We start from the raw sequence: 144,179 nt of genomic DNA on the forward strand, positions 1-144,179 counted from the left end.
GCGCACTATGATATTGGGTGTGCTCAGGCTGTGCTGGGGCATTGTGTTGGGAGGTCTAGAGGCGTGCATACGGAGGGAGGGATGGGTTAGAAAGGGGATGAGGGGAAGGAGGAGGGGTGCTGGGTGAATGACTACGGTCTCTTTGGGAAGTTACACACGCCCACTGGCTGTGCACGGTGAGGGTTGTTACACAGACGCTACCGGACAGGGAGTAGGCGGGCATGGTGGTGTCCCCACAAAAAGGAACAACATCAGGTGAAGAGCAGCATCCTGAGAACCTGGTCTTGTCGTAGAACATTATTCCCTTGCGTCGAGCTGTAAAGAACTGTACGTTTTACATTTCACGTCTGTTTTAACTCTGTGACTGACCGCATTTGACGTTGCAAAGTTGTCATTATTCACTTTGATGTCCAAGTGCCCTGCAGTAGGTTTTGCCGGTGTATAGCCGTGTTGCTCTAAAAGATACTATTCAAAGTTACACCATGTACGATGACGGCGTATTCATGAAATATTATCTCAAGTCAATCAGGCATGTAATACAAAAAAAAAATCTTGAATGAGGAATTGCTTCATACATGTAGCCGTCTGAGCTCTATTGCTGTCTGAACGATCCAGTGATCTCTCCAGTAAAATCGCTGATGTTTGGTCGACTCAGGAAAGGAAGAAGTGTTAGATTACACGGGCTGAGTTAATAACTCAGCGACAGCAGGTGGTTTGTGTTTCTTTTACTCAACTACATGGTTTACTTGATGGGTTGTGCTACTGCATCTGACTAGAGTACATAGAAGACAATGACATAAATAGTTCATGTATGACTTTATTATTCATGTGAATGGACCCACAGCCATGACCACAGGATTACTTCACTGACTTCTCCTTGTTCACCGCTGAGAATCCGAGAAACATCACCATGACAGGGGTCAAAGGTTAGCGACGCTCCATTCAGCACCACCCACACTCCCTCCGCCAGGACTGGGTCTATATTTGCATTGAGCTCTTTGCCAATTAACCTCTCTCTATAATGTGATAGTGTTATACAAGGAGAACTCTCCAATTCCACACCCCTTTCGTTATGACACAATCCCACAAATTACTTACGCATTCATCTAGGGTCATTATACATGTCTTAGTCACTTCTCAGCTAACACATGTTGGGGAAAAGTTACATTTCAAATAACCAAAGGAGAACCTTAAGGGACCAGGACGGGAAAGTCCTTTGCTAGCTTGGTTAGGATCTGACGCGGACTCTCAGCACAGCTCACAATGCAAACTTAATTGATTTGCATCCCGACTTCCTAACAAGCTCGGGTTGATAGTCAACGTTTTATCCAACATATTTTGATGTTCCAAAGGGGAGACGCGTCTTGTCAAAATTATAACAATCTCTCGTCAAAATCATTACTTCAAGGACGTAAGAACTATGCAGGGTTAAGGTTTAGGGATGGCCATTTTAAATAATTTCACAGTTCCAGGAGCCCTGTGATTCCCAAACAGCGGGACGCGCCTTGTAGAGGGGCCGACAGGGGGGGGGGGGGGGGGGGCTGAGTGAAAAAGTAGCCTACCCACATTTTTTAATCAGAGTACTTGAACACAAGGCCCGCAATGGAAACAAAATATTGCATTTATTTATATATGTCAACAGTGCACAACAATGCCCAACTTTTCATAACTATTAGAGATAAGAAATCCTAATTGCCCCATACACAGTTGAAGTCGGAAGTTTACATACACTTAGGTTGGAGTCATTAAGACTCGTTTGTCAACCACTCCACAAATGTCTTGTTAACAAACTATAGTTTTGGCAAGTCGGTCAGGACATCTACTTTGCGCATGACACAAGTAATTTTTCAAACAATTGTTTACAGACAGATTATTTAACTTATCACTGTATCACAATTCCAGTGGGTCAGAAGTTTACATACACTAAGTTGACTGTGCCTTTAAACAGCTTGGACAATTCCAGAAAATGATGTAATGGTTTTAGAAGCTTCTGATTGACTCAAGTTTTGTCAATTAGCCTATTGGAGGTGTACCTGTGGATGTATTTCCTTCAAACTCAGTGCCTCTTTGCTTGACATGGGAAAATCAAAAGAAATGAGTCAAGACCTCAGGAAAAACATTGTAGACCTCCACAAGTCTGGTTCATCCTTGGGAGCAATTTCCAAATACCTGAAGGTACCACGTTCATCTGTACAAACAATAGTACGCAAGTATAAACACCATGAGACCACGCAGCCGTCATAGTGCTCAGGAAGGAGACACGTTCTGTCTCCTAGAAATGAAAGTACTTTGGTGCAAAAAGTGCAAATCAATCCCAGAAGAACAGCAAAGGACCTTGTGACAATGCTGAAGTAAACAGGTACAAAAGTATCTATATCCACAGTAAAACGGGTGGCAGCATCATGTTGGGAGGGTGCTTTGCTGTAGGAGGGATTGGTCCACTTCACAAAATAGATGGCATCATGAGGCAGGAAAATTATGTGGATATATTGAAGTAACATCTCAAGACATCAGTCAGGAAGTTAAAGTTTGGTTGCAAATGGGTCTTCCAAATGGACAATGACCCCAAGCATACTTCCAAAGTTGTGGCAAAATGGCTAAAAATCATATTGAAACTATAATCAATTGGTTTTATTAAACACAATCATAAAAAAAAGTCAGCAACCTCTGCTTGTAGAAGCCTTATAATATGGAATCAAAAGGACAATGTAAAGGTAGGTTAAGTAATTAAACATGAACTGAAATCAAGTGTACACATTTTTTTTTATTGACTGAATATATATATATATATATATATATATATATATATATATATATATATATATATATATATATATATATATATATATATATATATATATATATATATATATATATATATATATATACACACACATACATACATACACATATACACACACATAAGTGCCATTTGAAAATCATTAATTGAAACTGTAATGAGCTGTTAGCTGCTCAGGCGCGGTCAAGGTGCTTTGCAACTTCCTTCAAACTGCACGCAGATACATAAAAATGGTATCCGCAAGTTTATCTAACTTTGGGGAAGCCAAAATCCCAAGGTCAGGGTATGGGCTGCTACTAATTCCCCTACAGAGCATCACCAAGACCAGGGAAACTGATCCTAGACCAGCTACTAGGCCTAGTCCCCAAGACTCCCTCCAACATCGGCGTATAGTAACTCCCAGGTCTGCTCACCCGTGTGAAACAATACTTTCACAATACAGCGTAAGGAGTTTGATTGTTGGCCGACAAGTTCCTATAATTCCTGGAATTACAGACTTGCATGCAAATGCTAAATCCTTCCCTCTTTCTTCTGAAAAGTGGATGAGACGGCCTGTAGCTGCAGGCTTCGCTAGCGGCTCCCCAGCTTTGTGCAGCCGAGACGCTCTCCTTTCTCCCCCTGACTTCGGTGCTAATCCTGACACGCACTGTCTGCATTTTTGACTGTACGTGTTTAAGCGCATTTGCAGTGCATTTATCTCCCCAATGTAAACCAATTTGGCTATAAGGGCCGTGGGCCAAGCGAGCCGCCAGAGGGAAGAAAGAGGAAAAAAATAACTCAACCTAGCAGATGTACAAGAGGGGAAAGAGATGGTGAGGTAGTGAGAAGAGAGGGATGGAGAGAGGGAAAGGGGAGGTGATGAACGCCTGAAAGCAGCATAAAAAGGGAAGCGGAACCATCTCGAAAAAAAAACAGAAAAAAAAACAGAGTGTCCCTTGTCCAGAGGGTAAGCTTTTCAAAGTTGGGATAGCGGCTCTTAAAGCCGCTAGAACCTGGATCACGGAATTGTTGAGTCACAGAATTGGAGGAAATCATTCAGAGCTCTTGGCTAATCCCGTCATAGAGAAATTGAGTGAGCATATACCTCAGACATCCCAGCCCCCATGCAAGAAGCGCTGTGCGTTGGCTGGTGTAAAAGAAAAAGGCCCCTGCACGCTACTCCATGTACACCTGTATGAGCTGTCTGGTAATCTCCCATTCCGCTCCTCCCTCCATCTCTCCACATGCTGGCTCTTCCTATTGGGGAGTAATGGCAGATGAAATGGACCAAAGTCCTGAAAGCTGCCAATCTCACTCCATCCAATATCCCTTTGGAAGTGGCTTTCAGGTCTCAGAGGCAGAACTCGTGACTTTGATCATCTGGAAGGCAAGAGTCGTGTTGCGACAGACATTACTACCTGAGAGTCTACGGCACTATAACGACCAAGGGGCTCCTTGGTCCCTGAAATGGCACATTAAGACAGAATCATCCTAGTTTAGTTGGGGCAATATCGTATTGTTATTTGTTTGCACCCGAGCGGGGTGTGAATGGGTTGGGATGGCTTTTAAAGTACCTGATCTCATAGCCTGAGATTTCTGTAAATGAGGTGTTTGGACTTCCTACCAATGAGCTGGAACATAAAAAGATCCCTGCTAGAGGCACTGGTAGAGGTTCCCTGTTAGATGGCCTGTTATGTTCTGTCTTCTTGGTCTGGAGCCAGGTAAATCTGCAGTCGAGTGTTGAGCTCTAACTCTGAAAACTCCTCAGGAGTACGGCGTCCATATTAGTGAAGCCTCGGTCTCAGCACAACTTCTTTCAATCTTTAGACGAGGAACGCAAAAACTGTCATACCAGTCGGCATAGCGGGACAAGAAAGCAAGCCAGCACGACCCTATGAGTTGCTACGGTGATTTCAGAAAATAATCAGCGCAAATCAAATATCTGGTAGAAAACAACGCCACAGCAGACGGCAAAAGTTGACATTTTGGAAGTCCCCTCTACCGCGGTGGCCGACGACATTCACCGCCAGCCTCAACGGCATTTACCGTCGGTCTCTCATTGAAAACAATGACATCCGGTTTGAGTCTTCCCTGTACCATCTAAACGTAGAATTAGCCCTGCTGAGATTGAAAATAAAGTTGTGCTGAAACTGAGGCGGTCCTAATATAGTCTTACTAAAACACAAGTCAGAACTACAATCAAGTCAGAACTACAATCAGCTAACGTTATTGAAAAATGACATCCTGATTAGTTTGAAATCAAGCATTTTATATGTATACAGGGCTCATTTGTGAAAGAGGCCTTGGTTTCAGCATGACTCTTAAAATTAAAGGTTAAATAAAATAAGGAGAACACTTTTAATGCTGTGTTAGAGAACGACAAAAGAGTGAGAGAGCAAGAACGAGTGTGTGTGTCACACTGTTACTGTAGGGATTTGCGTTCTTCTGAAGAGACCGGGGGACCCACCCCCCCCCCGCCCCGCATCTTACTGCTTAATGCTCCCTGACTGAATGAAACATCCAGAATGTCTCTGACACAGATAACACTAATAACCCTACCTCTCAATCTACACTCTCCTCCTCGCCTGCCTAATGTGTCTACCTCAGTCTAACAGATATGATTTCATATTCAATAATGGAATAACAAAGAGAATAGGAATGCACCACGATGGAAAACAAAATGCATTGTCCCCTAATGGCCTCCCATCCCAGGAGAGTTTGAAAAAAATGTAAATTTATGTAAAAACGAAAACACATATTTACAATATACTTGGGGGGGGGGTAATCACAATACGCGGCGGCCGCAGCGCGCTGGCCATGCCAATGGAAACGCCATGTGTCATTAGGTCCCCCTTATATATTGCTGCGCTAAAGATATGTCCTGTTTTTGAGGCGATGCAGTAATCACTCACAGGGAAAATGATCTGTGCTACTCATCTGTGGCACCAAGATGGAGAGAGGAGAGAAAGAGGGTAAAAATTGAGAGAGGACGGACTATGAGGGAAAGAGCAGGCCAACTATGGCAAGGGGTAAAGGGGAGAGAAATAAAAAGAGAAGGGAATATAGGAGAGAGGGGACGGGGGGAAGCCACGGTGGAAAGTGAGAGAGATAGAAGTAGGAGGGCTGTGGCAGAAAGGGGCAAGAGAAAAAGAGGTAGAGGTGAAGCAAAACACAGAGTAAGAGAGAGGACAGCAGAACTCTAGAAGGGCCAAACAGAGTGGTGCGGTAGCAGAAATACAGATGGAGGAAAAGCAAAGATCGGAAGAAGAGGTACAGGCAACTGCCAAAATAAAGGAAACACACCTCCCGAGCGGCGCAGTGGTCTAAGGCCCTGCATCGAAGTGCTAGCTGTGCCACTAGAGACCCTGGTTCAAATCCAGGCTCTGTCGCAGCCGGCTGCGACCAGGGGACCCATGGGGCGGCGCACAATTGGCCCATCGTCGTCCGGGTGTTGCAGCGACAGGACTGGAACTACCAAATAGATACCATGAAATTGGGGATAAAAAAAGGGGTATACAACTTTAAATAAAAATATATACAAATAATAAAGGAAACACCAACAGGAAGTGTCTTAATAGGGCATGAGCCTCCAGAATAGCTTCAATGCGCCTTGTCTGTAACTCTACTGGAAGGATGCGACACCATTCTTCTATGAGAAATTCCATAATTTGTTGATGGTGGTTGAAAACCCTCAGGCGCCCCTCCAGAATCTCCCATAAGTGTTCAACAGGACCTGGTGACAGACTTATTATACCCCCCATGCTTTTTTGGGACCCCTCTTTCAAAGTCACTGAGATGGGCATTTTTACACATGACCCTAAGCATGGGGCGGCAGGGTGGTTAGTCTAGCCTAGTGGTTAGAGCGTTGGACTAGTAACCGGAAGGTTGAGAGTTCAAAACCCCCGAGCTGACAAGGTACAAATCTGTCGTTCTGCCCCTGAACAGGCAGTTAACCCACTGTTCCTAGGCCGTCATTGAAAATAAGAATTTGTTCTTAACTGACTTGCCTGGTAAAATAAATAAATGGATGGGTTGTTTTAGTTGCTTAATTAAGTCATGAACCACACCTGTTTGGAAGCACCTGCTTTCAATATACTTTGTATCACTCAAGTTTTTCCTTTATTTTGGCAGCTACCTATATATACAGTAAACGCCATTTCCTCATTACACATGTCCAATACGATTGTCTGAGTAACCGAGACAGACTGCGTCGTCATTTTCCAGAGTGTCTGACGTTAGCAAGACGCCAGCTACACAACTTCCACCCCTTAATGTTGTTGTGCCTGTTCATGCAACAATGGCTGAGATAAAGGAACCAGAATGTTAGTGATTGACTGGAGGAGGAGAGTGGCAGAGGCTGTTACTATTGTCCTGGTTTTCATTCGCACAGCCCACTAAATGGACAAGATCGATGGTATTGGATGAATAAATGACGGTCAACGCACAATCATTCAGATTGACGCAATTTTAGTGTCGTCTTTAATCCTTCTGTATTAAAATTGTAGCATGTATTGAGAAGTACATAAGTGACCATATTATATCTCAGCTATCTAAAAGCATTACATTGCAGTGCATGTCACATTTGGTAGACACTTGACCTCAAGGGGAGAAATCCATGACAAATGTTCTCATTCCTGAACCATGCAGACACAAACGGCACTACATAGTTAACAAAGTTTTTTAATTTGAGACATGAAAATCAGACATACTATATATTTATATGAATTTTCCTATATAATAATAAGTGCATAAGGTGACTATAATTTAAAAATACCAAGTCATTTCATTAGTGCGTTTTTTTATTATTATTATTATTTTTTTTAAATCGACTGAGGTAAACAGAATTTCCCAATTTTCTTGTGTGTAAGAAAATATGTATGTATTTGTATCCCTATTTGAGGTTAGGTGACATGTTAGCAGCCAAGGAACAGTCATTTGTGTTTCTCAGTGCACTTGGATCAGTCCTTCCTCCAACCTGCTTTCTGAGGACTTTTACTATTATTTGGGCCAGGGGACCCTATTCAAGTTACCTTGCAGCATAAGAATAATGTTATCTATTCCTTTTACTACTTCAACAACACAGTGACTTTCTTATATTGATTCATTTAACAGGTCCTTTTTACCATTCTATCTTTCCACCTCTTAGTACATCCATCTCTCTCGCTCTCTCATTTCTTCTTCTCTCTGAACAGCCTCTCCACCTCTCTCATGAAGCGCAGACAGAGCTCATCCTGCCAGGGCAGGGCCACACACTGTACAGCCACCGGCAGCCCCTCTCCACCAGTCACCGCCTGTAAACACACACAAACAGTCAGTCCCAACCAAACGCATGTTGACTAGGGACCGTATTCACAAACAATTTCTATAGGAGTGCTGGTATAGGATCAGTCTTCCTTTTTAGAGAATAATATATACAATTATATAGACAGGAGGGGCTGATCCTAGATCAGCACCACTACTCTGAGATTATTTTTGAATACGGGCCCAATGGCCTGAGTTCCAACTCAGCAACCAGGACAGGCCTCTGCTTCCATCTACTGGTTACAATGGAACTACAGGCTAAGATTCACCAGTTAGGCTACAGGTTGTGACATCTGGCATGGACAAAATGGCCACTTCAAGTCCGGATGGCGGTAAGTTCGTAAATAGCTAAATATCCTGTAAATATTTTAAGAGGAAGAGTGTGTTTGTGACTTTGACTGTACCTTTCTGTAGAGCTTGTCCCAGAGGTCCCCATAGTTGCCCTTGTAGTGCCTGAGTTCCTCCTCGTCCTCTGCTGTTACCTTGGAGACAGGGACCACCCCAGCAGGGAAGTTAAGGAGATTGTACATGATGGTGTAGGACACCGCACCTGAAGAGAGAGAAGGGGTGGGGCGGGGGGGTCTGGGTCAATAATACATCCACCCATAGTTCAATAAAGCAGGTGAATTCATAACAATTCCAACTGGTGATTCTACATTTAAAAAAATGGTCATGACTGAAACAAAAAACAAGCTTCATAAAACATTGTTTTCTTAAAGAGCTAGTTAAATCTATATTCCATTTGATAAGAGATCAAAGAGGAGAGATGGGTACTGGTGAGTTTCCCAGGGTAGTTATGGTTGTAGGCGGGACCCATCATGGGACAGAGCAGCACGTCCAGCTCACACCTTCTCCACTCTGCCATCACCTCGTGCATGTAGTCCTTGGAACACAGACAGAACTACTGTACATTTTCCTCAGCGCACTGATTTCCACACAACATTCCCTCAGAAGGTTTTTTGTCAAATTGATTATCATGCTGCAAGCTTAGTTGAACAATATAACATTGCCAGTGACTGGCATACAATAATCCATGCCATTCTGTTTTTCTGTATTACAACAAGAGACGAGATGAATGAAGACATTTAAATACATTTACAGGACACAATTTGTGCCTCCTCTCAGACCATCAGGAAACTCAGAGATGGCACAACTTCAAAATGTCTAGTACCTCCACATCCGCATGCTGTCTCCACAGGTCTTGCACAGAGCTGGTGAAAAAAGAAAGTGATGGAGTCATGAAGATTCTGCATTTCATACCATGGCATTGAAATAAATAAATATATATATATATATATATATATATATATATATATATATATATATATATATATATATATATATATATATATTTTTTTTTTAAGTGTCTTCCCATGTCATTTCAGCAAGCCATGACACACGCCATCTCAGATTGTTATGAAATCATTTCTGGAGTTAAAAACATAAGATTAGCATTTCTGCAAAATTGGCCAGTTTAAAAGTTTTAGGATTCACATAATATTTCAATAAATATACTACCCAACATCTAATTGGAACCAAACATATAACTACCATTGACTAAGAAATGGGGAATTCAATAAAATGTGACTGACCGCCTCGATTCGGTCTTATTTTAAAAATGGCCAAATTTTAAAAATTGTGAGGTTTTTTTTACATTGGAAAAAAGTAGAGAGAGCTAGAAAATGGTATATTATACACTACAGTTGAGGAACAATGGGAAAGTCATTCTGCTTGTAACCCCACTTTTGAGAAAATGTAACTTTAATGTTTTGTTACACCTACAATACCAGAGAGCTCTTCTTTGTCTACACCTATTCAGAATCGTTCACACCCTCTTAAGCCTTAGCCCCACCCATCTCTAAGGATTCACGCAAGGACATGTGGTAAACAAACACTATATAAAATCTATAAAATATACGTTTATTTTTCACATGCACAGGATACCGAAGGTGTAAACAATACTGAAGTGGTTACTTGCATAGTAGCAATATCAACAACAGAAAGTGTCCAGAAACAAAAATGTTGTACAACTATTTTTATTATTTGATGACGCTTACCAGACACACACACTTGTCTAAATTAAAGGGTCATGTGAAGGAACGGCTATAACCAGCCCCCAGGCACATCTAGCTAAGTGGATAGGTCACTATTGTCTAGACATGTACACATGTTCATGAAATACAATAGATGGCCATAATCACCCCCAGACACACCTGGCTAATTTGATGGGTCATGTAATAATATGTCCAAAGTAGTCTTTCGTTCAGAAATGTAGCTAGCAAGCTAAACAATGTACCGGGATAACCCGAACTCATACTACTACTAATACAAACATTGGCGCCAGCAGAGATGGCCGCCTTGCTTCAAGTCCTTAGGAAACTATACAGTTATTTGTTATTTATACATTATTTTATGTATTATTTCTTACATTGTTAGCCCAGGAAATCTTAAGTGTTATTACATACAGCCGGGAAGAACTATTGGATATAAAAGCGATGACAACTTACCAACATTACGACCAGGAATACGTCTTTCCCGAAGCAGATCCTTTGTTTCAGACCTCCACCCTGGACATGGGATCTTATCCCAGAGGCCGACACAAAACAACGCGGTCACCGCAGGAGAGGCAGACGGAGCGGCCTACTGGTCAGACTCAGAAAGCTAGCACACTATCCACCGCTCCTGAGCATATTACTCGCCAATGTCCAATCTCTAGATAACCAGATGGACAAAATTAAGGCACGAGTTGCCTTACATAGAGACAGAGTGTAAAATTCTGTTTCACGGAAACATGGCTCACTCGGGATATGTTGTCAGTCGATAGCCACCCGGTTTCTTCATGCACTGCGCCGACAGAAACAAACATCTCTCCAGTAAGAAGAAGGGCGGGGGTATATGCCTTATGATTAACGACTCATGGTGTAATCACAACAACATACAGGAACTTAAGTCCTTTTGTACACCTGACCTAGAATTCCTTACAATCAAATGCCGACCGCATTATCAACCAAGAGAATTCTCTTTGATTAGTCACAGCCGTGGATATCCCCAACAAGCAGATACCACATCGGCCCTGAAAGAACTTCCCTTGACTATGTAAACTGGAAACCATACATCCTGAGGCTACATTTATTGTAGCTGGGGACTTTAACAAAGTTTACCTGAGAGCGAGACTTCCTAAATTCTATCAGCATATCGAATGCTGAACACAGGCTGCTAGCATTTTGGATCATTGCTACTCTAACTTCCGCAACGCATACAAAGCCCTCCCCCGCGCTGCCTTCAGCAAATCTGACCATGACTCAATTTTGTTGCTCCCAGCCTACAGACAAACTAAAACAGGAAACACCTGTGCACAGGTCTGTCCAAGGATCACTTCAATCACGTGGACTGGGATATGTTCCAGATACACATCAATGTTGTTGTCTGAGGCTAAGCTGACTCGGTGAGCGAGTTTATTAGCAAGTGCATCGGAAAGGTCATACCCACTGTGACTATTAAAACATTTCCTAACCAGAAACCGTGGATCGATGGTGGCCTTTCAGGTTTTGTTGATATAGGACTTGTTTAACGGTGGATATAGATACTTTTGTACCGGTTTCCTCCAGCATCTTCACATGGTCATTTGCTGTTGTTCTGGGATTGATTTGCACCAAAGTATGTTCATCTCTAGGAGACAGAACGTGTCTCCTCAAGCAAAGAGGAACTAAGTTTGAAGGTAGGCCTTGAAATACATCCACAGGTATGCCTCCAATTGGCTCAAATTACGTCAATTTTCCCATCAGAATCTTCCAAAGCCATGACATTATTTTCTGGAATTGTCCAAGCTGTTTAAAGGCACAGTGAACTTTGTGTATGTAAACATCTGACCCACTGGAATTCTGATACAGTGAATTATAAGTGAAATAATTTGTCTGCAAACAATTGTTGGAAAAATTACGTGTCATGCACACAGACTTGCCAAACCTATAGTTTGTTAACAAGAAATTTGTAGAGTGGTTTAAAAACAAGTTAGTGTATGTAAACTTCTGACTTCAACTGTATATACTGCTCTTTACCATCTACTGCATCTTGCCTATGCCGCTAATCCATATATTATATGTACATATTCATCCCTTACATTTGTGTGTATGAGGTAGTTGTGAATTTGTTAGATATTACTGCATTGTCGGAACTAGAAGCACAAGCATTTCGCTACACTCGCATTAACATCTGCTAACCATGTGTATGTGACCAAATAAGTTTGATTTGTCATAGCTATAGTATGAATCTTCAGGTAGCTAAAGCTAACAAGCTAGGTTCAATGTTAGCTAGCGAACATTAGGCTATAACTAGCAATGCAAATGGATTTCTGATTTGAATAATACTACACAGATCATGCACGTAACATTAGCTAGCGAGCCAGAAGCTAATGTTTGCTAGTTAACAGTACGCTTTAACTTGCTCTAAGGATATAATTATTGTTTGGATAACCGTATTTACTATTATGTATTGATTTTTACATTTTTTCACCCTTTATGCAAAGCGCACTGCAAAGAACGGGAGAAGAATTCTCAGAATTATTGTAATGTTTGTTTGCGTCAATTAATCCCTTCAGGGACTGGTTGCCTATTTGACACAATAATAAAATTCATTCATTGCAATAAAAACAATTTTGAGACAATTAGAAACTTACATCTGAAAAATGTGGCTAAGACTCTTACCCGTATACATAGATGAACGCTTCACGGCAGACTGGAACCATTTAACTCTGTTTTATTTGTAGCTACATTGGCATGTGCAGAAAGTAGCTTGTCCCACAGATCTTTCAAAAGCACCTGCTAAATTCATGGCATCAAGTAGCAAAGCTATCGAGAACTACAAAAGTTAACGTTATATCTTTCAAAAACGGCATGGGAGAAAGGACTGCAAACACATACTGTACAGCTCACGCTATAGACAAAAGCAATCTACATGGCAGTGAAGAAGTTAAACCAAGGCCACATACCTTTTAAAGGGTTAATAATTTGTGTGATGATAAACTAAGGTCTCCTCTCAGGTGACCTCTGTATGCGTGTTAACACCTGTTTTGAGTGATATGGCCTGCAGACACTATCAGAAGGTGGAAACCGCCTACACTCATACTCCTCTTGTCTGGGTCCCACCGTGACGGAGGTTCTGAAAATACGACTGGGTTTCTGAGAACACAAGGCCACCGCAGGCCTGATGGAAACCTCCACCTGGCAGAAGATGCTTAGACTTATCTGATGTGAAATATCACCTTGTTATGAACCTATACCTACAGCATATAAGTTGCAGGATATCTTAGACACCTCGCAGAACCTGGGGAGAGCGATCATATACTGTACTCTGTACCAACATCCACCTGCAATTGTATTACTAAAGGATAATTTTAATACTTAAACAGAGTGTGTTTCCTTTCTACTACCAATATATGTAAGTTTCATAATTACATGGTCAATTTCTTCAGATGATCTGGTCTAACAGCAGACCAATCCAAACTCATCTCCGGGCATGTCCAGCCCATCCATTATCTCAGCCAATCAAGTCTAGAAGGAAGGTTACTGTCTTTTTCAGTGGCTAAACCTACTAGGCTCGTAATTTAACAATTTTATTTGTATTTACAGATGGAATACACGTGTTATTAAGGCACAAGAAAGTTCAAATGTTCCAGAAGGCATTTCTCCCAAAAAATTGATTGATTTAAAAAAATGTTTAAGTTCAAATGCTACTCCTGTGAAGTAGTGACCTGTGACATACGCCTAGTTTCCTGAAACGAGTCACAAATTATTAAAAGCCACCCACAGACACCCCCCAAACCTCATGCCTACCAACCCAACAACCAATATACAGTATCTGTTATCTATGTCTGACAAGTAGTATGGAGCTGCAGCTTGGACTATTGCTTCTTCATCCTATTTAAATTATTCCCTGGGGTGGATTTGGCATTGGGTGTGAGGGGTCCCTGGGTGGCTTTTGACACCCAGGGACCATAAGAATTATGGTCCAAATCGGATGTTAGGTTTTATAATTATATGAATCCAATTGGAAGAATATACATAGGTTCTTCTTACCTAGCTCCACACAGGCTTTCCATAGAGGCACCTATACGAGGAAACTGAAGGGAAAAAATAAGACCATTGACATACAGAAGTATCAGCCAAATATAACATTAGCAGTCTGATATACATCACAATACAGTTAACCTCCCTCTCTGTATGCTGCAGACTTGGAGAGCACTCACTATGGGCTTGATCAGAATGGATAGAATTTTCTTCACAGTGCGAGGTAAACCGTACGGAATAATCTGAACCCGCAGAGACGGGTCGACAGGCCCTCCTTTCCTACAATAACACCAAACAACAAAGTTAGTTTTTATCATTTTAGTGTGAATACTGGATAGTTCATTTCTCTCCCAGGGATGTTCTGGTTTAACTCATTGGGATTACCAGGGTTGTGTTCATTAGGAACTAAACGGAAGAAAACGGACTGAAACAGGGAGGGACTACATTGACTCCAATAAGAAATACTCATTGTCGCTTCGCATTTCAAAATGTTTTTCTATGGTGTGCCCAACTGAACACAATCCAGGGTGATTTGACTGACTCACAGGTTGCTGAGCATGGTAGCGCATCCATCGCCTGAGAAACCCCTGAGAACCAGCTCATGCATGGCATAGCTCAGCCTGGGGAGACTGAAGGGAACCAACTACAGAGAGTGAGATGAGATAGAGTAATACAATTTAATATCAATACAGTCATGGACCGACCTGTAAAGGAATTAACATCCACATTATTTTGTTTCGGTTATTCGGCAGTCCAAGTAAATCTGTCTCTGATAAGTGTTCAACCAAGCTCTGGTCATTTGTGCCTTCAGAAAGTATTCATACCCCTCATCTTATTCCACATCATGTTGTGTTACAGCCCAAATTCAAAATGTATTGAACTGATTTCAATGACAAAGTGAAAACATGTTCTTAGAAATGTTAGCAAATGTACATAGGTATTCACACCACTGAGTCAATACATGTAAAAATCACATCAGATTTCCTCCCAAACATAATGCCTTGTATTCAGGACATAAAGTTAATTTCTTTGCCACATTTTTTGGGGGGGCAGTTTTACTTTTAGAGCCTTATTGCAAACAGGACACATGTTTTGGAATATGTTTTATTCTGTACAGACTTCCTTCTTCTCACTCTGTCACTTAGGTTAGTACATGTATTGTGGAGTAACTATGTTGTTGTTGATCCATCCTCAGTTTTCCTCCTATCACAGCCATTAAACTCCGTAACTGTTTTAAAGTCACCATTGGCCTCATGGTGAACTCCCTGAGCGGTTTCCTTACTCTCCGGCAACTGAGTTAGGAAGGTAGTCTGTATCTTTGTAGTGACTGGGTGTATTGATACACCATCCAAAGTGGAATTAATAACTTCACCATGCTCAAAGGGGATATTCAATGTCTGCTTTTTTTAACCAACAGGTACCCTTCTTTGTGAGGCATTGGAAAAGCTTCCTGGTCTTTGTGGTTGAATTGTATGGGATTATAAAGATGACAGAACTACGCGAGTTTGTGTTTTGAGTTTCGTGATCGCACATTGAGATTAGTGGTTGCATGTACAACTCCCAAATATGTATTTTAAATTTCGCAAACCTTTATCACGATGAGTGAAAGATTTGTTGCATCTTTAATTTTGAACACATTCAATAAGACTTGTAATAATTCTTAAATTAAATTATGCTTGCAAGTCCATTTAAGACTATGAATATTCTGCTGTGAATAAAAGATACTTGCATAGTTTATCTGCGCGCGCTCTGAGTTCCCGTCACTGTTGTCACGTTACCAAGAGATTTGTAGAAAGATTCACAAGTAAAAATTTGATTTGACCTGTATTTAAGGAAAACAACTTCTTATTCTATATTTTTTAAGGTAGCCTTAAATAATTACTTTACCACATTGAATAGTATGCACTGTAAGAATAAGTTATTGAGATCAATGGACCCTCTTAAGCTTTTCAAATTTCTTTGAACGTAAAAACCCTGTATGTGTTTGTTTGCCTGTTTGTGATGTTTAGTGTTCCATGTTTTAAGGATGTATAGATTTTTGTAACATATTTGACTTTGTATCCTTCAAAATGTATGGAATTTCAATAATAATGTAATGAAACAAGCAGGGAGCAGGTCTCGACCTTCTACCCCAAAGTCCAGCGTGCTATCGACTGTGCCGCAAATGCATGCTCAAGCGGCAGAGTCGATATCCGCGCTTATAAACCCAGGGTCGTTACACTACTCCCTCCTTTCAAAGAGAGCGTCACCGCGCCAACTTGCGACTCGACGTCTTACAGGAACGCATTCACCTGCCAAGCACACGCACTGTCGTGGATGCAAGGTCCGATCCCACTTCTGACACCAATGTAATGAAACAGGTCTCGAACCCAACACTAGGCCCCTACCCAGATGGTCATGTGCCGTCGCAATCTTCTCTCCTCTTCTATCATCTCTCCCTTCTGCTAAATCCTTCTCCCTCCTGTCTCCTGATTCTGCCTCTTCGACAATACTCGTCCCTTTCCGCATCCTATGACTAGCACTGTCCCCTTTCCTCCCAGCCGGCTCTGACCTCATCTCCTGCTCCATGGCGGAGTGAATCATTGCGAGCTTACAGAACAGGGCTGTGGGCAGCTGAAAGAAAATGGAGGAAAACTAAAGTACCAGAAGACCAACCATCCTTTCACGCCCTCCTCTCTGCCTTCTCTTTCTCTGTATACACTGCCAAAACCACTCCCTACCACAAAATGTCAAGCTTCTGTCTCTAACCCAACCTTCTAAACAATTTCCACCTTCTCCTCCCTCCTTAATCCTCCACCCCTCCCTCTCTGTGGACAACTTTGTCAACCACTCTGAAAAAAAAGGTTGACAACATCCGCTACTCATTCACTCAGCCTATTGAATCCACTGGTCTCACTCACACAGAACTACCATACACCTTGAACCTCTTTCTCCCCTCTATTTCGCCAGATTCAATTTTGCGACTAGTGAGGTCTGGCTGCCCCACAACCTGCCCACTCGACCCCATCCCCTCTTCCGGACCATCTCTGGAGACCTTTGCCCATTCCTCACTTCAGCGCATGTCCCGAGTTGCTCCCCTCCTCAAGAACCCAACACTTGACTCATCGGACGTCCAAAACTATAGACCTGTATCCCTTCTTTATTTTCTTTCCAAAACACTTGAGGATGCTGTCTCTTATCAACTTTCTCATTATCTCTCTCAGAATAATCTTCTTGACCCCAACCACTCAGGCTTCAAGACAGGTTACTCAAATGAGATTGCTCTTTGTGACACAAGAGGCTCCACGCACTGCCAAAGCTGACACTCTCCCCTCTGTTCTCATCCTCCTAGATCTATCCGCTGCTTTCGACGCAGTGAACCACAAGATCGTCCTCTCCACCCTCTCAGGGCTGGGCGTCTCAGGCTCTGCACACTCTTGGATTGCATCCCACCTGGCAGGCCACTCCTACCAGATGATGTGGAGAGGATCCGTGTCTGCACCACGTACTCTCACTACTGGTGTCCCCTCAGGGCTCGGTTCTAGGCCCTCTCCTCTTCTGCAAGATAATTTTTGATTCACAGCAGTATATTCATAGTTGGAAATGGACTTGTAATAATCCAAATCTTATTGAATGTGTTCAAATGTCAAGTTACAAGTTAGCAACCACTTAAATCTTGCACACATCATTATACAAACATGCAAAATAAATCACACTTGCAAATCGTACTTGCAACCACAAATCTCAATGTGCGACCACAAAATTCAAAATACAAACTCACGTAGTTCTGTCATTATAATCCCATAGAATCTTTGTTTGAAATTCACTGCTTGATTGAGGGACCTTACGGATAATTATATGTGTGGGGTACAGAGATGAGGTAGTCATTCACAAATAATGTAAAACACTTAAGAGCACACCGAGCGAGTCGATATAACTTGTGCTTAACAAGTCACATGTTTACACCTGAATCACAGGCTTTCCATAACAACTAGGTTGTTGAATACTTATTTTTAATACAATTTGTTAACATTTCTGAAAAAATAATTCCACTTTGACATTATAGGGTAGTGACACAAAATCTTAATTTAATCAATTTTAAATTCAGTCTAACACAAAATGTGGAAAAAGTCAAGGGGTGTGAATACTTTTTGTAAGCAAAGTAGATCAGTCTGGAGCTGGGGGTTACCCACCGTGTGCCCTGCGCTCTCCAACAACGCCTTGGTCTCCCTCAGGGCTCGGCCCATGCTCGGAGAGGGCATGGCATAGCCGTCATTCTCGTAGTACCCGATCCTCAGGGGCTTGGAACGCTGGTATACCTGGAGAACAGAGGAAGAACACAGTATTGATACATAGGAGAATGTAGATTGCTGGGGGGGGGGGGGGGGGGGGGGGGGGTGTATAGGTCCTTTCTGCATAATGTACCTTATAATGGATTTTGGCATCCAATTTCAATAATTTGATATGGACACTATCATTTGATAGATATTGATAAGAGCAAGGCATATTGTAATATCGGTTTATTCTTCTTGTCAACCTACATTATGTAAAAAAAATAAATTAAAAAAAAGCATACACGACTGTTGCTGCATGCACAAAACCCTCTCAGCAACCTTCTCACAGGCTGTCAATTTATCATAATCCTACTTAAATTGCCTGCTGATGATCCAGCAACAGTTCATGGGCTTCTCATTGTATTCAAACTGGTTGAGTAGGTTAAGCTCCTAGAACATTCAGACCAGAACATCAACAAGCAGCTGTCTCGACTTCACAGATCCGTGGAAGTAAAAACTAAAAGTGAACATTCAGACAGCTGCAATGTTTTGTGTAAAATCAATATGCATTGATATGTTATAATAAAACAATTGCAACTGATATCATTAGATTTTACAAAAGGGTGCCCATCACTAAATATAATAATATCATTTGTTTGTCTTCAGGGATATCCATTGAACAATGATATGTATCCTACGAAAGGCTCCAGGATGAATTTTCCTTTATGTACAGATCTAGGATCAGCTTAAACTCCCACAAATTTTTTTTTTTTTTAAATGAAATGACTCAGCGTTTAGGGGCAACATCACCCTACTCCCTATGACAGAGAAAGATCCCACCTGTTGGTTGAATGGGATTGGGGGAACAGTAGGGTCCAGTCTGAACATGTGGTCACAGAGCAGAGCTTGCATACAGAGAGCCAGGCCATCCACGTCCCTTGCCATGGGCCCAAAGGACGACAGCACTGGAACAAGAACACAAACAATTGGTGTCATCTTGACAGTGGCGAGTCAGTTGTTAAAAAGGTAACAATAACATCTGTTATTATGTTGTTACTATCCCAAAATGACTATGTAATGAGCATCCTTTTGATACTATTTCTACATTTTTTTCCACAGAAGAGCTCTGCTCCCTATTTTCTCTATGTATGTAGGCGTTATGATGGAGGGGTTCAAGAAAACATTAAATTTATTTAGCTATACATGTGCAGGGTGGAAAGTTGTACGTTTGAGCCTTACCTGACTTTTGGCCCCGGCTACAGGAGGAAGCACCTCGCGAACTGAAAAAAAAAAAAAAAAAAAAAAACAAGTCAATATCTAACCAAGCCCATCAGGTCAATAACTCACACACACACTGTCACAACTTCCGCCAAAGTCGGTCCCTCTCCTTGTTCGGGCGCCGTTCAGCGGTCGACGTCACCGGTCTTCTAGCCATCGCCGATCAACCTTTCATTTTGTCTTGTTTTCCCACACCCCTGGTCATTATTCCCTCATTACATGTCGTTATTTAACCCTCTGTTCCCCCCCCCCCATGTCCGTGTGTGTAATTGTTTATTGTTGAGGTTGGTGCACGCTTCCGGCTGGTTTGCGCCGGGTTTATTTTATTTACCTGTACTTTGTGCTGCCTCACTTGTTCGTTGGGCATTTTTTTTTGTGGTGCAGTTAAGTTCTGTGCAAATGATTGCCTTAGTAAAGTGCTTTGTCCACTCATCTCTGCACCTGACTTCGATGCACCAGCTACACTCACACCCTCAATTATGCTTTTACAGAGGAAATAAATGTCTTGTGATGCAATCGTTCTTGAACTGTGCTCAAGGTTAGGAACATTGTAAAATATTACTGAAGTCCTCACAGGTTGTCAACAAGACACTGACAGACCCACTAACGTACACATGCACGCACCCCCCCCACCCACCCACCTTAGCCTGTTGGCCGTGGGTTTAAAGCCACAGATCCCACAGAAGGATGAAGGGATGCGTATGCTGCCCCCAATGTCAGAGCCCATGCCCAGGACCGAGCCCCCTCCTCCGATCAGCGCTCCCTCCCCGCCCGATGAACCCCCGGGCGTCTTTTGAGGGTTATGGGGATTCAGAGTCAGACCGTAGATGGGATTACCGCAGTCATAGCTGGACATGGGGACAAGACAGAGATGTGGGTGAAAACACTGATTGCTAAGAACATTAGTCACGGGGTGACCAATCAGCTTTACTCTGGGTGCAGACTAGTCTGATCATTGGACTTTGATGATTGTCTTCACAAATTCCTCAATGACATTGCTCAAGTCATAGCTCTTGCACTAAATTACATCACCTAATGTAGTGTGTGGCACATTAAAGCCATTGTTACCCTATCTATGTCAATGTATTGCTAGTGTATTATGTTTATTCATCAGTTGACATTGTATATGGTACACAAATTATATTCTGAATCTCATTTGTTGCATTTGCAAGTCTAAAACAACTATTCACCTTAGCAGGCTTTGGGGTACGTTGGTCTTGACGAAGGGAATGGCACCTTGTCTCTTCAGCACTTCAACCAGCACACTGTCCCCTGTGGCAGGAAGGTCCAACTTACAGATCACGCCACACGTAGAGTCATGACCCTAAATACAAAAACAGGAAGATAAAAAGTAAATAATTCACAATAAAAATAAACTATTTCAGTAGACATGAACATCTCTGAACCCAGAACTATGATACTGGTAGAGCCTGTGTCACAAACAAAGACACAGGCCTACTATGGGGGTGCTTTTCTGTACACAGATTAAGCCAATGTCCTGGGCTAACAAGCAAGCTCAAATGGAGAATCTCTATTGAAAGTGCATTGGTCCAGGACTAGGCTTAATCTGACTAGGAAATCCCAGCTATATTTACAGGGAAAAATAACAATTAATGAAAGACACTGAAGTGACACCTAATCAACACCTTATATCCAATATTTTCCTTGATGCTGACAGGGACCCCATAAAGAAGACCATCCTTGTGAGAGCCAATATCCTCCAGCTGATCCCAACTCTCCAGCAGGACCTCAGTGCAACAGTTCAGTCTCCTATTCACCTCCAATGTCTGTGGGAACACAGAGGGGGGGGGGGGGGGGGGGGGGGGATCAATGGGAGCACTTGTAGATTGAAAGGTCTTAGTAGCCCGGTCCCAGATCAGTTTGTGTTGTCTTGCCAACTCCTGTGGTCATTGCTACAACAAGAGCACAAAACAGATCCCAAACAGTTCTGGGACCAGGACAGACTGATCACCACAGCAGCATGCCCCAAAATACATGATGCCTATTGTGTGATAGCCATTCAATGACTGATCGTGCTGCATTGTTTTGTAAACAGTGCAAATATAATTCAGGCATGTCATCATAAATGCATAGGCCTTTTCAGGGCTGTGTTGGCTGTGACAAGGGTTGCACATTTTGGGGAATATTCAGGTGGAAACTTTCAGTGGGAATTAACAGGAATATATGGGAAATATTAATACCATTTAAATTATGTTTTTTCATTGGATATATTTACCATATAGAGAGACATAATTAGACAATTGCAATTTATTATATCCTTCCAATAGAAAATTAAAAAACATTTAGTTACAAATTGAACTTTAAATGAGTTGACTCTTCACATGGGATGATTTCACTGAACATACTAAAGCTTTGGTTGTCTTCCTCTCAGGGTTCCATGTCTTCTCTTTTGACCTCAATGTCAACCTCTTGAACATCAGACTGAGGCCTCACCTTCACCATCACTTTCCAACCTTGTTGAGGATGGCTCGTTGTCAGGCTCAAAAAGCCTCAAAATTGCCCGGATGGCCAACAATTTTCCAACACTTGTATTGGTCAGCCTGTTGCATGCTTTGGTGTGTGTGTTCCCAAACTAGGACCAGTTGCCCTCTGAGGCGGCTGATGTTGGTGGGATTTGGAGGATGATGGGGGAAAGAGCCTCACCAGGGGGCTGATGAGATACAGTTGAAGTCAGAAGATTACATAGGTTGGAGTCATTAAAACTCATTTTTCAACCACTCCACTAATTTCTTGTTAATAAACTTTTGTTTTGGCAAGTCGGTTAGGACATCTACTTTGTGCATGACGTCATTCTTCCAACAATTGTTTACAGACAGTGAAATAATCTATCACAATTCCAGTGGGTCAGAAGTTTCCATACACTGAGTTGACTGTGCCTTTAAACAACTTGGAAAATTCCATGAAATTATGTAATGGCTTTAGAAGCTTCTGATAGGCTGACATTTGAGTCAATTGGAGGTGTACCTGTGGATGTATTTCAAGGCCTACCTTCAAACTCAGTGCCTCTTTGCTTGACATCATGGGAAAATCAAAAGAAATTAGTCAATACCTCAGGAAAAACATGGTAGACTTCCACAAGTCTGGTTCATCCTTGGGAGCAATTTCCAAATGCCTGAAGATACCTCATTCATCTGTACAAACAATAGTACACAAGTATAAAAACCATGGGACCACGCAGCCATCATACCACTCAGGAAGGAGACTCATTCGGTCTCTGAGAGACGAACGTACTGGTGCAAAAAGTGCAAATCAATCCCAGAACAGCAGCAAAGGACCTTGTGAAGATGCTGGAGGAAAATGGTACAAAGTTATCTATATCCACAGTAAAACAAGTCCTATATCGACATAACCTGAAAGGCAGCTCAGCAAGGATGAAGCCACTGCTCCAAAATAGCCATAAAAAAGCCAGACTATGGTTTGCAACTGCACATGGTTACAAAGATCGTACTTTTTGGAGAGATGAAACAAAAATAGAACTGTTTGGCCATAATGACCATTGTTATGTTGAGGAAAAAGGGGGAGGCTTACAAGCCGAAGAACACCATCCCAACCGTGAAGCACAGGGGTGGCAGCAGCATGCTGTGGGGGTGCTTTGCTGCAGGACTTCACAAAATGGATGACATCATGAGGAAAATTATGTGGATATATAGAAGCAACATCTGAAGATATCAGTTAACGCTTGGTCGCAAATGGGTCTTCCAAATGGACAATGACCCCAAGCATACTTCCAAAGTTGTGGCAAAATGGCTTAAGGACAACAAAGTCAAGGTATTGGAGTGGCCATCACAAAGCCCTGACATCAATCCTAAAGAAAATTTGGTAGCAGAACTGAACGTTTTTGGGAGCAAGGAGGCCTACAAACCTGACTCAGTTACACCAGCTCTGTCAGGAATGGGCCAATATTCACCCAACTTATTGTGGGACGCTTGTGGAAGGCTACCCGAAACATTTGACCCAAGTTAAACAATTTAAAGGCAATGCTACCAAATACTAATTGAGTGCATGTAAACTTCTGACCCACTGGGAATGTGATGAAAGAAATAAAAGCTGAACTAAATCACTACTATTATTCTGACATTTCACATTCTTAAAATAAAAGTGATCCTAACTGACCTAAAATAGTGAATTTTTACAAGGCTTAGATGTCAGGAATTGTGAAAAGTGAAGTTTAAATGCATTTGTAAACTATGTAAACTTCTGACTTCAAGTGTATGTTGACACGACTGTCATATTGCATCTCCATCCCAAAGCACTTGCTAGGAAGTGTACTTCGACAGACTGCCAAGAACCTTGCCCTCTTCCAAGCCAATGTGGCGAGACACGGTAGTGATGACACCATAGGCCTTGTTGATCTCTGCACCAGACAGGATGCTCTTGCCAGCATATTTGGGGTTGGGTTTTGAATGAAAGAGCGGGAAGATCGAGGAACAAAAATATTGTCTATCGGGCAGTATGCAGCTATGCTATTGTAAATAGAGTATCTTATGCATACTAAATAACCGGCCATTTGAAAAAGGAAAATGCAATAAATATTTACTCTGAGCTACGCTTCGGTAGATTGGTCGTAGATAGAAGGCGGCGTTGCCCAGCAGGGATCTCTTGTCCTTTGAAGAATGTCTCTGGTGGTAAACTGGATACGTTGTAGTATCGTTGTGTGTTAGATTGAATACGTCGTCCGTCCTTTCCTAGCCCATGTTCACAGCGGCTGCTACTAACTCCATGGCTAGGAGGTATCACTTCTGGACTGAATAAGAGTTCAAAGTTCATACCAAGTGGCCATACTTTTAAGCTATATTCTGACTGGTATAGTTGAAATTCATCCTTCCGCCGTTTAGGTTGTCACCTTCACGTTGAGAGTCAATGCTAATTTCGTTAGGCTCCTGTGGTTCAAACTAAAATTACATTTAATCTTTTCACAAATAGTTTAATATTTAAAACATTTAAATTGCACAACAATTCCATGTGAATCTGATAGCTGGAATGTGTCGACTTTCCAAGATACAGTTTGTCATCCTGTCATTAGTAATAATGTCTCAGACGCCTACTGATGACATATTCATTAAGTACCAAAGCGCATTTTCAACTGGCTGGATTAACAAAATAGGGTCCCGTTTCCCACTTTTTGATGTTCCCAGACGCTCTATGTTAACAAAGGGATTTTCAATAGTCACATCGGTAGAGTAGAGAAGAAAAAGGGGAAAAGTATTTATGTGGGTCATAAACCTCCCCCAACATTATGACAGTGAGGACTAGGGCCATTTCCCCCAGAAATGTCCGGGAACTTGCAGGTGTCTCGGTGGAAGAGTGGGGTAACATCTCACAGCAAGAACTGGCAAATCTGGTGCAGTCCATGAGGAGGAGATGCACTGCAGTACTTAATGCAGCTAGTGGCCACACCAGATACTGACTGTTACTTTTGATTTTGACTCCCCCTTTGTTCAGGGACACATTATTCCATTTCTGTTAGTCACATATCTGTGGAACTTGAAGGACTAAAATTCTAAAGACTCCCACCAGTGATTATGATGTTATTAATTTGTTTACATGCCATTGTACTTATGCTCACTGTGTAGCTGAATATTGAGGCCTCTGTCTGTGTCTAGCTCTCTGCCAAAACCTGCAGCCCCGCGTCTGAGAGAAGGTGAGAAAAGGGACTGAGGGTGATAAGACACAGAGAGACTGTTTTTCTCTGAAACAAGGGCAGATTTGCATACCACTTGAGACTGGTTCTCAGAAATCTTGTGTTAATAAGAATAACATGTCATTTTAGCTGCACGTGCAGGTTTAACATAGATCACTTGGGTATATAAGATCCTGTCTTTCTTTTGTTCGGGGAAGAACTCAGGAGACAAGTGCACATTTTGAGTGATCTTTATTTGTTAAGTAAATAAACAGAGCCCAGAAAAGTGGAACCAATAAACTTGTTCAGTTTATGTTTCAGTTGTTGAATCTTATGTTCATACAAATATTTACACATACGTTTGCTGAAAATACACGCAGTTGACAGTGAGAAGATTTTAATTTTTTTGCTGAGTTTTTTTAGTTAAGCAGTTAGATTAAACAACTCCTTTGTAAGATAAATGTTTTACAATGAAACATGTATGAAAACATCTGAATTAACACTCCTATGTTAGCAGGCTCAAGCAAGCTAAAACCAGCATGGTAGCAAAAACTAACTAGCAGAAATTGTTAACAAGTTAGAAATTATGTAAACAGGCTTTGCTGTAGGATACTATTTATAAGTTAACAAAAAAAGAATGTCATAAAATATATTCACCCCAGTCAGTATTGTAATCAAAACTTACCAGAAAGCATTTAGTTATTGCCTCAGAGCCCACACTACTACACTACAGCATCTCATTAGTGTGCAAGATCTTGAAAATCAGCTGTACATGTGATGGAAGAGTGCACCGCACACGTGATGGATGAATGTACTGCAGAGGGTTGTAATTCCATTGAATTGGGGATAGTTTAACCAAAATATGCTACAAGACCTAGACTTGCCTTGTGTATCCCACAAAAAAATCCCCAAATTCAGGGCTTAACTTCCCATGGAACATAAACAGGTTAGAAGGTGGTTAATGATTTGCAGAAAACATTGCAGGAGTACAATGTCACCAATGCTTGCAGTGAAAACAAAACACACCACCTATAGAAATAATGCAGTCCACAAAATTCCACATTACAAAAAGCTGGAGTAACCTACAGTATATGTGATTGCTGGGGGTGTTGATTGAGTTGTGCATTACCTTTTCCACGTATGAGTGGAACACAGCTTCTGGAGTTAGTGTTCCGCCCTTCAGTTGTTTGGACAGCTCCGCCAGTGACAGTGAGAGGATGAGAGAGGTGTCCGTTTCAGGGTGCTGACATGGGAGTCAAAGAGGGAAGAGAATGAACATTAGGTACACCACCAGATATCTATCTAGCTACTCGCTCTGAAAATCAAAATGAAATGTCATGCCATTTCAGGTAGGGTCCTCAAATACTTACTCCTCCTTTCAATACATACATGCATGACTAAGTGGCAACTGGTTTGAACATGAAGATGTTGTGATAGTACTGGGGTGGCTATCTGCAAGCTAGAGTCACAGCTGTGTCGGACTGACTTATCAGCAGGGTTGAATGTTCATTCGTTGAGGTTGTTAGCTAGCGTTTGCTAAACTAAAGTCAAACTTACAGATTCGTTGAACTGAAGGACAGCAAGCTCTGCTCGTTGCAGTGACGTTTCTTTTCGGGCTTTCGCCCTCTGAATTTTCTTCCAAGACTGTTTGTGTCTGAACCAATTCAGGAAAAGCATCAAGGCACCTGTACCGCATGCAGTGGCTGTCAGAATCACTGTCCAATTCGGCTCAGCCCCAAAAATTACTTGTTCAAAGTTGTCCATTCTGTCCATAACGCTCTGACAGCTATCTTCCACCTTCTACTTCCAAGTACACCTGATGCAGTCAGGTGCTTCTCGCAGGGTTCGGGTTAAATGCGTTTGACTCCGCCCACAGTGAGCCCGGCCCCGAACTGCAGTCAGGGGCTTCTCCCTACTCGTAGGGGTTTTAATTAAGGGTGGTTGGCATCCAATTCCAAAATACATCCCTACACGGGCTAGGGGACCTGTGAGGTCAGAACATTCGCCAACAGGATTTCTTGCAAGGCCTCGGCTGTGAAATCCTAAAGAAACGTTCAGCTGCATTCACAATTACAATTTTCTCAGACCTATTCTCCGCTTGTGCTGTACAGTTTATGACCACTGCAAATCGGCAGCTAGGACAACGCACGTTCCAAACTCACGACACTGCTGTACATGTGAGGAAACTGCACCCTTCTTGTGTCATCTCATCACAACACAGGGATGGGCTCGAGGCTATCCAATAGCAGAGGGAGAGGCAAAGTCTAGATAATCTTCGCCAACAATAGCAAGTAGTCGAGGCTCCAATTTGCCTCATTGCCTTCAGATGGGGAACTTGTGACAGCTTTTCTTGCACACTATAAAAAGTAAGATCTTACCAGGGGTTGTTGATTGCATGGAGGCATGCTATACAAGGTTTCCATTATGTGAGATTGCATTTAAGCAGAACATAAAAGCAATTGTAATTCTTTGCAATTATCCAGTTGTTGTGAGACCAATGACCAAGTTAATTCATGCTGCACTTGCCACATTGATACAGCAATACCTCGATCCCAGTCTCAATAGCTACCGCCAGCTGGTAGATGAGATTAGATGCATCACAACTAACAAAAGTATATTACTTCAAGAAATCCAACCAGTTACAAAAAATATTCAACACTTAATTTACCATTTATTCACATGAACAGAGTGTGTATTTGAGGTTACAACATAGAGGTTTCGTTTAAAACCAGGTACTTGTTTCTATATCTGACAGGGAATTTCTGCCAGTAGTGCAGGGAGCTGGGTGGACTTTATTTGACAGAATGGAAGACTTTGTGTGCCACCTGGGGGACAGAAATGAGAGGTAAAGTTATTGCAAACTGTCTAGTCAAATGTATGCAAAGTGAGTGACACTTGTCTCCTAAAGTAGCTAGTTATACCATCAAATGTATTCTCGCTTCATTCCTCGTCTGGTGACTGAAAGCATATAACCGTAAACCATATGAGGGTCGGTGTGCTTTTCTTTACCCATGTCTCCACATCCTTCTGTCCTGCGCCATCATCCAACTATTGTACTCAAATTCTAAGCTCTCCAATCATGAAGAACTTAACAATGGAGAAGCATGCTATAGAGTAAATACAAATCACTGACTCCTGAAAATGGGTGTCATCTGGCTGTAGAAGTTTAAAATGTTGAGTCACACAAATGTATTTGTGTATCAGTTGCAGTAGCAGACATCTCCTTCGCATAGAGTTGACTGAGGAGACAAGGAGTTGGACCCACTGACATCTCTCTTTGCAGTCTGACAACCAGACTTAGTCTCAGGTTATTTTTTTTGGCAGACTAAGCGAGAGCCAACCTGCTGTAACATTCTATCAAGAAGTGCTAGCTTTAAATCAGCTGGTTGCTTTAACATCCACTCATGCCTGGTTGTATGTTTCCCCTTGTACCCCATGGTTAACCGCTGCTGACTGTGTCTGGGTAGATCTCACGTACACAGTGGTCCCGGGCATGGAGAAAGTCAAAAAGCTCTTCAGTGCAGTCCTCTGCGGTCTCGGACTTGGAGCCGACCCTGGATTCGCAGTCCTCCAGTTTTGCCCGGGTGTGGATGCAGTGCTCTGCCTGTGCACACTTGTCCCGCACTGTGTCAAGGGGGTCCTGGAACAAAAGGACCAGGGCTACATAAGTCATCTATTCCATAGCCTGGTCCCAGATCTGTTTGTACTATAACCAACATGTCTGGCATAACAAACAACCATATATCAGACTTGGCTATAGCACAAACAGATATGAGGCTGGCTATTTATTCCCCCCAGTTGCATGACAACTAACTAGTTGACAAAATATTCTTTAGGTTTTAGAACCAATGCAAGGTGGGCAGATTACGTTGCATCATACCAAATCGATACATACCACCATATCTTCCTCCTCTTCTTCCTCCTCTTCCTGAAAGAAAAACACATTTTAAAGCACTCGAAACATGACACCGATATAACACACTGGACTACTTGCCAAGGCTGTTGTTAGCCAAGCTAGTTAGCTAACTTGCATGCTATTTATTGCCACTGGTTGCTCGAAAACAACCGAGCAGATTATTGGCTAACTATGCTGGCTAACTATGCTAGCTAACGTTAGCTGACTGGCTAGCTGACGTACCGGCTGGCTAGACACTGTCTCTCCTGTTAGCTATAGTAGCAAATCTAGGCCTTAAACACACGGTTCCGTTCATTATTTAACCACATATTGAATGGGAAATGGTTTATTAATGTCTTACATCTTCAATCATTGAAAATAAGAATTTGTTCTTAACCTGTTCCTGAACAAGGCAGTTATCCCAGTGTTCCTAGGCCTTCAGAGTTTCTTTGATTGTGTTCCTAAGCTGTGACGGCCTAGGAACACTGGGTTAACTGCCTTGTTCAGGGGCAGAACAACATATTTGTACCTTTTCTGCTCGGTTATTCAAACTTGCAACCTTTCGGTTACCGGTCCAACGCTCTAACCACTAGGCCACGCTGTTTGCCCTGTACATTAACTGGTGAGCTGAGCACTGCCATCATTGATCATTGCCACACAGCCTCTAATTGTTAATCCACTGCTCAGTCAACCACAACACACACACACACACACACACACACACACACACACACACACACACACACACACACACACACACACACACACACACACACACACACTTAGGTCAGAGAGGCCAGACTATCTAATCACTGATAAAGGTTATCCTCTACATTGTGTTCGTTTTTTAAAAACATTTTATATAGTGTTGCTTGTAGCGTCAACAATGTAAGTCTATAATATCTGCTGTGTCACTGTCACCGTAAACCTATGATCTTTTATCATACCCATTTCTACCAAAGTAAGCACTTATTGTTTGGAGGACAGACTGAAAGATTAAAGTCCAGGAAAAAGGCAGAATTTGATTGGCCCTTCAAGTGCCCATATTCAAATGATGGTAGGATCAGAGCAACAACATTACACCCACACACAGGCTGGGGGTGATATAGGCTACACATATAGGCATCAGCTTACAAATGTCTCATTCATCCCCCTCCTCTCTCCTGTAACTATTCCCCAGGTCGTTGCTGTAAATGAGAATGTGTTCTCAGTCAACTTACCTGGTAAAATAATGGTAAAATAACAAATAAAACAACATACACTGAACAAAAATATGAATGCAACATGCAACAATTTCAATATTTTAGAGTTACAGTTCATATAAGGAAATCAGTCAATTGAAATATATTTATTAGGCCCTAATCTATGGATTTCACATGACTGGGAATACAGATATGCATCTGTTGGTCACAGATACCTTAAAAAAAAAAAAGTAGGAGCGAGGATCAGAAAACCAGGCAGTATCTGTTGTGACCACCATTTATTTGCCAAATGCAGTGCGACACATCTCCTTCGCATAGAGTTGACCTACACCTGTTGTAATCGGATAATGTGACAAATACAATTTGATTTGATTTCATCCAAAATATTGACCAGTCACATTTATTTATTATACAGTTTAATTTATACGCACATATAAATATATATATATATATATACAGTTGAAGTCGGAAGTTTACATACACTTAGGTTGGAATCATTAAAACTCATTTTTCAACCACTCCACAAATTTCTTGTTAACGAGAATTGTATCTTTAAAATTGTGTAAAATACTTGTATGTTTGAGGGATTTTAATTATGGGATTTTTGTTGTTTTGAATTTGGCGCCCTGCACTTTCACTGGCTGTTGGCGACGTGGGACGCTACCGTCCCACATATCCCAGAGAGGTTTTAACAAACTATAGTTTTGGCAAGTTGGTTAGGACATTTACTACTTTTTCCAACAATTGTTTACAGACAGATTATTTCACTTATAATTCCCTGTATCACAATTCCAGTGGGTCAGACGTTTACATACACTAAATTGGCTGTGCCTTTAAACAGCTTGGAAAATTCCAGAAAATGATGTCATGGCTTTAGAAGCTTCTGATAGGTTAACTGACATAACTTGAGTCAATTGGAGGTGTACCTATGGATGTATTTCAAGGCCTACCTTCAAACTCAAAAGAAATCAGCCAAGATCTCAGAAGAAAAATTGTAGACCACAAGCCTGGTTCATACTTGAGAACAATTTCCAAATGCCTGAAGGTACCACATTAATCTGTACAAACAATAGTACGCAAGTATAACCACCATGGGACCACGCAGCCGTCATACCACTCAGGAAGGAGACGCGTTCTGTCTCCTAGAGATGAACGTACTTTGGTGCAAAAAGTGCAAATCAATCCCAGAACAACAGTAAAGGAGCTTGTGAAGATGCTGGTGGAAACCGGTACAAAAGTATCGATACACACAGTAAAACGAGTCCTATATCGACATGACCTGAAAGGCTGCTCAGCAAAGAAGAAGCCACTGCTCCAAAACCGCCATAAAAAAATCCAGACTACGGTTTGCAACTGCACATGGGGACAAAGATCATACTTTTTGGAGAAATGTCCTCTGATCTGATGAAACAAAAATGGAACTGTTTGGCCATAATGACCATCATTATGACTGGAGGAAAAAGGGGGATGCTTGCAAGCCGAAGAACACCATCCCAACCGTGAAGCACGGGGAGGCAGCATCATGTTGTGGGGGTGCTTTGCTGCAGGAGGGACTGGTGCACTTCACAAAATAGATGGCATCATGAGGCAGGAAAATTGTGAATATATTGAAGCAACAACTCAAGACATCAGTCAGGAAGTTAAAGCTTGGTTGGAAATGGGTTTTCCAAATGGACAATGACCCCAAGCATACTTCCAAAGTTGTGGCAAAATGGCTTAAGAACAACAAAGTCAAAGTATTGAAGTGGCCATCACAAACCCCTGACCTCAATCCTATAGAAAATGTGTGAACAGAACTGAAAAAGCGTGTGCGAGCAAGGAGGCCTCCAAACCTGACTCAGTTACACCAGCTCTGTCAGGAGGAATGGGCCAAAATTCCCCCAACTTATTGTGGGGAGCTTGTGGAAGGCTACCCTAAATGTTTGACCCAAGTTAAACAATTTAAAGGCATTGCTACCAAATACTAATTGAGTGTATGTAAACTTCTGACCCACTGGGAATGTGATGAAAGAAATAAAAGCTGAAATAAATCATTGTGGTAAAGTGGTGATCCTACCTGACCTAAGACAGAGAATTTTTACTAGGATTAAATGTCAGGAATTGTGAAAAACTGAGTTTAAATGTATTTGGCTAAGGTGTATGTAAACTTCCGACATCAAAACATCCCTTTTTCAGAACCCCGTCTTTCATATATAATTTGTAAAAATCCAAATAACTTCACAGATCTTCATTGAAAATGGTTTTAACACTGTTTCCCATGCTTGTTCAATGAATCATAAACAATTAATGAACATGCACCTGTCAAATGGTCGTTAAGACACTAACAGGTTACAGACGGTAGGCAATTAAGGTCACAGTTATGAAAACTTAGGACACTAAAGAGGCCTTTCTACTGACTCTGAAAAACACTAAAAGAAAGATGCCCAGGGTTCCTGATCATATGCGTGAATGTGCCTTTGGCATGCTGCAAGGAGGCATGAGGACTGCAGATGTGGCCAGGGCAATAAATTGCAATATCCTTGCTGTGAGACGCCTAAGACCGCGAGCGCTACAGGGAGACAGGACGGACAGCAGTTCATCCTCGCAGTGGCAGACCATGTGTAACAACACCTGCACAGGATCGGTACATCTGAACAGCACACCTGCAGGACAGGTACAGAATGGCAACAACAACTGCCCGAGTTACACCAGGAACGCACAATCCCTCCATCAGTGCTCAGACTGTCCGCAATAGATGCACTGCAGAGGGTTGCAATTCCATTGAATTGGGGATAGTTTAACCAAAATATGCTACAAGACCTAGAATTGCCTTATGAGTATCCCACAAAAAAAAAGGTTCACGTTATAAGCTAACTTTTTTGATGAATTTAAGCAAAATTCCCCAAATTCCATGGCTTAACTTCCCATGGAACATTCCCGGAAAAATTCCTGAAATTTACCGGAAAGTTTCAGACCCTTTGCAACCCTAGCTGTGACTTCCGATTTAAATACGTAAACAGGTTAAATGTGGTTAATGGTTTGCAGAAAACATTGCAGGAGTACAAAATGTCACCAATGCTTGCAGTGAAAACAAAACACACCACCTATAGAAATAATGCAGTCCACAAAATTCCACATTACAAAAAGCTGGAGTGACCTACAGTATATGTGATTGCTGGGGGTGTTGATTGAGTTGTGCATTACCTTTTCCACGTATGAGTGGAACACAGCTTCTGGAGTTAGTGTTCCGCCCTTCAGTTGTTTGGACAGCTCCGCCAGTGACAGTGAGAGGATGAGAGAGGTGTTTGTTTCAGGGTCCTGACACCCCCCCTTGTTCAGGGACACATTATTCCATTTCTGTTAGTGACATGTCTGTGGAACTTGTTTAGTTTATGTCTCAGTTGTTGAATCTTGTTAAGTTCTTACAAATATTAACACGTTAAGTTTGCTGAAAATAAACGCAGTGAGAAGACGTTCCTTTTTTTGCTGAGTTTATATAAATATATATATACAGTGCCTTGCGAAAGCATTCGGCCCCCTTGAACTTTGCGACCTTTTGCCACATTTCAGGCTTCAAACATAAAGATATAAAACTGTATTTTTTTGTGAAGAATCAACAACAAGTGGGACACAATCATGAAGTGGAACGACATTTATTGGATATTTCAAACTTTTTTAACAAATCAAAAACTGAAAAATTGGGTGTGCAAAATTATTCAGCCCCCTTAAGTTAGTACTTTGTAGCGCCACCTTTTGCTGCGATTACAGCTGTAAGTCGCTTGGGGTATGTCTCTATCAGTTTTGCACATCGAGAGACTGACATTTTTTCCCATTCCTTCTTGCAAAACAGCTCGAGCTCAGTGAGGTTGGATGGAGAGCATTTGTGAACAGCAGTTTTCAGTTCTTTCCACAGATTCTCGATTGGATTCAGGTCTGGACTTTGACTTGGCCATTCTAACACCTGGATATGTTTATTTTTGAACCATTCCATTGTAGATTTTGCTTTATGTTTTGGATCATTGTCTTGTTGGAAGACAAATCTCCGTCCCAGTCTCAGGTCTTTTGCAGACTCCATCATGTTTTCTTCCAGAATGGTCCTGTATTTGGCTCCATCCATCTTCCCATCAATTTTAACCATCTTCCCTGTTCCTGCTGAAGAAAAGCAGGCCCAAACCATGATGCTGCCACCACCATGTTTGACAGTGGGGATGGTGTGTTCAGCTGTGTTGCTTTTACGCCAAACATAACGTTTTGCATTGTTGCCAAAAAGGGCCTCTTGGCTGCATCTCTGATCAGTCTTCTCCTTGTATGAGCTGAAAGTTTAGAGGGACGGCCAGGTCTTGGTAGATTTGCAGTGGTCTGATACTCCTTCCATTTCAATATTATCGCTTGCACAGTGCTCCTTGGGATGTTTAAAGCTTGGGAAATCTTTTTGTATCCAAATCCGGCTTTAAACTTCTTCACAACAGTATCTCGGACCTGCCTGGTGTGTTCCTTGTTCTTCATGATGCTCTCTGCGCTTTTAACGGACCTCTGAGACTATCACAGTGCAGGTGCATTTATACGGAGACTTGATTACACACAGGTGGATTGTATTTATCATCATTAGTCATTTAGGTCAACATTGGATCATTCAGAGATCCTCACTGAACTTCTGGAGAGAGTTTGCTGCACTGAAAGTAAAGGGGCTGAATAATTTTGCACGCCCAATTTTTCAGTTTTTGATTTGTTAAAAAAGTTTGAAATATCCAATAAATGTCGTTCCACTTCATGATTGTGTCCCACTTGTTGTTGATTCTTCACAAAAAAATACAGTTTTATATCTTTATGTTTGAAGCCTGAAATGTGGCAAAAGGTCGCAAAGTTCAAGGGGGCCGAATACTTTCGCAAGGCACTGTATATATATATATATATATATATATATATATATATATATATATATATATATATATATATATATATATATATATATATATATATATATATATATATACATATATATATATATATATATATATATATACATATTACTGCCATTCAAAAGTTTGGGGTCAATTAGAAATGTCCTTGTTTTTGAAAGAAATGTAAAAACAAATTGTCCATAAAAACTTTAAAAAACATCAAATTGATCAGAAATACAGTGTAGACATTTTTAGTGTTGTAAATGACTTGTAGCTGGAAACGGCAGATTTTTTCTATTCTGGTTAGTGCCATTGGAACACAGGAGTGATGGTTGCTGATAATGGGCCTCTGTACACCTATGTAGATATTTCATAAAAAATCTGCAACATTAACAACATCTACACTCTATTTCTGATCAATTTGATGTTATTTAAATGGAGAAAAAATTGCTTTTCTTTCAAAAACAAGGAAAGTTCTAAGTGACCCCATACTTTTGAACGGTAGTATATATATATATATATATATATATATATATATATTAATCAGTTACCCAATCAAGGAAGGGCCCCCCAGTTACCCATATGAGCCCCCTACCTGACGATTAGCAGAGCGGCATCAGGCTGTCTACAATCATTGAGAGCGGGCTCCTGAATCTTCCTGTGGTTGGCGGTTGCAGAAATATATATATTTAATCCATTTTAGATTAAGGCTGTAAAGTAACATAATGTGGAAAAAGGGAAGGGGTCTGAATACTCCGAAATGCACTATATATATATATATATATATATATATATATATATATATATATATATATATATATATATACATACATATATACACTGCATACATCCTAATATATACGGTGCATTTCGAAAAGTATTCAGACCCCTTCCTTTTTTCCACATTTTGTTACTTTACAGCCTTGTTCTAAAATGGATTAAATGTTGTTTTTTTTAAATAATCCTCATCAATCAACACACAAGACCCTATAATGACAAAGTGAAAACTGGGAGAGAAAAAATAAGAAAAAGAAAAAACAGAAATACCTTATTTAGATAAGTATTCAGAGCCTTTGCAATGAGAATCGAAATTGAGCTCAGGTGCATCCTGTTTCCATTAATCATCCTTGAGATGTTTCTACAACCTGATTTGGAAAGGCACACACCTGTCTACATAAGGTCCCACTGTTGACAGTGCATGTCAGAGCAAAAACCAAGACACGAGGTCGAAGGAATTGTCCGTAGAGCTCCGAAACAGGATTGTATCGACACACAGATCTGGGGAAAGGTACCAAAAAATGTGTGAAGCATTGAAGGTCCTCAAGAACACAATGCCCTCCATCATTCTTAAATGGAAGAAGTTTGGAACCACCAAGACTCTTTCTAGAGCTGGCCGTACGGCCAAGCTGAGCAATCGGGGGAGAAGGGCCTTGGTCAGGGAGGTGACCAAGAACCTGATGTTCACTCTAACAGAGCTCTAGAGTTCCTCTCTGGAGATGGAACTCTTGGCCTAAATGCCAAACATCACTTCTGGAGGAAACCTAGCACCATCCTTACGGTGAAGCATGGTGGTGGCAGCATCATGCTGTGGGGATGTTTTTCAGTGGCAGGGACTGGGTGAATAGTCAGGATCCGGGGAAAGATGAACGGAGCAAAGTAAGAGAGGTCCTTGACGAAAACCAGCTCCAAAGTGCACAGGACCCCGAAAAGCCTTTTTGAAATCTGACATGTTGGCTGGATTCACAACGAGTGTAGCTTTAATGTGTTATCTTACATGTGTGATTTAATGAAAGTTTGAATTTTATAGTATTTTATTTGAATCTGACGATCTGCATTTTCCCTGGCAATTGGCCAAGTGGGACATTTGCGTCCCCCCCTATCCCAGAGGTTTTAAGGTTTCCATTCCAACAGGACAATGACAATGACCCTAAGCCCACAGCCAAGACAAGACGTGAGTGGCTTTGGGAACACGTCTCTGAATGTCCTTGAGTGGCCCAGCCAGAGCCCGGACTTGAACATCTCTGGAGGGGCCAGGAAATAGCTTTGCAGAGATGCTCCCCATCCAACATGACAGAGCTTGAGAGGATCAGCAGGGAATAATGGGAGAAATACCCCAAATACAGGTGTGCCAAGCTTGTAGCGTCATGCCCAAGAAGACTCGAGGCTGTAACCGCTGCCAAATGTGATATTTCAGTTGTTTATTTTTAATATATTTGCTTTGTCATTATGGAGTATTGTGTGTAGATTGATGGGGGGGGGGGGGGACAATGTAATCCATTTTAAAATAAGGCTGTAACGTAACAAAATGGGGAAAAATGTAAGGGGTCTGAATACATTCCGAATGCACTGTGTGTGTGTTTATATATATATATATATATATATATATATATATATATATATATATGTGTGTGTGTGTGTGTGTGTATATTCTTAACATAAAATCGTATTTTTATATATTTTAGTCCCTATATTTTAGTCCCTTTATATATTTTAGTCCCTGGGTTTATTGTCCCTGTAAACCCCTGCATTAATCCGACCCTACACACACAGCAGAGTTTACATTTCAGAGTAAACTAGCACATGAACACTGCATACATCCTAACGAAATAGCCTTCTCCCTTCTGGATGTTACATCCTCAATAGGTCTACTGTAGGAATACTGGGTATTTTGAAAATGAGCTAGTCAAGGCTATGTCTGACAATCACTTTCTCCAAAAGGCCTATTCCCAATAAAATAATTCGTTTTTCCTAAATACGGATTTATAATTTAGAAATAAATTCACAAACTCTTCATTGTGTGTATTTCTGCCTAGGCCTGTGGACAAACGCCTGACGTCATAATCAACTGATTATGACTTCAAGCCTCACACTGAATTGCGTGAATTTATTTTAAAAAACATAACATACATGTAACACAACACAATATCAAGTTAAGTATGGATATCGTTGGTGCAACAACCCAAGTCAGGTATCTGCTTGATTGAGGAGATTGTACAAGATTACGGTAATATTTTCTAAATGTGATGTCCCTGATTTTACATGGGCATGTCACACACTTTTGATGAATTAATTTTAACTTTCAAGATTCAGCGGAAAATTGCCACGATGATTAATCTATCAAGAGAAATTGGGAAAACTGTTGCTGACACGATATTGCCACAGGGTGGCGCACATTGTCGTGTTTTCTGTTCGAAACGATGAGAAGCCGACAGGCAAGCGACTTCTGGCCCGCCGGCTCCTCCTCTTCCAAGCTGTCAAGTACAGCAACCTTAACGTAGCTGTCCATGTAGTAACTGTATCAGATTGTAAAAGTGTTACGAAGAGCAAAAACAAAGTGGTTGGCTCATTTATTACCCCGTTCTGCCGATAGGTTAGTGGTTGGAAATGTATTGGGCTGCATGGTTGCAACTGGCCAAGTTATCTTTCAAATTGGAAGTGGTTTGACAGCTCGCTGCCTATGCCTTGCCCACGAAGGCGCCCCAACAACGGAGTAAGTCAGGACAAATATCGCCGTTATTTTACACCAACTTTGTTTATGCACTTTTAATTGTACTACACTAGCTATGCTGTGAACTCGTGATGTGCTGTCAGCTTGCTAGTTAGCAAGCAGATGAATGACTTTTTCCCACCTCTTTTGTTGATGATGCGTTTGTTTATGTCCGGACAGACAGCGTCCGATAAGGTCCAGCAGCAGTTTGTTGATCAAATGTAGCTAACTAACTTTAGCAGTTTTTTTAGCTGGCTATGTTGCTGGCTAGAACGAAGCTAGAATGTAAATATTTCCACTTGTCAAGAGGACTTGTGGGGGTAATGACTATCTTCCAAGCTGCTATAGCCGATCTAAGCATTGTTTTGTAAAATTAGCCATGCAATCCTATTCGATTTGTACACAGAACCATATATCTAAAAAGTTAGCCAAAATATGTACACGCGATGCATTCATGGATGTTGTTTCTCAGTATGTGTGTCGTTATATGTGCATTGCTGTGCACACTGTCTGTCTGTCTAAGTGTGTGGTGGTCTCTTTTACCTGGCTTTATGCCAGTAGTCATCCTATCTATTCCTTCAATGGCTTCCCCGTTCTACCCCACCCTGAACACAGAGCCCTCACTTTCCAACCCTCACTCTCTCCGCTGTAGTTCACATAGGAGGAACATCATTCAATGTACTTATTAGGATCAGCTTCAAGTTGTTGTGGCAACACATTCACGTGTTTGCTCGTGTCTTTTTGTGTCTTTAGTATCAGTGTCCTTTTCAGTGGAATAGAGGTTTGAGAGAATTACAGTACAATATGTTCCACTCTCGGGACTCTCTAGGGCTGGGAATTAACAAGGGACCTCACAATAAGCTTTTTGCTATTTCAAATGGTCACCCATATTGATCAGGCCATACCTGGCCTGTCGGCCGGGCCACACCCAACAAACTGGAGCAAAAAGGCTACCACAAGGATTGTTGAAGAACAGGGTGCACTGTTTTGGAGAAACGTGTCCTTCAGTACAAACTGTCACACAATGTAGGCTAGTAAAACGTTTGAACTTTAATGAACTGAATGCACACCCGGCTGGTTATTATTTTCCTGAGCTCATGGTGTTGGCTCTATCCCACTTGGTCACTAGTCCGACCAGTGGCTGTTTGTCTGTCAGTAACCATGGAAACTAACATGCACTGTATCCGGCCTACTAGCGGCCTAAGCAACCTAAACTTGTTACTGTAGTTGTTAAACCTGGTGATTTAGTGTGAGTCAACTTCCTTTTCGCTGTCAACTCTGTCCTCTAAATGTGCCTATCAGTCACACAGATGCACGCTCTAGCTTCCTGTCTCTGTGAACATACAAACACACATCACATCATCTCACTCCGCACGTGCCTTTCCCCATATTTGAGCTTCTCCGCAGTACTTGTCTGCTAATTCTAATCCGTGTTAGCCCTGTTTGGAAGTTGAAGTTCATTCCCAAACAGCCTGGTTTTCTATGCTGTCTGAGTAAAATGGATTTGGTAGCTCTAGCCTTTTCATATGACTATACCAATTATACCTGTGTTGTATTCAGTCCTACACAAGATCTACTGAGAAACCTTTTTTATTGCACACCACTCAAACACACACTCACACCCATTGTACCATGCCCAGAGTGTGTGTGAGAGAGAGAAAGCAGCGTGAGGTGCTCGGGAGTAACTGGATTAGAGATTATACAGGAGAGCAAAAAATTTTTTTTACAAAAATGTAACTCTTGTGTTAACAACTTTTATTTGACCGTTACTGTAAATAAAGTCCTACGTGTGAAGACCTGTAAACCAAGGGAATGTTACAACGTGTGCTGTTATTGATAGGTGTGTGAGTGATTCCTCCAATTTAAGTCGGCTTGTCACGCAGTAGCCTATATGTGGCATTGACACTTCTCTGTTTCTCTCTCTGTCAGACATGTCGCGACGGAGTATGAGGCTGGTTTTAGGGGGATACTACAACCAATCCTCCGAGGATGACGAATCCTCCTCAGTTTCCTACAGGGAGAGCCCTGTGAGGTGTGTGTCTTCCATGTTGTACAGTATAACCTTATACAGTAGGCCTAATACTTTAACACCATGTCAAACTCTCCCTCTCTCTTCTCTCTTTCTCATCAACCTCCTCTCTCTTTCTCTCTCTATCAGGGTCTTTACCAAGAGGAAGAGAGGGGGTCATAAAGTGGCCTCCACTTGTACCTCCAGCCGGGCCAACAGCGTGGCTAGCACCACTAGCACGATGGAGCCACTCAGTAATGCTGAGGACAACATTGGTACGGTTCACCCCACTTTCTGCATCCACGGTCCCAATGACACTCCCTCAGTTACTTTCACCGTCTACTGTGCACTCAGTACTGTATGCGTTGTATTACAGTGAGCTAGGTAGGTTAGCTTTGAATTGTAGTTACATAGATAGCTAGGGTAGCTGCTTTGTTGTTGTTGTTAGTTAGCTAGCTGGCAAGCCTTTTCTGTCTGTGGTTATAGTTATCTATTATGGCTATTCAAAACGGACCATCTGACCCTCTCTCTTTCTCCCCGCAACCCTTGCCCCTCAGGGGTCTCAAGTTTGGTTCAGAGGAGGAAGACCTTCCAGGAGCCTCCCAGTGTGGCTCCAGCACCAGCCCCCAGCCTGAATCTGGCTCCTAGCCCCAGGGGCTTCCCCTCCTGCCAGACCAGCCTTAACCAGGCCCAGAGCCAGAGCAGCACCATGGACAGCTCTGGTTACTCCTCTTCAGAGGCAAGACGTTTCAAAGGATACTCTGGATACACGTCTTTGTACGGACAAAGTGCTAGCGCCAGCCAGAGCTCTGGCGCCAGCAGGAAAAGCGCCAGCTGGAGTGAGTAATGTGTGGGTGTGTGCTTGTTTGTTAGCATTAGCATAGCGTTAGCTTGTCTAAATGCTTGAAGCTTGTTTGTTAGCATTAGCTTGTTTCTATGCTTGTAGTCTGTTTGTTAGCATTAGCTTGTCTCAATGATTGTAGCTTGTTTTTTTTAGCATCGGCTTTAACTCTGTCTCCTCCTGTAGCCCCTCCGTTTGTCCCTGCCGGTGTGGGGAAGGCCATTCTAATTGCCTTCCTCCTCCTCTTGACTTTTGGTGAGTGGCATCACACCCCATAATCATACAGTCTATAGTTATATAGAACTGCCATGAAAAGAACCAACAGCAAGCTGTGTATACTTGCACTTTTACTTTATTGGTGCTAGATGTAAGTTGTCCACACATGACATCCCTAACCATAGTACTTACTAATTCACTGAGGGAACGTATAAAATGGCACTAACAGAAGTACAACACATACTATACGAGCAATAATGTAGACACAATAATGTTCACACATCTAAATGTTGTCTGTGAAACCTGTATGATACGGTGCCCCTTGGCGTATTCAGGTCTATTCTGCCTCTCTCTGCTAGGCTGCTGGCACCTTGCCCCCTTAGTATGGTCCACCCTGACTCCGACTATGACCCTGAACCGACCAGTCATCACCCCGACTCCACCCCCTGTCTTCAGTCTGCCTCCCAAGGCTATGGTAGGATCTGATAGGACCACATACCCGCCAGTCATCTCTCTATCATCTTTCTCTTGATTTGAAAGGATGCTGCATTGACGCACTGCATATGTAACCTACTCCTGGATTGTACAATAAGGTTTGTCAACTCCTTCTGCAGGATGAAGCGTCAGTATTCAATTCTGCTTTGGAAGCCAAGATGAACACCATCCTGGTAAGAGAGACAGAGAGAGAATACAAACTATAGTTCATTTGGGTGTATTCATTTTTGCTGAACTGAGTTGTGCGTGTTTCTCCCGCAGACAGAAATAGAAACACTTAAGAAGAAAGACCACCAGCAGACATTTGTTACCGAGGTGAGTACTCTACAGCGGTGGTTCCCAAACCTTTTATAGTCCCGTACTCCTTCAAACATTCAACCTCCAGCTGCGCACCTCCTCCTCTAGCACCAGGGTCAGCGCACTCTCAAATGTTGTTTTTTTGCCATCATTGTAAGCCTGCCACACACACTATACGATACATTTATTAAACATAAGAATGAGTGTGAGTTTTTGTCGCAACCCGGCTTGTGGGAAAGAGCTCTTATAGGACCAGGGCACAAATAATAATATTATAATAATTAATCATTTTGCTCTTTATTTAGCCATCTTACATATAAAACTTTATTTCTTCATTAAAAACTGTGAATAACTCACTACAGGTTAATGAGAAGGGTGTGCTTGAAAGGATGCACATAGCTCTGCAATGTTGGGTTGTATTGGAGAGAGTCTCAGTCTTTAATCATTTTCTACACACAGTCTGTGCCTGTATTTAGTTTTCATGCTAGTGAGGGCTGAGAATCCACTCTCACATAGGTATGTGGTTGCAAAGGGAATCAGTGTCTTAACAGCATGATTTGCCAAGGCAGGATACTCAGCACAGCCCAATGCAGAAATCTGGCAGTGGCTTCTGATTAAATTACATTTTCACAGAACCGCTTGTTGCAATTTCGATGATGCTCTCTTGTTCAGATATCGGTAAGCGGACTGGAGGCAGGGCACGAAAGGGATAACGAATCCAGTTGTTTGTGTCGTTCGTTTCGGGAAAGTTTCTGTGTAATTGCACACCCAGCTCACTCAGGTGCTTCGCTATATCACATTTGACATTGTCCGTAAGCTTGAGTTCACTTTCAACACAAAAAAAATCATACAATAATGGAAATACCTGTGTTTTGTCCTTGTTAATGCAGACAGAGAAGAACTCCAACTTCTTAATCATAGCCTCAATTTTGTCCCACACGTTGAATATAGTTGCGGAGAGTCCCTGTAATCGGCAAGTAGCCTAGTGGTTAGAGCGTTGGTCCAGTAACCGAAAGGTTGCTGGATCGAATCCTCGAGTTGACAAGGTAAAAATATGTCGTTTTGCTAACCCACTGTTCCCCGGTAGGTCGTCATTGTAAATATGAATTTTTCTTAACTGACTTGCCTAGTTAAATATTTTAAAAAATCCTAGATTCAGATCATTCAGGTGAGAAAAACCTCATCCAGGTAGGCCAGTCGTGTGAGAAACTCGTCATCATGCAAGCGGTCAGACAAGTGAAAATTATGGTCAGTAAAGAAAACTTTAAACTCGTCTCTCAATTAAAAAAAAAAAAGTGTCAATACTTTGCCCCATGATAACCAGCGCACTTCTGTATGTTGTAAAAGTGTTACATGGTCACTGCCCATGACATTGCATAGTGCAGAAAATACACGAGAGTTCAGGGCCCTTGCATTAACAAAGTTAACCATTTTCACTGTAGTGTCCAAAACGTCTTTCAAGCTGTCAGGCATTCCCTTGGCAACAAGACGTACGCAAGTGGCGTCGGGAGCAACTGTTTGCACGCGCCTTACCACTCCACTATGTCTTCTTGTCATGGCTTTTGCGCCATCAGTACAGATACCAACACATCTTGACCACCAAAGTCCATTTGATGTCACAAAGCTGTTCAGTACTTTAAAAATATTATCTCCTGTTGTCCTGTTGTCCAGTGGTTTGCAGAAGAGGATGTCTTCCTTAATTGATCCCCCAGAAACGTAACAGACATATACCATGAGCTGTGCCAGGCCCGCCACATCTGTTGGCTCATCCAGCTGTAACACATAGAATTAACTGGCTTGTATGCGAAGCAGTAATTGTTTCAAAACCTCTCCTGCCATGTCACTGATGCGTCGTGAAACCGTGTTGTTTGATGGAGTATTGTCTGTATAGTTTTTTGGGCCTTTTCCCCCAGCATTGTCCCAGCCATATCCGCGGCAGCAGGAACAATTAAGTCCTCCACAATAGTATGGGGCTTGCCTGTCATCGCCACTCGGTAGCTCACCATATAAGGTGCCTCTAGCCCCTTCTTATTAATGGTATCTGTCGCTTTTATACAGTTGAAGTTTACATTTAAACTCAGTTTTTCACAATTCCTGACATTTGATCCTAGTAAAAATTCCCTGTCTTAGGTCAGTTAGAATCACCACTTCATTTTAAGAATGTGATATGTCAGAATAATAGTAGAGAGAGATTTATTTCAGCTTTTATTTCTTTCATCACATTGACAGTGGGTCAGAAGTTTACATACACTCAATTAGTATTTGGTAGCATTGCCTTTAAATTGTTTAACTTGGGTCAAACGTTTCGGGTAGCCTTCCACAAGCTTCCCACAATAAGTTGGGTGAATTTTGGCCCATTCCTCCTGACAGAGCTGGTGTAACTGAGTCAGGTTTGTAGGCCTCCTTGATCTCACGCTTTTTCAGGTCTGCCCACAAATTGTCTATATGATTGAGGTCAGTCCTTTGTGATGGCACTCCAATACCTTGACTTTGTTGTCCTTAAGCCATTTTGCCACAACTTTGGAAGTATGCTTGGGGTCATTGTCCATTTGGAAGACCCATTTGCAACCAAGCTTTAACTTCCTGACTGATGTCTTGAGATGTTGCTTCAATATATCCACATAATTTTCCTGCCTCATGACGCCATCTATTTTGTGAAATGCACCAGTCCCTCCTGCAGCAAATCCCCCCCACAACATGATGCTGCCTCCCCCATGCTTCACGGTTGGGATGGTGTTCTTTGGCTTGCAAGCCTCCCCATTTTTCCTCCAAACATAACGATGGTCATTATGACAAAACAGTTATATTTTTGTTTCATCAGACCAGAGGACATTTCTCCAAAAAGTACAATCTTTGTCCCCATGTGCAGTTGCAAACCGTAGTCTGGCTTTTTTTATGGTGGGTTTGGAGCAGTGGCTTCTTCCTTGCTGAGCGGCCTTTCAGGTCATGTCGATATAGGACTCGTTTTACTGTGCATATAGATACTTTTGTACCTGTTTCCTCCAGCATCTTCACAAGGTCCTTTGCTGTTGTTCTGGGATTGATTTGCACTTTTTGCACCAGTACGTTCATCTCTAGGAGACCGAACGCGTCTCCTTCCTGAGCGGTGTGACTATTGTTTGTACAGATGAATGTGTTACCTTCAGGCATTTGAAAATGGTTCTCAAGTATGAACCAGACTTGTGGTCTACAATTTTTCTTCTGAGGTCTTGGCTGATTTATTTTGAGTTTGAAGGTAGGCCTTGAAATACATCCACAGGTACACCTCCAATTGACTCAAATTATGTCAATTACCCTATCAGAAGCTTCTAAAGCCATGACATAATTTTCTGGAATTTTCCAAGCTGTTTAAAGGCACAGTCAACTTAGTGTATGTAAACTTCTGACCCACTGGAATTGTGATACAGTGAATTAATCTTGTGCCATGCACAAAGTAGTCCTACAAATGTCCTAACTGACTTGCCAAAACTATAGTTTCTGAACAAGAAATTTGTGAAGTGTTTGAAAAATGAGTTTTAATGACTTCAACTTAAGTGTATGTAAACTTGCGACTTCAACTGTATATGTTTTACTACTCTAAAGTCATCTTAATTCTCACTCAAACTCCTGTGGCTTATTTTTCAAATTGGCATGTTTCGTTTCTAAATGTCTGCGCAAGAGTGAAGGTTTCATCAAGTTGTGAGATAGTACTTTTTCATATATTTATTTTAATTTATTTTACCTTTTATTTAACTAGGCAATTCAGTTAAGAACAAATTCTTATTTTCAATGACTGTGTGTATCTAACCTAACGTAGCAGATAAAAAAGTGTATAATGTCCAGAGGTCTGTTTATAATAACGAGATGCTCATGTCTCTGCTCTGACATTGGGAGTCATTGTCTCAAATGAGGGAAGGCTGGCGACAAGCTGAGGTCCAAAATAAGCCCATAGAAATGCATTGGGCTTATTTTAGACAGATTCTGGCGAGAGTGAAACCTTTCACTTCGCCTCTTCCTCTCTGATCTGTCTGAGGTGGAAAAAAACTGGTGCAGTGGGTTATGGACATTGAGGTTAATTACCACATTTCTGCGCTGAACTAGGTTGAATATTTGCTTAATGAAAACGACAACTCCCTTCAGCCCAGCGTCCCACATAGTTCTTGACTTGATTTCTTTCGTGAATTATTTGATTTCTGTCTACAACTGCATTGGGCTCAGAAAAAAAACTAACTAAACGGAATTCAAGTACTTGAACCGATGTCGGTCAATTAGTTGTTTAATTAATAACCGGAAAAAATGTAATGTTGGTTAATCGCTCAGCACCAGTTTCATTTCCAGGGTTTTATACTATAGCGGTGTTGTTATTTACATACGGTTTTTGCACTTGTCTATCCCAACAGATGGTAGAGAGACTACAGACAGACTTGACAGACGTGAGGACAGACATGAGGAATGTGAGAGTGGACAGGTGAGTGTTTATTTTATTTAGTTATTTAACGTATATTTAACTAGGCAAGTCAGTTAAGAACAAATTCTTATTTTACAATGACGCCGTGGGCCAATTGTGTGCCGCCCTATGGGACTCTCGATCACGGCCGGTTGTGATACAGCCTGGGATCGAACCAGGGTCTGTAGTGACGCCTCTAGCACTGAGATACAGTGCCTTAGATTGCTGCACCACTCGGGAGCCGGCCCCATTCAGAAACTACCCCTAGCTCCTTATGCAGATTTGAAAGGATTTAAGACATTGGTGAATAGGAAAAGTATGAGACAATCTAACATCCCAAACTAGCCAGCAGCATACCACCCTCCATACCACCCTGCATCCCACTGCTGGCTTGCTTCTGGTTGGTTCCTAGATGGGAGACCAGATTCTGCTGGAAGTGGTGTTGGAGGGCCAGGAGGAAGCACTCTTTCCTCAGGTCCAAAAAATATATCCCAATGCCCCAGAGCAGTGATTGGGGATACTGCCCTGTGTAGGGTGCTGTCTTTTGGATGGGATGTTAAACGGGTGTCCTGACTCTCTGTGGTCACTAAAGATCTCATGATACTTATTGTAAGAGTAGGGGTGTTAACCCTGGTGTCCTGGCTAAATTCCCAGCTGTCCCTCATACCATCACAGTCACAGTCAAACATATTTTTCTCACTAAATAGACGTTACAATTAAGGTCACAGTTATGAAAACTTAGGACACTAAAGAGGCCTTTCTGCTGACTCTGAAAAACACAAAAAGAAAGATGCCCAGGGTCCCTGCTCATCTGCCCGAACATGCCTTTGGCATGCTGCAAGGAGGCATGAGGACTGCAGATGTGGCCAGGGCAATAAATTGCAATGTCCTTACTGTAAAACGCCTAAGACAGCACTGCAGGGAGACAGGACAGACAGCTGATCGTCCTCACAGTGGCAAGACACGTGTAACAACACCTACACAGGATCGGTACCTCCAAACATCACACCTGCAGGACAAGTACAGGAGGGCAACAACAACTGCCCGAGTTACACCAGGAACGCACAATCCCTCCATCAGTGCTCAGACTGTCCGCAATAGGCTGAGAGAGGCAGGACTGAGGGCTTGTAGGCCTGTTGTAAGGCAGGTCCTCACCCGACTTAACCGCCAACAACTTCGCCTATGAACACAAACCCACCATCGCTGGACCAGACAGGACTGGCAAAAAGTGCTCTTCACTGACGAGTTGTGTTTTTTTCTCACCAGTGGTGATGGTCGGATTCACGTTTATCTTAGAAGGAATGAGCGTTACACCAAGGTCTGTACTCTGGAGCGGGATCGATTTGGAGGTGGAGGGTCCATTATGGTCTGGGGCGGTGTGTCACAACATCATCGGACTGAGCTTGTTGTCATTGCACTCAATCTCAACGCTGTGCGTTACCGGGAAGACATCCTCCTCCCTCATGCCCTGCAGGCTCATCCTGACATGACCCTCCAGCATGACAATGCCACCAGCCATACTGCTCGTTCTGTGCGGGATTTCCTGCAAGACAGGAATGTCCGTGTTCTGCCATGGCCAGCGAAGAGCCTGGATCTCAATCCCATTGAGCACTTCTGCGACCTGTTGAATCGGAGGGTGAGGGCTAGGGCCATTCCCCCCCAGAAATGTCCGGGAACTTGCAGGTGCCTTGGAAGAGTGGGGTAACATCTCACAGCAAGAACTGGCACATCTGGTGCAGTCCATGAGGAGGATATGCACTGCAGTACTTAATGCAGCTGGTGGCCACACCAGATACTGACTGTTATATTTGATTTTTTTTACCCCCCCTTTGTTCAGGGACACATTATTCAATTTCTGTTAGTCACATGTCTGTGTAACTTGTTCAGTTTATGTCTCAGTTGTTGAATCTTATTATATTCATACAAATAGTTACACATGTTTATTTTAATTGATTCTATTATATTGTAGTGTGGATCCTTTGGATTGGGAACGTCGTTTGAGCCAGCAGACAGCCGGCTTCTCCAGTCAGGTAGACGACCTCAAGGAGCAACACACACACGTCAGGGGGAGAGTCGCTGCCCTGGAGGACCAGACTGCCACGGTAATGTACACACCCACAAACAGGTACACAAACCCGGTCAAATTTGTAGCACCAGAGCCACGTATGTGTGCTGAATAACTGAAATATGAATGGCTGAGTCCAAAATGGCACCCTATTCCCTATGTAGTGCCCTGGTCAAAAGTACTGCACTTATAGGGAATGGGTGCCATTTTTGGACTCCGACAACATGAATGATGAGCCTTCCTAACCTAATGGATTTGGTGTCTATTGTGTAGCTGCAGCAACAGGTTTACTCTGTCCAGAACCAGCCTCCCCCAGAGCCCAGCCCCACCAAAGCCAACGCACACCTGACCACCGAGCTCAAAGAGGCCATGGCCAAATGGCTGCATGAGAATGTGCCCCAGAATGAGCCACGGATAGTGAAAGAGATTGTGAAGGACTGCAGTCCTCCATTGGCTGACAGGATGCCGGACTTTGCCTTAGAGTCCCAAGGTGCCAGCATTGTGAGCACTCGGTGTTCCGAGACGTACCGCACCCGCTCGGCATGTGTGACCTTCCTGGGCATACCTCTCTGGTACTCCTCTGAGAGCCCCCGCACAGTTCTCCAGGTACCTCTTTCTAGCTCTTTTTATATGCTTTCTTTGTTGTTTGTTGCCACCATGTCAATAGGAATCTCCACTCTCCTTTTCTCTCTGTCTCCTTTTCTTTTTTGCATTTTCTAATCTAACTAAACGTGAACCTCACCTGTCCCCGCCCCTCAGGGCCAGCCTGCGCAGGCTGGGAAGTGTTGGGCGTTCCACGGTGCGCAGGGCACCTTAGTCATCGCCCTGTCTCATCCCGCGCACATCACCCACGTCACCCTGGAACACCTGCCTGTATCCACCGCCCCCACCGGACGCATCGACAGCGCCCCCAAGGCCTTCTCTGTCTATGTGAGTCACCTCTGACACCTGACCTAACTGTGATACTGTGACCCCCCCCCCCCCCTATTCCATGTAGAATCTTCTGTCGGACATTTCCCACCGAGATGTCTGGAGCAGTACGCTAAGGACTGGTTTCTCCCTTAAAAGATATCACTCGTCTATTTCTCCCTCTGTGCAGGGTATGTCCACCGAGACAGAAGACGGCACCTGCCTGGGAACCTTCACTTATGACCAGCATGGAGAGCCAATCCAAACCTTCCAACTGCCCGTGAGTCGCGTCATTCAAACTTAGTCAGGGTTAGGCTGGCTAGGTTTAACTTTTGGGGCTTGCTACAGCTGAAATCTGCCAACCTCAGTTGAGTTTCTCATGCTAACTCTTTATCCTTCCTCTTCTCTCCCTCTCTTTCTCTCAGAACCCTACCACGGCCACCTATCGCTATGTGGAGCTGCGCGTTCTGAGTAACTGGGGTCACCTGAAGTACACGTGCGTGTACCGCTTCCGTGTTCACGGACACATGGCCCCATCCTCCACATGAGAAGGGCTCACCGTCCACCATCTACCCCATCCGCAGACCTCAGAGAGGCTACGCTTTCATGTTCCGTCAACATCATGACAGTCTAAATAAATCCCTCTATTTTGCAGAATCAGGGTGGTTTCATACACTGGCTTCTGTCTAGTGCGAGGTTAGAGGTCGTGAGGTTAAAGATCTATAGTGATTTTTTTTGTGCTGACCTGGTGGGAGTAAGGGGATGGGTTTTTCTGAGATTGAAGTTTGTGTGCGTGTGCTTTTGAGCATAGATTGTTTGCATTTTGTCTGGCCACAGCAGACAGACATTTCAGATTGTACCTTGAAGGTGTGTGTATAACAGTCCTGCCTGTGTTACTGGACTCTTATTCAGTTATTTTGTTTGCTTTTATTTGTATCTTATACAACAGTTGAATTATGTTGAGAAAGAACGTTGTTGTGGATGTATATTTTGCAAGTATCAAGATGTATAGTTAATATATTTTATTGCGATAAGGATGTAATGTGGTTGCAAATGATTATTTTCTGTTGCTCTGAATGACTATCAAAGTTTTTGAAGTACCTTGCCAATAGGCATCCTATTGAAAGATGTTTGATATGATTTGAGATGCTTGATATACGTTTCCTCACACAATAATAGAGAATAGAAAGAAATAGGCAGGCACACTCCATGAGTATTGTCTTTACTCAAAAACGCATCTTAGTTGTACATGTCTTGTCACATTTATTTATTTCAAGTTACTCTTAACATTTAGCCTTTTTTTTTTTTTTTACAATTCAAATAATTTTGATAGTAGTGAAAGCACATCCAGGCAACTTCCCAGATGCAAGGTACAAATGATAGAAAATAAATACATATTTATTTTGTCTTGAATAACTCTTTCCTCTCAAAAGCAATGAGGCCATTTCAATGTCAGTGAGTCCAAATGTCAGGTTTTCAACTTCCAAACATTTGTAAATGGTACAAAAGTAACCTACTCATTGCTATTCTATGATTTAAATCATCAGAATGTTTTTAGGAGTCATATGTAACTTTTTTTTGTACATTTACAGTATTATTGATTTAAACATTTTGCAGTAGTGGTACAGACTAACAAAAGACTGATTGTAAGAAAATACTAATATGAGAAAATAATCATATGATTTGCTCTCAATACCACTTTGAGGTATTTGTTTTGATCTGAAGTTACAACAACAACTCCGGGTCAATTTCTGTTTACTTATTTTCTGTTGAATTGGACAAAGAATGTTTCCGTTAGAAATGCAATTTAAATTCCTGAAATGACTGGCAATATATAAATAATGAATGTGTATGACATCTTTTTCTACTCTTTTTAAAATACCCTTTTTTTGTTGTGTTACTTTCATGCAATAGTTATTTGAAAGCGAGGCATCTTAACAGGTATTTCAGATGTTTAGAATTGGGTTTTCAAAAAAATATACTTTTAGTTAGGTGTGTGTTCAATTGGCACAAAACAGAATCTTTGTTTATTTTTTTTTAAACAGTAGGATTAAAAAAATGTTGATATTACCTGAACTTGTTCCATAAAAAAATGCTCAATTATTCTGTTGCCTAACATTTTTGCTACATTGTGCTCAACAGAACACGGCCCAGGTGAACATAATAGTCATATTTATTTAATTAGGGTTATTGTGTTTTTTTTATTTATCTTTAATCAGTGGTCCAACTTATTTCATTGATTTGTTATTGATGATGCATCAATATTGTAGCATGTAATTAATGCAGGCTAATATAATGAGACAGCAGAAGTCTTCCCTTCGACTGTTATAGCCGGGGGTGCTGGCCTGTGGTAGTATAAGGTTAAGAGTGACATTGAGGTGACTAATGAAACCTAACTTCTGCTTTTACCTCCTGATTATTTTCACTGCAATCGCTCAGCAATTCGATGCATTCATTGATTTTACATATATATATATATATATGAAGATTTTATTTTGTTAAAGTATAGCTAAGTACTATGGTGCTTAGGTTTTATACACACCATAGCCTTAAATCACATGGAGTTATGTCACTATACTCTCTGAAATGTGCACTTGTTCACTTTCTATCAGGGATTGCTTTTAAAAAAAGGGTCATCTGGAATTGTTACATCCATTTTTGGACTTTAAAATGAACTAGATGGTCCGGTTAACCATAATGATAGATTTGTTTCACTGATGGGGTTGTGCTTGTGTGTCGTTATTTTTAATAAATTTGCTAAATGTTCTATACACCTGTTTTTGCTTAGTCATTATGAGGTATTGTGTGTAGGTTGAGGGGGGAAAAAACTATTTAATACATTTTAGAATAAGGCTGTAACAAAATGTGGAAAAAGTCAAGGGTTCTGAATCATTTCCTAATGCACTGTATTCATAGTTTGGTTGAATAGGAAATACATCATATTTAATATGTTGTACCATATTTGTACTGTGTACTTGCTTGTGTCCTTGAAAGTGACTACACCTCAGCAATTTAGAACTATAAAGTTAAGATTTTAACCAGCATTACTAGTTATTGTTTATGGCCTACTCATGATAAATAATTACTTTGGGGATTACTTCGATTATATTTAGTTACATTTAATATGAAGTGAAAGCCCTGTACATTTATTGGACCCTGATCCAGTGATTGATAGGAGTGATGACCAATGGGGGCTGAGTTTTCACCAATAACATTACCAGGGTGGCTATATGGATACAGTTTCTCTGTGAAGTTGCAGCCAATGAAAGAGTAGATATCAGACCTGGCCTCCACATTATAGATTGACCCTCCTCATGATCCACAAACACCCCCAATTTCTGAGGCTTCTCATCCATAAAGAGGTGAGTAACGGGAGTGGTTAAGGCCTCATATTTATCCCTATTCCTCAGTCCCACATACCAGTATCCATCCTTAGGTCACCGTGTCAACACAAAATCCTTCCTGTTGATGGACTCTCTGGCCACATCTACATTAAACCTCTGGGTTGTCAGGGAGATTCTGTGTTCTGCCTCCAATCACACTTGTTTCCTGTCCTCAAGCATGATGAGATGAAGAGTTGCTGTATCACAGTCCAGAGTCACAGCCACTGCATCCTCTTCAGCTATTTATGTATTTATTGTCTCCTCCAGTTGAGACACAGCTCTCTCCATACACAGCTTACTGTAAACACTGATCTCATACCAGCCCTTGGTAAGTGTAGGGAGGTACAGGGATAGGGAGCTTTGGTGGAGGTGGTCATCAGTATGTGAGAGCTGCTTCAGGTCAGTGTGTCTCCTACATAGATCAGTGATTCCCTGCTCCAGCTCTTTAATCAGCCCTAAATCCAGTTTTGTGGCTGCTTCCTGCTTCTCCTGAACAACTCAATGAATTCAGCCCGGGTTCTCTCAGTGGAGAGGGCCAGAGCAGTGAAGACCTGCAAGCTGTCTGCTATCACTCTCTCTGCATCTTTCTTGCTGAACTCTACTGAGTGTTTGGTCTCCTGAACATTCTGTAGTCACTCCTGGATCCTCTGTGGTTCTTGTCCCTCCTTTATCCCCAACGTAGCCTTCCTCTCTACTAACTATTTTTTAGAGTAGGATTCCCCGACAGGCGGCCAACGGGACGAATGTGGCCCCGCGAGTGGTTTTCTGAGAACAATTTTAGAATTTTTTAGAATTTTATTTGTTGGACATAAAAGACTGTAAAATTACCAGGAAATCCACTTCAAGTGATTTACATTTTGTAAATCTGTTCCCAAGTATTCCCACACATAATTGAGACACATGATTAGGGGTGTTACGGTGACAGTATTACCGCCACACCTGCAGTCACCAGTCATGACAGCAGTCAAATTCCACACTGCCTAGTCACGGCAATTAGCTCTGATGCTGCTGATGTTCAGTAGTAGCCTACCAAATTTGCCTGGTACTCAGCATTCTATTGTTCCTCTAATCACTCTGACATCAATGCAAATGTAATCAAAAATCGAATCAAACACTTCATGAGAGCCCATCACAACTAAAGTGGCCAAATAACTTCTTAAAATGAAGCACGTTAAATCAGCTATATAACTGGTGTAGAGCATAACTGGCATACATACACCAAGCAGCAACTGAGTTTCAAGTTTGGGGAAAACTATTTTCTCCATAAATATGCACCTTTATAATAAAAGCATTACATGCATATTCGCATTTGCGGTCACTTTTGAGAACGGCGTTCTCCCGCTAATTTATTGCATTTTGGAACATTTGCGTTTATAGCCTCCTGCCGTGTGCGCATTGCTGCGCTGATGATGTGAAGAAATAGCCTACTAGTTTATAAACATTTTAAGCTAAACGTTCTGATCTGTTGCGTCAGCCTCATTGCTTAAAAAAGTTTGTTTGATGCTAGGGGTTCTATTAATTCCACAACTGCCCAAATCAGAGCTTCTGGATGGTCAACAGTTCACACCTTGATGTAAATTACAGGAGAAGGAGACTTTCTTTCCCCCTCCCGTATTTAACCCAAGGAATGTTCTTTGTTAACAGACATTTTCCTGACGAAACTAACACAGTCAAACGTGAATACTGGAACAATAATTCTAACATAGGAATGTGGGGAATGGTTAGTTGGGAGCTATAGACAACTAATTTCATATAGATTTTTATTTTGTGATGTCATAAAAAATTGTATGGGCGAAATACTGTAACTTGGAAAGTATATCTCCTTTATCAGTCAAGCCTCCATCCAATACGTTGTGCTTATAATATAAAAAAGTATGCAATTATTTTTGTTAGAAATGTGATTTTAGGAGTCATAGGAGATAACCTGCAATCATATCCTTCGCACAGTAAGTAGTCACGTCCCGAATGAGGTCAGAAGAGCGTGTCAGCCCAATGGAACTTTCCCTTTTGACCAGAGTGCTTAAAAAGACTAGTTAAGAATGAACATTTCAGACCAGAACATTGCCAGGTTGCAGCTGTGCATGTAATGTGGTCTGAATCCTGAACCTTGAATAATCAACACGAGGTGTAGGCGAGAAGCTCACCTACAAGACAATCACTGGTACGGCTTATTAGCTGTCAGATATCGAGAAAAGCAAATCTAAGCGGGACCATCATACTACTCTTCAAACCATCCCATCTTACTACGAGTCTCAAATCACCGGATTCTCCTAACATCATCACCAATGGGAACCGTCGACACAGCTGGCTATCTTCCAGAGTGAACAACAGTAGAAAAGACGGGGCCAGACCCTTTAGGACAATCAGAGCCTTACAAGCGTGCCACTGAAAGGCCAACCCACATCCTTCCTAAGAAGGACTGGTTCCGACAGAGATAAATGGCGAACAAAGGCACTCACACGTAAATACATGAATGATGTCTTATTCCAAATGGTTGGCAGTTTGAGTGCAACGTATATGATTAATGTGACAATAGTTATAAATGTATCCACGATAAGTGCCCCCCCCCCCCAATTCTCTGTTGTAATAAGCCGTCATATTGTGTCAGTCCACTAGGGACCTTTGTCTCATGTGAAGGGTGTATGTTTATTCTGTGTTATTATTTAGTTAGCTAGTAGATAAATAATTAAACCAATTTGTGTAGTACTGAATCATGATTAAGGCTGTTTTTTTTTGTGGATGCAAGGAGGTTACGACGGTTCAGAATGATAATATGGTATGAGGTAATGATTAATACGTTGACTGTTTTATGGATGTGATAGGTAAAGACATATAGAGTTTAATTCGGGAGACGGTAACTCTTTAAACAAGGTCCTCCGGTGTGCCCCAAATTCTAATGAGTTAATTGTTACATGACTAATTTAATTGGGTAAAAATTAAACAGATTTAGTTGATTAAATAAATAACAGTCATCAATTTAATGAAAGTAAAGTCACGACAGCAGCCTTAGAATGTACTAAAAATCAAAACATTTAGCCCAACATTTGTATCACAACTAAAGTTCCATAAATAGCTCTAAATGAAGCATATAAGAGGACCTGTTTCTTTGTTAACTGCTAAACACAGAATAGCCTCATGTGCGCACTCCCTCGTGCAGTTTGGAGAAAATATATTTTCTATTTTAGTCAGCTATGTTCAATTGTATTCTTCCTACTATAAAATAATGCCACAAAATTCTACACAAATCTTGTCTGCTAAATGAACTAGTGTAGCCCACAGCCATATGGCACAGCCAGATCAGAGCCTAACAGAAGGACAACTCATTCTGTTATTCTGAAATAGATTACATTTTCTTCATATCATGTTGCTTTAGACCTGTCTAAAATTAGATAATGGATTTATTGTAAAAGTATAGGCTATATTATATGGATTTATTTGACTTTTTAAAATGTAGATGTTCCAAAGGTCTGCATCTGTGGCTTGTAGGCTATGTGTGGAAGCCAGGAGATGCTAAATGTGTTTATGTTAATTAACGGTCAATTACCTTGAGACAGGCAGTTATTTGCTTGACAATCACCGCCTGACCGGCTGACACACTGGCTGACACACCGCCTGACACACCGCCTGACACACCGCCTGACACACCGCCTGACAAAATAGAAACTCTCCAATTAGTTATATTGGACTTCAAATCAAATCAAATGTTATTTGTCACATGCTTTGTGAAATACAGGTGTAGACCAACAATGAAATGCTTACTTACGCGCCCTTCCCAACAATGCAGAGAGAACGATATAGAACAAATAATGACACGAGGAATAAATAAATGCACAATGAGTAACGATAACTTGGCTATATACAGGGGGTACCGGTACTCCGGCACTTTTGATTTGACATTTTTGATCTGAAAAGTTGAGGTTGGATTTGATGGGGTTAAAGTGCAGACTGTCCACTTTAATTTGAGAGTATTTTCATCCATATCGGGTGAACTGTTTAGAAATTACAGCACTTTTTCTGCATAGTGTGTGTGGACCATGTTCATTCCTTAGTGATGTGGACACCCGTGGAACTTGAAGCTCTCGACCCGCTCCACTACAGCCTGGTCAATGTGGATGGGGGCGTGGCTCGGACCTCTGTTTCCTGTAGTCCATGATCAGCTCCCTTGTCTTGCTGACATTTAGGGAGATATTGTTGTCGTGGCACCACACTGCCAGGTCATTGACCTCTCTATAGGCGGTCTCGTCGTCGTCGGTGATCTGGCCTATCAACGTCGTGTCGTCAGAAAACTTAAAGATTGTGTTGGAGTTGAGGGTGAACAGGGAGTACAGGAGAGGACTAAGCACACACTCCTGAGATGCCCCCGTGTTGAGGGTCCGCGTGGGGGAGGTGTTGTTGCATACCCTCAGCACCTGGGGGCACCCTATCAGGAAGTCCAAGGATCCAGTTGCAGAGGGAGGTGTTCCATCCCAGGTTCCTGAGTTTAGTGAAGTGCTTGGAGGGCACTATGGTGTTAAACACTGAGCTGTAGTCAATGAACAGCATTCTTACATACTGTCGGTGTTCCTCTTGCCCAGGTGGGAGAGGGCAGTGTGGAGTGCAATAGAGATTACGTCGTCTGTGGATCTGTTGGGGCGGTGTGCGAACTGGAGTGGGTCCAGCGTGTCTGGGATGATGGTGTTGTTGTGAGCCATGACCAGCCTTTCAAAGCTTTTCAGGGCTACAGATGCGAGTGCTAGTCATTTAGACAGGTTACCTTGGCCGAGTTGTGTCTGTTGTTCAGGCAAAAATTGTTCCCGCCTGATCTCGCCTGCCTTTCCAGGAAAAAACCCTTTGACCTGACCAGGAAATAATAAAACCTCTATTGATAATTGAGTCTGATTGTTTCTTCTGGATTGGTCATGTATTAAAAGCCATGGCTGCAATGCCTCCGTTTCTCTTAGCATTTAAAAAAAAGTTACTTCTTTCTATTTCCCTGTTACCGTGTCTTGTGCCAGAAACTTTTTTAAGCTTCGGGAGAATAAAGAAGAAGAAGAAGCAGTATTGTATATCTCAATAAACCAAATAATAAGAGTAATCCACAGGCAATAATCCAACAAAATGTTTTTACTAACGTCCAGCTGCCATACAGGAGCATTAAAAACAACATATAAAAATGAACATTTTCCATTTCGAGGTCATAGCTCGTGGGAAAAAAAAAAGTTTGGTATATTGCATAAACAATCAGTGCAGACACCGAGGAAATTTGAGACATGTCCGGTGTTGGCTCGTTTGGTTTGGGGTCGGCTCATGAGTATGACCTCTATTGGTTGATTTTCTTACTGAGTTGTGAATCAAACAGCCTCTTATATCACAAGTGTCTTTTTTTACCATTCACAGAGACCATGTGTGTGGAGCTTCCCAGGGGATGTGGGGTCTTGGTAACCAGGGCAACAGTTCATCTCCCATTCTTCTCAGGACATTGGACCCTATAGCCCACCCTGTAAGCTTGCAGATACACACGCGCCTGGTTGATCCTGCAACCACAGAGAACCGTCAGACTGAGGGATAGTGTGTGTAGTGCAGTGTGTTTGAGTGATGGTTTGGTTGTGTGTTCTATAAAGGAGTGTTTGTGTGTGTGTCTGAGTGAGCGAGTAAGTGAGTGAGTGAGTGAGTGAGTGAGTGAGTGAGTGAGTGAGTGAGCGTGCATGTGTCCATGTGTGTGAGATCTGTCACCTGTACTTGGTGCAGAGCTGAACTCCCAGGGGTCCACAGCGGTCAACGTAACTCTCCCTCACACCCTTCCTGACGGCACGGGCCATACTGACCACGGTAGTGACCACAGGACACGTCCTGATCAACACACACAAATAAACAGAGAGAAACTCAGGCCGGGATTCATTCAAAGGGGTGCTGCAGCGCTGCACACTACACTGCCTACAAATAAGGAATGCCGTGCAGCTTGTTGGTGCTGGGTTGGCTGGTTGGTACTCACAGCCTCTCACAGCGGATCCCGGCCGTGCCCTCTGGACAGGTGCATTTGTTGTGAGGACTACAGGTGGCACCGTGGTGACAAGGGGGCACACAGGGGGTGGTCACCGCTACAGACACCACACATCTAGATGTATTATTCTCACGCAAAGTCACCTGAGTCATACTGTACAAGCACATTAACATACACATCCCTGTCTGTCTTTCACACGCAGGCATGTGCACGCACGTGCACACACTTACACACACACACACACACACGCACACACTCACCTGTCTCACAGAGACTCCCAGTAAAGTCACTGGCACAGCGACATCTGTTGAGGCCCACACACACGCCACCATTTTTACAGGGCTTTTGGCACTGCACAGGCTCTGGGTGAAAAAAACACACACAATCAGTGATGCCTTCACATTGTAGTACTGAGATACAGTACTATCACCACTAGAGGGCAGCATATCATTATCTTATTACCTATCTGGCAGCGAGCGCCTTGCCACCCTACGACACACGTGCATTTGTTGACATCTACGCACCTCCCTCCGTTCTGACAGGCTGGTGTGCACAGAGCTAGAACACACACACACACACACACATATATATGTCAAATGTGTGACCGTAAGTAGCTTTGGAGAAAAGCGTCTGCTAAATGGCATTTTATTATTATACTGTATATTTGTGGCACGGAAATTCAAATGTTTAACTAAACATAGCACGTTACATACAATGTTCCCTCTAAACTGCACAGAGAAGCACAAGACTGAACTTCACTCAACTTTCAAGAGTTTTCCCCCTTAGTTAACACTACCAACGTTTCAACATAATAATATCCACTTTGAATGCAACATACCCGAAACAAAACATACTATGCAAGACTTAGTATGCAAAACTAACTATGCAAGTGCTTTTGTTGTAGGCAGACGGCATCGGAGTAGGATGCTATTGCCTTGACACTAACAACTCAGACCCTTTTTTCGTTTTTCTACTTTTCACCCCTTTTTCTCCTCAATTGGTAGTTACAGTCTTGTCCCATCGCTGCAACTCCCGTACGGACTCGGGAGAGGCGAAGTTCGAGAGCCATGCGTCCTCTGAAACACGACCCTGCCAAGCCGCACTGCTTCTGGACACACCGCTCGCTTAACCCGGAAGCCAGCAGCACCAACGTGTCAGAGGAAACACCGTACAACTGGCGACCGAAGTCTGCGTGTATGTCCCCGGCCCGCCACAAGGAGCTGCTAGAGTGCGATGGGACGAGGACATCCCGGCCAGCCAAACCCTTCCCTTATCCGGGACGACATACAGACAGGCTGGGCAAATTGTGCGCCACCTCATGGGTCTCTCGGTCGTGGCCGGCTGTAACACAGCCTAAGATCAAACCCGGGTCTGTAGTGACGCCTCAAGCACTGCGATGCAGTGCCTTAGACCGCTGCGCCATCGGGAGGCCAAACTCAGCCCCTACTCTACACAGACCGGTGCAGCACAACCAATCAGAGCTGAAGTAGGCATATATGCAAATAGACCATTGTCATATATGGATCTGTGCCATTAAATTTGAAGAGGACTGTGTTGGAGGCAGTGTTGTATTTTGATATGGTTTTGAATAAGCTAAGTAGCCAATAGGCAGAGGGTATCATCATTTGTCTGATGCTCTGTAATAATGGTATTGGAATAACAATGCATTTTATTTTGTAGTGGTTTCTGGGATCAAACAACACAACATTTTCAGTCACCTCCTTGTCTGGAGGACAAGTGGATAAACAGGTTAATGTCAAGCCCTGCATGTTTTTTTTCAAAATGATCATACAATGTAGACCTACATTTTCTGCTACTGTAGGCTGAATGATAGAACAGCTATTTCCATGTTAACATGTTATGGGATGCATTTTCCCCATTGTTTTTAATGGTAGGATACTGGTTGACCTACATTATGATCAAATAGCCACAATAGCCTACTTGACCACTGTCTGAAGCTGTAACTTAAAGCGGGTACAGACTCAGTGTTCACAGTAAACGCACACTGGAAGTTGCACGGAATTTTCCATGTTCAAGTCTGCTCTCAGCGGACCTGAAATGTGCTATGTGCCGGAAACAAACAAGACGATAGTTTGTTAGTCTACTTACGTGAAAGGCACTGAGGGCCGGTGTAGTCCGATGGGCAATGGCAGGTCTCCGGACGCACACAGCGACCACCGTTAGCACAGGGCAGCTCACACACAGCTAGGGAGAGTGAAAGAGAGAAAGCGAGAGTGTGAGAGAGAGAGAGAGAGGGATAGAGAAAGAGGGAGATAGAGGGATAGAGAGAGAGAGAGTGATAGAGAGAGAGAGAGATAGAGAGAGGGGGATAGAGAGAGAGAGGGGGGGGGATTATGAGAGAGAAGGATAGAGATAGAGAGAGAGAGAGAGGGATAGAGAGAGAGAGAGAGAGAGAGAGAGAGAGCGAGAGAGAGGGGGTAGAGAGAGAGAGAGAGAGGGGGGGGATAGAGAGAGAGAGAGGGAGAGAGAGAGAGAGGGGATAGAGCGGGACAAGAAAGTGGGATGAGAGAGAAGGGGAGGGAGGAAGTGAGAGAGAGAGAGGGAGATGAAAAGTGTCACAGTATGTGTCAGGGTGGGGGACTGACATTGGCACCCTAGTCTGAAATGGCACCCTACTCCCTTATATAGTGCACGGCTTTTGACCGGAGCCCTGTACAGGGAATAGGGCGCCATTCCAGATGCAGCCCGCGTGACGGGGACAGTGTACCTGTGTGACAGCCAGTCCCCGTCCAGCCAGGTGGGCAGAGACACATGTCCCAGCGCATACATGTTCCTCCATGGGCACAGGGCGGGGAGCACATGGCTGAAACACGCAACAAACACGCTATTCACGTCATGTCACAATGTTAAGGACACTTACTACACTGGACAAGAATATAAACGCAACATGTAAAGCGTTCATCCCGTGTTTCACGAGGTGAAGTAAATCAATAAAAGTCGCAGACATTTTTCATACGCACAAAAAAGCTTATTTTGTTCAAATTCTGTGCACAAGTTTGTTTGCATCCCTGTTAGTGAGCATTTCTCCTTTGCCAAGATAATCCATGCCCCTGACGGGTGTGGTATAACAAGAAACTGATTAAACAGCATGATCAGTACACAGGTGCACCTTGTGCTGGGAACAATAAAGCGCCACTCTAAAATGTGCAGTTTTGTCAGACAACACAATGCCACAGATGTCTCAAGTTTTGAGGGAGCATGCAAGGGTGCTGAGTATTTCTGTCTTTCTGTTGGGAAGAACTCATTCTGATTGGCTAGACCTGGCTACCCAGTGGGTGTGCCTATGCCCTCCAAGGCCCACCCATGGCACACCACTACCCAGTCATGTGAAATCCATAGATTAGGGCCTAATTTATTTATTTCAATTGACTGACTTCCTTATGTGAACTGTAACTCAGTAAAATCTTTGAAATAAATTGTTGCATGTTGCGTTGATATTTTTGTTCAGTACATATACTACATGTGTCTATAGTATATGTGTGTGGATTTAGGCCCCAATACATACACACACACGTACCTGAACAGCCAGGACCAGGGTAACCTGCAGGACAGTCACAAGAGTGAGGGGCCACGCATGCTCCATAGTTCTGACATGGGGGGTCACACACCGCTGGACAGGCGCAGAGAGAGAGAGAGAGAGAGAGAGAGAGAGAGAGAGAGAGAGAAATATCGGTCGAGAGCAAGAGATTGAAACAAGATCACATGCAGCATAATCATTAGCCAAGGCAGCCGATAGTGGGCGCTAGATCTGCACTACCGTTAGATGTGCATTCCCGTTAATAAACTTGTGGACTGGCTCGGAAATAAAGCATCCTCCATTCAGGCTGCAAAGGCATAATTTCCCTCTTTAACCAGTTTTAATGGTGAGCCGTCGGGGGGAAAAAAAACGGAACAAATATACTGTATGTGCTTGCATGCACATCAATACTAAACGATGCAGAACTAGCGGCCACGAGCGACTGCCTAGGCTACATAACCGTGGTAGATGCCTCTACACAAATATAATAGTCTAATATAGAATGATAAGTAGAAACCAGTCCTTTTGTCCATTACATATGCTTTTTCAGTTACTGTTCATTTACTCGTTATAGTACTTCTCAGGCAGTGGGACACACAGCAGACTCACGTTGGCACTTGGTGGGGTCGTCAGTACGAGCTACATAGCCCTCCCCGCAGCTGCAGTTAAAGCCACCAGGGTGGTTCTGGCACAGCTGCTCACAACCACCATTAGTGAAGTCCCCACACTCATTCACATCTGAGACAGAGAGAGACCGCCAAGTGTCAGACAAGCAGATAGACAGTAAGCCAGACAGAGAAGGAGAAGTCAGGGGTAGAGAAACAGAGACATGGAAGTTCATATTTGGAGGTGTTCTGTACATGTAAGCCTGTTGTTTTAACCCCAAAGTAAAGGAAATGTCTCATACATATTTTCATAGACTGGACAGTTTTTTCCCTCTTTTATATATATATATATAAAGAAGCAGGTGACCTTGAAGGGAAAAAGCCAGAGGAAAGAGAAATAGAGGGAAGGAAAAAGAGGCTTTCTCACCCAGGCAACTCCTCAGGTCCTTGCCCAGTTGCCATCCGGTACTGCAGCTACAGTAGAGAAGCCCCTCGGCGCGCACAGTACACACGTGGTCACAGCCGCCTCTCCTAAAGTCGCACGAGGTCACATCTACCCAGGAGAGAAAGCACACACGGCGCAACATAGCATACAGGGGACACGCACGGGGCAGAGACACACCACTGGCCTGATCTACTCACTCACCACACACACTCTCGTGTGTGTTGAAACGCAGACTTTTGGAAACGTAGGTCTGAGTTTCTTTGTGGAGCACTGCGAGAAATCACTTGATGGAAAGTTGACAGGAGTACAATACCAAATCAACATAGTCAAAAATAAGGATGCAGTCATGCACACGGTCGGTCTGGGTTTTTTTGTGGGGCACCGTGACAAATTCAAACAAACACACACACAGTGAGGTGAGGTGAGGCGAAGGTGGGGGACGTACTGACACAGCTGGTATTGTCCGAGTGCAGCAGTAGAGGGGCGGGACAGGAACACGTGTGCCCCCCCGGTGTGTTGGTGCAGGTGTGGGAGCAGCCCCCATTCTGGAGCTTACACTCGTCGATATCTAACACACACACACACACACACACACACACACACACACACACACACACACACACACACACACACACACACACACACACACAATTACTAATTGTGTTACAGTTAGCGGCATCAAACAAACACATGACAAGCAAAATAAAGTGCATTTCTCAAAAACTGAGCCTCTAGGGAGTGTAGGCTGACTACTTTACTGCTAACATACTGTCTAGTTGGATAGATTACCATCCTACTCTATACTATGCTTTTCCGAGGTGGTTTTACAGTAGCAGAACTGGGCCAGAACAAGGTTGAACTGGATCTTAGTGGTCCACTGACCTACACAGCTGTGGCGGTCGATATGAAGCTGGTAGCCAGGTTGGCAGGAACACAGGAAGGAGCCCTGCGTGTTGGTGCACACCTGCTCACACGTCCCGTTCTGCACCACACACTCATCAACGTCTGGGGGACCAAGGGCAGGGAGGAGATTCAGGTTAGTGCGTATTCATTAGCTCTGTAGTGTACTGTAGGTAGTTAACTAGCTATGTACTCTATATATGTTACTGGTAGTTTACTCTTTATGAGTACACAAAGGAGAACATTCTGTCTGTCTGTGTTAATAGCGATATGCTCTTTACCTGTACATGGAGTAGAATACTCTAGTAATTGTGCAGTGCTGTAGTTGACCTGTTCAGTACTGTTGTTTACCAGTACAGTACAGTAGTTAACCTGTGGTGAATTGTAGTTAAAGGCACAGTGCAATGAAAAATGTGATTTCCCTGTGTATTATAAATATTTCCACACTATGAGGTTGGAATAATACTGTCAAATTGTGAAAACTATGATATTGCCCTTTTAAGTGTAAGAACTGTTTGAAAAGACAGCCTGAAATGTCATCCTGTTTTGGTGGGAGGGAGTTTTGGCCTTACATGGTGAGATCCCCATGTGGTAAATTAGATAACAGGCCAATAAGAAAGAGAGTTTCAAACCTCTCTGCCATAATGGCTAGTTTTCAGTTTATCCCGCCCCACTCAGACCACTCCCAGACGGTCCTAGAAAAATTATTGCTTGAGAAATTGGTCTTCGTTAAGAAGCAATAGTTTTAATTTTTTACATTTTTTTATCGAAAACAATCATAGTAAGGTACTTAATTGTTACCCAGAAATGATTGGATATTGAGATAAAAACAGCTGCATTGGACCTTTACCCTGTGTAGTATTGTAGTTTACCAGTGTAGTACTGTAGTTTACAGTGTAGTACTGTAGTTTACTGTGCAGCACTGTATAGTACTGTAGTTGACTATGCAGTACTGTAGTTGACTATGCAGTACTGTAGTTTACCAGTGCAGTACTGTAGTTTACTGTGTAGTACTGTAGTTTACTGCACAGTACTGTAGTTGACTGTGCAGTACTGTAGTTTACCAGTGCATTACTGTAGTTTACCAGTGCATTACTGTAGTTTACCAGTGCAGTACTGTAGTTTACTGTGTAGTACTGTAGTGTACTGCATAGTACTGTAGTTTAATGTGCAGTACTGTAGTTTACCTGAGCAGTTGTGTCCATCCTGGGCTAGCTGGTAGCCTATGCCACAGTGGCAGCTGTAGCCTCCTGGCTCGTTGGTGCAGTTGTGCTCACAGTGACCATTGCTCAGGGCACACTCATCAACATCTGTAACCATGGCAATAAACATACACCCATAATAATACACTGTAGTAGAGCACAGTAAAACAATGGTATGTACAGCAACACCTTGAGCACACACGCACAGACATCCACACACGTCCACACACACAAGCCATCTGCTTCTGTCTCACCCACCGAAGCAAGAGAGGCCATCCCCATTGAAGCCCTGGTAACACTGGCAGAAGTAGGAGCCAATGATGTTCCCACAGCGAGCATTAGTATCACAACCGTGACGCCCTGATGCACACTCATTCTCATCTGGAGTAGAGAGACAGAAAGAGAGAGAGAGGAGGGAGGGAGAGAGGGGACACAAGTCATTGTCAACAAATCAACATCAAATTCCATCTGCAACCCTGTGAATATTAAACTCTCTAAATCTAAAATAAATTTTCCACAGAAATGTTCAGTTCTGTTATGCAATGACATTGCTTCTTACCTTCACAGTATGTGCCATTGCCCCGGTAACCTCTTTGGCAGACACACTTATAACTCCCAAAAGTGTTCTCACACACACCCTGACCAGCACACACATCTGGAGTTTCCTTACACTCATCCACATCTGTGAGAGAGAGAGAGAGAGAGAGAGAGAGAGAGAGAGAGAGAGAGAGAGAGAGAGAGAGAGAGAGAGACATAGACAGAGACAGAGAGAGAGAGAGAGAGAGAGAGAGAGAGAGAGAGACAGAGACAGAGACAGAGAGAGAGAGCAATGAAGAAATACTTACATCTCAGAAGATAAGTCCGTTTTAGGGTGGTCCTGCATGGACCCCAAAGGACCAGTAAATCAAGCATCCAGCGTGAACCGTGAGCCATAGGTCCACAAACCGGAAGCTTCTCAGGGCAGAATCTGCTGTTGGCACCCATTCAAATTAGCCCCAATTTGCCTTTTTTAATCTCGCCCATTCGCTTAATTACTAATTTCTAATTAGCTAGGAATGATGTTTTAAATGTTTCAACCCAACATATTTGGGTGATATCGTTATCAACCTACTGCACACCCATTATTCTTGTGCAGGGTCTGCTATTAACACGCTAATGTAACGGAGTTAAGAATGTACCGTAAACTCACTCCACAGCTAGCTTGAAATGTCTCCGATGGAGCTATCCAATTGCTACCTTCGGTATAGCTCAAACGGTTGGTAATGTTTTCAAGGAGGATGGTCACGTGTGTTTGCGAGCAGAGGATCACTGGTTCGAGCCCGGTATTTATGGACAGGGACAGTGGAGGACGATACAGTGAGCTCCAAAAGTATTGGGACAGTGACACAAATACAGTATCATACCCGCAACACATGCTAACTTAACTGGGATGCTAGTCTTCTAGGCAGAGTTCCTCTGTCCAGTGTCTGTGTTCCTTTGCCCATCTTAATCTTTTTATTGGCCAGTCTGAGATATGGCTTTTTCTTTGTAACTCTGCCTAGAAGGCCAGCATCCCAGAGTCGCCTCTTCACTGTTGACGTTGAGACTGGTGTTTTGCGGGTACTATTTAATGAAGCTGCCAGTTGAGGACTTGTGAAGCGTCTGTTTCTCAAACTAGACACTCTAATGTACTTGTCCTCTTGCTCAGTTGTGCACCGGGGCCTCCCACTCCTCTTTCTATTCTGGTTAGAGCCAGTTTGCGCTGTTCGGTGAAGGGAGTAGTACACAGCGTTGTTTCTTGGCAATTTCTGCCGTTTCCAGCTGAATCTGCCGTTTCCAGCTGCAATTGTCATTTACAACATTAACACAGTGTACACTGTATTTCTGATCAATTTGACAAACAATGTGTTTCTCTTTCAAAAACAAGGACATTTCTAAGTGACCCCAAACTTTTGAATGGTAGTGTACGTAACCAATAATTACAGTAACACCCATGTTTGTGCATGGCCATTCGGTTCCTCTCGAAACATCTGAACAATCTAATGGTGCCCAGATTATATCTGTTTACAACGTATTTGGTCCTCTACTGGACCTCAAGGCTATAACATTTGTATCTGTATCATTCATTTATAATTCTTACAATAATAAAGTTAAAATCATTTATTTTCATAATTTGGATTCATTTTAACACTGTGATACCATTGCCAACAAACCTAGCTGAGATGACAAAATCTCAAGTGCCGAGCAAGAGACAACAATAGTGACACATTATCATACGAGTATCATATGGTATTATAACAGTATTACCTAGCTGATGGTATCATGTGGTATTATAACAGTAACAACTAGCTGATGGTATCATGTGGTATTATAACAGTAACAACTAGCTGATGGTATCATGTGGTATTATAACAGTATTACCTAACTGATGGTATCATGTGGTATTACAACAGTATTACCTAACTGATGGTATCATGTGGTATTATAACAGTATTACCTAACTGATGGTATCATGTGGTATTATAACAGTATTACCTAACTGATGGTATCATGTGGTATTACAACAGTATTACCTAACTGATGGTATCATGTGGTATTATAACAGTATTACCTAACTGATGGTATCATGTGATATTATAACAGTATTACCTAACTGATGGTATCATGTGGTATTATAACAGTATTACCTAACTGATGGTATCATGTGGTATTCTACCAGTATTACTTAACTGATGGTACCATGTGGTATTCTAACAGTATTACCTAACTAGTATTACCTAACTCTTTCTCAAGCAAGAATTTGCTGGGACTCTCTGGGAGTGGACTGAGTGGGGAGGGGAAAACTGAAAAGTAGCCGTTTTGCTGCAGAGAGGTTTGGACACTTAACAGCTCTTACACTAAAAGGCCATTATCATCATTTTTACAATTTCACAGTATTATTCCAACCTCATAGAGTGGGAATGTATATAATATATACTGTAAAATACACTCCACTGGGCCTTTAATATACTGTGAGAGTTCAGCGACCAGCCAGATGAAGACTAAATGACAGCACCCTCCTCAGGGGACAGGTACTCAGTGAAAAGCCAATTAGTACACAGCTGGGCCCACTAATTGCTTTGTGCCTTCCTCCTATATCGGTGTGCCAGGAGAGGAGCTGGGGGAGGATTGAGAGTAGAGACGGGGACCTGTGAGGGTGTCGGTTTTTCCTACCTCAGAGAAAGCTTCTGTGACTGGGCACCTTGTCTCTCTGTTAACTGCGGCAAGGCTTTAGGTAGAGAGAAAGGGTCCCCCTGGAACACGTGTCGACGATAGTCTAAGACAGGAGTAGCCGTTTGTTGTTTTGCTTTCTTTTTCAGCCACGGCCTTTTGGTCAACGTCTTAGTTTCTGTTTATTTGTTTTGTTACGCTGGTGTTTCAACGCTGGACGTTCCTTGTACTGGAGTTATGTTGTCGGGCGAGAGAAGGCCCGTTTTAGTAAAACAATACAAAGGAAAAGGAACCACTGCACCTGGTCTGTTCATTTTATGCCAACCGTCTGTGTTCGACGCTTCGGACAATCTGATCCGTTCACAAAACTTAATTACAATTGAATTACATTGTCAGCCTCAGTCTGAATAAGATTGGCACATACTGAAACAATGACAGCAACCACAAGAGAACTCACCGATGCAGGCTGGGACCTCTGCTCTGAAGCCAGGCTGACATTGACACACGAAGCTACCAGGGGTGTTCACACACACGTTCCCCAGCTCCCTGCGACACTGCTCCTCAAAGCTGCACTCATCAACGTCTGAGACAAATATACATATCATTCTCTATCATTCACCCATCAATATCTAAAAAAGTGCACACACACTCATACAGTCTTGCACAACTGACCTTGTGGGGACACACAATTCAGACACTAATACTAACCTTAACCCTAAACCCCCTAGAAATAGCATTTGACTGTGGGGCCTAGAAGATGTCCCCAGTTGGTCAAATTTTTGTTTGGACTTCTGGTCTCCACAAGTATCCTTAAACACGTCCACGCACACAGATAATGTTCCCTCATGTGACAAAGACCTCACCCACACAACTGTGTCCATCAAGAGCCATAACGTATCCAACTGGACAGAAACATGAGAAGGATCCAAGGGTGTTCCTGCAGTCTGCCCCAGACCCACACGCCTGCAGCCCGGTCACTTCAGCTAGAGCACACTCATCAATATCTGAAAGACACACATGAATAAGCACACAAACACACACACACACACACACACACACACACACACACACACACACACACACACACACACACACACACACACACACATAGAGAATATCACATAACTCTAAAACCACACACACACTCACCTTGGCATCCTCCTGCACCCATCAGGTAACCACGGAGACATTTGCACAGGTATGAGCCGGGTGTGTTTGTGCAGTCGGCATGGAGACTGCATGGCCCTGGCCCCTCCCCTTTACACTCATCTACATCTGATACAGAACGAGAGATGCAATATAAAAGAGCAGCACAGTAGATTCCATGTTAAAAGTGGCACAGACCATGCCACTCGCGCACTGTAGGGGTCTGCACTTTACTGAGTTAGACAGAGGGTGCACTTGGACCAAAGCATGTTGGCAGTGCCATTGAGGGCTTTCACCATTTGGAAGTAATAGGAGCTTTCTAGTACATGTCTATGGACTCACCAAGGCACCCTGCTGCTCGCTGCAGAGTGTAACCCACAGGGCAGGTGCAGTTCTCTCCTGCAACATTCACCATGCCAACAGGGCATCCACAGCCCTCGCTGCCCACCAACACTACCTGATTACCTGGGCACTGAGGGGTGGGGGTAGGAGCTGGGGCTGGGGTAGATGTGGTGTTGAACGAGGCTGCCGGGGCTGAGGAGAAAGAGATGGATCAGAGGAGAATACGAAGATGCAGTAAGTGGAGGGGAAAGGCGGGTGGCAGAGAGAGCGGTAGAGAGAGACAGAAGGAAAATAAGATCGACAAGAAGATTACAGATGCTCAGTATTCAACAACAACATAATAATAGGCTCAATATCTTGAGACACTCACTTGCTGCTGGTCCACCCCCCTGCTCGGTTCTGCTAAAGTTCCCAATGGCGTTCTCAATCTCTAGGTTCTGAGAAGAGAGGAAGAAAGGAATAGGTCTACTCAAAATGACTCGCACCACTTCAACTCAAAAAGCAGGAGAGTATCGGGTGATATGCTTTACTCAGCGCATGAAAAGCCGCAGAGAAAACGTTGACAACCAAGTCACTGCGCAACATGTCGCATCATTTCACTTAAAATCTTAATTCAACAGTTTCCCACAGATTCATCAGCCTGGCGCCCAGGGTTTAGGATTTAGCTTCAGCCGACTTCCAAATGTCTTGACAGACAATAATGTTCTAACATTGCTTTAATGAAGAAACTTTTCACCGTGTTCAGCGCCATGTTCAGTCTGGTTTAACCAGCCTAGCAAACTCTGGCCCTGATGTGGAAGAGGGTCCCAGACACACAGACAGTCACTGACCTGGCTCTTGGTGAGTGACGCCTCTGTGTGTTTCAGGACCTCGTTGTCGCTGCCATTGGGGGTGGTAAAGGGCTCTGCCACACATATCGCTGCCAGCAGCACCAGAAGGTGAGTCCGAGGGCGTGGCATCCTCTCCTGACCCTATGGGGAAGATGGAGAGTTTAATACATCACAGGCAGGGCAACAACTTGACACACAGAAGGAAAGAGGTGGACAGGTGATTGGGTTAATTAGACTGCAGAATACCAATCATAATAATAGTAATAAAGTCACTTTTCAAAACATAGTCAACTTTTTTTTGGGGGGGGGGGTGGGGGTGACATATAGGCATACTAATACATATGATCAATGTTTATGAATAGCTCATGCTTTATATACACATTGATTCATTATCGTACCGATCATCATGTGTAATAACTAGGCCTAGAAACCACATTCTGTATTTTTTATTTTTTTGTGGTACTTTTTACCCCTTTTTCTCCCCAAATGGTAGTTAGAGTCTCTTGTCCCATCGCTGCAACTCCCGTACGGACTCGGGAGAGGCGAAGGTCGAGAGCCATGCGTCCTCTGAAACACGACCCCGCCAAGCCGCACTGCTTCTTGACACACTGCTCGCTTAACCCGGAAGCCAGCAGCACCACCAATGTGTCCGAGGAAACACCGTACAGCTGGCGACCAAAGTCAGCGTGCGCTGCGCCCGGCTGCCACAAGGAGTCAATAGAGCGCGATGGGACAAGGACATCCCAGCCGGCCAAACCCTCCCCTAACGCTGGGCCAGTTGTGTGCTGGCTGCGACACAGCCCGGGATCGAAACCGGATCTGTAGTGATGCCACTAGCACTGCAATGCAGTGCCTTAGACCGCTGCGCCACTCGAGAGGCCATGGCATTCTCCTTATGTAGGCTGCCATGATGGTCCCACCTGGTCGATAACATATCGCAGCCTAAATGTGATTCTATTTAGTTAATTACATGCTTCAAATCGTGATGATCACTGACCATTCAATAGCTTATTTTCAGTTTCAGATTTTTCATATGCCTCCGATTCATAAGGTCGACTGGCGCAGGGGTCTAAAGCACTGCATCTCAGTGCTAGAGGCGTCACTACAGACCCTGGTTCTATCCCGTGCTGTATCACAACCGGCTGTGATCGGCGCAAAACTATGAAATAACAGATATGAAATCATGTAGTAACCAGAAAAGTGTTAAACAAGTCAGAATATATTTTATATTTGAGATTCCTCAAAGTAGCCACCCTTTGCCTTGATGGCAGCTTTGCACACACTTGGCATACTCTCAACCAGCTTCATGAGGTAGTCACCTGGAATCCCATTTCAATTAACAGGTGTGCCTTGTTAAAAGTTAGTTTAAAGAATGTCTTACCTTCTTAATACGTTTGAGCCAATCAGTTGTGATAACGTAGGGGTGGTATGCAGAAGATAGTCCTCTTTGGTAAAAGACCAAGTCCATATTATGGCAAGAACAGCTCAAATAAGCAAAGAGAAATGACATGAAGGTCAGTCAATTTGGAAAATGTCAAGTACTTTCAAAGTTTCTTCAAGTGCAGTCGCAAAACCATCATGCGCTATGATGAAACTGGCTCTCACGAGGACCGCCACAGGAAAGGAAGACCCAGAGATACCTCTGCTGCAGACGATAAGTTCATTAGAGTTACGAGCCTCAGAAATTGCAGCCCAAATAAATGCTTCACAGAGTTCAAGTAACAGACAAATCTCAACATTAACTCTTCAGAGGAGACTGCTTGAATCAGGGCTTCATGATTGTATTGCTGCAAAGACACCACTACTAAAGAACCCCAATAAGAAGAAGAGACTTGGTTGGGCCTAGATACATGAGCAAAGGACATTAGACTGGTGGAAATCTGTCCTTTGGTCTGATGAGTCCAAATTTGAGATTTTTGGTTCCAACCGCCGTGTCTTTGTGAGACGCAGAGTAGGTGAACGGATGATCTCCACATGTGTGGTTCCCATTGTGAAGCATGGCGGAGGAGGTGTGATGGTGTGGGGGTGATTTATTTAGAATTCAAGACACACTTAACCTGCATGACTACCACAGCATTCTGCAGCAATACGCCATCCCATCTGGTTTGCACTTAGTGGGACTATCATATGTTTTCAAAAGGACTATGACCCAACACATCTCCGGGCTGTGTAAAGTGCTATTTAACCACAAAGGAGATTGATGGAGTACTGCGTCAGATGACCTGGCCTCCACAATCACCCGACCTCAACCCAATTGAAATGGTTTGGGATGAGTTGGACCGCAGAGTGAAGGAAAAGCAGCCAACAAGTGTTCAGCATATGTGGGAACTCCTTCAAGACTGTTGGAGAAGCATTCCAGGTGAAGCTGGTTGAGAGCATGCCAAGAGTGTGCAAAGCTGTCATCAAGGCAAATTATGGCTACCTTGAAGAATCTCAAATATAAAATATATTTTGCTTTGTTTATAACACTTTTTTAGTTACTACATGATTCCATATGTGTTATTTCATAGTTGTGATGTCTTCACTATTATTCTACCATGTAGAACATAGTGAAAATAAAGAAAAACCCTTGAATGAGTTGGTGTGTCCAAACTTTTCAAATGGTACTGTACGTCCAGCAAAACATGGCGCAGCCAAGCTCCTGGATGTGCTTATGTTCACAATCGTGCATATGACTCATAGGAGGCAGAAAGGAAAGGCATGGACATTTTTTGTGCTTCATTTCCAAGAGGCTTCGGTGTTAATAGGTGAAATGATGCCCACTCATCCCTGCGCAATAGCCAGGTGAACATAGCCTACCAGGCACAGAAAGATGGTTTAAAGTGGCTCTGGCTCTTTGTTCATAACTAAAGCTATTTGCTTTGTTGTGATGACAATACGTTCACTGGGAAATTAACTAATTGCCAGGGTAGGTATCTAAAGAACCGTTACTAATGTTTGCCCTTTTGATTCAGAGGCATAGGAAAACACTGAAAATGGAAATAAGCTATTGAATGGTTAGTGATCATCACCATTTGAAGCATGTAATTACCTAAATACCCACTGGGAACAGGCGTCAATTTAACGTCTATTCCACGTTGGTTCAAAGTAATTTCATTGAAATGACGTGTAAACAACGTTGATGCCCAGTGAGTAGAATTACATTAAGGCTGCAATATGTTAGTCTATCGGCCAATCCAGCACATTTGGTTCCTTGGAAGTTGTGGGAACTTACATTTTTGGTTTCCCATTGGTTCTGGGGAAAGAAGCCATACGTTTTCTGACTGTTAGAACTGAATGTTTTTTTTTAAACGTTCTGAGTACTGAAGTGAACATTTAGCCTTTTCTGGGAATGCACATTTTTAGGTTGCAGCAAGGTTCTGAGAATGTTTTTCTATGGTTCACTGAACCTGGGAGGTTTTATTGACGTTCTGAGAACGGAAATTCTAGGTTATTTGAAGGTCATTAAATAACGTTATAGAGAGCATGTTTCATTAAGATTTCTAATTACCCTGCTAGATTAAGTTAACTGTTTTCTCCAAGCACAGATAGGACACTTCGAAATGAATTTGCTTAGGCATTAATCATGCAAACACATGTATTATTTATTGTGGCACAGCGTCAGTGAGATTCAAAACTATGATCGTCTGCTCTCTATCCATTGAATTAGTCCGTTGCACCACCAGAATGGTGCTTCCATACCATGTTTTTTTTTTTACTCAAACAAAGCTGTTCATTTGAGTATTTTCCAACATACCTTATTGCAAAGGAAACGAGCACTCATTAAGATTACAAGACAGAGGACAGAGAGTTTTGTTGATCCTGAGAACGGAAGGTATATATTTTTTAAATAACATTCTTAGAACGTTCTTTGAACGTTACCAATGTTTTCTTGTGGTTTTTATGGAAAGTTTTCTTAATGTTCTGAGAACATGACTTTAAATAGAACCATGAGGAAACATTATGCTTAAGTACTTCCCACGGAACAACGCTGTTTCTTAACGTTCTGAGAACACGACTTTAAATAGAACCATAACAAAAACCTGTAGGGAATGTTATGGGAAGGTTGTATGCAAACTAACCATAGGACAACCACCCACTCAACAAGCTCTAAGAGACATATGGTTCTCAGAATGTTATGTGCTAGCTGGGAAGTGGGAATGGGACCGTCATTGCACACAGTGATGTAAAGTACTTAAGTAAAAATACTTGAAAATAATACTTAAGTTGTTTTTTTGCGGGTATCTGTACTTTACGATATATATTTTCTTTATATTTGTCTTTCAGCATAAACGTGTACTTTTACTTCATTTACATTCCTAAAGAAATGTATGTACTTTTTACTCATTACATTTTGAATGCTTAGCAGGTCAGAAAATTTTTGCAATTCACACACTTCTCAAGAGAACATCCCTGGTCATCCCTACTGCCTCTGATCTGGCGGACTCACTAAACAGAGAACATCCCTGGTCATCCCTACTGCCTCTGATCTGGCGGACTCACTAAACAGAGAACATCCCTGGTCATCCCTACTGCCTCTGATCTGGCAGACTCACTAAAGACATACTTTGTTTGTAAATGATGATGTCTGAGTGTTAGAGTGTGCCGCTGGCTATCCATAAATTAAAAAAACAAGAAAATGGTGCCATCTGGTTTGCTTAATATAAGGATTTTGAAATGATTTGCACTTTTACTTACTTAAGTATATTTTAGCAATTACATTTACTTGTGATACTTAAGTACATTTAAAACCAAATACTTTTAGACTTTTACTCAAGTAGGATTTTACTGTGTGACTTTCACTTTTACTTGAGTCATTTTCTATTAAGGTATATTTACTTTTACTCAAGTATGACAATTAGGTACTTTTTCCACCACTGATTCTACATAATGAGAATGCTTTTCTTATAGAGACAGGCTACACAAACCCACAAGGAATCAAGAGTAGCTTGACATTTGAACTATCATTCATCAAGTCAGCCATATCAATCATGGTTCTGAAAAGGGAGTAAAAAGTATGTAAATGAACGAGATTATCTCAATAATACAGTCAAACAATTAAGAAGATATTTGTATTTCACGTCCAGATTGAAGTAGAATTCAAATTAACTCTGATCAATGCATGACATGGACATGCACTCGAATTCTGCAGCTGAGGTCAGAGGGAACAAATTAATAAATTGAGGGAACACATTTTTATATTGAGGGAATTATTGAGGGAACACATTTTTATATTGAGGGAATTATTGAGGGAACAATTGTTTTTTTTTTTATATTGAGGGAACGAATAAAAAATGACCATGACCCCTAAGGGGCTCCCTCCATACTATGGAATACAACAACCAACAGCTGAGCTGAGCAGACAAGAGATTCGACCCATTTAAACTGCTGGGGGTAGGTTTACAGACGTCATGTCTAGACATGTAACACTGGCTACAAAGCTAGATGAAGAGACAGCAGAGTAGACCCTGTTATTAACCATCTTCCGTTCTTGTTCTTTCTCCATGACACGCCCGCGTCACTATCCAGAAGAAAATAAACGTGTTTCCACTTAAGGTGCGTCTGGCGTGAAGCAATGGAATGGAAAAGTATTTCAAACTGTGTGCGTAATAATAACTTTGCCTTTTCTATTCTGAATGCCCATGCCCAAAAATAAATTATCCCTCCTGCTGTTTCTAGTTTGGAACGCGTTTGCGCACTATCTTCACGCATATCTTCAGGGTATAGCAGTCCAAATACGATGTCCTGCCCACACCCATAGACTATAGCCTAATAACAAGAAGTGTCCTACAAAACTTCAAATAACTGCGGATCAGACATGAATTCATAACCTACAGTTACAGTCGTATTCAGTTATTATCCCAGATCGCACCATGTAAATGCGTTTGAAATTGACATGTATTGAGAAAGCAAACATGCAATCAAATAAAGTTGCTTACCAGTAACAGATAAAGTCGATTTGGGTCCACTTGATGAGCGAGGTTTCAATTTACGCGTTTCTTCCACGGTCTCCTCCAGATGCGGGATAAATAGTGTGGAGTTGTCTTTCCTCAAAAACCAATCCAGCAACGCGACGTAAGGGGCTGTGCTGTACTCCTCCACATCCTGTCCAGGAATTCTATACTTCCCATTCCTTTAATCCCAAACCGCAGTGGAGGAACAACAAGCTAAATCGCTCTCCTTCTGAGTGCTGCCTGAGGGCGCGGCGTCCCCTGTCTGAACTTTGATTGAGGTCATAAACTATAGTGTGGAAAGGGAGTTATGCCGAGAGCGCGGCAGAAAACATTGGTAGGATAAAATAGCATTTCAATTTATTAGAATATAATATATATGTATTGATCTAACTGTTGGGTTGCTTGCACAATACACCCTACATCAGAAGTGGGCCTACAGCGAGGGTAAGTCTCAGAGCAGCGCCCCAAAGCAAAGACCCATGGGCAGTTAGGGCTTAGGTCCCTTGCTCAAGGGCACAACGGCAGTATGCAGCCCCTGATATGTTGATGCCAGCAACTCTCCGGTTGCCAGCTGGGTCATTCCAACAATTCGGTGCCTTTTAAGAAGTATAACTTGGTCATAACAAACTTTTGATTTCACCTAATTTTAACAATAATGAGGCATCGAGTCAGTGTGCAGGGGTTGAGGTAATCTGTACATGTAGGTGGGGGCAATGTCAATGTAAATTGTCTGGTGGCGAATTTTATGAATTGTTCAGCAGTCGAATAGCTTGGGGGTAGAAGCTGTTGAGGAGCCTTTTGGTCCTAGACTTGGCGCTCCGGTACCGCTCGCCATGCGGTAGCAGAGAAAACAGTCTATAACTTGGGTGACTGGAGTCTCTAACAGTTTTATGGGCGTTCCTCTGACACCGCCTATTATATAGGTCCTGGATGGCAGGAAGCTTGGCCCCAGTGATGTACTGGGCCATTCGCACTACCTTCTGTAGCGCCTTACAGTCAGATAACGAGCAGATGCCATACCAGGCGGTGATGCAACCGGTCAGGATGCTCTCGATGGTGCAGCTGTAGAACCTTTTGAGGCTCTGGGGACCTATGCCAAATCTTTTCAGTCTCCTGAGGGGGAAAAGGTTTTGTCGACTGCCTTGGTATGTTTGGACCATGATAGTTTGTTGGTGATGTGGACACCAAGGAACTTGAAACTCTCGACCCTCTCCACTACAGCCCCGTCGATGTTAATGGGGGCCTGTTTGGCCCGCCTTTTCCTGTAGTCCACGATCAGCTTCTTTGTCTTGCTTAAATTGAGGGAGAGGTTGTTGTCCTGGCACCAAACTGCCTCCTCCCTATAGGCTGTCTCATCGTTGTCGGTGATCAGGCCTACCACTATTGTGTCAGCAGAAAACTTAATGGTGGTGTTGGAGTCGTGTTTGGCCACACAGTTGTTACTAAAATAAACAATACTATTAAGTGCCAAATAAAGTAACAGGGGTCACTGTTGACTGATTGAAGATTTCATCTTAAAAGGCATAGTTCACCCAAATTACAAAGTTCACATTAGTTTCCTTACCCTGTAAACAGCCTATGGACAAGGTTTGACAGAAATCCATGCTGTGGTTTGGTTTCCCTGGCACTGTTTCCAAATGCATTTTAGCATTTGTGCACAAATCCAATTAAAGACATGGTACTGATATTACACACGTCTTTGCACATCATGTTCAAATCGCTCTAGAAGTGACTTTGTGGAGCTTCACTATCAATTTTAGATACTTTTGGATGATTTGGATATGATGCGCAAAAAATGCTAATGTCGGTACCAGGACTTGGATGGGATTTGTGCCACAAATGCTAAAACGTTAGCATTTAGAACAAGTGCAAGTGAAACTAAACTAAAGCCTGAATTGAATGCAAGCTTCAGAAAACTGTGGTTTATAGTAAAGGGCACTTCAATCAATGTAACAGGCTTTTAAAATTCAATATTGGTAAACATTTTTTACTTAACATAAAGGGATGCTAAAAGGCACTCATTTCCTGGAAAGACCCAGCTCACTTCAGATAGGTTGTAGAATCGTCGTAAATTGTCTTGCAATACGAATCCCCACTTGAAGGCAGTGAGATTGATACTCTTAGCAGACACCATCGATCCTTGCAAATACAGTAGCCTGTTCAAGTATAAATGTAGCTTTATTTCAAGAGACACCACATTTTCTGTTTAAAATTCTGTTTCATTATACCTCACATTCAGCCTACGTTAGAGCACACAGCTTTATTCAAACATCATTTGACCCTAAGTAGAAAAAAAAAAAAAAATCAGCACACAATGCAGTTGGCATGGTATCTGCATTGCACGTGTAGCCATATTTATTTTCATAGTAGAAATGGCCCCATTTCACAGCTAGAGGCAAATGAATTTCTATCCTGCAGTGTGTTTCTCCTGCTTATGATCAATAGCCACAAAAAGCCATATCAAAGGACCTCAAGGGGACCTAATACTACATACAGAATCTATGGCATTGGAGCAATGGCACACGCGCACACGCACACACACACACACACACACACACACACACACACACACACACACACACACACACACAGAGAGAGAGAGAAACACAAAAAGAGAGAAACACACAAACAAAAAGGCACTAAAACACAGAATGCAACACACATCATGAGATAATATTCGAATAAAACCTGAAAAACAGGGGGCACGTTTAATACATAAAACCATCTATTTTCCATTAGAAGGTCAATCATATTGACTTGCTAAAAACACATCAAAACGTGGTGTAGTACCACAGAGAACGTAAGGTAAGGCCCTGGACCAGAGCTACACAGAGATAGACTTCCATTGTCCTTCAATGTAACAAAACCGTAGATGATGCTGAGTGGAAGAGGAGGAGGAGGAGAATTTCACAATGCGCCAAACAGTTCAACTCGAGCTGGACACAATGGATGAGCTCAATGGTGGTCCCTTTAGAAATGAGATTGTGATGAGAGAGGAGAGGACATTGTAGGTTTCAAGGACACAATGTACAGCAGTCGCTCCTAAAAGTACATGATCAATGTGTGGAGGTCACAGGAAGGAGAAGAAGAACATTACTTTATTGTCCAATGTAAACAGATATCCAATGGAATCTTGTCTTCCGCTTTATTCCAACCCCTCGACGAAAGACACTCATTAAAAACACAGAGGTTGGAGAGGAAGAGGAGAGGTGGATGAAGAGCACTAGAACGGTGTGTCCATCTGACTACCCTTGGCACCGGGCAGTACCACACCGTAGCTGTTATCCTGCCACCTCAGCCACCTCATATGGATCTCCTTCTGGACCTGATAGAAACAGACACACGCCCAAATACCTTTGGTTCTACAATCTGAGTACACATTGTATGATCTCCAAAAGCAGCCAATTTCAGTGTTGTTGACGGATGGCTGGATGGAGGTGTTTCTGATGTGCTGTTTCCTTTTATAAAACCTTCTATAAACCCCCTATAGACCCCTCACCACCTCTCCTATGTACAACTTTTTAAAATTGGTTTTATATTAAAGACATGGTTGCAATACCTTTTAAATGTGTCATGAGCACAACCAGTCATGATGTTTTCATCTGATTGTCGAATAAATCACTTCAAAAAGTAGGTTGCCTTCGCAAGTTCATCAAAAAATAATTCCAGTAACCGAACCGTGAACTGTGCACCCACCAAGTGGCTGAAACTGTCTCACAGGAGAAAGAACCTGAGTGACCGAAACAGCGCCCCTCTGTCTTACTATATGTAGCCCATTTATCAGATGCTGTCTGGTCAAAAAGAGTATGACATGCCATACTATTTTTGGCCAGACAACATCAGATACAGTGCCTATAGAAATTCTACACCGCCTTAAAAAAAAATCATATTTTTCTGGCTTAAAATTTAATTGAATTTGTTTCCTACAGATCTACACAACCTTCTCCACATTTTCAAAACAAAAGACAGTTATAGAAAAATGTTTCAATTAAGATAAATGTCAAACTAATATATCATGGGCTCCACACCACTGAGTTACTACTAGGTGGACGCAGCCATTGCAACTCTGAATCATTTTAATTAAGATTCAACTTTGCACAACTCTCAGGGCATAATAGATCCACCGTTTTTATCTCCTCAAAATTGCTCAGGCTCAGCAAGTTTGGTTGGGGATCATTGATGGACAGCGATATTTAAACCTTGTCTCTGATTTTATTTTAAGCAGATTTAAGTCAGGACTGAGACTAGACCACTCACGAACACTCAACACCTAATCGGAAAGCCATTCTGGAGTGTCTTTTGCATAAAACTATGTGTAATTGTCCCGCAGAAAACTCCCCAGTCCCTGCCGGTGACCAGCATATCCATAACATGATGCTGCCACCACAATACTTAGAAAAACAAAGGGATCAACAACGTTGCATTCAGTCCATATTACTGGCCTGCATGACAAAGTGAAAAGAAAGAAGCCTGGTTAAAAGATCAACTCCCTCTCCGGCCTCTAGGTCATCAGGCTGCTGATTATCCCGCACACCTGTCACCATCGTCAAGCGTACCAGCGCCTCATGACACTCACCTGGACTCCCATCACCTCCTTGATTATCTGCCCTATATCTGTCACTCCCCGTGGCTCTATCCTCAGGTGTTACTGACTCTGTTTTTATGTCGGTGCGTTGTTTGTGTTTTGTTTATTTATTAAAACACATACTACCTGTACTTGCTTCCCGACTCTCAGTGCACTCGCAACACCAAATTATCCAAATAATCCAATGACCCAACTATTTTTTGGTTACTACATGATTCCATATGTGCCATTTTATAGTTTTGAAGTCTTCACTATTATTCTACAATGTAGAAAATAGTCAAAATAAATAAAAACCCTGGAATGAGTAGGTGTTCTAAAACTTTTGACTGGTACTGTATATTTAATCCATTTTAGAATAAGGCTGTAAGGTAACAAAAGGTGGAAAAAGTCAAGGAGTCTGAATACTTTCATAATGCACTGTATATATACACTATATTACCAAAAGTAATGCTGCTTGTCGAATATCTCAATCCAAAATTTGTGTTCCAATTTATCCCAAAGGTGTTCGATGGGGTTGAGGTCAGGTTTCTGTGCAGGACAGTCAAGTTCTCCCACACCGTTCTCGACAAACCATATGTGTATGGACCTCGTTTTGTGCATGGGGGCATTGTCATAGTGAAACAGGAAAGAGCCTTACCCAAACTGTTGAAACAAAAGATGGAAGCACAGAATAGTCTAGAATGTCAATGTATGCTGTAGCGTTAAGATTTTCCTTCACTGAAAGGGGACTAACCCGAACCATGAAAAACAGCCCCAGATCACTATTCCTCCTCCACCAAACTTTACAGTTGGCACTATGCAAAGGTGCATAGGAGGTAGCGTTATCTTGGCATCCGCCAAACCCAGATTAATTCGTTGGACTGCCAGATGGTGAAGCGTGATTCATCACTCCAGATAAAGCGTTTCCACTGCTCCAGAGTCCAATGGAGGCAAGCTTTACGTAACTCCAGCCGACACTTGGCATTGTACATGGGGATCTTAGGCTTGTGTGCGGCTGCTCTGCCATGGAAACCCATTTCATGAAGCTCCTGACGAACAGTTATTGTGCTAACGTTGCTTCCAGAGGCAGTTTGGAACTCAAGCTTAATGATGAGCTCGGAGGGTACTATGGTGTTGAAGGCTGAGCTATAGTCAATGAACAGCATTCTTACGTAGGTATTACTCTTGTCCAGATGGGATAGGGCAGTGTGCAGTCCAATGGTGAGTGCATCATCTGTGGATCTATTGGGGCGGTAAGCAAATTGAAGTGGGTCTAGGGTGCCAGGTAAGGTAGAGGTTATATGATCCTTAACTAGCCTCTCAAAGCACTAGTCATAGTCATTTTGTTCAGTTACCTTTGCTTTCTTGGGTACAGGAACAATGGTAGACATCTTGAAGCAAGTGGGGACAGCGGACTGGGATAGGGATAGATTGAATATGTCCGTAAACACCAAGCAAGACGTTCGTGTTCGCGACGTGGCTGCTTTTCCCTTTGTGATTGTCTGTAGACCCTGCCACATACGTCTCGTGTCTGAGCCGTTTAATCGCGACGCCACTTTGTCTCTATACTGACGTTTTGCCTGTTTCATTGCCTTACGGAGGGAATAACTACACTGTTTGTATTCGACCATATTCCTAGTCACCTTGCCATTGTTAAATGCGGTGGATCTCGCTATACTGTGTTGTATGTTGCCTTAAAAGTTGGTAGAATCTTATTCCAAATGATCCACAGCTGTACTGGCTGTTAAGGGTGCTTCCACCAAGTATTAACTGACGGGGGGGGTCTAGGAAAATGTTCTATAACTTATTTTCCACTTTGAAAATGTGGAGTAGGTTCTGTAGATCTGTAGGAAACAAATCACATTAAAGGCAGCCAAATGTTCAAAAGGCACTCGCACATCTGAGCAATTGAGAGCTTTGACGAAGGCCGTGAGGCCGATACGTAAGCTTATTAAATATCAGTGATACAACCAAGAGCAGTGTGCGGTTTCCTTTTTCCTTCATCCAGGCAGCCAAATGTGAAGAGTGTTCAAGGATGTGTAGATTTTCTATAGGCACTTCAGCAGGTTTCCCTTCCAGTCCTCTGCCTCCACGGCGATGGCGGTATTATCAGCAGCACTGTCTTTTTACTAAAGAAATGTGTTAACTTAAGGTCACTTTTTCTGTTCAAATGAAATCTTCCTGCTTTCTTTTTCTTTTCTCTGCCCACTCTGACAGCGGCTCATTGCTGCAGCTCAATGTCAATGAAAGTCACATTTGCAATCAAATTGCGTGATACAATGCACGTGAACTCTGTCAGGGTGGAATAGTCCATTATTATAAACCAGTCTGTGGGTGATTAACTACACTTTGTACAGAACAACTTGGATTATAAAAACATGGATTATATTAATATGGATATAAAATGTGTATATGGAAAGAAATGATTGATTCCGAATTAATATTTCGGCTGTATGTATTTATTTACTTTTTTGGAAGCTTTCTTACGTCAACATTTTGGCCCCATTAACCTGGGCACAGTGCCCAGGCAAAAAACCCCTCCCTCCCCATTTCATTTCAAACTTTGAAGCTTCCCGCAGATTTGGCTCCTGCTGAACCAACCCGCTGAAGAAAGACACATTTATGGTGGTGAAGAGACATTTGAGTGTGTTTGTATGGTGAGAAACAGATGTGAACATGTAGCACTGTGTGACAACGCGCACAGCAATGCAAGGGTCGTGGGTTTCAGTCCTGCTGGGGTAAAATAAACTGAAATGTAAGCACTCACTGTATCGTAAGTTGCTTTGGATACACACCTGCGAAATCGCTTATATTGTATTATTCTAATGCTTTATATCAAAGCAACATCTACAGAGCAGTATGGTTGGTGTGTATTTAAAGGCCCAGTGCACTCAAAATGTTTTTGTCCTATGTTTTATAAAACTAACTCTGTAAAAGTATGAAAACATTTGATCAGTGTTATTTTCCTGATAGTTGCTAGTTGAAAATACAATCTACACAGGACCTTCTAAATCAGCAGGTTTTGCAAGTGTGGGAGTTTCTGCTTTCCATGGTGACATCATCATGAGATCAATAGGTTAATAGACCAATAACGAAGAGTTCCAATCTTCTCTGCCAATAACAGCTAGTTTCAGTTTTCCCCTTCCCAATAAGACCACTCCCATGAAAATCCTAGCTAAATTCTAAAAAGCAATGGACAATCCATTACAGTAAGGTACTTCATTGTTACCCAGGAATTGTTTGACATTGATATAAATACGGCTGCATTGGGCCTTTAAAGTAGAATGTTAGACAACTCACCTCTTGGTTGAGGAAGCAGTAGAGAATTGCGACAATCAACCCCTACAAGAGAGAGGATATATAATCAACTATCAATATTCAAAACAATTAAGCACACAGATGTTCTCAACAGTTAAGAGAAGAACGGTGGGCAGTATAATTGTAAATAAAGCCATAAAATGGTATATGATACAGTGCATTCGGAAAGTATTCAGATCCCTTGACTTTTTCCACTTCGTTAGGTTACAGCCTTATTCTAAAATTGATACAATCGTTTTTTTTCTCCTCATCAATCTACACCTATAATGACAAAGCAAAAACTGGTTTGTAGAAATACAGAAATATCACATTTACATAAGTATTCAGACCTTCTACTTTGTTGAAGCACCTTTGGCAGTGATTACAGCCTTGAGTATTCTTGGGTATGACGCTACAAGCTTGGCACACCTGTATTTGGGGAGTTTCTCCCATTAGTCTCTGCTGATCCTCTCAAGCTCTGTCATGTTGGTTGGGGAGCGTTGCGGCACATCTATTTTCAGGTCTCTCCAGAGATGTTCGATCGGGTTCAAGTCTGGGCTCTGGCTGTGCCACTCAAGGACATTCAGAAACTCCTGCATTGTCTTGGCTGAGTACTTAGGGTCGTTGTCCTGTTGGAAGGTGACCTTCACCCCCAGTCAGAGGTTTTGAACGCTCTGGAGCAGGTTTTCATCAAGGATCTCTCTGTAATTTGCTCCGTTCATCTTTGCCTCGATCCGGGCTAGTCTCCCAATCCCTGTTGCTGAAAAACACCCCCATAGCATAATGCTGCCACAGCCATGCATCCCCATTGGGATGATGCCAGGTTTCCTCCAGACGTGACACTTGGCATTCAGGCCAAAGAGTTCAATCTTGGTTTCATCAAACCAGAGAATCTTGTTTCTCATGGTCTGAGAGTCTTTATATGCCTTTTGGCAAACTCCAAGCGGGCTGTGATGTGGCTTCCGTCTGGCCACTCTTCCATAAAGGCCTGATTGGTAGAGTGCTGCAGAGATGGTTGTCCTTCTGGAAGGTCATCTCCACAGAGGAACTCTAGAGCTCTGTCAGAGTGACCATCGGATTCTTGGTCACCTCCCTGACCAAGTCCCTTCTCCCCCGATTCCATTTAAGAATGATTGAGGCCACTGTGTTCAATGCTGCAGAAATGTTTTGGTACCCTTCCCCAGATCTGTGCGTCAACACAATCCTGTCTCAGAGTTCTAAGGACAATTCCTTCGACCTCATGGCTTGGTTTTTTCTTTGACATGAACTGTCAACTGTGGTACCTTACAGTATATAGACAGGCTTGTGCCTTTCCAAATCATGTCCAATCAATTTAATTTACCACATGTGGACTCCAATCAAGTTGTAGAAACATCTCAAGGATGATCAATGGAAACAGGACGCACCTGAGCTCAATTTTGAGTCTCATAGCAAAGGGTCTGAAATACTTTCTGTTTTTAATACATTTGCAAAAATGTCTAAAAACCCGATTTTGCTTCATCATTATCAGGTATTGTGTGTAGATTGATGAGGAAAGTGTTTTATTCAATCCATTTCAGAATAAGGATGTAACGTAACAAAATGTGGGAAAAGTCAAGGAGGATGAATACCGAAGGTGCTGTAAACCACATTAATTTTGCTTTCTCTAAAATGTTTCATGTTAACTGTTCTATTTTTCAATTACTTTGTTTTACTGGCTGTAAAAGTGCTATCCATGCCAGGAGTCGTTTACATAAATTAGATGTATATACATATTCATGACATAGTGTACCACATACAGTGAGCTCCAAAAGTATTGGGACAGTGAACATGTTTTGTTTTGACTCTGTACTCCAGCACTTTGGATTTGAAATGATACATGGACTATGAGGTTGAAGTGCAGAGTGTCAGTTTTAATTTGAGGGTATTTACATCCATATCGGGCGAGCCGTTTAGTAATTATAGCACTTCTTATACATTTTAGGGGGACAAAAGTATTGGGACAAATTCACTTGTATTAAAGTTGTAAAAATGTAAGTATTTGGTTCCATATTTATAGCACGCATTGACCACATCAAACTTGTGACTCTACAAGTTTATTGGATGAATTTGCGGATCGTTTTGGTTGTGTTTATGGTTTATGGTGGTTGTAAATATGAATAGAATACGTTTCAAAAGACTACATGAATGTGGACGCCACCATGATTACAAATAATCCTGAATAATGATGAGTGAGAAAGTTACAAAAAGGCACAAATATCATATCCCCAAGACATGCTAGCCTCTCACCAGTGAGTACAGTATCTGAGAGAGAGTGAATTTGTTTGTGTGCAAAAGGATTAGAATACCTGAAAGGACCCCATGCAGAGCTCGATGCAGAGGCGAACGCTAACATGGAAGTAGTCAGGCAGGAAGTTAAACACCATGTAGTGGCTCCCAAAGAGAGGGATGAGGAGGAGAGTGGACTTAGTCAGCCGTCTGGCAGAGAGGAGGAAAGAGAGAGGGAGGAAAAGAGAGAGAGAATAAGCTTGAGTAACAAGCTCTTGGGTTGTTCATGTTAACATGCAAATGAGTACGCATGTGATTGTGTGCAAGAATGCATTTCAAAGCCAATTTTACATTTACGTATGGGAGCATACCGGTACACGTAATCATTTTTTCCCCAGTCTACTTGACTGACCTTAGTTAAGAATATAACAGGATCTACATATGCATGAGTGGTTTCAGGGCTCGAGTCAATTATTTTGCACTGCCCTCTAATGAGGATTTAATCTGCAAAGCCTTTCAAGGGGTGAAGTGGTGTAGGTGATCCGTTGACAGACAGACCGCATTGACTCAGCGGTGGGTGAATCAGACCTTGCACACATGAAAACTTGCTCCCTTCCCTCAAACCTTGACGACTTCTCTTTCCCGGATACAAAGGAATTGGATTTTTATAAGTGATAGGTAGGCATTCCCGCCATTGTTTTCACCTGTTAAACCAGTTCTCTCAGATCTGTGGGGGGAAGAGTTATCAAGGTGGTGCAATGCGAGTGGTAGGGAGTGAATTTTACAGAAGTGGAAAGCGGCACTACGGTTACAGAACGTAGACCTTCAGCAGACAAATAATCTATAGGAACCAAAATGAACTGTAGGAAATTAAAATGAACTGAGATGAACTATAGGAACTGAAATTAACTAAGAATGAACTTTAACTCCAGTTCTAAGTTTAATACTGCTTTACCTGTAATGAAAAATCTATTCATGTACTGTTGAAGTGGGACATTTACATACACCGTAGCCAAATACATTTAAACTCAGTTTTTCACAATTCCTGACATTTATTCCTAGTAGAAATTCCCTGTCTTAGGTCAGTTAGGATCACCACTTTATTTTAAGAATGTGAAATGTCAGAATAATAGTAGAGGGAATTATTTCTTTCAGCTTTTATTTCTTTCATCACATTCCCAGTGGGTCAGAAGTTTACATACACTCAATTAGTATTTGGTAGTATTAGTATTTGGCCTTTAAATTGTAAAGCTGGTGTAACCGAGTCAGGTTTGTAGGCTTCCTTGCTCGCACACACTTTTTCAGTTCTGCCCACAAATGTTCTATAGGATTGAGGTCAGGGCTTGTGATGGCCACTCTAATACCTTGACATTGTTGTCCTTAAGCCATTTTGCCACAACTTTGGAAGTACGCTTGGGGTCATTGTCCATTCACAAGACCCTTTTGCGACCGAGCTTTAGCTTCAACTTCCAATATAACAACACATTTTTTTCCTTCCTCATGACGCCATCTATTTTGTGAAGTGCACCAGTCCCTCCTGCAGCAAAGCACCCCCACAACATGATATTGCCACCCCCATGCTTCACGGTTGGGAAGGTGTTCTTCGGCTTGCAAGCCTCCCACTTTTTCCTCCAAACATAACGATGGTCATTATGGCCAAACAGTTCTATTTGTGTTTCATCAGACCTGAGGACCTTTCTCCAAAAAGTACGATCAGTTGAAAACCGTAGTCTGGCTTTTTAAAGCGGATTTGGAGCAGTGGCTTCTTCCTTGCTGAGCAGCCTTTCAGGTTATGTTGACATAGGACTCGTTTTACTGTGGAGATAAAAAATAAACGTCCTCTCACTGTCAACTGTGTGTATTTTCAGCAAACTTAACATGTGTAAATATTTGTATGAACATAACAAGATTCAACAACTGAGACATTAACTGAACAAGTTCCACAGACATGTGACTAACAGAAAAGGAATAATGTGTCCCTGAACAAAGGTGGGGTCAAAATCAAAAGTAACAGTCAGTATCTGGTGTGGCCACCAGCTGCATTAATTACTGCAGTGCATCTCCTCCACATGGACTGCACCAGATTTGCCAGTTCTTGCTGTGAGATGTTACCCCTTGTGAGATGTTTCCTCTTCCACCAAGGCACAATTGTCATGCTGGAGGGTCATGTCAGGATGAGTCTGCAGGAAGGGTACCACATGAGGGAGGAGGATGTCTTCCCTGTAACGCACAGCATTGAGATTTCCCGCAATGACAACAAGCTCAGTCCAATGATGCTGGACACACCGCCCCAGACCATGACGGACCCTCCACCTCCAAATCGATCCCGCTCCAGAGTACAGGCCTCGGTGTAACGCTCATTCCTTCTACGATAAACGCGAATCCGACCATCACCCCTAGTGAGACAAAACCGCAACTCGTCAGTGAAGAGCACTTTTTGCCAGTCCTGTCTGGTCCAGTGACGGTGGGTTTGTCCCCATAGGCGATGTTGTTGCCAGTGATGTCTGGTGAGGACCTGCCTTACAACAGACCTACAAGCCTTCAGTCCAGCCTCTCTCAGCCTATTGTGGACCGTCTGAGCACTGAGGGGTTGTGCGTTCCTGGTGTAACTTGGGCAGTTGTTGTTGCCATCCTGTACCTGTCCCGCAGGTGCGATGTTCGGATGTACCGATCCTGTGCAGGTGTTGTTACATGTGGTCTGCCACTGCGAGGACGATCAGCTGTCCGTCCTGCCTCCCTGTAGCGCTGCCTTATGCGTCTCACAGTAAGGACATTGCAATGTATTGCCCTGGCCACATCTGTAGTCCTCATGCTTCCTTTCAGCATGCTAAGGCACTTTCACGCAGATGATCAGGGACCCTGCACATCTTTCTTTCTGTTTTTCAGAGTCAGTAGAAAGGCCTTTTTAGTGTCCTAAGTTGTCGTAACTGTGACCTTAATTGCCTACAATCTGTAAGCTTAAGTGTCGTAAACTGTTCTGCCTGCGGCTATGGAACCCTGACCTGTTCACCAGACGTGCTACCTGTCCCAGACCTGCTGTTTTCAACTCTCTAGAGACAGCAGGAGCGTAAGAGATACTCTTAATGATCGGCTATGAAAAGCCAACTGACATTTACTCCTGAGGTGCTGACTTGTTGCACCCTCAACAACTACTGTGATTATTATTATTTGACCATGCTGGTAATTTATGAACATTTGAACATCTTGGCCATGTTCTGTTATAATCTCCACCAGGCACAGCCAGAAGAGGCCTGGCCACCCCTCATAGCCTGGTTCCTCTCTAGGTTTCTTCCTAGGTTTTGGCCTTTCTAGGGAGTTTTTCCTAGCCACCGTGCTGCTACACCTGCATTGCTTGCTGTTTGGGGTTTTATGCTGGGTTTCTGTACAGCACCTTGTAACATCAGTTGATGTAAGAAGGGCTATATAAATACATTTGATTTGATCTTAACGACCGTTCCACAGGTGCATGTTCATTAATTGTTTATGGTTCATTGAACAAGCATGGGAAACAGTGTTTAAACCCTTTACAATGAAGATCTGTGATGTTATTTGGATTTTTACGAATTATCTTTGAAAGACAGGGTCCTGAAAAAGGGACATTTCTTTTTTTGCTGAGTTTAGAAACTCTTGTACCTGTTTCCTCCAGCATCTTCACAAGGTCCTTTGCTGTTGTTCTGGAATTGATTTGCACTTTTCGCACCAAAGTGCGTTAATCTCTAGGAGACAGAACACGTCTCCTTCCTGAGTGGTATGACGGCTGTGTGGTCTCATGGTGTTTATACATGCGTACTATTGTATACATCCACAGGTACACCTCCAATTGACTCATATGATGTCAATTAGCCTATCAGAAACTTCTAAAGCCATGACATCATTTTCTGGAATTTTCCAAGCTGTTTAAAGGCACAGTCAACTTAGTGTATGTAAACTTCTGACCCACTGGAATTGTGATACAGTGAATTATAAGTGAAATAATCTGTCTGTAAACAATTGTCGGAAAAATTAATGCACAAAGTAGATGTCCTAACCAACATGCCAAAACGATAGTTTGTTAACAAGAAATTTGTGGAGTGGTTGAAAAACGAGTTTTAATGACTCCAACCTAAGTACGTAAACTTCCGACTTCAACTGTCGCTCATTAATGTGCAACAGAGCTCTCTTCAATAGACATCTGTGTTTGAACTCCCTAAAAGCAGCCCTAGAGAAGGCCTAAGAGTGTAAAAGAAAAGTGCTTTCGCATTACGATTCAGACTCTCTAATGTACTGCTGAAATGCAGTACACTTAACCGGCGTCATGCAGCAGCCACACAACTGAAAATACCGTTCTCTTCAGTAATGGTCTTAATGGACTGGACTTCAGTGACCCCAGAATGTGCTTGAGCAACAAACTGTATTACCTACTACTGCATTGCATAAGGTACTCAGAATTAGGGTAGCAACGTTTCCAATTATACCGGTAAGCTACCAGAATGTTTGTACCTTTCAAGGTTGTTATGTCGTCTATCGCAAGATATCTAGTGGCGCTTTTGGGTACTTCAGGTTATCACAGGTGTCTGTAATTGTCTCTGGCCCTTTGTTGGGCCTTAATCACATGTAAAATAAAGATGAAGATGATTTTCAAATAAAAATGGAATGACAAAGCCTTAAAATATTATCCGAAATATAAACCAACTTAGTGAATACCATTGGTGTTTACTATGAGGGTTTCAGTATGAAATATCCTTGAAATGTTTTATTTACACACTTTTACTTATTTTACTATGTCAATATGTATTTGTTGTCAGTTTTTTGGCATCAAACTGGTGGCAGTTGTGAAAGAGTCAATAGTTGGATGAGTTGCAGAAGTATTGAAAATAATGCCATTGTTGATTAGATGTTTATTTTTCATTAATTTGGCTATTTTCAATTGAACCATATGGTTTATCAACTAAAAACTCATGGACAATATGGACACAAATATATAAAGAAAATATACTATATATGAATTCATTTTTTCTAAGTTATTTGAGTATAAATTACCAACGTTACGATAGAGAGACAAATGTTTTCTTAATTACCAAAATAACTGAAGATTCCGGCTTTGCAAACCCACTCAGAATACTCAATCACCCATAATGGTTATGATGACTTTGTCTGTGTCCTAAAAATGGAGTCTAAGAAAGTTGGCTTGACTCAGATCTCCCATTTCTATGTAGCAGACAGACATTATGATACATTGTCTACAGCAGATATCATCTATAGATAAATCACCTCCCCTGTCTTTTCTTGTCCGACAACTTCATATTAGAAGGGCCCGATAAAACCATCTCTCCACTGACCTAGGATACCAAACTTTTTGTCCAATTACATTGCTCCTCTTTTGTATCATCCAATGAAAAGACTCCTCACCTGTACTGATCTGAGTTGTTGAACTGGATCAGGCGAGGGTTCAGTTTCTGTATCAGGATTCTGATGATGTTCATGAAGAGGATGAAATTGACCTGTCAATGAAAAACAATTTAACACAACTAAAAAAGCTCTGTTTTTAATCTATCATTTCATAAACCACCTTTTTTTAAATCAACAGTTGTCATAAAGTACTTTACAGTAACACAACACCAGTACAAATCTGGAAAATAGGGGAGACAGGAGGATTCAATAAAGTAAATCTAAACAAACAATATTCCTCCATTTCTGGGTTGCATTGACATTATGGCAACAGTGAAGCATAGGACACAGGCCTCAATAGAATTGGACCACCTGCTGTGTTGACTATTGGTTGTTCAAGCCCAACAACAGATTTAATCTTTATACAACACTAAAACACCTGAATGAATTAAACACAACCAAACAATTAAGAGCCCTAATGGTATCCCTCCCAGAATCAACGGAGACATATCAGAATAGGGCTTCAAAGCTTAAAACCGTTCCTTTTAAAAAAAAAAGTTATTTTAAAGTAGGCACATACAGTAACAACCACACGTGCGCTGTGACACTAGTAACAGATAATCGGTATGTCCCTTTAAGACAATCACACATTGTGTATGACTGATACCCCCATAGAGCCTAGTCACCCCAATAGAAAACACGATTGGCCCTTTGATGATCCACCAATAGGGAGAGTCCTCGTTGATGTCCCAGCATCTGTAGGAGGAGAGGGTAGCGATCGGTCAGACCAAATTCAATAACAGAGATACAGACAGTACAGTACCGTAAAGTAAATAAAAGCCCTTCTGCTATTTCAGTCTCTGGTGGGAATAAGAGCAACAAGAGCCTTTCTCAGTGCATAATATACTTGCATGTAAAAACTGTACAACCCTTTTGAGAATAGTGAGTTTCAAATCACAAACCATTTCCTATAGAAAAGGAAATGGCCTCAATTAAAGATAATACCCGATAAGGCTTATCAAATATAGAGTACTGGGAGAGTACATTTACAGAGTAATTACTCACTCAGTATCCTCAAAATACACCCTGGACCCAATCCATATGACGATGAAGACGACGGGTACACCTGACAATGACAAAAAAAAAGTCAAGAAATATACTTCAAAAGGAAAAGTGTTATAACATTTGTTATACCGGTCAGTTTAAAGCCTTATGCTGCTCGGCTGAACATGAGAGACTTAAACAGCAATTATATAATAAGATGCACATTTTGGCGTAGTAGGCAGGATGCAACAATTATATGCGGAGATGTCGCACTTACTGAGTAATTATGAAGAATTCAGAACTAAGTACTAATTGCAGTAGCTGCACAGGTGTATACCAGAACTCCTTGATAGCCTACTCCCTGTGCATTCTCAATACACCCGAATGTCTAAGGAGCAGGAATTGAAATACCAAAAGTAATGTGTTTAAATGAAATGCTTAACTGAGTGGAAGAACACCTGCTGTTAATATCTCAATAAAATGTGCATCATGATCCGATTGGGGGATATGGAGGCAAGACAAATCATTTGTAAGTCACAATTTCTTGATTCATATGACACCCCTCAGCTAAATCGAAAAACTAAAAAAGGATGATGTTTGCACCTTCCCAATTCATCTCAGACAATTAGTACTAATAACTGTAACATGCACTCAAAACTAGACCGTGCAGTGGGCTACTAAGTTTAACTTCATTTGTTGCATTATTCAAGTTTACTCCTCTCTATCTACAGAGAGTTATTTGTGCCATTTATGAACAGGCAATGTTTTGCACACAGTTGTTTGACCTTGTGTTCATTTGAATTCATTTTTAAACGTGGAGTGGAATCAATACCAAACAGGATTTGAATAGTGACACACACGAACCAGAGGAGCAAAAACAAATGGCTCTGTACTCCCCACCAAAGGACTTACTACAGACACAGACAGACAAAGCCAGACACAGCCAGACACAGACAGACACAGCCAGACACAGACAGACAAGGATAATGTATGAGGTGCTCACCCCAGCCCAACAGGCCAAAGCCCCAGAGGCAGCGGCGGCTGTGGTGGAAGGAGGAGAAGAGCAGGGTGTTGAGGTAGAGGGCCTCCACCAGGAGCCAGAAGAAGTTAGCCATGACACAGTAGTGACAGAACACCACTGAGGCTTTACAAGCTGCCTGGGAGGGACAATATGAGAGAGAGAGAGAGAGAGAGAGAGAGAGAGAGCGAGAGAGAGAGAGAGAGAGAGAGAGAGAGAGAGAGAGAGAGAGAGAGAGAAAGAGAGAGAAAGGAGAAAGAAAGAGAGAGAGAGACAGAGAAAGTGAAGGGTGGGAAGGAAGAGGGGAAGAGAGAGAGAGTGAGAGAGAGAGAAAGGAGAAAGAGAGAGAGAGAGAAAGAGAGAAAGAAAGAGAGAAAGGAGAAAGAGAGAGAGAGAGAAAGAGAGAGAGAGAAAGAGAAAGAGAGAAAGAGAGAGAGAGAGAGAGAGAGAGAGAGAGAGAGAGAGAGAGAGAGAGGGAGTGAGTGAAGGGTGGGAAGGAAGAGGGGAAGAGTGAGAAAGAGATGTGAGAGTAGTGCGAAGACAGACAAACAGGGGGAAATAAGAGTGCCAGAACGAGAGCATAGCGTGTTGAATAGCTAGCAAACGGGACCTCTTCCATTTCCCTCTCAATGCATGCTCTGTGTTCTGAACAGTGGAGAGGGTGCAGTGGTTGACTTACGGTGGAGAGGGTGCAGTGGTTGACTTGCAGTGGAGAGGGTGCAGTGGTTGACTTAAGGTGGAGAGGGTGCAGTGGTTGACTTACGGTGGAGAGGGTGCAGTGGTTGACTTATGGTGGAGAAGGTGCAGTGGTTGACTTACGGTGGAGAAGGTGCAGTGGTTGACTTACGGTGGAGAGGGTGCAGTGGTTGACTTGCAGTGGAGAGGGTGCAGTGGTTCACTTGCGGTGGAGAGGGTGCAGTGGTTGATTTACGGTGGAGAGGGTGCAGTGGTTGATTTACGGTGGAGAAGGTGCAGTGGTTGACTTACGGTGGAGAGGGTGCAGTGGTTGATTTACGGTGGAGAGGGTGCAGTGGTTGACTTACGGTGCAGAGGGTGCAGTGGTTGACTTACGGTGGAGAAGGTGCAGTGGTTGACTTACGGTGGAGAGGGTGCAGTGGTTGACTTGCAGTGGAGAGGGTGCAGTGGTTCACTTGCGGTGGAGAGGGTGCAGTGGTTGACTTACGGTGGAGAGGGTGCAGTGGTTGACTTACGGTGGAGAGGGTGCAGTGGTTGACTTACGGTGGAGAGGGTGCAGTGGTTGACTTACGGTGGAGAGGGTGCAGTGGTTGACTTGCAGTGGAGAGGGTGCAGTGGTTCACTTGCGGTGGAGAGGGTGCAGTGGTTGACTTACGGTGGAGAGGGTGCAGTGGTTCACTTGCGGTGGAGAGGGTGCAGTGGTTGACTTACGGTGGAGAGGGTGCAGTGGTTGACTTACGGTGGAGAGGGTGCAGTGGTTGACTTACGGTGGAGAGGGTGCAGTGGTTGACTTACGGTGGAGAGGGTGCAGTGGTTGACTTACGGTGGAGAAGGTGCAGTGGTTGACTTACGGTGGAGAAGGTGCAGTGGTTGACTTACGGTGGAGAGGGTGCAGTGGTTGACTTACGGTGGAGAAGGTGCAGTGGTTGACTTACGGTGGAGAGGGTGCAGTGGTTGACTTGCAGTGGAGAGGGTGCAGTGGTTCACTTGCGGTGGAGAGGGTGCAGTGGTTGACTTACGGTGGAGAGGGTGCAGTGGTTGACTTACGGTGGAGAGGGTGCAATGGTTGACTTACGGTGGAGAGGGTGCAGTGGTTGACTTACGGTGGAGAAGGTGCAGTGGTTGACTTACGGTGGAGAGGGTGCAGTGGTCCGTGTCCTCGCTGGCGAACAGCTTGGCGTCCTTGTTGAACACAGCCATCGCCTTCAGCATGAAGGTGACAAACAGCTGGATGTGAATATAGTTCCTGGCACAGCGAAGCCTCCTGGAAAGGACCACAAAACACAGTCAGGAATGGGGACCGCAGGGCAACCATAAAAACACGGTCAGGAGTACTGGACAAGGGACCACATACACAAATCATGGTCATGACCAAGGACCAAACACACAAAACACAGTCAAGGCCAAGGAACACACACACAAAACACGGTGAGGACAAAGGACCACACACATGAAATATGGTCAAGAGCATGAGGGGGGAAAAAACAACAAAACGATCAAGATCAAACAACTGCCAACAGGAAGTGAGATTGAAGTTGCACAAGCAATCAACATAAAATAAAACCAGTCTCAACCGACACTTGAAAGACATTATTAAAATGAGGCCCACTAAAAAAGTTGCACAACAACAGGGAGGATTCAGATTCAGAAACAAGAGTTGAGGATGAGAGAGCGAGATGCATTCATTACACAGCTATAAGAACTTTATGACGGTGTTATCACAGGTCCCACCTGCATTGTTAAAGGTTATTTAAATATAGCCATAGCATATCTATAGCACATTCTTGTCATGCTCGGCAAGAGCTTATATTTAGGTTTCTTAATAGATGCATAACTACAATGGTAGCATAGCGTCATCATTTATTGCTGTTCTCAAACGTGTGCTTCTGTCATACCAGGGTTAGTGAAAATGCCAAAAGACCAAACCAAGTTTAGCAAATTATGCTGATATATAGCCTGTACTAGCCCCATTTCCCCCACAGACCAGTAAAAGCCCACACTTACCATCTTCTCACTGAGGTCAATGGTGCATGGGGAAAATGGGGCTAGTTAAGATGGTACGATAAATATGCGTTCTTGCATAGCGTGACCTGAACGTGCCATAGATATGCTATGGATATGTCATTAACGTTTAATAATGTCGTTGGGACCTGTTTTAACACGTTAATTAATTGCTTATTGTTGTGTCATAAATTCGCTATGGATATGTAGACAAAGTAAATCAGTTATAAGGTTCAATAAAATAAAAAATAATTACCGGCGGGCGGGAGCGAGAGAGCAAACAAGACTGTGCTTGGCAGTAGCAGGTGTGCATTGTTGAGACTATACAGTTATACCACTTAGCATTAGCAAAGGCTTAGAGCATCTCCCCCTCTGATTATTACATTTCCAGCTCATACAATCCAAATGTCATGGGCTCTATATATCGCCATCCCCAATGTTTGAGCCCAGTCAGTTCCCTATCACTCCGTCCAACACAACTATGGGGAGTTCGCGAGCTAGCGCCCTTTACTGAAGAACGTTAGAATCACGTCTGACAAGGCCAATGAACACTCACCGGAAGCCCCGCCTTCAACAGGTGATAAACCCTCATTCCTTCAATTCATCCGCTCTGCACCTCGAGCTGAGCAGAACCATTCACGCATTTCTTAAAAACAAACAAACATTGGAACACAAGTTTTATCAGGCTTTACTCCAACTTAACGGATGTGGCAGGGGAATATCTTGTTTGTAACGCGCTGCTCATTGATCGATGTCGCAGAGCAGCTTCGCGAGTGTCAGTGAAGGTGACAGGTGTCAGGTTTGGTGGGAAATACCTGGCACCGGCGTTAGCTGCAGTCAAGCACCGCTTGCCTCTTTTTCCAGACTTCGTCCATGAGCTTAGCGGGTTGGAGGCGCGGTCCCTAAACGAGGTCATAATGCTGCAGGTTTACCAGACTGAGTAGTTGGCTGACCTGAGAGACACGATTTCTCCTGCGGTGTTGTTCGGCTCAGCCCTGGAGTATACTGTATGCAGTCTCGTTTTGAGGAGAAAAAGAAGCAGGGGATCGGAGGACCTTTGCTGCTGTGGTGGCATTGTCTTCTAGAGGGTCTGCAGACAGAGTACAGGCGGGTAAGCGGGCTGCGCTGGCTTCCTGGTGCAAACCCAAGACTGTTCCTGCTTGTCCGGTTCCACAAGAGCAGCGGCAGTCTGCTAGGCACAGGCACCGTTTTGCTCCCAAGGATGACGTGAAAGCTGGTCCCTCTACGGAGCGGGGAAGACAGCAGCCCCCCATGCACCTAGCGCGATGAGAATGGAGGTGGCATGGTCCACTCTCCAGATGTTTGCTTGACAAAAGTACCCCCAAGTGGCACGGCCAACCGGAGTATGTAACTGGAAGCCGAAGTCCCCAAACCCAGAGTGAACCTGGCTTCAGGCAAATGTCAGTACTTAAACACACTGTTTCTACCCCAAGTTCCACAGTGTTCACGGGTGTCAAGAGTGTCGTCTCCTCCACATGTGAGCTTAATAAAAACAAGTCCCGTCAGACACTTGGTTGTTGAGAGTGGTGGAAATTTAAAAAAGGCATGGAAAATGACCAAATTTTTCCAGTCCGTGTTTCAGTATGATATGTTGGATAAAGGAATAAAGACAGACACCAATGTCAGGTTCAATAGCCTTGTTTGTGCATTGTACAAATCCCTACACATGGAGTCCGGGGAACAGTCCGGCTAGTCGAATACCTATCAACTAGACTCCGTAACAGTCCGCCCCTTCAGATGGAGACTTACAGGAGACTTGCCGTCTGTGTCGACCAATGGCGTGCATGAGCAGTGTCACCCTGGATGATGCAAACCGTGACGTATAGGGTATAGGCTACAGTTTGTTGTGCATCCCTCACGATTTTACGACATCATTACTTCGACTGTTCCCGAGGCCTCAGCGCCCGTTTTGAGAGAGGAGATTTCTTCCCATCTCCAGAAGCAGGTAATCCAAGTGGTTTCTATGTCAGATGCCCAAGACCGCTGGTACAACCGGTATTTTCTGGTTCCCAAAAGGGGTAGGACTTTGCATCCCATTTTGGACCTGCATGCCCTAAACAAGGTCTACAAATTCAGAATGCTCACGAACATTCGGATGTTACAGTCAGTGCGCCCGGGCGATTGGTTCACCACCCATCAACCTGAAGGACACGTACTTTCATGTGGCACTATATTTCCATCATAGAAAGTTCCTGAGGTTCTGATTCAAGGCTGCAGCCTATGGTTTCTGGTCCTCACTTTCAGGCTTTCCGTCTCGCCACGCAAGTTGTGGAGGCGGGTTTGGCGCCTATGCAGTGTCTGGGGCTCAGGATATTGGACTACCTGGACAATTGGCTGGTGGAAGCAGAGTCGATGGAGATGGTTTCCCATGTTCAGTCTGTCTGGTACAAGCATTATGTATGTACATTGAGTGGACCAGGAGTGACCAACTTCTTGTCTGTTTTGTTAATCTGGCTCTGGCATATGACAGCAAAAGTCAGAAATGACCAAACCCCACTTCCCGGCACACCATAATTTTCTGTAAACAAATCTGTGCACCCAGATGCAATTCAATGCATAGTAAATTTACTGTTGAAGAAAAAGCCTCTTTATAATTTGCGACGTGGTATAGGCTACACTTAAGCAGAGGATTTCCACACACGGGGAACATTTGTTAGCAGGATCAGATTTTTTTTTCTTTTTAAAAACACATTTCATGCAATTCTACGTCAGTGACATGATAGAAGACATACGATAAATCTTTTTTAGTAATACACAAATTACCAAAATGAGTGGCTACTCTGACACTGACAAACTGAGATCAATCTGGTCTCGAATTCAAACAAAGTTGTCATCAATGCAAAAGTTGGCTACTTGGAAATATAAAATATATTTTCATTTGTTTAACACTTTTTTGGTTACTTCATGATTCCATATGTGTTATTTGAGATCAATCTGGTCTCGAATTCAAACAAAGTTGTCATCAATGCAAAAGTTGGCTACTTGGAAATATAAAATATATTTTCATTTGTTTAACACTTTTTTGGTTACTTCATGATTCCATATGTGTTATTTCACAGTTTTAATGTCTTCACTATTATTCTACAATATATAAAACAGTAAAAATAATGAAAAACCCTGGAATGAGTAGGTGTGTCTAAACTTTTGACTGGTACTGTAGTTAGCTAGCTAGATAATGAACTAAGTGTAAAACGCAGCTAGCTAGCTAACCAACTAGGCAGTTATCAAAGACACTCACTCGGTAACTTACCATACTTTTCTGACCAACTAGACATTACTTTAGCCACCATCGGCCGACTCCTTCTTGCCTACTCCCGTCTAGGTCTTCTCGGTTCCAAACTATATGGCCGTAGTAGGGTGCTTCATTGTCAAAAGAAACCCACTCGCACACTACCACCTTGTGCAGCCAGTGGCTCAGCATTCCAAATGTATTCACCTGAATCTACGTCAAGCCTGGACAATGTTATATTTCATATTTATATGGTGTGCATGCAGCCCAGAAGTATATAAATCGATTATATCACCAATTTACTGTCAGATTGAAGAACAAAAAAGTGACATAACAGATTCATACATATACAGTGCCTTGCAAAAGTATTCATCCCTCTAGGTGTTTTTCCTATTTTGTTGCATTACAACCTGTAATTGAACATTTTTTTTGGGGGGGGGGGATTCATGTAATGGACATATACAAAATAGTCCAAATTGGTGAAGTGAAGTCTGCAACACCACTAAGCAAGGGGCACCACCAAGCAAGAGGCACCATGAAGACCAATTAGCGCTCCAAACAGGTCAGGGACAAAGTTGTGGAGAAGTACGGATCAGGGTTGGGTTATAAAAAAATATCATCCTACGGAGCACCATTAAATCCACTACTAAAAAATGGGAAGAATATGGCACTACAATAAACCTGCCAAGAGAGGGCCGCCCACCAAAACTCACGGACCAGGCAAGGAGGGCATTAATCAGAGAGACAACAAAGATATCAAAGATAACCCTGAAGGAGCTGCAAAGCTCCACAGCGGAGATTGGAGTATCTGTCCATAGGACCACTTTAAGCCGTACACTCCACAGTTTAAAGAAAAAAATAAGCAAACAGGTTTGGTGTTCGCCAAAAGGCATATGGGAGACTCCCCAAACATGTGGAAGAAGGTACTCTGGTCAGATGAGACTAAAATTGAGCTTTTTGGCCAACAAGGAAAACGCTATGTCTGGCGCAAACCCAACACCGCTCATCACCCCGAGAACACTATCACCACAGTGAAGCATGGTGGTGGCAGCATCATGCTGTGGGGATGTTTTTCCATCGGCAGGGACTGGGAAACTGGTCAGAATTGAAGGAATGATGGCTGGCGCTAAATACAGGAATATTCTTGAGGGAAACCTGTTTCAGTCTTCCAGAGATTTTAGACTGAGACGGAGGTTCACCTTCCAGCAGGACAATGGCCCTAAGAATACTGCTAAAGCAACACTCGAGTGGTTTAAGGGGAAACATTTAAATGTCTTGGAATGGCTTAGTCAAAGCCCAGACCTCAATCCAATTGTGAATCTGTGGTATGACTTAAAGATTGCTGTACACCAGTGGAACCCATCCAACTTGATGGAGCTGGAGCAGTTTTTTCTTGAAGAATGGGCAAATATCCCAGTGGCTAGATGTGCCAAGCTTATTGAGACATGCCCCAAGAGACTTGCAGCTGTAATTTCTGCAAACGGTGGCTCTACAAAGTATTGACTTGGGGGGTGAATAGTTATGCACACTCAAGTTTTTCTTTTTTTTAACTTATTTCTTGTTTGTTTCACAATAAAAAATATGTTGCATCTTCAAAGTGGTAGGCATGTTGTGTAAATCAAATGTTACAAACCCTCAAAAATTTCAATTTTAAATCCAGGTTGTAAGGCAACACAAAATATGAAGAATGCCAAGGGGGGTGAATACTTTCGCAAGCCACTGTACACACTACTCATTATTGTTTGGGGGGGTTTAAGGTGAAACATGGCCTTTAAGAGTCTTTTGATGCACCCGTGCATGAATCTAAGTAACATAATAAAACAAATTCCTATCAAAATCCGTTAGTTTAAGCTAGAGATATCAGGTTTTTGCATGGCCTTTTTTCTGAGCCTGTAGGATGTGAAATCTGAAACCACTTGAAGCTGGGATGTCCCTCCAAACATTTCATTTGCTCTTCCGACTGTCCATCAACTCGTGGCTGAACCCTACATCACAGCCACTGACGAAGCACATGCCTGCAATCGTTACATCGTAGCACAATACATCAAACAAAATGTTTTATATTTTCATATTTTTTAGCATATTTGTACTGTGTACTTGAGCTTATGTCCTCAAAAGTGACTACACCTCAGCAATATACAGTGCCTTGCGAAAGTATTCGGCCCCCTTGAACTTTGCGACCTTTTGCCACATTTCAGGCTTCAAACATAAAGATATAAAACTGTATTTTTTTGTGAAGAATCAACAACAAGTGGGACACAATCATGAATTGGAATGACATTTATTGGATATTTCAAACTTTTTTAACAAATCAAAAACTGAAAAATTGGGCGTGCAAAATTATTCAGCCCCCTTAAGTTAATACTTTGTAGCGCCACCTTTTGCTGCGATTACAGCTGTAAGTCGCTTGGGGTATGTCTCTATCAGTTTTGCACATCGAGAGACTGAAATGTTTTCCCATTCCTCCTTGCAAAACAGCTCGAGCTCAGTGAGGTTGGATGGAGAGCATTTGTGAACAGCAGTTTTCAGTTCTTTCCACAGATTCTCGATTGGATTCAGGTCTGGACTTTGACTTGTGTAAGGAAGTGCTATTTCTTATGCAGGTGACCAGCCTACTGCTATTACATTGCTATAACTGAGACAACGTATTTTCACAGTAAAACATGTTAGGTCCCATACAGGATAGCTCCCACACCCACACACACAGCACACACACATTACACACACTAACTGCCGAGGACACACAGATAAGACATACACCCACACATTGGGAGGAAGAGACAGCCTTGACTTGCAGAAACCAGCGCACACACCTAATCTCCTTTCTAGCCGAACATTGTGTGACTGAGGACAGCGCACACACCTAATCTCCTTTCTAGCCGAACATTGTGTGACAAAGAACGGGACTCAGAGGGATGACGGACGGCCCAACAGGGCCAATCCAAGAAGACTACACCTCAGCCTGAACCAACCCGAAGACCTGATCTTCTAGAATCAACCTACTTTCTGTTCTGTATATGACACATGTGCAAACTGTTAGCGGGGCTTCTTTTCTGCTGGTTCCTCATGAGCTAACAGAAGGGCCCGTGTTCACGCTGTACCAGATATCTTTACTCATAATTAAACTGTCGCTTGTCATACAATTTACCACTTTGTCTGAATCGATCCTTGACCGACTCACCCGTCTACATATCCCATTATCAACACTTGGCCATTCTAACACCTGGATATGTTTATTTTTGAACCATTCCATTGTAGATTTTGCTTTATGTTTTGGATCATTGTCTTGTTGGAAGACAAATCTCCGTCCCAGTCTCAGGTCTTTTGCAGACTCCATCAGGTTTTCTTCCAGAATGGTCCTGTATTTGGCTCCATCCATCTTCCCATCAATTTTAACCATCTTCCCTGTCCCTGCTGAAGAAAAGCAGGCCCAAACCATGATGCTGCCACCACCATGTTTGACAGTGGGGATGGTGTGTTCAGCTGTGTTGCTTTTACGCCAAACATAACGTTTTGCATTGTTGCCAAAAGTTCAATTTTGGTTTCATCTGACCAGAGCACCTTCTTCCACATGTTTGGTGTGTCTCCCAGGTGGCTTGTGGCAAACTTTAAACAACACTTTTTATGGATATCTTTAAGAAATGGCTTTCTTCTTGCCACTCTTCCATAAAGGCCAGATTTGTAAAATATACGACTGATTTGTTGTCCTATGGACAGAGTCTCCCACCTCAGCTGTAGATCTCTGCAGTTCATCCAGAGTGATCATGGGCTTCTTGGCTGCATCTCTGATCAGTCTTCTCCTTGTATGAGCTGAAAGTTTAGAGGGACGGCCAGGTCTTGGTAGATTTGCAGTGGTCGGATACTCCTTCCATTTCAATATTATCGCTTTCACAGTGCTCCTTGGGATGTTTAAAGCTTGGGAAATCTTTTTGTATCCAAATCCGGCTTTAAAATTCTTCACAACAGTATCTCGGACCTGCCTGGTGTGTTCCTTGTTCTTCATGATGCTCTCTGCGCTTTTGACGGACCTCTGAGACTATCACAGTGCAGGTGCATTTATACGGAGACTTGATTACACACAGGTGGATTGTATTTATCATCATTAGTCATTTAGGTCAACATTGGATCATTCAGAGATCCTCACTGAACTTCTGGAGAGAGTTTGCTGCACTGAAAGTAAAGGGGCTGAATAATTTTGCAAGCCCAATTTTTCAGTTTTTGATTTGTTAAAAAAGTTTGAAATATCCAATAAATGTCGTTCCACTTCATGATTGTGTCCCACTTGTTGTTGATTCTTCACAAAGAAATACAGTTTTATATCTTTATGTTTGAAGCCTGAAATGTGGCAAAAGGTCGCAAAGTTCAAGGGGGCCAAATACTTTCGCAAGGCACTGTATAACTATTTTGACCAGAAAGGTGATTTTGAACATTTATTTGAGTATTCAACATTACGATAAATTATTTTGGGGGGGGATTACGCAGATTACATTATATGAAGGTATCTTTACTTTTACTAAAGTATGAAAATTGGGTACTTTTCCCACCACATGACATATAAAATACATACAATGGGCTTCAGCCCCGGTAAGCCTCTGCATTGCCCCGGTAAGCCCCTGCATTACTCCGGACCTGCTTTAGAGAATGCTAATGCTCAGTTAGACACATCTCAGCAACATAAAAGCTGTTAGTATTTCAACCCCACAAAATTTGCATCAAAGCTGAACTGAAATCTTATCAGAAACATGTTGGGTCGTTTTCACAGAAAAATATTTCACAAGTGTTTGGGGGAGAGATCTTCCCGGTCCCTAAATGTCTTTGCGCCATGAAAGAAGCAGAGATGACAGAGAAAACTTTACCAATGTCAACTAGATTAAAGCATCAATTTATGGCATTCTGGTGAGCAAGGGTTCATTTAGTCTTCTAGGACAACATATGACAGAAGTGAAGCTGCATGTATCTAATTATAGACGAGTTGACTTACAAATAGCCTACCAAAATGTCTGAATTTATAAGCAGAAACATATCTAAATCCCACAAAATATATCCTGCACCCGCTGTCAAAAAATCATTTATTAGCCTGCATGGTCAATCCATACAGCATTTAATGTGTTGCGGCCTCTGCAGAAGGAAGAACATTCATACTTCTTGTGCTTCTCTGAACAGAGCAGAACTGTTGTGAAGGAATAAGTCAAGTAAGTAGGTTTCAGGACCTTCTGCCCCCAACTACCGTCAACCAATCATGTCAATGCGGAGCTACACAGAGCCCTCCGCATTGTTACAAAATGTGGGTGGTTTAAGGCGATGCGGTACAGAGCTCGATTTGGCCTGTCACAAGTCTCCGGAGGCTTCGAACGTGAGTTACACCTTCCATACTGAGCCACCGGACCACATTGCCAGATCAAGCATAAATTGCCTCAGATTTGCATTTTATCACATATCGTCAGACGGTCGTGGATTGCTTATTAGCAATTGCGGGCGGAACAAACAGCTGACCCGCTCACCACTAGTAGGCGCCCACTCCACCAGGGGTCTGGTGGCATCTTGGGCAGAGATATTTGTGGCGAGTTGGCCATCACCACACATTTTTATGAGGTTTGATTGCTTGGATGTCACTACCCCCAGTGTAGCCTGCTGCCCACAGTGTGTTTATGGCTGGGGCAGCAGATTGAACAATACCCGGGTACTGCAGGTTTTCCTGTCCAGTTGCAACTCTGGGTGGTCTGCCATGGGCCATTTTGGTTGGTGTCTGCTGAGGTCGTCTTGCGACGTGATGTCATGTACCCATTGCAGTGTTGTACAGAGCTGAAAGGGAACGAAGTTATGACCAACTACGGTTCCCTGAAGGGCAGAAACAAGGTACAACTCCTGTTCGGACTGTGCCGCCAGTTCTGGGCTCGGTGAAGAGGTACTGAATTGAAGGAATTAATCCGTATCTCGGGTTAATCACCTGTGTAAAACAGGGCTTCCGGTGAGGCACAGTGTTCATTGGCTTTGTCAGGCGTGATTCGTTTGTTCTTCAAAATAGGGCGATATTTAAGATAAATAAAATATAGAATGACACAGCTGTAAAACATTATCCTAAATATAAACCATACATTTAGTGAATACCATTGGTGTTTAATATGATGGTTTCAGTATGAAATATCCCCTTAAATTTTATTTAAACAATATGGACAATAAAAAAGACATACTATATATGAATACATTTTTTAAGTTATTCAAGTGTAAATTACCAACAAGTTACTATAGATTGCCATCGATATTTTTGTTAATTACCAAAATGACTGCAGATTCCGGTAACTTTGCAACCCTAGTCATAACTGTACGATACAAAACACCACTCTCTTTTACCTTCATTTAGTAAAGAGACTCCCTTTAATTTGGAACGAGGCAGAGAGATTGAGAGCCAGAGTGAGAGAGACAGCAAATCTCAATCTATGGATTTGTCCTTTCAGAGTGCCCACATGTTTGATTAGATTAGACTGCAAAAAACTGTCTGGAGGGAGAGGAGGGAGGAGAGGAGGAGAGATGAGAGGAGGGAGAGAAGATGAGGGAGGAAAGCGTGCTAGACATTCTCTCAACAGGATTGCCTGAAACCAACATAGGTGTAGCGGGGAGAAATGGAGTGCCACTGTCCCTCATTAGTGACAGGGGTCTTAGGCTTCACCCCTATGGTAAAATGGACAGAATACAGCACAGAGCTGCTGAACGGCAAACTATAGGTTTTCTTAGTCTGAGAAGAAGTGTTGGTTACCTCTTTATAAGGATCTGATCACATCTCTACTTCTGTTAGTCCAAGTTATATTGAGAAATCTTTCATTTGACTAATATACAGTTGAAGTCGGAAGTTTACATACACTTAGGTCGGAGTCATTAAAACTCATTGTTCAATCACTCCACAAATGTCTTGTTAATAAACTATAGTTTTGGCAAGTCAGTTAGGACATCTACTTTGTGCATGACACAAGTCATTTTTCCAACAATTGTTTACAGACAGATTATTTCACTTCATCACTGTATCACAATTCCAATAGGTCAGAAGTTTACATACACCAAATAAAATGTATTTGTCACATACACATGGTTAGCAGATGTTAATGCGAGTGTAGCGAAATGCTTGTGCTTCTAGTTCCGACAATGCAGTAATAACCAACGAGTAATCTAACCTAACAATTACAAAACTACTACCTTATACACACAAGTGTAAAGGGATAAAGAATATGTACATAAAGATACAGTATATGAATGAGTGATGGTACAGAACGGCATAGGCAAGATGCAATATATGGTATCGAGTACAGTATATACACATGAGATGAGTAATGTAAGGTATGTAAACAAAAGTGACATAGTTTAAAGTGGCTAGTGATACATGTATTACATAAAGATGCAGTAGATGATATAGAGTACAGTATATACATATACATATGAGATGAGTAATGTAGGGTATGTAAACATTATATTAAGTAGCATTGTTTAAAGTGGCTAGTGATATATTTTACATCAATTAGTTGACTGTGCCTTTAAACAGCTTGGAAAATTCCAGAAAATCATGTCATGGCTTTAGAAGCTTCTGATCGCCTAATTGACATAAATTGAATCAATTGGAGGTGTACCTGTGGATGTATTTCAAGGTCTACCTTCAAACTCAGTGCCTCTGCTTGACATCATTGGAAAATCAAAAGAAATCAGCCAAAACAATTGTAGACCTCCACAAGTCTGGTTCATCCTTGGGAGCAATTTCCAAACGCAAGGAGGTACCACGTTCACCTCTACAAACAATAGTGTGCAAGTATAAACACCATGGAGCCACGCAGCCGTCATACCGCTCAGGAAGGAGACACGTTCTGTCTCCTAGCAGCCCTCCTAGAGATGAACATACTTTGGTGCAAAAAGTGCAATTAAATCGCAGAACAACAGCAAAGGACCTTGTGACAATGCTGAAGTAAACAGGTACAAAAGTATCTATATCCACAGTAAAACGAGTCCTATATCGACATAACCTGAAAGGCCGCTCAGCAAGGAAGAAACCACTGCTCCAAAACCAACATAAAAAAGCCAGACTACGGTTCACAACTGCACATGGTGACAAAGATCGTACTTTTTGGAGAAATGTCCTCTGGTCTGATGAAATAAAAATATAACTGTTTTGCCATAATGACCATCGTTCTGTTTGGAGGAAAAAGGGGGAGGCTTGCAAGCCGAAAGAACACCATCCCAACCGTGAAGCACAGGGGTGGCAGCATCATGTTGTGGTGGTACTTTGCAGCAGGAGGGACTGGCACTCTTCACAAAATAGATGGCATCATGAGGATGGAAATTATGTGGATATATTGAAGCAACGTCTCAAGACATCAGTCAGGGTGTTAAAGCTTGGTCGCAAATGGGTCTTCCAAATGGACAATGACCCCAAGCATACTTCCAAAATGGCCTAAGGACAACAAAGTCAAGGTATTGGAGGGGTCATCACAAAGCCCTGACCTCAATCCTGTAGAAAATATGTGGGCAGAACTGAAAAAGTGTGTGCGAGCAAGGAGGCCTACAAACCTGACTCAGTTACACCAGCTCTGTCAGGAGGAATGGGCCAAAATTCACCCAACTTATTGTGGGAAGCTTAAACTTCTGACCCACTGGGAATGTGATGAAAGAAATAAAAGCTGAAATAAATCACTCTCCCTACTATTATTCTGACATTTCACATTCTTAAAATAAAGTGGTGATCCTAACTGACCTAAAACAGGGATTTTTTACTAGGATTAAATGTCAGGAATTGTGAAAAACTGAGTTTAAATGTATTTGGCTAAGCTGTATGTAAACCTCCGACTTCAACTGTAATTTCTGTGGGTGGACCATGGAAAATCATGTGGAATCTGGAACTGTTCCAGCCATTCTTCCTCCCAATCAATCAATTAATTAATCAACAAATCAATCACCTGGTACACCAGGTTACAACCTTTGACCTCCACCTACCTGAAGAGCAGCAGAATCACCACAGCGATGGACAGGAAGAACAGGGAGGTGCCGTAGCCAATGGAGTAGATCAGCTTCACCGTGGCAAAGTATGACTCCTGCATGGTTTTCACATACAGAGAAGTAGACGTCACAGTTTCAGAGTAGCAGTGCTGATCTAGGACCAGGTCTGACCGTGTGCCCTATCCATATAAATGTTATTCATTATGAACTAAAAGGCCAAACTGATCCTATACCAGCATTACAACTTTGACTGTAAATATGGGCCCAGTTTCCTGCAAAAGTTGGCATTTATAAAAAACTTAACTTGTCCTTACCTCCACGCAAACTGTAGAGCTTGTGTACGTACATTTTCTTGTGGTCTAGGTATTATGTGGCAAGGAGACAAGTAAATATTTTGTGCAAATGTGGGATATGATGACAGGCTTATCGAGAAAGAAAGATTTAAAAAACGGGAAAACAAAATGCATGTGTTTACCGTTAGTAAGAAATGCAAAAATGCGTTTTATTTTTGGAGTTAAACGAATTCGACTTAGAAATCTATTTCCTTTTTCTTTTGTTTTCATAACCACTGCAGAATACTTTTCTCACCTTTTCTGGCTGGGATGGGTTCATATTCCCGAAGTACCCATATAACAAATTACCATGCGCATCTCTCATTTAATTGTCCATAACAATTGTCCATAGTTTTTTATTTCAGAAACTGTCACAGTCCTTTGCCAAATACAGTATAAGTGGTTGCGCAAGATTAAAACATTCTGCCAACATCTCCAAAAACATTTGATCAAATGTGCCATTGCTCTTAGTTTAAATATTACTATGGCCTAAATCCAATAGTTTCAAATTATACCGCAAATAAAGGGAGTTATTGTCACCATAAAAGGTGAATGGAGGAAGAGTTATAATGCTTGCTCAAGCACGCACAGTATTAGGATGGATCTTACTGATAACGGGCATGCAAATGTGATGCACCATGTTTAAAAAATCTCAATATTTTGAGACGTTCGTATCCTTTTCAGAAATTGTGCACTCAGATATGTAGTGTGACATGAACAAAACATTTGTAAATGAGGCCTCAGGCCTCTCATAGTATGAGTGCTGATCTAGGATCAACTCTGCCTTTTAGATCATAATGAACATAATTGTATGGACAGGCGGACTTGATTCTAGATCAGTAGTCCTTCTCTGAGACATGTAAACCCTGCTAAATGTCTCTTAATCATATCATTATTCATGACTCATACAAGGGATTCGTCATAACATACTCCGCTCATGTCTACCGAACCAAAACTAGGCTATTCATGGTTGCCAATCACATCGTGTCTTCATGGAACATGGCTGAGTTTTCAACCGTGGTACTGATTATGTGAAGATACAAAAATCCAAGCCAAATCCTCTAGTCTGGTTTACAGGAATGATCCACTAGACAAACATAATACAACTAAATATCCAACCTCACTCTTTAAAAAAGGATAGAAATGTATTTATTACTAAGCTATAAAATTCTACACAATTGAGTGACATTTAGATATGGATAGACTCCCCAAATCGTTATTGTTCCAAATAACTATATCCTTCCAAAATTGAAATTACATGGTCATTATATTCCGTTGAAATCAAATTCCAATAAATATATACAAATGAGAGACAATTACATATGAATAGACTCTCCAAATTGTTATCAGTCGGTCGCTGAAATGACGGGTATAGTTCACTTAAATTGACTACTCAATCAGTAGTGAGAAAGCTAATATATACATTTAACAATGGATACTCAACCATCCGCCAACAACCCCTTCATTCGTTTTTATGTGTGCCATAATTGCACTTGATTCCAACATAGATTTACAGTACAGACGAATGTAAGTCTGCCCTTCAACAGACTTCCCAACAGCAGGAAGCAATTTCATAAGGTAAAATTTAGCATTTTTCAATTCAACTGTCTGCAACAGATGATTGTTGATTGCTTTTCTGGTGTCCAAACTGTCAATCCTGTCCACTAATATCATTTATGAAACACTCAAATGTCTATCCATTTCCTCCAAGGACCAAATTAAGTCAGGGCTAAGGTTGCAAAGGGAGTGTATATTACTGGAAACTTTTTAAGTTTACCAGTAAAATACCAGAATTTTGGTAACTTTCAAGGATGTTATGTAATCTATCACAAGATATCTAGTAGCCCTGTTGGGTGCTTCAGAATATCACCGCTGTGGTGTCATTATCTCTGGCCCTCTGTCTGTCCATAATCACATGTCAAATATAAAACAGAAATAATTATCCTACATATAAACCAACTTAGTTGAATACCATTGGTGTTTTAGTATGAGAGTTTCAGTATGAAATATCCTTCCTATTTTTATTTACACACTTTTACTTATTTTACTATGTCAATATGTATTTGTTGTGACTGTTTTGACGTCATGAGTTGCAGAGGTTAAAAGAAATAATTATTCCAAATAATTCCATTGTTGATTCAATGCTTTCTTTTTAATTAATTAGGCTATTTTCTCTTAAACCATATTGTCTATCTACAAATACATGAATTATATATATGAATACATATTTTTAAGTTATTCAAGTATAAATTACCAAAGTTACAATAGACTGCTATAGATTTTCTGTTAATTGCCTAAATTACTGAAGATTCCAGTAACTTTGCTACATTACCGGTAGCTTTGCAACCCAAGTCAGGGCTCACTTCCCTTAGTAAACAGTAGGAATCAAGCTAGGGAGATTGTAGTCCATGACTATGGGTAAAATGTTCTTGCATGCTCCTATGAATTATTTCAGATCAACATGCATTTGGCATTGTTTCAAACCAAATACTGTCAAAACACATTGATACAGCCGCAGTTCAGTCGATTGCATTGACAGACCACAGCTGTAAAGCTATTGTTAGTAAAAACAGTACACTGCGGATGCTCATGATGACCCCCTGACCTTATCACATGACCCTTCTCTCTCTCTCACCTCTGGAATGTGAATGTTGTCATCCACACTACAGGCTATGTGGTACGGGGGGAAGGGTTGAGACCATCCGTTGCTAGTGCAGTTTCGGCTGACTAAACCTGCTGAGGTAGAGGTCAAAGGTTAGGAGTCACCTGTGATGAGAAACAGAAGCACTATGAGGGGCTGGACTACGGGCTGTCAGTCACTGCGACTGACAGGGATTGGAAGCCAGTGGAAAACGGACAGAGAGAGAATTACTGTAAAAGAGTAAAGCATAACATAGTACCTGTATGTCATTGTATATTATATGTATACTTTATACAGTACATCATGGTATCTCCACCCACACACACGTTCCCCCCTGCCCTTTACTGTGACAAATGTCAACTGCACCTGTGTTATTCCCAAAAAGAGAGAAGACAGCAGGGCAGGCCATGTGGAATGTCTCCCCAACCGCAGCATATGGCCAACACACCACAGAGTCCCAGTACGCTAGACAACCTTCAGGAGAGAGTGAGAATAAGAGAGGGAGAGAGACAGAGTCAGAGAGGGAAGGATAGAGCGCGAAAGAGAAACAGATGAGAGAGACAGCAAGAAAGAGACAGCGATAAAGGTGATGTAAAGTCTTACATTTCTGTAAGAAAAAGGTACAGTATGTTACCATGAATTCCAAAGCAACTTTGTTTTAGCAGTACATTACTGTAAATGTACAGTGATCAGTGGTGGCTGCTGAGTGGAGGATGGCATCAACACACATGGAAACCATGTGTTCAATGTATTTGATACAATTCCACTTATTCCGCTCCAGCCATTCCCACGAGCCCATCCTCCCCAATTAAGGTGCCCCCAACATCCTGCGACAGTGACGTAATGTAAAAGTTTATTCGGGAATTTACGGTAACATGCTGTATCTTTGTACTGGCTGCCAGTAAGTTACCATAAAAACAACAGGATTTTTTTCAGTGTACTTAATCGAAACCTAAACACAATACCAAGAATTGAATCTTGCTATAAATTACATACATACAGTTGAAGTCGGAAGTTTACATACACCTTAGCCAAATACATTAAAATTCAGTTTTTCACAATTCCTGACATTTAATCCTAGTAAATATTCCCTGTCTTAGGTCAGTTGGTATGACCACTTTATTTTTAGAATGTGAAATGTCAGAATAATAGTAGAGAGAATTATTTATTTCAGCTTTTATTTCTTTCATCACATTCCCAGTGGGTCAGAATTTTACATACACTCAATCAGTATTTGGTAACATTTCCTTTAAATTGTTTAACTTGGGTCAAACGTTTTGGGTAGCCTTCCACAAGTTTCCCACAATAATTTGGGTGAATTTTGGCCCATTCCTCCTGACATAATTGGTGTAACTGAGTCAGGTTTGTAGGCCTCCTTGCTCGCACACACTTTTTCATCCCAACAAATGTTCTACAAGTTTGAGGTCAGGGCTTTGTGATGGCCACTCCAAAACCTTGACTTTGTTGTCCTTAAGCCATTTTGCCACAACTTTGGAAGTATGCTTGGGGTCCTTGTCTATTTGGAAGACCCATTTGCGACCAAGCTTTAACTTCCTGACTGATGTCTTGAGATGTGGCTTCAATATATCCACATAATTTTCCGGCCTCATGATGCTATCTATTTTGTGAAGTGCACCAGTCCCTCCTGTAGCAAAGCACCCCCACAACATGATGCTGCCACCCCTGTGCTTCACTGTTGGGATGGTGTTCTTCGGCTTGCTAGCCTTCCCCTTTTTCCTCCAAACATAACGATGGTCATTATGGCCAAACAGTTCTATTTTATTTCTTCAGACCAGAGGACATTTCTCCATGTTCAGTTGCAAACCGTAGCCTGGCTTTTTTTGTGGCGGTTTTGGAGCAGTGACTTCTTCCTTGCTGAGCGGCCTTTCAAGTTATGTCGATATAGGACGCATTTTACTGTGGATATAGATACTTTTGTACCCGTTTCCTCCAGCATCTTCACAAGGTCCTTTGCTGTTGTTCTGGGATTGATTTGCACTTTTTGTACCAAAGTACGTTCATCTCTAGGAGACAGAACACATCTCCTTCCTGAGCTGTATGATGGCTGCGTGGTCCCATGGTGTTTGTACAGGTGAACGTGTTACTTTCAGGCATTTGGAAATTGCTCCCAAGGATGAACCAGACTAGTGGAGGTCTACAATTGTTTTTCTGAGGTCTTGGCTGATTACTTTTAGTTTTCCCATGATGTCAAGCAAAGAGGCACTGAGTTTGAAGGTAGGCCTTGAAATACATCCACAGGTACACCTCCAATTGACTCAAATTATGTCAATAGTCTATCAGAAGCTTCTAAAGCCATGACATCATTTTCTGGAATTCTCCAAGCTGTTTAAAGGCACAGTCAGTGTATATAGTGTATATAAACTTCTGACCCACTGGAATTGTGATACAGTGAATTATAAGTGAAATAATATGTCTGTAAACAATTGTTGGAAAAATTACTTGTGTCATGCACAAAGTAGATGTCCTAACCGACTTGCCAAAACTATAGTCTGTTAACAAGAAATGCGTGGAGTGGTAGAAAAACTAGTTTTAATGACTCCAACCTAAGTGTATGTAAACTTCCGACTACAACTGTATCTTACGTCCTCTCTTTTGATAAATCATAATGCATGTACTACTTTTCCACTACGATAGTTTTCCCCTCTGAACCTGTCCTTTCCGCAAATGATTATCTGCAAACCATTTATTCAATGGCGGACTCTCACGTTTAGATGTGAACATATATCATATTATGACAATCTATACTCGAGATCTAATCTATAAGCCGGAAACTGGAGTGAGAAAGCGTAATGGGTGATTCTAGGAGGATATTGTCAGATACCTAGCATACTGTGGTTCTGCAATGCATCGAAGTTGAAAAGTACTGTACTGTTTTCAACTGTACTGTGGTTCTGCTCTGCAATGTACCGAAGACAACGCCGCTCCTCCCTCTCCAGCTGAAAGATGTACTCGCAGTCTGGGTGCAGACTCGACAGAACCTGGCGAGAAAGGGGGCAGGGGGGGGGGCGGGGGTCAGAGACAGGCAGACAAACAGAGAGCAAGAGAGAAACAGTGAAAGAGAGAGAGGGGGGGGGGGGGGGGGGACTACTATTGGAACAAAAATGTAAACCATGGAGAAAAAACAAATAATTCTCACCATAAGTGTATGGAAGAACAAAGTCTCCCTCCAGCAATCCACCTAGCCAGGCTAGGCCTGATTGGCTAAATGGGTGTTACGTGACTATATTCAGGCGAGAGTTCCATCAGGCCCCCTAGCAACATGCCTAGCAACAGAGATATGAACTGCCCTCTACTGAAAGACAAGAGTCAGGATCTGGGGGATGGTAATCTACTTGATGCAACCTGGGTTCACAAAGTTTCTGTCTCCAAGACAGGCTGAGGGAGTAGGGTTTTCTACAGCCGCCCCAACATATAAATAGTACATTTGCAACTCTGTGAAACCAGCGTACCTGTCTTGTTGTCTAGCAAAGGAATTTGTGGAAGGTACAGTACTACGCAGCGCACAGACCACCACGCGCAATCAACTTAGTCGAGATACGTTGAGTTTCCTTGTAGGCCTATTTTCCAGTGAAAATGTATAAATACCGTATACAGGGGTATTTCAGGGGAAGCAACAGGATGGTTTTTCAATGCCATCATTTCTTTGAAGTGTTTCAATACATTTGAATATTTGCAGCTACTTTTTAAGAGGTTAATACCTGCAGTCAACCTGTGCAATACATTAGGAAAAAAAGTGGATTGCGTTATTCAAGTCATATGTCACATTATTTTACATTATGAAACTTACCGTAGTTCCTCAGAACAGTTGAGCATGTCACGTTTGTTTGTAAATAGCACAACGGGAGAAAGCAGGAGCTGGCGAGTCCATAGCCTTCAATATCTATCAGTGAGTCTCTGTTGTGCAGAGCACATGAGGTGATGAAGATACACTTGTATGCAATTCACTACTAAATGTTTACCCTCAGATATCTAATAATGGCTTTCTGCCAGAAGTCAAAGAGCTCTGGATTTAACTGTCTTTGCAATGAGTTATTTTCGTTTTTTGCTCGTCAGCATTTAGCTAACAGCGTCTATGTGATTTCGCTATTAGTTTGTGCAAATTTATTTAGCATTCTGGTAATAAGGGGCCCAATGGGCTTTCTTGCATTTTTAGCGCCCCTTGTGTGCAATGCCGGTAATATTGTAAATCTCGAGCGTACTGTATAGCCTAATCCCTGTTTCTGTTTGAGTCTTTTGTTAAATGTGAAACAATGTCAAATAAAATAGTTATTATAACATGCTTCATAAACAACAGGTGTAGACTAGCAGATTACAATAAAAAATAATAACACGAGGACTAAATAAATACACAATGAGCAATGATACAGTAGCTTGGCTATATACGAGCCGATAGGCAGAGGTGCGATAGACGATAGACAGGATAGATAGACACTAGTAGCAGCGTATTTAATGTATGGAAGTGTGTGTGTGGCGAATGTGTGCCTGTGTATACGTGTTGTGTGAGTGACTGTGTGTGTATGATTTGGAGTGTAAGTATGTGTGGGTAGAGTCCCTTGTGTGTGCATCCGTTTCCTGTAGTCCACGATCAGCTCATTTGTCTTGCCAACGTTGAGGGAGAGGTTGTTGTCCCGGCACCACACTGCCAGGTGTCTGACCTCCTTCCTATAGCATGTCTCGTCATCATTGGTGATCAGGCCTACTACCACTGTCGTGTCATCAGCAAACTTGATGAGGGTGTTGGAGGTGTGCACGGCCACGCAGTCGTGGGTGAACAGGGGGTACAGGAGGGGAATAGGCACACTTGAGAGGCCTCTGTGTTGAGGGTCAGCGTGGCGGATGTGTTTGGACTACCCTCACCAACTGGGGGCAGCCCATCAAGAAGCCAGGATCCAGGTGCAGAGGGAGGCGTTCAGTCCCAGGGTCCTTAGCTTAGTGATGGGCTTGGATGACACTATGGTGTTGAATGCTGAGCTGTATTCACTGAACAGCATTCTCATGTAGGTGTTCCTTTTGTCCAGGTGTGAAAGGTCAGTGTGGAGTGCAATAGAGATTGCGTCATCTGTGGATCAGTTTGTGCCATATGCAAATTGTAGTGGTTCCAGGATTTCTGGGATGATGGTGTTGATGTGAGCCATAACCAGCCTTTCAAAGCATTTCATGGATACAGATGTGAGTGCTATGGGTGGTAGTCATTTAGACAGATTACCTTGGCGTCCTTGGCACAGGGACTATGGTGGTCTGCTTGAAACATGTAGGTATTACAGACTGGGCCTGGGAGAGGTTGAAAATGTCAGTGAAGTCCTTGCCAGCTAGTCAGCGCATGCTCTGAGTATGCGTTCTGGTAATCTGTCTGGCCCTGCGGCCTTATGAATATTAACCTGCTGAAAAAGGTCTTACTCGCATTGGCTACGGAGATTACACAGTCGTCTGGAACAGCTGGTGCTCTCTGACATGGTTCAGTGTTGCTTGCCTCGAAGCGAGCATAGAAGGCATTTAACTTGTCTGGTAGGCTTGCGTCACTGGGTAGCTCTTGGCTGGGTTTCCCTTTGTAATCCATGATAGTTTGCAAGCCCTGCCAAATCCAACGAGAGTCAGAGCCTGTGTAGTAGATTTCGATCTTTGTTCTGTATTGACTCTTTGCCTGTTTGATGATTCATCGGAGGGCATAGCGGGATTTCTTGTAAATGGATTAGTGTCCCACTCCTTGAATGCGGCAGCTCTAGCTTCTAGCTCAGTGCGGATGTTGACTGTAATCCATGGCTTCTGGTTGGGATATGTACATACCATTAATGTGGGGACGACGTCATCAATGCACTTATTAATGAAGACGGTGACTGATGTGGTAAACACTGGCTAGCGAAACAGTCCTGTAGCTTAGCATCTACTTCATCGGACCACTTCCATCTTGAACACTTCACTGGCACTTCCTGTTTGAGTTGTTGCTTCTAATCAGTAACCAGGAGGATAGATTTATGGTCATAGGGCGAGAGTGAAGTAAATGTGATCTCAAGTTATTTTTCCTCTGGTTGCACAGGTGACATGCTGGTAGAAATTAGGTGAAATGGATTTAATTTTTCTTGCATTAAAATCCCAGGACACTAGGAGCGGCGCTTCTGGATGAGCATTTTCTTGTTTGTTTATAGCTCGTTGAGTGTGGTCTTAGTGCTAGCATCAGCTTGTGGTGGTATATAGACAGCTTCCAGTCCTGGTCCAGTCCTGTTGTGTCTGTTTGCTGTTTTTCATTAAAGCCTTCCCGTGCATGCATGGCTGTGTGTCCCCAGTTTCCGCCCTGTGAAAGTCAATGGCTGTAGGGCACTGGCGGAGATGGAAGTCCCGCCGCCCCATGTCGCCACCCCTTCAGTAGCATGGATGGAGTGGGCAGTAAAGAGCTAGGTGCTCACCGTATCTGCGAGGCTGGGCTGGGCTGGGCTGTCCAGCAGGAGTCAGGGCGGTCCATGCCCGTGCTGAAGGAGATGTCCAGGCTGGGGGAGGAGGCCATCCCACGGCATCCCACGGCCAGGTATCCTTGGAATGAACAGGGAAAGAGAGCTGGTCAGATGGTGGCTCTCCCATGGGGGCTGGATGTTCATCCAGGTCTGTAACTGGAGGCAGGCCCAGATCTGGTCTGGCCTGTGGATCCAGGGCTGGATCAGGCAGTGTGGCAGGGACAGGGCTGGACACCAGACCCAGTGCTGGTTGTGGGTCTAGCAGTGATATGTCCTCAGGGTTTGGTGAAGGTGATGAACCTAGGACTGATGCTGGGTAAGCTGATGAGCCAAGGACAGGAACAGGCTTCAGACACAAGCCTGGTGCTGGGTCGGCCAATGAAGATGGTCTGTCGACGGGAGTGGATTGCTGGACCAGGACTGGAACCAGGTCAGCCGGTGTGTTCGGGACAGGGCATCGGACCCAGGGCTGGTGCTGGGTCTGACAATGGGCCCAGGTCCAGGCTGAACCAGTCCTCCAGGACGGTAGTGGACATCGGGACCACTTGTGGTGGCACCGGCTGGGGTGCGGAGTGGAGCTCTGCCTGCTGCTGGGACAGCTCAGCCCTCTGTGGCAGTCGCTGGTCTGGCAGCACCACTGGTATCGGGTTAGCTGGCTGAAGCGTGTTGGACAGCATGATTTTGTGCAGCGCTGGCGACTGCTCGGCTGATTCAAGGACTGGCAACTGCAGCCATGGAGGCCAGGTTGGTTCCGATGCAGGCCTTGGCATTTGAATAGATGCCAGCTGAAGCATTGGTATTGGGGGCAGCACTGGCTCCACCTCTGGAGGCTGCTGGGCTGACTGGCGAGCTGGGAGCTGCATTGTTGGCTGGACATACAGTAGTCCTGGTGGTTGCCTGATGAGCCGAAGGCTGGCGAGGGCACTGGCTGGAGAAACTCCTGGGGCACTGGAGTCCGGGTGGCCTCTAAACTGGCCGGCGGGCCGGTTGCCTCCCAACACGTGTGAATGGCGCCTGGACCAGTGGCCGAAAAGGTGGCTCTCATATGAGATAAAAAGCACAGAAATCTAGTTAACATTAACCAGGTTTCCATCCATCCTTTTTATGCGAGTAAAGTAAGTTGGATAAAAAATGTCACAACGGGCCAGATGGAAACTGCAAATTTGTCTGTAAACTTCCCAAATGTTGGCAAAACAAAATACGCTAGACAAGGTGGGATCCTTTTGTGTCCGTAAAATTCATTATGCGAGAAATAGCGTTGGAAACACCTTTATGCTCAAATATTGATATAATAACCATTATATCGAAGTAAATTTGGAATCACGCGATGATATGTTGCGTGGTCCTCCCAATACGACTTCAGAAAGGATGACGTTTATTAGGCTACAGAATAAATAAGTTATGATGAACTTCACACTGTGGTGAATGTGCACCAGTGAGCTGCTTTCCATAAATATCTAGTCTTACTCTAGTCACATGATGATCGATGCTTGGCTGCTGCTTGACAAATAATAGGAACCTCATCATAAAGGCCCAGGTAGCCTACCCGGACTGTATCTGCCAGCTGTTGGCTAAAGAGTACAAAGACCAGAGAGGACACATTCGCTAAATAATGCCATTTTTTTGTGACAAAATGATCAGTAGAGTTCAAAATGTGATGGAAACCCATTTATTTTTTATGTTGCATTTTTATGTGCACTACACAATCACACACAGCTTTTTATCAGCAACAAGTCAATTTGATTGAAACACATCTCCCCTGGGAAAATGTGTATACTGTTTTTCAACCTGGACTCAGGGGTAGGCCAAACATAGTAAATGTTAATGCGGACCACACAAGTTAGTATGGTAAGTATTCATTTGTTGATGTCCATTCCCAAGGATGATATGTTACGAATTCCAATTTGGTGTTCCTAACGCTAGCTGGGTGGCTAATGGTAACATTAAATAGGTGGCTAACGTTAGCTAGGCTAAGGGTTAGGGGTTAAGGTTAGGGTTAAGGTTAGCTAGCATGCAAAGTAGCGACAAAGTAATAAGTAGTTGCTAATTTGCAAAAATGCTAAAGTTGTCCCTGATGGAATTCGAACACGCAAACCTGACCAATCACCCTACTTTTGTTTTGTCTTAAGAAATCATCTGTCTTATGTAAACATACCAAACGTAACATATCATACCAATTTGAGTGTCCCGGATTTACAGTGCCTTGCGAAAGTATTCGGCCCCCTTGAACTTTGCGACCTTTTGCAACATTTCAGGCTTCAAACATAAAGATATAAAACTGTATTTTTTTGTGAAGAATCAACAACAAGTGGGACACAATCATGAAGTGGAACGACATTTATTGGATATTTCAAACTTTTTTAACAAATAAAAAACTGAAAAATTGGGCGTGCAAAATTATTCAGCCCCTTTACTTTCAGTGCAGCAAACTCTCTCCAGAAGTTCAGTGAGGATCTCTGAATGATCCAATGTTGACCTAAATGACTAATGATGATAAATACAATCCACCTGTGTGTAATCAAGTCTCCGTATAAATGCACCTGCACTGTGATAGTCTCAGAGGTCCGTCAAAAGCGCAGAGAGCATCATGAAGAACAAGGAACACACCAGGCAGGTCCGAGATACTGTCGTGAAGAAGTTTAAATCCGGATTTGGATACAAAAATATTTCCCAAGCTTTAAACATCCCAAGGAGCACTGTGCAAGCGATAATATTGAAATGGAAGGAGTATCCGACCACTGCAAATCTACCAAGACCTGGCCGTCCCTCTAAAACTTTCAGCTCATACAAGGAGAAGACTGATCAGAGAGGCAGCCAAGAGGCCCATGATCACTCTGGATGAACTGCAGAGATCTACAGCTGAGGTGGGAGACTCTGTCCATAGGACAACAATCAGTCGTATATTGCACAAATCTGGCCTTTATGGAAGAGTGGCAAGAAGAAAGCCATTTCTTAAAGATATCCATAAAAAGTGTAGTTTAAAGTTTGCCACAAGCCACCTGGGAGACACACCAAACATGTGGAAGAAGGTGCTCTGGTCAGATGAAACCAAAATTGGACTTTTTGGCAACAATGCAAAACGTTATGTTTGGCGTAAAAGCAACACAGTTGAACACACCATCCCCACTGTCAAACATGGTGGTGGCAGCATCATGGTTTGGGCCTGCTTTTCTTCAGCAGGGACAGGGAAGATGGTTAAAATTGATGGGAAGATGGATGGAGCCAAATACAGGACCATTCTGGAAGAAAACCTGATGGAATCTGCAAAAGACCTGAGACTGGGACGGAGATTTGTCTTCCAACAAGATAATGATCCAAAACATAAAGAAAAATCTACAATGGAATGGTTCAAAAATAAACATATCCAGGTGTTAGAATGGCCAAGTCAAAGTCCAGACCTGAATCCAATCGAGAATCTGTGGAAAGAACTGAAAACTGCTGTTCACAAATGCTCTCCATCCAACCTCACTGAGCTCGAGCTGTTTTGCAAGGAGGAATGGGAAAAAATGTCAGTCTCTCGATGTGCAAAACTGATAGAGACATACCCCAAGCGACTTACAGCTGTAATCGCTGCAAAAGGTGGCGCTACAAAGTATTAACTTAAGGGGGCTGAATAATTTTGCACGCCCAATTTTTCAGTTTTTGATTTGTTAAAAAAGTTTGAAATATCCAATAAATGTCATTCCACTTCATGATTGTGTCCCACTTGTTGTTGATTCTTCACAAAAAAATACAGTTTTATATCTTTATGTTTGAAGCCTGAAATGTGGCAAAAGGTTGCAAAGTTCAAGGGGGCCGAATACTTTCGCAAGGCACTGTACATGTACTATTATTACGTCTAGTCTATGAGACCATGTTGTTTTTTTGGGGGGATTTTAGAATAATCGTATGAAAATCTGTCGCCAATTGGATGGAAACCTAGCTATTGACAGAGTCTATGTGGAAATGTTTTGAAGAGAGAGAAAGGTGAGGGGAAGGGAAGGGAGAGCGGCGATTCAAATCCATTCATTCAGTTTGCTCTAAATGCCCTATTCGTTTCAGTCATTGTCTCGCCACAATTCAATATGTACACAGGCAAAAACGTCAGAGTCCAAGAACTTTGAGCTCGACTGCTCTGAACTACCAAGTGCCTGTACCTTACAATTAGATGCTGATTATGGATGTCTGCTATAGTCTGTCTATCCGTCAATCTATGAGTCTATCTGCTACAGACTGTCCCTATACCTACACTCCTGTGTCAGATAGAAGTAGGATAATTAGATCAGTATTTGACATCAGTGGCCTTTCCCTCAGTCTGGTGTAGTCTAACAATACAGATAAGGACGTCTGGTTCCCAGAAAGGAGATTAGGGGTGAAGGATAAACATAAATTGCATTTGATTAAGGTTTCTGAGGCTTGATTACACCTGCAGGGATGATTATGTGTTAATGACTAGGGTTGCAACATTTTGGGAACTTTCGATTAAATTCCCTAGGTTTTCTAGAAATCCTGGTTCCCTGCTTCTTCCTTCATGAATTTATTGAAAGTTCCTGGAGTCTTGCAACCCTAGTAATGCCACACGCAGTTGTACCTGGATGATCAGAGATGTGGACCAGGAAGATTATTAGAACTATTATCTTCCATGTGGGCAGTACAAGATAAAACATGCTCTTTACAAGACTGAGGAGGTAAAGGGAAGAGTGTGTGTCTGTGTGTGTGTGTGAGCGCACGCGGCACGGAAGACAAGAGGTGCAACACATACAGTGCCTTCACAAAGTATTCAGACCCCTTGACTTCTACATTTTGTTACGTTACAGGCTTATTCTAAAATTGATTACATTTTTGAATAATCTACACACAATACCCCATAACGACGAAGCTAAAAATGTTTCGGTTTTTTTTTTGAAATGTTTGCTAATTTATTTTTTACAGTTAAATAATGAAATATCACATTTCCATAAGTATTAAAGCACCGTTGGCAGCGATTACAGCATCAAGTGTTCTTGGGTATGATGCTACAATCTTGGACGTTTCTTCCATCTCCACAGAGGAACTCTGGAGCTCTGTCAGAGTGACCACCTCCCTGACCAAGAGTCTTCACCCCCGATTGCTCAGTTTGGCCGGGCAGCCAGCTCTAGGAAGAGTCTTGGTGGTTCCAAACTTCTTCCATTTAAGAATGATGGAGGCCACTGTGTTCTTGGCAACCTTCAATGCTGCAGACATCTTTTGCACCCTTCCCCAGATCTGTGTCTCGGAGCTCAACAGACAATTTCTTCAACCTCAAGGCTTGGTTTTTGCTCTGACATGCACTGTCAACTGTGGGACCTTATACTGTTTTCACTTTGTCATTATGGGGTATTGTGTGTAGATTGCTGAGGAACATTTTTTATTTAATACATTTTAGAATAAAGCCGTAACGTAACAAAATGTGGAAAAAGGAAGGGGTCTGAATACTTTCCGAAGGCACTGTACATACAGTATATGCAGTCTCTTCCATTTTCAATTCACTTCCATTTTTATTATGTTAGAGTATGTTTGTGGATTTGTTAGTCTAATATGTTGTGCTTGTGTGGATTGACATACTTATTCTTCACTTTTAATCAAAGAAGGAAAAGAGAACAACAGACCATGCCAGAAAGGAAGTTGTTAGTAGGGCCAAGCAATAATTTTCTCACGTTAATGACTATTCTGAACACAGTCACCCACAGCCACTCTCCTTGTGATGCATAGAATGAAAAGAAAAGAAAGCCCCCAAATGATTCCCATTGGTCCACCAACCCCACTCCGCCTCCCCCTGAGAACCCGGTTTTCCTCATCCACAAATATTGTCAGTCTCTTCCAATCAGAAGACGCAACTTAGTATCATTAGCATTATCATTAACAAGCGCTATGAGGTAAAAGAAAGACAAACCCTTCCGAGGGAAAACAGACAACATCTGGACTTCACACAACGATGTGGGTCCATTTCCTCAAATGGCACCTCTACAGCACTTTAAATCGATATAATAATCACAAAAAGGGCTTAAATCAAGCACAACTGTGGTTCATAGAATGTCCCAAATGGCACCCCATACATAGTGAACTATGGGCCCTGGTCAACAATAGTGCACTATATATGGAATACGGTCCCATTTGGGGTGCGACCATTGTATATGGGTGCATGTTTGATGTGATCAAAATGATGTTCATCCAGATCAATTGTTTTCAATGCTGGTGCACATCCCAACCTTAATGGGAACTGTCATATTGATGTGGAAACGATTTGGGTTAGGTTCAGCCCATGTAGTGAGAGATGTGTGTCTCTTCGGTAATGAGCTAATAAGGCTAGATATAGAGGAGGGCTGAAGAGGCATAATGGTTCTTGATTACTGCAGCATTAGTATGGAGGGGCTTACCTTAGCGCGGGGCATGATCTGAATCTTGCCACCTCTCTGCAAAATTGTGTTTTAAAAACACTCACTGTACTCGGTCTCACATCTGCTGACAACACACAGTGGCAGCGTCCCAATGTTGCCATATTCCCTATATAGTGCACTACCTTTGACCAAAAGCTGTGTACTATAAAGGGAATAGGGTGACATTTGGGACGGGCCGAGGACAATGTCTCGTCACTTTTACCAACACACACGCCTTCTCACCACTACACTCAAACACTGAATTCAATATCGAACGCTAGCCTCTTCACCGTAGATCTAAGAGGATTGGCTACATATAAGCTTTACAATAATTGCTTCTGATGGGTTGCCATTTTGCTTCCATCTATCCATTCCTCTGAGATCTACAGTGTAGGGGCTAAGGGTCCATATGGAACTGAGTAGGAGTCGCACTGTGTGTGCCTGGATCAGTGTTAGGTAGGGTTAATGTCTAGGTAATTACAATGCTCTGAGCGAGAGAAGAGAGGCGAAGCCATAGCAAAAGAGAGGCAGAAATGTGTGTTCACTCTAATATAGCTAGTGGCATAGTCATTTTAACGGAAATAAGCTCAGGGTTTATGTTAATGTCTGTAAGATACGCAGGTCATACAGTCGGCCATGTTGGAATACAATGAGCGAGCTAATGCTAATCACATCACTAGTTTGACCTTTGAACTTGTACAAATCATTGCCTTCATATTTCACAAATGTAGGAAGGAGATGTCGGTTATGCTAAGATCACGTATATGATTAACTGGAATATGCTAAGAGATCTAAGCTAAGTAAACCACACCGCTAGCCTTGTACGAAACATCCTGATTTCACAGGCTTACATTCTGTTTCACTAGCGAAACAGAAGGTAAGCTAAACAGAATGTAAGCTCGTGAGATCAGGAGGGCCACCACATTACTTTAGTTTGGCATTTGAACTTGCATTGTAAAGCGCCTCCTCCTGTTGCGGCCTTCCTTATTGGCTCATTGGCTTCATTACAACAACAAATCGACCGTATGTGTGTGTCAACAACACACGTGTCAAATTCTCCATATGTGTACACACCAGATGTTATTTTCTTCTCGTTCGGCTGCTTAGGGGAGAGAAAACAATTGTTGATTTTTAGTTGATAGTTGATTCTGATAAAGGACTTTATTTCTTTGGATAAGCTGAGGCACAACGACGACTTCATCTCCCTGGACTAGAAAAGTGTAGATAAGTCAAAGGTTGCATCCCAAAGGGTATCCTATTCCCTACATAGTGCACCTCTTTTGACCTGTTGAACAGTAGTGCACGATATAGGGAATGAGGTGCTATTTGGGACGTAACCACAATCATTCAGCAGGGTTTGTGAATTAAATGGAGACAATTAGGGATATTATCTGTCTGGAGATTCAGATCAAAACGCAGTACTTGGTGTTGTTGGTGTTGTTCCGCGAGCATGAATTACGACAGTTCAGACACAGGGCATCTGGGAGCTTGGCTTCACAGCGTTTTAATTCGGCATCGCAAACAATGACAACAGATGCAAACAGACACAGGCACACAGCTCTCTACACACACACACACACACACTCCATCCCTCTCAAAAACACAGGATATGGATTTGTACGAGCATGCACAGACAAACAGAAGCAAACCACTGTGGACATGGTGGAGCCTGAGTGAATGTCGACTGATCTACTATCACCAATAGATGAATTTGTCACCATAGGTTCTAAATGTCAGTCTTGTCACTGAAAATGTCACATTTTGTTGATGATGGGGGACAGAATGGGGAAAAATAATTATTCACAGTCAATTCTCCACTTCTCAAATTAGTCCACCCAATGGAACAGGAACCACAACTTATTAAGGCTTCATATAGCATACATAAACAGTTCACAAGCACTTTAAAGATCCTTCACAAATCCTCTATAAGCTTATGTCATACTCTACAAGGGGTGTTTAAAGGGTGACATAACAGCTCCCTATGTAGGTCGGTACATGGCCAAATATGACCAAACATTCTGAGGTGGAGAGCGAAGGGCTACCATTGGATAAAATAAGTCAGACATCACAAAAGAGCTCAATGCTCAGCTTCCAACTTCGATTTCTGTCGCCGGTAACAACACTTTTTTGTATTTTCTTTTATACTTGATCCAGTTTGCTGGAGCTTTTGTTTGCAGTGCCTCTCTGCCTCAGAATACCGAACAGTTTCCGAGGATGAGGGGTAAAGAGCCTGGTCTTCTTTTGTTCCTAATGCATCGCTAATAGACTAATAAGGGATCTCATTAAGCAATTTACTCCACAATTATTCTCTCCTTTTGGGTGGAAAAGGAAGATGGAGGAACATGAAAGTAGGAGAGAATGCACAGTACATCATGAGAGAGTGGATTTTAGCTTAGAGATCATTAGGCTTGGGCCACACACGCGGACAAATTCACACAGACACACACTTCAAATACAATATGTTCCTTCCTTACTAGGCTGCTTCATATGGTTGTGCAACAGTACAGTACGGTCTACATACAGACTGCTCTTCCAATGAAGTAAAAGTGGGTTTTCAAAAGCTTGTTCAATCTAATATGGGCAGCACTCAACTGAGCGGGAAGTAGCTCAAGAGAAAGATAGACATAGGAAAGGTCAGGGTGGGGAATATATATAGATACAATTGGAGGGGGAGATCAAAAGAGGGTAAGATAGAGAGATTGTTCTTTTTAATTGCACTTTTCAATGCCAAAGAACAAAGAATTAGGAAGAATGTGTGTGTGTGTGTGTGTGTGTGTGTGTGTGTGTGTGTGTGTGTGTGTGTGTGTGTGTGTGTGTGTGTGTGTGTGTGTGTGCGAGTGAGCGAGCGTAAAAGAGTGAGAGAGGAAGCTAGAGAAAACGAGCAAGCAAGCGAGAGAAAGGAAGGAAGAATAACCAATGCATTTTGAGAGCACCAAAGCACAACCAAAGCAGGCTGTGAAATGGCCTTTGAAATAGAGGTAAACCTATTAAGTGCCGACGATCCAGGGTCCATCAGATCAGCTTCACTTTGGTTTCTCTTCTATAGAGCTTTTGTCCAGTTGCTAAGGTAATGAGACAGATACACATACTTACATACTGGTACACACACATTTTAAAACATACACTCTTTCTCTCTAAAAAAAATACACACAACCCCCCCCCCCCCCCCCCCCCCCCACACACACACATAATATGTGGTACATCCCGATTCATTTACGTGAATGCCGTCGCTCTCGTTAGCAATTTATTTTTTAAACATGAATTTAAGTTAGACTCATGTTTATTTTGTGAAAACAGACATAATGGTATGACTTCCAGATATAGGTTGCACCCCCAAATGTCAACCAATTCCCCGTTTAGTGCACTACGTTTGACCAGGGCATACAAGGCTCTGGTCAAATGTAGTGCACTACCGTATATAGGGAACAGGGCACCATTTGGAACGTAACCATAGAGATGGACAAGTGAGAGCTCTCTGTTGACAAAGAGCAGCTGTTGTTTATCAACAGCAGACGGAAATTGCCACTTTCCACTCCCGCGTCTTCTGAGGGAGATAGACGAAATGATGATGGTGTCTTTGAAATCTGTGATTGCATTAGCGAGAGAAAGAGAGAGGGGATGAGAGAAAGTGAGAGAACGAAGGAATGAAAGAGGAGGGGGAGAGAGAATGTGTGTGACAGAGACAGACAAATGGAGAGAAAGAGAATGAGAGAGAGAAAACAGAAACCCAGAGAGACCCATGGCATTATCATCAGCCGTAAAGGAGAGGGATGGGTTTTGTAATGGAAGCCAACTGGCTCGTTAGAATTACCTCTCTTGTGATGCTGCAGTTAGTGGTCAAGGGTCATAGGAATGGAATGAGGATGATGAGCTGACATATCTCCACATCACATCACAAAACTTATTTAGGTAATAAGATTGTCCATTATGATTCTGGACACACATATGTAGCGTTTTTTTAAAATCTAAATCCGGAAAAACTGTCAGACACTCTCGGCAGTGAGTTGTGACATGAATACAAAACAGATCGTAACTCCCAGCCAGTGGTTTAACTGGGCAGATGTCACTTACTTTATTATCTCCAGGGGGTGCTTTATGTATGTTAATTCAGAACCAGACCCTAATGGTTTGTGGACTCAGTCATGACCAGCCCAGCTGACCATTATAGGCCTACTATAACACTGACAAGGCATTGCACAATTGATCAGTAGGCTACACACTGAGTTGACTTGTTATTTGTAGCTCTGGTCCAGGTTGCTGGTACGTGTTTGTCCACATCTGTGTACTAATGACCTGGACCAGAGCTAGGCTATTTGGTGTTGCAGCAAAAGTGACTGTGCAAAGAATAACATTTCATTTTGACAGAGTCAACATCACCCTTGGTTTCGGGAGAAATCAGAGCACTGTATGCCTAACCTGGTCCCAGATCTGTTAGTGCTCTTGCCAACTCCATTGCCAAGCCAAACATGACTTGAGTGACAAGGAGTTGGCATGAGAGCACAAACAGACTGGCACTCAGGCTACAGTATGCCAACATGATCATACATGGCCAGAATATTCCAACAATTCAATACAAAATCTAGCCCGGTGGTCTCAGATCTAATTGGGCTGTCTTGCCAACTCCTAGGCTAAATGGCCATTGTCATCGTCACACAACGGCCATAGAAGGTTGCTAAAAGACAGCACGAACAAGTCTTTAGTGTGGAAAGGGGACACATGGGCTACTTTTAATTTCATAAATGAAACACAGTTCATTTATTAGCCTGGCCACACTTCAAAATGTGGATATGAGGTGACTACCTTTGTACATTGTGGCACAAACAACAATAATTAATCGCATCCTTACTCCGGAAATACCACGTACTCCAATTTGATTAACATTAACCTTGCAGAGGAACTTTATAAGTGCCTTGCAGAGGAGCAGAGTTTATTAGAATACAATCACAGAGGGGCAGCACAACCTCATTGATTAGGGGGCTTTCGTGCCATAGATTTAATTACACCAATGAAAGAAAAGGACCACTGCACACCGTTCGATGTATGCACACATGCACGCCAACACACACGTGCTTGCGCTTAAAAAAATGTATATAGCTATCCCCTTGCAGTCTTCATAGATTGTTTTTTAATGGAGCCTCTTCATTAAAGTTTCAAAAGGGAAATTAAGAGACACGTTTCGAAGTGTAATTCGTCATCATACACGTGTGTTCCCGTTTTTGGTAACGCTCGTCGTTGTTTATACTTTTGTAGCCTAATGCATGACAATACCGTCCTTAGCAACCGTGTAAGTGCTTCTGAATGCTACTCCGAGCAGAACTCGGCTAGGCGAAGTGAACGTATGTGCCTCGCATACTAGTGATGGGTCGTTCGCGAACGAGTCGGCTCTAGGTGAACGTTGGGAGCCGGCTTGCATATCAGAAGAGACGAATCTATAAAAAAAATTAAGACATGAATAACCAAAATATTTAAATGACTAGAATTAACTAATTCAAGGAACCAAAAAAATAAATAAAATAATATAGACCTAAATGCTCAAGCGCACATATTCGTTCTGACTGTCTGCTCAGACTAACAGCCTCACCTGTTGTTCCTGTCAATCAGACACGCAGTGTCAACCAATGAACCAAAGATGCGTGAGGGAGGGCCGAGCCAACTCACTCACAGATACACACTTGACAGCCGAGGAGAGGGAGGAAGGACAGCTGTGAAAACAGCTGGAAAATTAGTCGGAAGCACAGTAGCAATTGGATGCATTTTAATAATGTAGACAAATGTTAGATCACAGTGTAGAATTTGCCAAAACAAAATCTCATATAAAGCCGGTTCTACACACAACCTACACTGACATATGCGGACTGTGCACCCAACTGTGAAGCTAGCTGTAGCCGAGCTTCGATAAACTAGCAGGCCTGCTAGTGATAGTGGTGGAACCTGCACCTCCACACGTGGAGATGTATCCACTCAGTCAAGTAGGCCTACTCCGCGACCCACAGCAATGCAGTCTTCTATGGACCAGTTTATGCCAAAGTCTATGTCTGTATCAAAACATGGCCAAATTGATATTGCATTGGCTGAAATGATTGCCACTGATTTCCAGCCATTTTTGATCATGGAGGACAGAGGTTTTAGAAATTATAGCAATAGTCTAAATCAATGTACACAATTCCAAGAAGGAAAACCCTTTCAAAATCACTTATTCCACAATTGTACGAGAGCCCACAGGCTTCAGTGCGGGAAAGAGTCCGAAAAGCTGCTGCAGTTTGCCTTACCACTGACTGCTGGACATAAAGGGTAACCACATCATTGAAGATTTTTTGATGTCTAGCCGTCTTCTGGACTGGTTTGAGTTCAGCGACAGACACACCTCAGAGAACTTGGCAGAGGAACTGTTGAGAGTCGCCAGAGAATGGCAAGTAGATGGAAAAGTGGTTTGTTGTGTTAGTGACAATGTAGCTAACATAACCAAAGCCATGAACATTTTCAAATCGACCTATCGTCCATGTCTTGCCCACACAATCAACCTGATTGTAAGAGATGCTCTTAAGGTGCTGAAGCCCACTGTGGACAAAGTGAAAGCAGCTGTGGAATACTTCCACAGGAGCACAATAGGTGCTGAAAAACTAAAGTCTACACAACGCCAGATGGGGATGCCTGAGCTGAGGCCTAAACAAGACTGCACTAAAAGGTAGAATTCAACATTTTACATGTTGAAGCGGTTTCTTGAGTCAAAGGATGCCATCATCTCTACCCTGGCCATTGTCAATGCACATGTTGATGCTCTGACCCAAGAGGAATGGGAGGTGGTGGAGGAGGTGTGCAGAGTCCTGGAACCCTTTGAGCAGGTCACTGTGGAGATCAGTGGAGAGAGGTAGAGCAAGCAGTTATTACTACATTATTTAATCCAGTATTATATATGTATATGAGCAGTAGATGAGAATGTAGTATCAGTAGAGAAAACATTAACCTGAAGTAATAAGTTACTGTTCTCTCTTTTCAGCTATGTGACAGCCTCAAAAACGATACTCCTGTGTAAGGGTCTGCAGCGAATCACAGCCAGCCGCCAGAGAGAAGCAAATGTAACCACAGGACATGTGACAGAGTCGACGGACACCCTATCTTCATCAATGGACAGAATGCTCCACAGAATGGAATATAATCACGTGCTATCAGAAACTACTGCACTTGACCACAGATTTAAGAAGTTAGCCTTCAGTGATGCCAGAGTGATTGATGAGGATCTTCACAGAATAACCTCAGGAGCAGGGAGGGACAACCCCAGCAGTCAGCTGGCTCAGGCACCAGGTAGTGCCACAAACATCTGCTGTTTGACGAGAAAGCAACTGGGGATGCAGCACGAAGTAATCCCTCAGCAGATGCCATAATGGAGGTCCGATCCTATTTGAAGGAGCCCCTCCTCCAAAGATCTGCAGATCCTCTGAGCTGGTGGAAGAACAAGGCCTCTGTCTACCCACGGCTTACTAAAGGCATGACAGGGAGACTCTGCATAGTGGCCACATCCATTCCCTTTGAGAGGATCTTCTCAAAAACGGGACAAATAATTACTGAGAGAAGAAAACGCATCAGCCGCTCGAAAGTGAGGCAGCTTGCATTTCTGAATGCAAATCTCTCATAAAAGCTAAATATGGTCAGCATTGCTGTGTGTTGCTGGTTATAACATGGCAATAAAGAAGAGAGAGAAAAGAGGGACCAGTTTAATGTTTTAAGTGGGATGCTGCAGTTTTGCACATTGTTATTAATTTTTCTTTGATATGGTGCAATATTCTATTATTATGTTGTTCAGATTGTATTCGATTTGAATTGTTACATTTATATGCACTTTGTTTATATACATTAAAAAGTTATATTTTAAATGCACATGTGTAATAGCATCCTTTTTTACATTTATTTCAATATGTGGGATGCTGCAGTTTTGCAAATTGTTATTTATTTTTCTTTGATATGGTGCAATATTCTATTATGCTGTTCAGATTGTATTCGATTTCAATGTTTAGATTTATATGCACTTGTTTATATACATTAAAATGTTATACTTTATATGCACATGTTTAATAGCATTATTTTTCATTACAAAACAATGTATTTTTAAATACTTTGTGGTTAAGGTAGAGTATGATTTCATTTAATAATTTAATTATAATTGTTTTAACACCAATCATAGTCAAACGATCGCAAACTGCTTGATTTGAAAAAATATAAAACATTTTTTTTTTTTTAAAGAGCCGGCTCTTTTTGGTGTGCTGAACCGAACGAGCCGGCTCACTGAAAAGAGCCGGAATGCCCATCACTATCGCATACTCCTTAAAAAACCTTCACTTGATAAACGATCAAAACAAAGCGGAAATAGTACTATTTGTTCCTCTTGAGACGCCGTAGTGTACGCTTCATCAACCTAGTCTGAATTAGTCTAAAATAACTCAAGAAGTCTGTAATTAATTTAGACGTTTTTGCCGAGGAGGTCTTAGTCCCGCAATTTTACATCTAAGATGTTTGTTGCATTATTTTTCCAGTGAAAAAATGTGCATGAAAACGAGTCTTATGTCCTTGAATGACAACAAACACTTCATTGAATAATCCCTACTGTTCACCAATCACAAACTAAGGGGCGTAAAATTCGGCGACCGAATTTCTGAACTTCGGCTTGCCTCAAGAAAAAAATGTCACGTGGACGAACAGCCGAAGAAAAACCTCGCTGAAGACCAAAATGAACAAAAACGTTGCAAAATATGCACAATGCCATTAGTGATACTGTGGTAAAAAAAAACACTTCAAATACTCACAGATGGAGCCAAAGATGTCGCGAAAAGAATCCAATAGACAGGGACGCACATCTTGAGTGTTCAAAGCTGTATGAATGCGCCAGTACAACTCAGCTCACAGTCCGCTCTTACTGAACTGCTGTCTATTTAAAGAAGTCTCCATGCATCCTTTATCATAGACAGACAATGACGTGCACTAAGGCAGGTAGCGGGAAGCTTCTCTCTCCACCACCCAGAAAGATTCATCTAAAACCATTTGCTCTCTGCTGCTTCGGAGCCTGCGCGTGCCACTTGTGGTCTGCACAAGCATCTCGCACTTCAAAGTCACATTTATGAAGCAAAAATGTTATCAAAACTAACACCTGTGTAAACTTTAATTGTGGGTGTATGCTTGTGCGTCAAACAAAGTGTCCTATTGCAGTCCAGTCCTTTGTCGTGCGTAATTGGACATTTCTGTAAGCATGTATGGGTGGAATAATGACAATTTCCACGTAGGATAGATAACCTGTAGACTGGAACGAACGTTATGTATTTTATCACAATTGCATCTAAAATACTGAACACACCAACAGCGTTTCGTGCACGAGCGTTTAATTTCATCCAAACGGGTCGTGCGCGTCTGCGTAGCCAGGCGACTAAAATAGAACTTGGCTCTTATTTTTGACACTTGACCCGCTGCAAGTCCCGCATCTCCCATCTCATTGGTTTTTAAGAGCATATACACACGTGGGTGATTGAAAGATGAAGGTGTCCCGATCAGTTGGTTGCGATAATGCACCTTAAAGTTGGTTGCCAAACGCCATATAAATTCAAAATCAAAAGAAGAGAGAACTGAAAACAAACTAGGTTTCCCCTTTTATCTGTGGATGAATTGTTGGAGTAGAGAACACATGATTTTGTGTGACTCCAAATCCTACAAAGATCTAGCAAAAGGACCTCAAATAACAACCCAAATGTTTATATCCCAGAACAAATTAGCTAGCAATAGCAAGTTTCGACCTGTCCCCAATGAATATAGTTGTTCACAGTTCGTTTTGATATTTCAACCTGCATGTCCTGAACGCATCTGGCGGGGATAGACAAACTCAACATACGCACAATGGCGCACCCGCAGAGCCGGATTGGCCATCATATAAATCAATAGGTAATGAGATGAAAAGCACATTATGCACTCAATTAACCCGTAGCTCCAGCGAATATCATTGTTGTCATTGCTTCCCCTCAAGCTGCGTCGATGCGTTTGTCTCCAACTGAAAGGCACCGTTGGCCCTCGCCAGACGAAACAGTGGCCAGGTGAGAGGGGATGCCAAGACGCAACAGAGGGAATGAGGGAATGAGGGAATTAGGCTTGGAGTGTCAAAACCCCTGGTCCGTGCAGTGTCCTCAGAAAAACGCATAGAAATTGAGACCCTGAAAACCACTCTACACACACACAGAAAAAAGGGTCTACAGAACCACAGGGATAGCAGATGGACGCCTTATTTTCTAAAGACTGTCCACCTGGAATAGGTGGAAGTGGAAGAAAGTGACATTTACAAACTTTATTTTAAAGTTGAACTGTACGTTTTACCAGTATCATAACCATTATAACAGTGAGTGCATAGATAGAGAATATGATGGTGGCTGACTCTTGAAATACGTTTTTTTTTAAATAAAATACATAGGATATCTTCCCCAGCACAACCACCATCAAACAGACTTGGTTCAAAACACAATTCCTTGTGACTTTGTAAATCATTATTATTGTTTTTCATTACAAAAAGTGCAAAACTGTAGAGAAAATATTAGGCTTTTTGTATACAAATTGCACAAATTTAGACCACTCATAAAATCTTAGAAATGGGAAACAGTTCTCTACAAAAGCAGCATCCGATTTAGCCCTCGACTCTTTGGTGTAGGGTGAAGTTGCCCCTAGAATCTGATCTTGGGTCAGTATTGCATTTTCCACTCTAATGGTTATCGTTAGGATGGGGGAAAACCCCACCCCGGACCTTGCTTCAGTCGTGAAAAACATTGGTAAGCTCCTTGAATAGGCAGTATTGTAAACAAGGGTGGTCACGCCTTATTACTATAGCGACTAATAGAGAAAGACAACGATCAACTTAGATTAGTGACAACAACAAAAAACACAAGATCTAGAATGTATGGCTATAACAAAATTCTAAACTCCCTTACAAAGATATATTACAAAATCATATTCCTATGATGGTATATCATATATATAGGCCTGCTATTATAAACAGTTCAGATAGAATCCAGAAAGACCTTACACAAACATAAGCTTGCCATGGTACACTACACCAGCAATTCTCAACTGGTGGGTCGCAACCCAAGGTTTTGAACGCGTCTGGGGTGTATTTTTTTAAAACAAATATTTATACCAGTCAAAAGGGTGCAAAGCTGTCATCAAGACAAAGGGGGGCTACTTTGTAGAATCTCAAATATAAAATATATTTTGATTTGTTGAACACTTTTTTAGTTACTACATGATTCCATATGTGTAATTTCATGTCTTCATTATTATTCTACAATGTAGAAAATAGTACAAACTAAGAAAAACCCTGGAATAAGTAGGTGTGTCCAAACTATTGACTGGTACTGTGTGTATATATATATATATATATATATATATATATATATATATATATATATATATATATATATATATATATATATATATATATATATGGAAAAAATACTCCAGTCTGAACTTAAATCAGGTAGGTGTGTAGAAATTATAATGAATTAAAATTTTAAAATAATTTAATCTCTGAAAAATCTTTTTTCAATCACAGTATTTCAATATATAACTATTAGCAGTGCAATTTTTGGTTGATTTTGTCATCTCAAACCAGTGAGTTTAAGATTCTTCATCAAGAATATGGTCCAAATTGAATTCATGACAATGAAAGAGGTGGGAATGTTTTTCCCTTGTCATATAATTTCTACATTTACTACTAATATTGCATTAAACATGGTTTTTGGCACATTTTGCAACTGAGACAACCTGGTTCAATTTGGGACCCGAGGCAAAACCAGTTGAGAACCACTCCACTCCACTGTGCCCTGAGGTGCTCCTTGAGGATAGCCTTTCGGCTAAGTATTATTCCATGAGGATAGCCTATGGCTAAGTATTATTCCATGAGGATAGCCTATAGCTAAGCATTATTCCATGAGGATAGCCTATGGCTAAGCATTATTCCATGAGGATAGCCTATGGCTAAGCATTATTCCATGAGGATAGCCTATGGCTAAGCATTATTCCTTGAGGATAGCCTTTCAGCTAAGTATTATTCCATGAGGATAGCCTATGGCTAAGCATTATTCCTTGAGGAGAGCCTAAACATTAAAGAAGTAGAAGCACTGTATACAACAGTGGATTCTTAAAGATGCTGAGTATAGCATGAACTTGCTATCCAAAACACATGTCAAATCTGCACACGTGAAAAGACAATGTGCCATCTTGGCACTTAACTTTTCGTTTTCACAGTGCAGTTTTTATGTGTCTTGTAATGGAAACATAACTTTGAAAAAATTATGTTCAAAGGCAAGGATTGGCACGTGCTTTGTCAGTGAGTGAAATTGAGCTTGGTAATAGATCATAATAGTTGACAGTGTGCTGCAATAATATAATATAGTGTCCTTATAAACAATAGTATTATGTTAAAATAAGAGAAGACATTGTCTTTTAAACAAAACCACTTGAAAATGGATTTCTCTTTGGGATATAAAAGCCCACCGCCCCCTTGTGCTTTCAACATGACATTGACGATGGCAGTCTTCCATCTGAAAACATGAAATATGGACTAACTTCAGGAAAGGCTATCGACGGGTCGAAGAGAGAGGTTCAATTCACTCAAACAGTATGCTTCAAAAGTCCCACCTGACACAAGAATTTGGTAGCAAAGCTTTCAATCCCCCTGTACTACTGACTGTTGACCCACACTTTCATTCTGTTCCCTCAGCATCACAGCATTTTGAGGATGCTCCAACGTAACTGCCTTCTCCTTAACAACGTGTTGATTTTGGAGCTTGAAACAGATGCTCTATTGTATGTACAGTGTTCCCTACTGATTGTGTGATTCAAATGTATGCAGTTGCTCAAGAAGAATCATCTCACCTGTGGACACTGTGCTAGTCCATGGTAGAAAGAAAATCAGAACTAATAACATGTGTATACATGTGTGGTCATCTTAAGGAGTGTGTGCAATCACTTCTCCATCTTTAACAAGACCATGGCATGTACTTACAAGGTAAGCATTTTAAACCCTTAGCTGTGGTTAGGTTTTGTTTTTGAATTTCACCACCGAATCTCAGTGAGGAGTCCATTAGGTCAAACCATTTGACTTAAGAGCGAACCGCTATGTCTGTAGGGTGTTTGTGCTCTAACTAAAACATAACTAACACACTCCAAAACATAAAAGCACTAGTGTTAAAAAATATATATAGGGATCCTACAAAAAACAATTCAGAATAAAACAGCAAAACTAAACATAAAATACTTGGTGGGGAACACAGAACAAAATAAGCACATGGAATCCTTTCTAATTAAATACCTGTAAAAATGAAATGGACACATTGTCCTCCCTCTGTACCCTCTCCCTCCCCTATAACATTTAACCTGCGTAAGTGTCCACTATCAGTCTTAAAAATCCCTTCCGTCGTAAATAACCGGCTTCTCGAGTGTCAAGTGGTAGAGGACTTTCTTGGAGATGAACCTGTGAGGATGCGATGAAGAAGTAGAACAAAATGAAAATGTGCAACATTAAGATTATACAATCACAAGCAATTAGTACGGCGCAGTACTTCATTGTACTTCAGTACTTTAGAGCCGTCATCCTTCGCCACAAGGGCACCTGGGAACTGGATACGGACTTGATGCTAGCGATAGACGTTCTACACAAGCACACGTGACCATGAGGAGGAGGATTTCAGTGTGAGTGTTGAAGGGTTTTGCGTGAGTATGGGTAAGCACATGAACGTTTTGCCTGTCGTATGCTGATAAGGAGTTGTCAAAGGGATGGCGCTCTGCTCTAGACAAGCACACAGAGTGTTAAAGAACTGAGTGAGTATGGGTAACAACAATAATAATACAAATAATAATGGGCATCTTTAGCGTATCCAACCTTGAGAAGGAGTTGTCAAAGATGAGTGTGTAGAGACCAGGGTTCCTGACTTTCAGCTGGCCTTGGATGGCCTCTTTGTGGGAGTTACAGCGAGTCAGAGGAATCAGCACCTGAGAGCAGAGCATTAGAAGATGTCTGTAAAGTCCTAGATTTTAATGCTATTACTTCAAAAGATGCTCAATACAATGTTGTCTAAGTCAGAGGTGTCAAACTCAATCCCTGGAGGCCCGTGAGTATGCTGTTTTTTGCTATTTCCTGTCAATGCGTGTCCAATTAAGACCTAGACAACCATGTGAGAGGAGTTCCTAACAAACAAATTGCCTTTATTGATAAATCAAGTACAGGGGAGGAGCAAAAACCCGTAGACCGAGTGTCCAGGAATTGAGTTTGACAACCCTGGTCTATGTACTATTTATGTGTAAAAAGGTTTTGTATTATCGGCTTTGGATGATCATATTTCCAATTAGTAAACAGTATGTATGTAGAATCCAGCGTAACTTAGGTCACACAAGATTTTAAAGTATTTCACATTTTGTCTAAAACCCGCTTCAAAAATCATCGTAAGCGGAACAAAAGAAAATGTCAACATGAGAAAAAAAGATGATTGTGTTGACATTTAGACAGGAAAAGAGGTGACTTTTCAGAACAACCGTTGCCCTTTTAAACAAACTGTAGAAACAAGCTTGAGAAACAGACTATTTAAAACACTCATTGACTAGAATGATGAACTGCCGATGAAGACAAACTCTATAAACTCAGTGGTGTAAAGTACTAAAGTAAACATACTTAAAAGTACTACTTAAGTAGTTTTCTGGGGTATCTTTACTTTACTATTTACATTTTTGACAACTTTCACTTTTACTTCACTACATTCCTAAAGAAAATGATGTACTTTTTACTCAATACATTTTCCTTGACACCCAAAAGTACTTGTTACATTTTGAATACTTAGCAGGACAGGAAAATGGTCCAATTCACACACTTATCAAGAGAACATCCCTGGTCATCCCTTGCTGCCTCTGATCAAGTGGACTCACTGAACACACATGCTTTGTTTTTGGGTATTTTTCCCACCACTTCTTAAACTCGGGCTGTTCTGAAAAGAATGAGCCCATGTTCACCATATTGTAACGACAATTGCCCACTAAAGTCGCACCTGATGAATTAATTCATGAATCCATTCTGGGCAAAACAAAATGACGATGCGTTTCAATAAAGGGCCGTGCACGAATATTATTACCAAGTTACTGAATGTATCAAGAGTACTTTCAGATTTCGTTATCAACAAATGGCTGTGAAAAAGTACAGTATAGATAAAATGCAGATAAAAGTAATTTCCAAATTCAGTCGTGTCCGGTCAGGTAAACTGCTGTGTTCTCACCTTTGTTTTGAAAATGTCACCATGATCTCCAAAGTGCTCCCTTTATACCATGGCTATGCATTATGCGTCAAATATCTTGTTTCTGTTAGAAGCATTTCAATTTGGCCCTGTCCATATTCATTTATTTTATTGAACTAGGCAAGTCAGTTAAGAACAAATTCTTATTCACAATGACGGCCTACCGGGGAACAGTGGGTCCCCTTGTTCAGGGGCAGATTGACAGATTTTTACCTTGTCAGCTCGGGGATTTGATCTTGCAACCTTTCAGTTACTAGTCCAACACTCTAACCACTAGGCTACCTGCCGCCCCCATAGACAGGGGAGACATAATCCTAGAAGATCAACTCTCCCAAACCGAGACGCTTGACACATCCCCTAAATCAAATAAAGCCTGGATGACTGCAGAAAATCCTGCCTGTACACACAGTAGCTCTCCAGGACTTGGGTTGGTGATTGACCACTGATCTAAGAGCTGAGCTGGGGCGTGGTTGTCCTACCTTGGATTGTTCCACAGGGACATCGGCGGTCACGCGGTACACCATGCCGAACGAGATGCTCTTGGGCTCCGAGGAGAACATCCAGCTCACGGTGGGGCTGCAATCGACCACGACGATGGAGATCACACTGTAGCAACTGGACTTGACAAAAAGCTCCCGGGAGCCATCGCCAAACTGAGAGATGTCGTCGATGCTGACAGGGACGACCAGACTGGAAACACAACACAACATATAAAATCAAATATTTTTTGTCACATGCGTCGAATACAAAAAGTGTAGACCTTACAGTGAAATGCTTACTTACAAGCCCTTAACCAACAATGCAGTTAAGAAAATACCCCCCGCAAAAAAAAGTGAGAGATAATAATAACAAATAATTAAAGAGCAGCAGTAAATAACAATAGCGGGGCTATATACAGGGGGTACTGGTACAGAGTCAATGTGCAGGGGAACCGGTGTCGAGGTAATATGTACATGTAGGTAGAGTTATTGAAGTGACTAAGCATAGATAATAACAGAGAGTAGCAGCAGTGTTGAACGGGAGAATGGGGGGGGGGGGGGGTAGCCATTTGATTGCCTGTTCAGAATTCTTATGGCTTGGGGGTAGAAGCTGTTTAGGAGCCTCTTGGACCTAGACTTGGCGCTCTGTTACTGCTTGTCGTGCGGTAGCATAGAGAACAATCTATGACTAGGGTGGCTGGAGTCTTTGACCATTTTTGGGGCCTTCCTCTGACACCGCCTGGTATAGAGGTCCTGGATGGCAGGAAGCTTGGCCCCGGTGATGTACTGGGCCGTACGCACTACCCTCTGTAGTGCCTTGCGGTCAGAGGCCGAGCAGTTGCCATACCAGGCAGTGATGCTCTCGATGGTCCAGCTATAAAACCCTTCGAGGATCTGAGGACCCATACCAAATCCTTTCTCATGACTGTCTTGGTGTGCTTGGACCATGTTAGTTTGTTGGTGATGTGGATGCCAAGGAACTTGAAGCTCTCAACCTGCTTTACTACAGCCCCGTCGATGAGAATGGGGACGTGCTCGGTCCTCCTTTTTCTGTAGTCCACAATCATCTCCTTCGTCTTGATCACATTGAGGGAGAGGTTGTTGTACTTGCACCACACGGTCAGGTCTCTGACCTCCTCCCTATAGGCTGTCTAATCGCTGTCGTGATCAGGCCTACCACAACTTAATGATGGTGTTGGTGTCGTGCCTGGCCGTGCAGACATGAGTGAACAGGGAGTACAGGAGGGGACTGAGCATGCACCCCTGAGGGGCCCCCGTGATGAGGATCAGCGTGGTGGATGTGTTGTTACCTACCCTTACCACCTGGGGGCAGCCCGTCAGGAAGTCCAGGGTCCAGTTGCAGAGGGAGGTGTTTATTGATAAGCTTTGAGGGCACTATGGTGTTGAATGCTGAGCTGTAGTCAATGAATAGCATTCTCACATAGGTGTTCCTTTTGTCCAGGTGGGAAAGGGCAGTGTGGAGTGCAATAGAGATCGCATCATCTGTGGATCTGTTGGTGCGGTATGCAAATTGGAGTGGGTCTAGGGTTTCTGGGATAAATGGTGTTGATGTGAGCCATGACCAGCCTTTCAAAGCATTTCATGGCTACAGACATGAGTGCTACGGGTCAGTAGTCATTTAGGCAGGTTACCTTAGTGTTCTTAGGCATAGGAACTATGGTGGTCTGCCTGAAACATGTTGGTATTACAGACTCGGACAAGGAGAGGTTGAAAATGTCAGTGAAGATACTTTCCAGTTGGTCAGCGCATGCTCGGAGTACACGTCCTGGTAATCTGTCTGGCCCTGTCTGGCCCTTGTGAATGTTGACCTGTTTAAAGGTTCTACTCACATCGGCTGCGGAGAGTGTGATCACACAGTAATCCGGAACAGCTGATGCTCTCATGCATGTTTCAGTGTTACTTGCCTCGAAGCGAGCATAGAAGTTATTTAGCTCGTCTGGTAGGCTCGTGTCACTGGGCAGCTCTAGGCTGTGCTTCCCTTTGTAGTTGGTAATAGTTTGCAAGCCCTGCCACATCCGACGAGCGTCGGAGCCAGTGTAGTACGAGTCGATCTTAGTCCTGTATTGAAGCTTTGCCTGTTTGAAGGTTCGTTGGAGGGCATAGCGAGATTTCTTATAAGCTTCTGGGTTAGAGCGGCAGCTCTACCTTTTAGCTCAGTTCGAACGCTGCCTGCAATTCATGGCTTCTGGTTGGGGTATGTACGTACAGTCACTGTGGGGACGACGTCATCGATGCACTTATTGATGAAGCCAGTGCCTGATGTGTACTCCTCAATGCCATCAGAAGAATCCCGGAACATATTCCTGTCTGTGCTAGCAAAACAGTCCTGTAGTTTAGCATCTGCTTCATCTGACCACTTTTTTTATAGACCGAGTCACTGGCGATTCCTGCTTAAATTTGTGCTTGTAAGCAGGAATCAGGAGGATATAATTATGGTCAGATTTGCCAAATGGAGGAAGAGCTTTGTATGCATCTCTGTGTGTGGAGTAAAGATGGTCTAGAGTATTTTTTCCTTCTGGTTGCACATTTAACATGCTGATAGGAATTAGGTAAAACTGATTTAAGTTTCACTGCA

The 144,179-nt window shown here is 42.4% G+C and overlaps 6 protein-coding genes across 12 annotated transcripts in view; 1 reads left to right on the plus strand and 5 right to left on the minus strand.

Annotated features, from left to right (window-relative positions):
- Positions 1-7,229: 7,229 nt before the first annotated feature.
- On the minus strand, positions 7,230-27,965 carry LOC110524068 (fatty-acid amide hydrolase 1). The gene is made up of 15 exons (XM_021603380.3): positions 26,875-27,965; positions 26,447-26,560; positions 21,323-21,463; positions 20,867-21,000; positions 20,318-20,524; positions 19,638-19,678; positions 19,239-19,363; positions 18,318-18,443; positions 14,691-14,788; positions 14,325-14,424; positions 14,155-14,198; positions 9,252-9,291; positions 8,855-8,963; positions 8,485-8,630; positions 7,230-8,070 (listed from the first exon to the last, which is right to left on the minus strand). Exons 1-15 carry the CDS (start codon positions 27,088-27,090, stop codon positions 7,948-7,950), a joined length of 1,764 nt encoding a protein of 587 aa, XP_021459055.2. The 5' UTR covers positions 27,091-27,965; the 3' UTR covers positions 7,230-7,947.
- Positions 27,966-27,968: 3 nt separating this feature from the next.
- On the minus strand, positions 27,969-29,585 carry LOC110524069 (cytochrome b-c1 complex subunit 6, mitochondrial). Its single transcript, XM_021603381.3, has 4 exons — positions 29,574-29,585; positions 29,213-29,245; positions 28,796-28,957; positions 27,969-28,142 (listed from the first exon to the last, which is right to left on the minus strand). Exons 1-4 carry the CDS (start codon positions 29,583-29,585, stop codon positions 28,110-28,112), a joined length of 240 nt encoding a protein of 79 aa, XP_021459056.3. The 3' UTR covers positions 27,969-28,109.
- Positions 29,586-38,454: 8,869 nt separating this feature from the next.
- Positions 38,455-52,141, plus strand: LOC118964621 (uncharacterized). Its single transcript, XM_036977863.2, has 14 exons — positions 38,455-38,784; positions 40,711-40,813; positions 40,940-41,064; positions 41,347-41,628; positions 41,817-41,885; positions 42,206-42,321; positions 42,461-42,514; positions 42,603-42,656; positions 47,018-47,085; positions 49,034-49,166; positions 49,403-49,735; positions 49,889-50,059; positions 50,229-50,318; positions 50,464-52,141. The coding sequence occupies exons 2-14, from the start codon at positions 40,713-40,715 to the stop codon at positions 50,584-50,586; spliced, it is 1,719 nt and encodes a 572-aa protein (XP_036833758.2). The 5' UTR covers positions 38,455-38,784; positions 40,711-40,712; the 3' UTR covers positions 50,587-52,141.
- Positions 52,142-58,508: 6,367 nt separating this feature from the next.
- On the minus strand, positions 58,509-77,806 carry si:ch211-221n20.8 (uncharacterized). The gene is made up of 22 exons (XM_036977864.2): positions 77,517-77,806; positions 71,599-71,739; positions 71,139-71,205; positions 70,769-70,960; positions 70,430-70,555; positions 70,144-70,284; positions 69,738-69,863; positions 66,651-66,773; positions 66,350-66,472; positions 66,077-66,199; positions 64,872-64,994; positions 64,435-64,557; positions 63,972-64,097; positions 63,549-63,677; positions 62,940-63,032; positions 62,130-62,225; positions 61,511-61,606; positions 59,864-59,959; positions 59,662-59,763; positions 59,393-59,498; positions 59,134-59,250; positions 58,509-58,934 (listed from the first exon to the last, which is right to left on the minus strand). The coding sequence occupies exons 2-22, from the start codon at positions 71,725-71,727 to the stop codon at positions 58,856-58,858; spliced, it is 2,436 nt and encodes an 811-aa protein (XP_036833759.2). The 5' UTR covers positions 71,728-71,739; positions 77,517-77,806; the 3' UTR covers positions 58,509-58,855.
- Positions 77,807-80,693: 2,887 nt separating this feature from the next.
- On the minus strand, positions 80,694-116,243 carry LOC110524071 (growth hormone-releasing hormone receptor). The gene is made up of 13 exons (XM_090236690.1): positions 116,199-116,243; positions 115,804-115,960; positions 113,328-113,435; positions 112,956-113,053; positions 109,986-110,083; positions 96,896-97,028; positions 95,054-95,207; positions 94,072-94,132; positions 93,693-93,762; positions 93,028-93,119; positions 87,720-87,849; positions 85,396-85,437; positions 80,694-80,856 (listed from the first exon to the last, which is right to left on the minus strand). The coding sequence occupies exons 1-13, from the start codon at positions 116,241-116,243 to the stop codon at positions 80,755-80,757; spliced, it is 1,290 nt and encodes a 429-aa protein (XP_090092816.1). The 3' UTR covers positions 80,694-80,754.
- A 21,081-nt stretch (positions 116,244-137,324) lies between these two features.
- The window catches only part of LOC110524072 (FYVE and coiled-coil domain-containing protein 1), a 55,363-nt gene continuing 48,508 nt past the window's right edge, over positions 137,325-144,179 (minus strand). For all 7 annotated transcript variants that reach the window (XM_021603386.3, XM_021603384.3, XM_021603385.3 and 4 more), the window contains exons 16-18: positions 141,584-141,794; positions 139,706-139,815; positions 137,325-139,297 (exon numbers count right to left, since the gene is read on the minus strand). In XM_021603386.3, the coding sequence (XP_021459061.2) occupies positions 139,225-139,297; positions 139,706-139,815; positions 141,584-141,794 (394 nt within the window). In that variant the 3' untranslated portion in view covers positions 137,325-139,224. The remainder of the gene's footprint in view (positions 139,298-139,705; positions 139,816-141,583; positions 141,795-144,179) is intronic.

Source organism: Oncorhynchus mykiss, chromosome 5 (genome assembly GCF_057628025.1).
Source record: "Oncorhynchus mykiss isolate SJ-2025 chromosome 5, ASM5762802v1, whole genome shotgun sequence".
Lineage (NCBI taxonomy): Eukaryota > Metazoa > Chordata > Actinopteri > Salmoniformes > Salmonidae > Oncorhynchus > Oncorhynchus mykiss.

What these genes read in the sequence shown, in the direction of transcription:
- LOC118964621 (XM_036977863.2), top strand. Translation starts at nt 40,713, where the DNA reads ATGTCGCGACGGAGTATGAGGCTGGTTTTAGGGGGATACTACAACCAA. An exon ending in TACAGGGAGAGCCCTGTGAG is followed by an intron (nt 40,814 to 40,939) that starts GTGTGTGTCTTC and finishes TCTCTCTATCAG; the next exon opens with GGTCTTTACCAAGAGGAAGA. An exon ending in TAATGCTGAGGACAACATTG is followed by an intron (nt 41,065 to 41,346) that starts GTACGGTTCACC and finishes CTTGCCCCTCAG; the next exon opens with GGGTCTCAAGTTTGGTTCAG.
- LOC110524068 (XM_021603380.3), bottom strand. Translation starts at nt 27,090, where the DNA reads ATGGACAGAATGGACAACTTTGAACAAGTAATTTTTGGGGCTGAGCCG. An exon ending in CAATCCCATTCAACCAACAG is followed by an intron (nt 18,444 to 19,238) that starts GTGGGATCTTTC and finishes TCTGTTCTCCAG; the next exon opens with GTATACCAGCGTTCCAAGCC. An exon ending in GAAAGCCTGTGTGGAGCTAG is followed by an intron (nt 9,292 to 14,154) that starts GTAAGAAGAACC and finishes TTTTTTCACCAG; the next exon opens with CTCTGTGCAAGACCTGTGGA.
- si:ch211-221n20.8 (XM_036977864.2), bottom strand. Translation starts at nt 71,727, where the DNA reads ATGCCACGCCCTCGGACTCACCTTCTGGTGCTGCTGGCAGCGATATGT. An exon ending in GGGGGGTGGACCAGCAGCAA is followed by an intron (nt 70,961 to 71,138) that starts GTGAGTGTCTCA and finishes CTTTCTCCTCAG; the next exon opens with CCCCGGCAGCCTCGTTCAAC. An exon ending in GGGGACTGGCTGTCACACAG is followed by an intron (nt 61,607 to 62,129) that starts GTACACTGTCCC and finishes CACTCTCCCTAG; the next exon opens with CTGTGTGTGAGCTGCCCTGT.
- LOC110524069 (XM_021603381.3), bottom strand. An exon ending in AAGAGGAGGAAGATATGGTG is followed by an intron (nt 28,958 to 29,212) that starts GTATGTATCGAT and finishes CTTTTGTTCCAG; the next exon opens with GACCCCCTTGACACAGTGCG. An exon ending in TCCATGCCCGGGACCACTGT is followed by an intron (nt 28,143 to 28,795) that starts GTACGTGAGATC and finishes TCTGTCCCCCAG; the next exon opens with GTGGCACACAAAGTCTTCCA.
- LOC110524071 (XM_090236690.1), bottom strand. Translation starts at nt 116,243, where the DNA reads ATGTTGCTAGGGGGCCTGATGGAACTCTCGCCTGAATATAGTCAC. An exon ending in TCTCGCCTGAATATAGTCAC is followed by an intron (nt 115,961 to 116,198) that starts GTAACACCCATT and finishes CTTTCTCGCCAG; the next exon opens with GTTCTGTCGAGTCTGCACCC. An exon ending in GCAGAACCACAGTATGCTAG is followed by an intron (nt 113,436 to 115,803) that starts GTATCTGACAAT and finishes TCTCTCCTGAAG; the next exon opens with GTTGTCTAGCGTACTGGGAC.